Source organism: Lampetra fluviatilis, chromosome 50 (genome assembly GCF_964198595.1).
Source record: "Lampetra fluviatilis chromosome 50, kcLamFluv1.1, whole genome shotgun sequence".
NCBI lineage: Eukaryota > Metazoa > Chordata > Hyperoartia > Petromyzontiformes > Petromyzontidae > Lampetra > Lampetra fluviatilis.
In genome coordinates, this window is record NC_136324.1 from 3,380,504 (window position 1) to 3,524,682 (window position 144,179).

General features: G+C 50.9%; 5 protein-coding genes across 6 annotated transcripts; 3 read left to right on the top strand and 2 right to left on the bottom strand.

The window, feature by feature from the left end:
• Positions 1-3,665: 3,665 nt before the first annotated feature.
• Positions 3,666-32,503, bottom strand: LOC144948627 (F-box only protein 30-like). The gene is made up of 6 exons (XM_078878239.1): positions 32,445-32,503; positions 24,739-24,913; positions 19,274-19,407; positions 18,733-18,856; positions 15,419-18,028; positions 3,666-5,862 (listed from the first exon to the last, which is right to left on the bottom strand). The coding sequence occupies exons 1-6, from the start codon at positions 32,471-32,473 to the stop codon at positions 5,647-5,649; spliced, it is 3,288 nt and encodes a 1,095-aa protein (XP_078734365.1). The 5' UTR covers positions 32,474-32,503; the 3' UTR covers positions 3,666-5,646.
• Positions 32,504-35,126: 2,623 nt separating this feature from the next.
• On the top strand, positions 35,127-45,061 carry JAGN1 (jagunal vesicle mediated transporter 1). 2 transcript variants are annotated; one of them, XM_078878131.1, is made up of 4 exons: positions 35,127-35,366; positions 40,998-41,189; positions 42,617-42,731; positions 44,079-45,061. In XM_078878131.1, the coding sequence occupies exons 1-4, from the start codon at positions 35,281-35,283 to the stop codon at positions 44,250-44,252; spliced, it is 567 nt and encodes a 188-aa protein (XP_078734257.1). In that variant the 5' UTR covers positions 35,127-35,280; the 3' UTR covers positions 44,253-45,061. The 2 variants fall into 2 exon arrangements, with proteins under 2 accessions (XP_078734257.1, XP_078734258.1); XM_078878132.1 differs by lacking the exon at positions 44,079-45,061 and adding an exon at positions 42,953-43,203.
• Positions 45,062-53,652: 8,591 nt separating this feature from the next.
• LOC144948544 (claudin-7-B-like) lies at positions 53,653-61,729 on the top strand. The gene is made up of 4 exons (XM_078878114.1): positions 53,653-53,739; positions 56,446-56,810; positions 58,264-58,833; positions 61,706-61,729. The coding sequence occupies exons 2-4, from the start codon at positions 56,577-56,579 to the stop codon at positions 61,727-61,729; spliced, it is 828 nt and encodes a 275-aa protein (XP_078734240.1). The 5' UTR covers positions 53,653-53,739; positions 56,446-56,576.
• Positions 61,730-63,986: 2,257 nt separating this feature from the next.
• SAP18 (Sin3A associated protein 18) lies at positions 63,987-69,767 on the bottom strand. The gene is made up of 4 exons (XM_078878133.1): positions 69,614-69,767; positions 67,550-67,659; positions 65,985-66,107; positions 63,987-64,491 (listed from the first exon to the last, which is right to left on the bottom strand). Exons 1-4 carry the CDS (start codon positions 69,683-69,685, stop codon positions 64,332-64,334), a joined length of 465 nt encoding a protein of 154 aa, XP_078734259.1. The 5' UTR covers positions 69,686-69,767; the 3' UTR covers positions 63,987-64,331.
• A 2,597-nt stretch (positions 69,768-72,364) lies between these two features.
• Positions 72,365-111,787, top strand: SF3A3 (splicing factor 3a subunit 3). The gene is made up of 17 exons (XM_078878240.1): positions 72,365-72,809; positions 73,989-74,036; positions 74,763-74,815; positions 75,974-76,079; positions 76,639-76,711; positions 77,147-77,238; positions 78,400-78,482; positions 79,185-79,323; positions 80,035-80,103; positions 80,753-80,820; positions 83,173-83,286; positions 86,158-86,227; positions 89,684-89,848; positions 91,096-91,206; positions 97,254-97,344; positions 103,130-103,185; positions 110,034-111,787. Exons 1-17 carry the CDS (start codon positions 72,714-72,716, stop codon positions 110,109-110,111), a joined length of 1,512 nt encoding a protein of 503 aa, XP_078734366.1. The 5' UTR covers positions 72,365-72,713; the 3' UTR covers positions 110,112-111,787.
• Positions 111,788-144,179: the final 32,392 nt, after the last annotated feature.

Here is a 144,179-nt window from a genome sequence, read left to right on the forward strand (position 1 = left end):
GGTTTGCATTATGACTGCAGGTATTGTGGTCTATGCAAACATGACTCCTTGTAAAAAAAGGTGTTAGTTTTTTTGCCAGATAGAAGGGTAAAAAACCAATTATCGAGCAGGAACCTATCGTGGTTTTTTGTGTCGTTTGTTGCTTGTGGCGGCGATCTGGCCTGCCAAGACCAGACATCTGTGCAAAAAAGAGCTTCATAAGCTCATTGGAATTCCTCTTGCAGTAGAAAATATTTTGATTCAGAATAAATATATATTCTGAGGGGCGGGGCTAATTACGTATGCGTTTTGACGTCGGCCGCATGGCTCGGCACGGCTCGCGCAGTGGAAAAGCGCAACCCGTGCTTCCTGACACGCTTCCGGCGTCGACACGGCAACCAGCCCCGGCTCTTGCTGTGCAAGTGGGAAAGAACGGGCAATGGAAATTTGCCCGCTTGTATCACACGTTCAAACTGTTGCTGTTGCAACACTCAGGCACAAGAGTTTGAGGGATTTAAAAACACATTAATGATGTTGAAAGGAAAAAAACAGTTACCAGCCCTTCCTTGATAACCCTTTGCAACGAAGGTCGAAACCTTAAATGTAATAAGCTGCAGCCGTCTCTAACGAGCCCTCAGAGATGATCCGATACGAGTGACACTTTCGCGTAAAGTTGCGTTGTCGTTCAGGGACTTATCCAACTGAACAATGGACAAAGTGATCAAAAGGTTTCCCAAAACTTCGCCAGAGACCGAAAGGGACATTTTGTAAAGTAACATTTTTTTGCCCTGTCTGCTACCCGTTGGCTTCCATACTTACGCGTTACATCATCCAAAAGTGTGTACAATTTCTTTACACATTTTTTGTTTATAAGTTATATCCGCCATTCCGAAACATTTACTAACTCCTCAATTTACCCAGCACCGCGTCCTTTTTCGATGACCGCAATTGATCGGGTGCCGATTGGCCAATTCTATTTTAGCTGTTGACATTTCTAACGTGCAACTTGTTATATTTTCCTTTCAACCAGAGTAAAACAAAGCCCCGTTTTCATTTCCACACATACAGCCTACCGCAGGTTTTTTGGGGCAAGCGCTGTTAGCAAGCACCTATAAAGGCCACCGCCACGCATGAGAGGTTGGTTTTGTCAACGTCATGCCCGTTCACTTTCATCTCCCCCAGTGCTGACGTTTTATGCACTGAGACAGCTATCCATTTAAGGCCGAGTCGACCTAGGAGAGGCCCCAGGGCCGAGTTAATATATATTCACTGCTAATATTAACAAGACTCGGGCCGCCAGGTTTGTAGTGCAGTGCGCATACCACTACCCTACCGCTCCCATAAACAATAACAATTCGGCCACTAAGTGGCGGTGACGTCCCCACGCCGCTTGTGCCAGGCTAGGTGCACATTGAGGCCAACAACAACAACCGCCATTCGCCACAAAGTGGCTGTGACGTCACCACGACGCTTGTGCCAGGCTATGTGCACGTTGAGGCCACACACACGCACACACGCACGGTGTCGCGGCACGCAATGCAAGTGTGTACACACAACTCCTTCAATCCAACGTTACAAGAATAAATGTCGGGTACTTATAAAAGCCTAACGTTTCACACGGAGCTAATCTACGATACAAATTTATACTCTGCCGGTACACTCGTAAAAAATATACATTATCTCAACGGGCATCCCCCCTTGGCTTGCATAATCGCCACTGAATAGGCCAACGTCTTAAAAAAATCCCTCCGACGGTGTGAGACGTGGGAATTGATAGAAAAAAACCACACACACATAGGAGTAGAAGCGGGGAGGAAAGGCAGCAAAAACAGCTCAGCGGCATTCTCTGCGCACTGCTTGGGAGTCCGTGCGCAATAGGCGCTCGATAACCGAATTCACCCAAAACGATCATCAATCGCGCCGTCACAGTGCTGGTTTAACGGGTCAACAGCGATCGCTCGCAGGACTTGCGTTGCAGACGTCACGCCGGGTTCCATTCCATCTCCCCGGCGCGGCGCTAGAAACAACGGTGCAAACGTTTCTTCAAATCCCCGACCACCCCCCCCCCCCGCCACCACCGCCTTTGTCCACCCACGGCGGTATGAACGGAAGCACCGCGGCGAGTCGGTCGGTAGGTCACGGGCTGCGGAGGGGGGGGGGGGTAAAGTGTGGGCGACCCCAAACTCTCTTCCACGACACCTGGTACAGGGGGGAAGAGTCGGACGAAAAACCCTCTTGGATCAGCTCTCAAGATCTCAATGAAGAGGAGGGACTGTGACCACCACCGTCAATACGGCCGGCGCCATCCGGTAGGTCCTCTTGATAATCGCCAGCGCTTGCGTACTTGCCGCCGTAGATAATGAGATGACCTTTGCGACGAGGCAAGGGCCCAATTGAGGCCAGAAACCACTTTTTTTGTTCTGTTGAAAGGGACCTCTCGGCACTCGGTGTTATTGTTGTGTTTTTTTTAAGGTCGTGGGTAAGTGTGGCATTGGGGGCACAGACACACAAGGGGGGGGGGGGGGAGGTGTGCTCGATGCAAACTCTTTCACCTTACGGAGAAGGTGCGGTGCTCTAAAAGCATTGGTTGAATGCTTGGTGAAAAGTACGTAGGTATTTTTGTTTTATATACTAAAAAACGCTTCGTGCCGATTTCTCAGAAATATTAACCCATCGTGTTTTCTTTCTTCGGATGTTCAAAGTTGGTTGCATTTTGACCGAAAAAATGTAAAAAAAAACCTGACAAATACATGATGGGATGGGGGGTAACTCACGGAAATCCACTTAGCACAGATCTGGCGCCCCCAGTGGCTTGCCCCGCGTATTGCACCGCTGGTGAATCCCCCTCTGGCATGGCGTCGCGATGGTGCACCAACGTCACAACGACGTCACAACGTGGGCATCGTCGAACGGGCAGAGGTTTTGGAGGAAACCCGACATTCACAATGTTCTTCCTAGCGATGCATTTCCACGTGATCATGACATCTGCCACTTCGTCGAGATGCTATCATTTGTGATAGGCAGGTTGCTTCTGGAAAAGAGCTACGTAGCCCAGTGGGCCTTGCCTGCTAAAATAATAAAAATATATCATATAGCAAAACATTTATTTAGGAAATGTAACACTGCCGACTCTGATGACCGTTCCTATACGGTGCCCTAATGTTCATTTGAACAGAAAATCACTTTGACTTCGCAAGAGAACCATGGGTCCTTTTAAAGTAGGACACGCATGTGTGGATAAACATTTCCACGTGATAATAAGCTACTTTGCTGAGCTGTGATGTGTGGCCAGGTTGCTTCTGGAACAGCAGTTAATAGCCCAGCAGGCTTCACCTGGTAGAATAAAAATAGTTAAATGTAGTTTTTGTGATTTGATAACCGTTCCTATACTTTGCACTCAGTGTTTTTGTATTGTTGTAACTTTCTGACCGGCCCCTAACTTAACATCTTTGAAAAAAGAGCTTCATTGCTCATCGGATTCCTCCAGTATAAATACAGATTCTGATTGTAGCTTTTGGAAGATCGAGGGCACATCGCACTTGAACGTGCTCGGGCCTTGAAAGCAAGGTCCGTAAATTGCTTTCGAGGTCAGCCGGAAAAAGTTTTCGATCGCCCTCGTAATTTAACGACACGTGGTTGCACATCCACTGCACACCCCCCCCCCCCTCACCCTCACCCCACCTCCTTGTCCATCTGTCTCCCCTTCACGTCCAACCCGGTTGAGTCCACACACCACGCTCGCGCGTAACCCCCGCGGCACGCATGATCGTGCGACTCCCGATTACACAGGGGACCTTCGGGCACGTGACCATTCATCGCCCGCACAGCGTCTCGATGATACGTCACGAATCCGGGGTTCCGTAGTTGCGGTTTCGTTCCTTATTAACTCGTCCAGTTCTGCTCGCCCCACAAAGTTAGTTGCCCCATCTTGCCGACATTACCCGACAGCGTCTGCGCCATCTACTTCACTGGTCACACGGAGACTGCCGAGGCACTTCTCGTGGCTCCATCGTCGGCGCACGAACTCGTCTTGTTTGATTTGAATGCTTCTGTTTATCGACGTCGTGAAGATTCCGGAATATATATATATTTCTGAGCCGTTCTGTACGGCGACTGGAGATGCCGGTCGCATTTTCAACGACGCGCACACAGACACACACCCAAAACCGTCACCGTACTTCGCTGGCACTTACGGCAATTCGCATCCACCGAAATAACGGCGGCCCCGAACGCAATCGGTTGTAGAACCGAATCGATCTCGAAATCATCGCGCGACCCGTCGTTACGCGCACGTGTACATGCCGCCGACAAGGTCGGGGTTTCAAGGGAACCAGTTGAAGCTCCCGATGTCTGCGACGGAGGTGACGGTGAATCGTCACGGCGTGCCAACGGCCGCCCCCCTCCCCCCCCGAAGCCGAACAGCGGGGGGGCAGCGGAGGAGAGCCGGTGATGCAAGACGTGAAATTCCGGGCGACCGCATGCCGGCGCCTTTGTTTAATTTAACGCCACGTCTGTCACCGCTGGCATTGGGAGAGCATTTCTTTTGCTTTGCTCGATTGGTGTCTGTGGGGTTTGGAATTTCAAGTTGTTTATACGACTGTCGGGTCACGCTCGAGCGATCGGTTGAAGAACCGAATCGATCTCGAAATCACCGCGCAACTTAAACCGTCTGGTTACGCGTGGACACGTCAATGCATCGGCGATCCGGTTCCTTGCAACAAAGTTGCTTCCATCAAAGGGGACCATGTGACATGGAACCCCCCCCCATTAAGTCAAACAGACAAAATGCTCTCAGGCGGATGGGACTTTCAGACATGCTCTTGAGACAAGATGGCGAGATGGAACCATTAGACAGGACGAGCCTTCAAGACAGACGGGACCATGTGATCCATGAGCCCTTAAGATGACAACCACTTAAACAGACCACGAGTCAAGACTTGGGACAAACAAGACATTCCCAAGACACACACAGACGAGCTGCTTGGACAAGTCCTTCAGATAGACATTGACGGACCCTCACCCAATCAAACAGACGCCCAATCAGGTACACCTAATCAGGTAGACGCCGCCCTCTTCTCAGACAGACCCTCCTGTCCCTCGTCAGGTGGAGTGGTAGGTGATCAGACGGAGGGGTAGCTGATAAGGAGGTGTAGTTGATCAGGTGAAACGGGTAGCTGAACAGGGAGAGGGGTGGATACTCAGGCAGTGGGGGGTAACTCATTGGGCAAAGGAGTATCTGATCAGATAAATGATCAGGCAGGGAGTAGCTGGTCAGGTAGTTGGTCGGGTAGAGGGGTAGCTGGTAAGGTAGCTGATCAGGTGGAGGGGTAGCTGGTCAGGTAGCTGATCAGGCTGAGCGGTAGTTGGCGGGTAGCTGATCGGGTGGAGGGGTAGCTGGTAAGGTAGCTAGCTGGTCAGGTAGGGGGTAGCTGATCAGGCCGAGGGGTAGTTGGCAGGTAGCTGATCGGGTGGAGGGGTAGCTGGTAAGGTAGCTAGCTGGTCAGGTGGAGGGGTAGCTGGTCAGGTAGCTGATCAGGTGGAGGGGAAGCTGGTAAGGTAGCTGATCGGGTGGAGGGGTAGCTGGTCAGGTAGCTAGCTGGTCAGGTAGGGGGTAGCTGGTCAGGTAGCTAGCTAATCAGGTGGAGGGGTAGCTGGTCAGGTAGCTGGTCAGGCGGCGGGGTAGTTGGCGGGTCGCAGCACGGAGCGCAGGCTGCGGCCTTCGCGCGTGCGCTGCCGCGGGCCACACATGCAGGGCAGCGGCACGGCGTCGTGGCGCCGCTCCACCGCGTTGTAGCGGCAGCGGCGCAGGTGCTCGGCCATGCTGGGGGCCTCGGCAAACGCCCAGCGCGACACCGGGGAGAAGGCGGTGCTGAAGCACCATGCCTGGTCCACGCAGAGCGAGGAGGCGGGGCGGAGGGGGGCGATGCCGAGAGGGGACGGGGTAGTGGTGGTGTGCGTCGTTGTTGTTGTTGTTGGGAGGGTTACGATTGTTGGGTGCAAGTGCGTGAGTGTGTGAGAGTACGATTGCGTGGTTGTGCGAGTGTATAATGAGTGTGGTGTTGCGATGCAGACGAGTGTGTGAGAATGTAGGTGAGTGTAAAAGATCGTGTACGTGAGTGTGCAAGATGATAGTATGAATGAGTGGATAATATGTATACGCACGTGTGTGTGTGAGTACGTATATGTTGGTAGGTGTTTTGGGGAAGGGCAACAGTAGGGAGAAGACAAAAAAACGAAGCATGAGATTAAACGCATTCACGCATTACTGGGCAATGTATAAACACAAATCTTAACACATCCACATGATACCTAATTAAAAACATGGAAAAATTTGCTCTAAGGCATACAAACCGAAATGTGTTTCTCATTCACCTAATTGCATTTGGGAAAATAAAGACAACGCGTTTGTCAACAACACTGTAGCCTTAAAAGAAAACATGAAAATGTTTCAAATCGGCGACGTTTCAGGTAATGGCCCTTCTTCATAGCACATGATAAAGACGAACGTGTCAATATTCCTGCTGCTGCTCACCTTGATTGGAATTTTTTTCATGTTTTTAAAATCCTGCATACATTTCCCCCAACATTTTATTCATCCCAATGGTACGCAGTTGAGCCAAGTTATCAAAATTGGATGGTATAAGCAAGCGATTATCATTGCACATTGCGACGGTGACGGGGGCGACGGTCCATGAATACACTCGCTTTGAGCAGCGTACCCACACGTTGTTTGTGTTCGTTAAACCAGGCGAGAGGCCGAGAGTGACTTGGGACATCGCGGCGCTACGACGCGGAGATTCATCGCCGCCGATCACAATCGTTTCCTTTAATAATAATAATAGTTCAATTTGTAACGCGCGCAAATTTGCAGACGTAGTGGCCGCAACTCAGAGGCGCGGAGCCAAGCTCAGAGTCGCTCGAAAGCATGATTGTAGAGGTGAGTTTTTAAGTGTCTCTTGAAGGAGGCGATTGAGGTGATGCTACGAATGTGCAGAGGGACAGCGTTCCAGACTGTTGGGGCTGCCACAGAGAAGCGGTGCATAGACACGATGACCATCCTGGATCTTGGTATCAAGAGGAGGTCGTGAGTCGCGCTGCGCAGGCATCTGCCGTGTGCCGAGCTGCAAGTTGTCAATAATGAAGAAAGGTACGGCGGGCAGGCGGATATGAAGGCATTGTGGCAGAGGCAGGCGGTCTTGTATGTGACCCTACTGGCGATGGGTAGCCAGTTGAGAGCACGGAGACAAGCTAGTGAGTCGAGACGGGGATTAAAGCTCACGGCACGCAGAGAACCGCACGCGCGGCAATCGGCAACGTGTTCACATGACCCTCTCTGACCACAAGAGGCCGCTATATTCGCAACTGAATTAATGAAAACTGAACTGATGTGGTGCCTCCGTTCAGTGGTTCTCGACAGATCGATTTACTGTACTACGATTTGTATTATACTGGTAGGAACCTCCTGGTTACACCAGCCCACAGGGGATTATTGTGTCCGTCGTGCAAGGAGGGGCAGGGTGGGGAGGGCGGGGCTGGGTGGGGAGGGGCTAGGTGGGGAGGGTGGGCCTGGGTGGGAAGGGTGGGGAGGGGCTGGGTGGGCAGGGTGGGGAGGGGCTGGGTTCGGGAGGGGTGGGGCTGGGTGGGGAGAGGCTGGTCACCCCGTGGTGCCCTTATAAAACTCAACGTTTAACTTACTCACGCCGGCTTGTGCCCGCCCTCACAGTCGGGCATATTTGCGGAATACATCACGCCGCCGTTGACCCTGGCCGTTGACCCTGGCCATTGACCGAGCAACCCAACGTTCCTACCAGCTCCCTCCGCAGGAATGTGTTTTTACCAGCTAAGGCCCACTGAGCTGTCGAGCTCTTTTTCAGATGCGACCTGGCCACAAATGATAGCTCAACGAAGTGGCTTATCAAGTGGAAATTGGTAGCAGCCAAATACTCTAAAACGCACGTTTCTAAATGTGGAGAGAACCTGGAGACTACGGAGATAGAGAGACATGCAAACTCCGAATACACAGCAAGCATCAGGGTCGGGATCGAACGCACGACCTCCTGTATACCAGGCGAGGTAGTTAACATCTCCTAGCCACCGTGATGTCCCATTAACGGCGGCTCGGTGGTAGAGCGAGCGGCTCGCGGTTGGAAGCTTGCGAGTTCATATCCCTGTTAGGGAGGGGGGGGGTTGACTCAAACCATCATCCCTCTGGGGTCGATTAAAATGAGGACCACTGAGTGGGGAAGTGAATGGTGCTTTTCCTATGGATAAACGCACCCCTGACATAGCAATAAAGAAACATTACCAACCTCTGGCTCTGCAGCACTGCAAACGGGAGATGAGAACTGCCCTAATAATGTTGATTTGAAGACGAAATCACTTTGACTTTGCAAGAGCACCACAGATGGTTATAAAATAAGATATATATATGCGTGTTGAACTTCTTTTGCCCCGCACGTAGCCAACCATGCTAATTGGAGGTGCGGCGGAAGGACATCAAACTAAACACAAAAAAAATCATCTAGATCTAAAAGTGCATCGCTCCAGTGGCTTTCCCAATAACGGAAGGAAGAGCGTTCCAGACGGCCGCAGAAGAGCACCTGAAAGCACGCGATGCGGTGACCGCCTTTGTTCGACGGTTAGCCCAAAAGCCGCTGCTGCAAGGATGACCGGAGTTCGCGTGACAGAAGTGCATTCAACATGGGCACTCCCAAAGCACAAAACGCAACGCAGCAGTGACGCGGACAACTTCACATCACCGCCGCTTGGCTGGGCGAGGGACACGGGCGGGTGGGATTAGTCCGCTGCTCGCATCAACGAATGAAGCATGTCGTGTGGGACAGCTCGGGACGTGCCCTCGGGTGGCACAAAGCTGCACTGCCCCCCTAATCTTGCCTCTCCCCAACCCCCCTACTTCCACGAAGTGCAGCAGAATCTATGGCACCCTGTTTGCGCAAGGTGCAAGTACGACATTTACGCAAGTGACAAGCGAATTCTATTCTAGATTTGAAGCTTTCGTGACTGCAAGGATTCATACTCTTAGGTCTTTTCGGTAAAGTCACGTAGGTAAAAAATAAATAATAGAAATAATAATAGAAATAAAATAATAAATCACGACGTTTCGGAGGCAACACAAGTCTCCGTCATCAGGTGGGACCGTCACAGCTGAATTTAATTATTTCTATTATTTATTTTTTATTTTTTACCTACGTGACTTTACCGAAAAAACTTAAGAGTAAGCGAATTCTAATTTTGAATTGAAATTTATTTAATTCTCCACCTTTGTTTAAAAAAGAATACCCGACTCAGAACTGTAAATTGAATTTCCAAACAAAACAACCGATGGCCGCTTATTTACTCAGAAGGGTCCCCTGCTACACGTTGGGAAGTTTGGCTAATTCCGTTAATGAGTGTTTTGGCTTCGTGCGGGAAGAAACCGGAGAACCCGTAGAGAACGCAGAAGGCAAGCGAGCGCTCATTCAGGGTGACATGGCCGTGGGTCACATTTTACGCGTTCATCCATTTTTGGCGCTCGTCAATCCAATGCTGGATGAAGGCCTCCCTACACTGTGTCGGTCATGGGGGTTTGTTTGATCGTACTTCACCACGCTGGCCAGGGGAGGACGATCAAAAGGGGGAAGGCCCCCGCAACCGGCTCAGACATCACCCGACGCTTGCCGCGGACGGGAATCAAACTCGGTTCAACAGGCTTGCGGCGTAGCGCGGCGTGCATTTTCGACGCCCCCTCGTTAACGTCGCGCGCCGGCTACCGCGCCGTATACCTCCCGGCCAGCAAGGGCGGCATCTGTTTTTGGGAGCCGTGGAATTCTTGTGCCAGCGAGATGCGCGCCACTCATTCCCGCTGCTATTCTCGTCACTTCTAGGAACGGCACACAAGCTCCCCCCACCATCCCACGCACCCCATTCCCCCCACTCTCTCCCACCCGCAGGCACGGCGAGCCATGGCCTGGCACAGTGACGGTGCGTGGCTGAGTTGGACCGTACAGCAACAGTCCCCCGCAACCAATCGAAGCGCGGCACGGCCGACCGCCAATGGGCGACGGCAGGTCAGGAATTGATGACGGGGCTAAAGATCTCCGAACCCGCGCAGGAGCGTTGGATCACACGTGTGGACGATGAACCCAACCGGCCGTCGGGATTGGGCGGCAACACATTGTGGCTCGATGGGAAAGGGATGAATAGTCGGCGGTCGAGACCGACGACGGAGTGGCAGGCGATGGGAGCCAGACGAATCGTTGTTGCAGCGCGCATGACCGCAAGAGACGGCGGAGTCCCGGGGAGGCCTTCGTTCAGCAGTCGATAGAGCATGGCCAATGATGCTGTATGTATATTGAACTTCTTCTGCACTGTACGGAGCCAACCGTGCTAATCGGAGGCGATGATGAAACCACATAGAGACGCTGTCCTGACGCAGGAACACTCCACCCAAACACCGACCCTCCAGTAAGAAATTCCAAACCAAAAGGGAAATGCTGAATCCACATCGGAACAAGTGATCCCACATGGACGCAATGACGATAGAAGTGGGAATGTTGATCTAAGTGGACATACCCGACCCGCACAGCAATGCACAACCCACTTGGGAATGCTGAATGCATACGAGAAAAGTTCTTCTGAAGGAGGAATGCCCACCTCCTCCACTTGGGAATATCCAATCCATGTGGGAACGCTCATGCGGGCCGGGGGGGGGGTTGAACTCGTGACTGTGCCTTCAACATGATCCCATACCGCTCGTAGCCAAGCACGATGGATCACAATGGAAACAAATACAAATAAAAACGCCAATAGCAACGGCATGCGGGCGTTTCTCCGCGTTCGGGCGATGCTACGCGCGCGCTAAGAATGTGTTGCCCTCAAATTCTCGCGGCTAGGCACGCGCGCGCGCACCGCAACGTTTCAAAGCAGTTCTCGGTTTGGAAGAGTGCCAACTGCCTAATATGAAAGCAACATCTGATATTGTGATAATTCGTTATCATATAAACACACAGGAGTTTTTTGTAGGTGTGTGGTGTAGCGGTTAGCGCGCTGCGGCACGAACACGGCCATGCGAGTTCGATTCCTGCTCACGGTCAACACCAGTGACTTATCTGAACTGGTCCTGGGCCTTCCCTAGGTCGACTCAGCATGAAATGAGTACCTGGTGCGGTGTGGACATATCGCCACTGCGGAGACAAGGCGGCCGGGCGTGGTGTTGGCCACCCACCCCCTCTTGTGCCTTGCCGACCTTCATCGGTGCTGCTACTCGCTAACAGCACTTACCCCAACAGTCTGTTAAGGGAATCTTTGTTTTAGTTTTTTTTTGTGTTTGCTTAGCCAGGCAGTGGCTAAGCAAGTGTAAATGCAGCACTTCTGGAACGGAGGATTGGTGGATCACACCAATGTTGTGATACTCGCGACCTTCCTTTAGACATTGAGGTCACCAGACCCTGCCTTGCGAGATGGCAGTACACCGAGCGCGGACTAATCTCCATCTGTTCCATCTACATGGGATAAAGTGCTGCCGCCTCGCATGCCTGGGGTTTCTCCAGCTGCTCCGGTTTCTTCCCGCTCATTGATTGGCCGATAACAACTTAATATATAGAAGATTGCAGAGCTTGGGGCGTAAGGGGGGGGGGGGTTGAATTGGTGCCGGCACACCGCCTGGCTGCTGCCGTTCCCGCTCTGCCTGCGGCTCCTCGCTCCTCCGAGCGCAAGCCTCTCTCTTTCTAGAGCGAGCGAATCCTGTGTGGTGGGCGGTGGTGCAGAGACACCGCGCTGCGTGACCAACTTCGCTGCCAAACGAGGCGGGTAATCCATCTGACCAGACCCTCGGGGGCAGTCGGACCACACCGCGGCATACACGGGCGTAAAAACCAGCCGCAGCCAGGGCTTAATCCCAGACGAGCTTCTGCCGGGGTTTTATTTGAGACAGGAGTAATCTGACGTGACGCGGGAGGCACTGCAGGCGCTTGCAGGAGCGTCTGGCTGCCCCCCGGTGTTGGCGTCTGTGCCGTTCCACCAAAAAAAACCCACGGTAGCGTGTTTGTGGAAGCCAGCAAAGGTAAAGGTGCAGACCTGCGATTGCTCTGCTCATGCCCACTGCTGTCGGGAAGAGCCTCCATCGGAGGGAGCCCTAGAGAGCCCCTCTCGGGGGTGGGGTGTCACGGTGGCGAGATGTTAACGACCTCGTCTGGTTTACAGTAGGTAGTGGGTTCGATCCCGACCCTAACGCCTGCTGTATATTTGGCGTTTGCATGGTGGCGAGATGTTAACTACCTCGCCTGGTATACAGTAGGTAGTGGGTTCGATCCCAACCCTAACGCCTGCTGTATATTTGGAGTTTGCATGGTGGCGAGATGTTAACTACCTCGCCTGGTATACAGGAGGTCGTGGGTTCGATCCCGACCCTGACGCCTGTTGTACATTTCGATTTGGCGGTGTCTTTCTCTCCGTGGTCGCGTGGATTTTTCTTTGGACATCTCCGATTTTCCCCTCCACATTTAGAAACGTGCGTTGAGAGTATTTGGCTGCGATCAATTTCCACATGATGATGAGCCACTTCGTTGGGCTATCATTTGTGACCAGGTCCCTTCTGAAAAAGAGCTACACAGCAGCTCAGCGGGCCTTACCTGGTAAAATAAAAAGTTTTGTTTTATGTTGGTTTTGGTCGACTCTTCCACGCTGGTCAGATTTACAGGAAGACGTGGGGAGTAACCCACACTCCATCCCACTGCGCGTGACCTGCAATGATCGGCTGGCGGTGGGAGGAGGGCTTAAGAAACTTGTAGCGTTGCTTAAACAACCGCGTGGAGGAGATCAAATCGAACCCTGCGAACTCCAGAAGTCCAGTGCGCTAACCGCCGCGCTACGGAAGCAAATACTTTATAAGGGCAACACGTGACACGACGGGTGAGTAACTGCGGGAGTGGCAGCCGAGAAAATGCGATACGTTCCGGGCGGACGTATATTCGAGAGGAGATGGAGCGATGAATCCGGCTCGTTTGCGGGTGCCGGGTGGACACTGCATCGCGGGAGATGGCGGTGGCTTACGGCGGCCTTCATCCAGCAGTGGATTGGCGGTGGATTGGACATAGCCGATACCGACGATGGTATGATGGATGCATTTTGAGTGCAGCGATGAACTAAACTGTTGCACGCAGAATATAATAAGAACTGGAACAGTCATGATTGTGGAACTAAAATAACACAGGCTGCTGCTGCTGCTGTTGTTGTTCGCACGCCATGAACAGCCGTGTGGTGGTGGCTGCGCGCGTGGCCTGTGATCCAGCATTGTGGAGGCACCCTTCCCCATGGGCCTTGTGGAGTAGCCATGCCCTGGCTTGCCAGGAGATTGCGGGACGGCAAAATGTGGACTAATCCTTCTCTGTCCCATCTGCACGGAATAGAGTGTTGCTCTCTCGCACGTGCGGGTTTTCCCCGGGTTCTTCCCTCATTAATTGGCTGAAAGATCTTAATGCAGACACACGCGCCTCCGTGTTTGCGGGCAGCGCTGCCTGATGCGGTTGCATAAATGGGACTACGATATGAAAACTCGATATTATTTTATGACAGTGGTGGTGATGACGACTATGATGACGATTATGATGACGGGCAGTCGCGGTGAGATGTGAGCGCCGTAGCCGGAGCGTGAAAACCACCGCTAGGACCCGCATCCGTCGCAGCTTTCAGCACGGGGAACGAGCCAGCCCACAAGCAGAGGCTGATGAGGGTTGCCACGTGATCAAAGGGAGGGCAATTTTTCCACACTGCCCACAGCGGTGGACTCTCAGAAGCATTGTTTTCGAGAGGGAGCCGGGTACTAGATAAGTTACGAGAGCCGGGGCGGCATGGAACCACTGAGGTCACGAGTTAAAATCAACGCGCCCGCCCCGATAAACTTACGACGTACCACAGACTCACAATAGGGAGGCCCACAGACTCGGTGCTAGCTCTGTGATATCCCAGTATACATTTTGTTACGTGGCTGTGGCTACGACTAGTCACGTGCTACCAACAACCTGAACGAAAATTTCCAGTGAGAAATGTCAGCCCGGTACACGACTAATCGCGACGATTATCGCCCACTAGAGTTCTCACCACCACAGACTAACTGAGGAGGGCAATGAATTAATGACGAGGAGGGAGGCGATGGTGGTGAAACGTAACGAGGGGACAATCTGCCGCTCGTTAATTGGTAATGAGCGTCACCTGAGAAATGTGCCGGGCACCACGCCGGAGCAGAATATTCCTGCGAGTGTGGCTCTGTTTAATAAATAAGTTATAAATAAACACGGACGGGAGGGCCAACGCCACCAAGACAATGAAACATTTGACGCTTGGCAGATTTACAGGGCCGTTAATAAATAAGCAATTCATTAAACGGAGACAAAAGCCTGTTTCTCAATGCAGCAGTAACGTTTCTGTCCCATTACCCTATCGATCCCTTCCACCAAAATGTGTTTAAGCAGGCAAATTCTGGACCAGATATGACTCATCAGCAGTCCGGTCTGATACAGAAATTCCGCCGGGGTGCCTGATATCACAGTTCCAACACTGCACAGGGAAAACTGTGTGCTCTGTGCAGGAACAAAACAGTTGGCTCTTTGAGCTTCATCTGTTGTGACCCGTCTCCTCACACCTCGACTCGCCCCAGTGCGACCCCCCTCTACAATCTTACTCAAGCGCTGTACCCCGACTGACCCACAAACTGCGTCACACACCTGCGGTCCTTTCACCACGCTCTCTTAGAGCGCGTGAAAAAAAAAACGGAGATGTAAACAGCTCGGCAGGGACGCCGACGTAAACGATGTGTTATCGCGTCGCCCGCCCGCCCGCCCGCCCCCCAGCATTGCCGAGCCTATCGTTCCCTCCTCCAATTACAGGAGCGCCAGCCCACACGATGTCTCGTCACGGGACACGGAGGGGACTGTTGTTTATCAAGCGGTGCGCGCAGTGACTCCCCGCTGAACCCCGTCACGGCGAGGCGTCTCGGGTTGTAACACAAATTGTATTCCTCCCGTGCGTTTCAAAAGCAAACACGGTGGTGTTATTTCGTGCTTTCTTTTCCGTGTCCAGTTTAGTCTTTGTTTTTTTGTTATCCCAAAAAATCCGTCACGTTGGAGCCGCACAAACGGATTCATTTCAAAGCCAAGTTGTAATAGAACGCGCCCCGCCGCCAATGACGTTCAAATTCCTTGCAGCCGGAAAGGAAAAACAAAACTGAGAGCGAGAATGCTCGCGCATTTTGGATAAACTCCCATCGGCGGAATTGCGCACACCGTTGTTTTATTTTATTTTAAAAAACGCCACTTTCCGCCCCCGTCTATCTCCGACCACCGTCAGGCACCGTTTGGCGAGCACCGTGGGACAGCGCGCGAGGGTGGCGGTCACGCCCCGGGGCCACAAAAGAACAAGCGAAGCGAGCGAACGACCAACGAACCTTGTGCTTGACCCGCCACGTAAAACTACCGCCACCGCTGGCGGTGATCCGGCGCCGGCGCTCCCACACCAGCGTCACCATCCCCTTCTCGGGCAGCACGCCGCCGCAGACGTCCCGCAGAAGGCGCGACACCAGCGACAGCTGGCACAGGCTGTACCCGTCCAGCCGCCGCGCCACCTGCTGCAGCACCTCCAGGGGCAGCCGGCTCAGCCGGTCGCGCTCCCCCCCCGAGTCGCCCAGCGCCGGCGCGGGGCGAACCCCGTCGTCGTCATCGGACAATGACGCGATCGGCGACGGCGCCGCCGACCGTCCGTGGTCGCGGTGCTCGGGCGGCACGAAGGGAAGGACGCCGAACGAGCCGAGCCGCGTGCTGTGCACCACCTTGGCGCCGGGCGCCGACGGGCAGAGCCGTTGCTGCGTGTAGGGGCAGCCGTAGTGCGCGAGCGGGCAGCGCTGCTCCAGCCAGCCGTTGAGGCCCGCGTGTATGTCGCCGTGGACATTCTTGAAGTGGTGCGGGAACTCGTCGCGCCGGAACAGCTGGCCGCACACGAAGGTGAACATGGAGCGCGGCTTGGCCTGGTAGCGCGTCACGCACTCCAGCACCAGGTCCAGGCCCAGCCGCGGGAAGGGGCTCGGGTTGGAGAGCTGCGGGCTGGCGTGGTCGCAGGCCGGCGCCGAGGCCATCTCGCCCACCATGGTACGCGTGGCCAGCACGGCCGACGGGAGGCTGAAGGTCTGCGTGCCGGTGTCGGTGCGGGCCCCGTCGGGCGAGACGCGCCGGTCCGACACGCCGCGCCCGCACGGCGACTCCCCGTCCAGGCAGAAGAGGAGGGCGGCTGTCACTAGGTCGATGCCCGGCCCCACCTCCCCGACGCCGCCGTCATCGCCGCCCCGCCGCTCCCTCGCCAGGTCGCCCGTGTCCACCGCCTTGTCCTGCATGCGCCGCTTCCAGCGGTACAGGTCGCCCAGGTAGCACCGGCGGAAAGAGTCAGGCGCCCGGAACGGCCTCGGCTCTCCGGTGTGAGCCGCGTGAACTCCGGACCCGTCCGTCTCGCTGAAGACGCGTGGCCGCCACTGGGCGAATACGGCACGCTCCCACGTGGGCGGGAACTGCTCCACCACCACCTCCGCCGCCACCGCCGCCACCGCCGCGTCTCCTCCTCCTCCAACCGGCGCATTCGGCGGTGCCCCCAGCTGGTGGAGGCCGTCGACAGGCTCGCCGTTAGACGGGGCGGTCCGATCGCCGGGGCCGCCCGCCCCGTGGCCGTTGGCGTAGGCGGCGCCGGGCTCTCCGTCGCTGCGCCACGCCGGTCTCCTCCCGTGCACCTGGAGACGCAGCCGCGCCGCCTCGCGCTGCCGCCGGCTCACGCAGGCCCCGAGGGCGCCCAGCTCGCCCGAGTCCTCGCCCTCCCAGCGGCGCGACGACACCGGCGCTTCGGCTCGTGGCTCGAGACTCTCCGCTCTCTCGAGCAGCTCGCTGCAGGCGGCGCCCAGCAAGGAAGCCGCCGCCGATGCCGCCGCCGAAGCGGAGCTGGCCGCGTCGGCGCTTCCGTCCCAGGCGGCGCTTTGCGTCGGCCCGTTCACGTGCGCGAATCCGACGAGGCCGTTGTGAACCGAACGGCGCGACCCGGATTTCCCGTTCGTGCGGGCGGTGTCGACGTCGGCCCAGGCCCCGTTTGCCGGGTCGCACGCCTCTGTCGCGTCCTCCGTGTCCATGAAGTCTATTATGTCTGCCACGTCGGCCACGTCCACCACGTTCACCAAGTCCACCGAATTCGCCACGCCTAAAAACGCGTCGACCGCCGCGTTTGCTGCGCCCGCCCCGTCCACCGTGTCCACCGCGTCCACGTAAGAGTCGCAGCTGCTGAGCGACTCCTCGGAGCGCGCCACGCTGAGGGACGCTCGCGAACGTGGCACGGCGCAATCCCGCCCATCGGGCGCCGCCTGCGCAGACGCTGCTGCCGGCGCCTCCTCCGTTCCTTCTCGTCGCGCTGGAACAACGCCCGGCGCCCTCCCAACCTCACCACCGTCACCCGCCGCGGGAACGCCTCTTCGAGACCGCCGCGATGACGACCCCTCGCCGTTTATCCCGTCCGAACTGCCGTTGACCACCGCGCCCGCCGCACCGTTCGATCCGAGCCCTCCCGAGTCCCGAGCCGCCGGAATCCCGGACGCCGTCGCCGCTGCCGGCGGATCTTTGCCGGCGAGCGAAAGCGGCTCCAGGCCGCTGGGCCCGGCGATGGCCTGCGCCTCGTCGGCCGCCGGCTGTCCCGCCGCGTGGCCCATGCGCTCCATCTCGCGCGTGGCCCTCTCCAGGATGCTGTAGGCCTTGGCCAGGCTGCGCGTCGTCTCGACGCTGGCGCGGTACAGCTTCTCCAGTGTTCCGCCGCCGGCACCGGCGGCGTGGCGGCCGACGGCTCCCGGCGACACCGAGGCGCCGGCGGGGCCCGCCTCGCCATCCGACAGAGAGACGGACACGGAGGCCGAGGGGGGCAGGAAGAGCGATGGCGTCGCGGAGGAGGAGCCCGAAGCCACGGACGAGACGTCGTCGTCGCTGCTGTCTCCGACGAGCGCCACCTTCGACGCCAGCTCCGGGAAGAGCGTCATCACCTACGCGGGCAACAGGGATGCTCGTCGTCAGCTCATCCTGTGGAACGCTGAACCGCCGTCATGATCAGCATCACCATTAGCTTATAACTATCATAATTTTTTTCATCCCGATCAATCAATCCACTGCTGCGTGAAAGCCTCTCGTAGCCATCACCATCCCTCATGGTCCTGCTATGTCACAATTCGTCAAGTTCCTGCACATGAGCCGATTTCAAGTCTCCATCGCTGCGGTGGATGTCTGTCCCAGTCCCTGAACAATGTACGTTGAACTTCTTTCGCACTGTACGTAGCTAACCGTGCTAATCGGAGGTGTGAAATGGCGTGATTAGCGCAGGGCACCGACGGGCAGAGCCGCTGGTGTGTGACCTGCTATGGAAACGTGGGTACAAATCATCTCATCGGTATGCGAAGAATACCACGGGCAGGCTTCCCAAGGTCGCAAGCTCGCCGCGACACACAGAGCCGCTGCACCTCCACCACCCCACCACCCCAGACAGGCCAAATCAATTAATTTGGGTTACAAGGCAAAATATTGGCCAGATCATTATGTGGCCCGACGCATGAATCAATCACAAAGCGCAACACCGGCTGAAAAAATAAAAGGTCAGGCGTTAAGAATTTGACAGTTGATTACAGCACAGGCGACGACATCACGGCCGGTGAAGTGTCCGAGCAAGCGCGGTCACACTCTCAAACACGCTCACCTTGAGCGACTCAAGCAGCATGCGCTGGTCCCTCTGCGCCAGCGCCATGTCCAGCTGCTCCGTAGAGTCGCCGGACGTCGCCGCGCCCTGCGTCTCGTGTGGGCGCCGCTGGTTCTCTCCCACCCTGCACCGCGACAAAGACAACCGCGCGTAAATATGCGCGCGCAAATGCCTGCGTTGCTTTTGCAGCGGCGCACGTTGGCGGCAGGGTCGAAGGAGCGGTGGAGCAGTGGAGCACAAAGGAGTAAAAGTTAAAAAGTTAAAACTAAAAATATAATCCATTCTCGAGTTGAATCGCGAACAAGAACCGTGACAATTCATGGCATCGCCAAGGAAGCGGGTGCTAATCACCACATGCCTAATCTCCGCTGACAATCAATCAAAACTGCCCCCTGTTCAGTTCTTGCGAATGATGGCAATACGTTCAGTAGCTAAATGGCAATGTCAGGGTCTGCTAACTGCGACGAGATGGCTCCAGGAGAGTGTTCGTGTTCCCAAAACCCTGCCCTTGTAAGGAAGACACACAAAAATGGAGCGCTACCTGACGGGCCAGCGGTTCCACTCCATGGTGCAGCACACCACGCTGGCAGGGCACGAGCGCAGGTGCGAGCCCACGGAGCGACGCGCCAGGGTCAAGGGACAGCCGTAGGCCTTGTTGAGGCACGGCACGCGCTCCTGGCCAGGTTCACACACACATTTAATACACGCTTCAACACACACACACGCACATATTTTCGCGAATTTATACACGAAGACAAAGATCCCCCCCCCCCGTATAGCCTTAACAGACTGTTGGGGCAAGTGCTGTTAGCGAGCGGCGCGGCTGCTATAAATTTGCACATAAGCCACTTCGTTGAGCTATCATTTGTGGCCATGTCGCTTCTGAATAAGTAGCTAATAGCTCAGTGGGCGTTACCTGGTAAAATATTTATTTCTTTTTTTTGTATATTTGTTCAAGTGATTTGTTTAGCTTTCCTATACTTTGCACTCCTATCGTGTTTACGTATTGTTGGTCGTTGTGACTTTCTGACCCGCACCCCTTACTGGTCGGGACATCTGTGAAAAAGAGCTTTCTAGCTCATCCGATTCCTCACAAGATAAATAAACATTATGATTGTGATCTCACGATCTGGAGAGATGCGGCATGTGTCTCTCACAAGCACTCGGCCTTCACCGTCGCTTAACGTTGCTCGGGCTGCCCTCCCTCGCGAGGAAACGCGATAACACCCGGCAGTCGTGCGCCGCATCACGTTTGCGAAATCATGCGAACCAGGCTCCATGTCACGTAAAGTCATCGCCCGTGATTTGTAGCAGCCGATGGTTGTTTACAAACAGCACGGCGCGTGGTTTATGTAAGAGGCCGTGCGTGTTTTGTTCGGCTCCCTGTCGCTAATTTAAGGGCTTCACTTTAGTGACACTTCCAAGGAAGGTGCCCGAATTATCCACAAGTTTGGATATTTGTATCTGGTTGTTTTTTGCACGTGATCCGGAGGCATGGTGGATCACATTGTGCGTGTGCAAACGTGTAGGCAGCGGGAGATGTAGTGGTTGGCGCACTGCACTACGAACCCGGCGACCCAAGTACGATATCCACTCACAACCATCATTGGTGATGAATATCTTAACCGGTCCAGGGCCTCCCTTAAGTCGACTCAGCCTTCAATGAGTACCAGATGCGGTGTGTGAACATCAGAACTGGGGAGAGAAAGGCGGTCGTGCGTGGTGCTGGCCACCCACCTCCTCGTGTCGTGCCATTTTTAATAGGTGCTCGCTAAGAGCTATAAAGGGGATCTTTGTACGCGTATAACTCTTTTGTCAATCCACTGCTGGATGAGAGCCTCCACACGATGTGCGAGTCATGTTGATTATTTGACCATGCTTCACCATGCTAAAACTTACTGTTTGGTGAAAGTGGTGAGCATAGTCGTGGGAGCATCATACAGTGCAACATTGGCAGTTTAAAACGCAGGAGGCTTTCGCAAGCAATACCATCCATAATAGAGGCTGTTGGGTTAGATTGCGGAAATATGAATGTGTAGGTAAACCAGCCATCACCCGACACAGCCAGTTAGTAAGTTTTGTCACGTTAAAAAAAAAAAATGGCAATTCTTTGCGCATTTATATTTACGCGATCTAACCCAAAAACCTCTTACGGATAACATTGGGAGTGTTCTGCACTGCCCTCTGCTGCCCACAATGTAGCCCCGCCGAAAGCGTATAGCACCTGTGTTATGCATGTTCATCACCCATCCATGCTCCGTCCTGGCTAAATGCTTCTTCGATTGCAAGATCTGATATGATCTGGTGCATTCCGGGTGATTTGGAACATCTGTTGATCTGTGAATTCTTCAAACTTGCTCGGCTGATCGCGTGGCCAGTAGGTGGCAGCAGTGCGAGTTGGTTCGTGAATGCACCGACAACACTAAACTATTTTTTCTTTTATTTTACCAGGTAAGGCCCACTGAGCTATTATAGCTATTTTTCAGAAACGACCTGGCCACAAATAATAGCTCAGCAAAGTGGCTTATCATCACGTAGAAGTTTATAGCAGCTAAATACTCTAAACAAATGATAATTCTAAATGTAAAGGGAAAAACCGGAGGACCCGGAGAAAAATCCACGGGACCACAGGGAAAACATGCCAACTCCAAATATACAGCGGGCGTCACAGGGTCGGGATCGAACCCACGACCTCGTGTCTACCGGGCGAGGGAGTTAACATCTCACGACCGTGGCACCCATATCAGGTTTACCCGCGCTTTATGCGGTAGATGCGTTCCTGTCGTCAAACTTGCTTCATTGCTTTACTTTTACTTTACATTTGTTGTTTGTGTAATTTTGGTGAAACCGGTCACTCTTGCAGCTGGGGGGTGGGTGAGGTATAAATAAGGACAGCAAAACAGCAAATGACTCTTGTAGAATTACATCGAGACCCACAGGCTAACACAGAGGCCTTACCCACACTTACAGTCACACAGACGTACATAGATTCCCAATGACCTGACAGACTCACAGGAGCTATCGTTAGAATTACACTTGAGAAGAAACTTTTAAGACCTGTAAAGATGCGAATTGTGTTAGAAAGACTTCCATACAAACCCACAAATTAACATACTCACAGGGTGACCTGTAGACATACAGAGACCCACAGACTAACACACACTCACTGAGTGACCTGTAGACATACAGAGACCCACAGACTCTCGTTGATAGCCAATCACCCAGAGGCAGATATAGAATCTCCCAAAGGTGGGGAAGGCAATCCTGAAATTTAAAGCTCATAAACTACATTTATAAAAAAAACTATATCAGTCGAATCCATCACTGCACAATGACCTTACTCAGACTTACATCGACAGACTTACAGACTTACATGGAGACCCATGGCCTTCACCTACACACAATTACATGGCTAACCGAATACTCACTGAAAGAGACACAGATGATGCACTACATATGAGCCTAATAGACTTGCACACAGACGGACACACATCCATACGACCTAAATTTAAGCGCAGGCGCAAGTCCACCGAGACCAGATTTTTTTTTTTTCAAGGGACACTTGCGTGCGTGCGTTACGGAACATGCGCGCTGCTTATTTGCGTACATGACTTTACAGTACCCGCGAAGGTTGTTCCACTGCGTGGAGGCACATGCCACGCGGAGGCGTTTCTACCGTGTTTGTAAATACTCTGCCGCCAACGCAGTCTCCTTGAGTCGTACCTCCGATTCACTTCGCAGCCCCCCTGTCAGCCTGGGGTGATGTACGCGTGTATGTATGTTGTTCTTGATAATTGTTTTTTTACCCTTCTATCTGGCAACAAAACGGACACCTTTTTACAAGGAGTCATGTTTGCATAGACCACAATACCTGCAGTCATAATGCAAACAAAAAACACAACTCTGATAATGTGCATTGTCCTTGAAGTTGATTGGTCCACACCCGAGACAGCTTTCCTTAGAGCCTAGTCTCACATGGGTTGGACCAGATGACGCCAACCCATGTGAGACTAGGCTCTAAGGAAAGCTGTCTCGGGTGTGGACCAATCAACTTCAAGGACTTCTTTGCATTATGACTACAGGTATTGTGGTCTATGCAAACATGACTCCTTGTAAAAAGGTGTCAGTTTTGTTGCCAGATAGAAGGGAAAAAAAACAATTATCATATTTTTAATGGCAAATGAGGTTCCAATGGTATGTTGTTCTTCTTTCGCACCGTACGTATCCAACCGTGCTAATTGGAGGTGCGGGGGAAGCATAGCAAACTACGTTGATTTTAAATGTGGAGGGAAAGACCGGAGGACCCGGAGATAAACCCACGGGACCACTGCGAGAGAGAGAGTGACACGCAAACTCCAAATATACGGCTGTCAGGGTCTGGATCGAACCCACGAACTCCTGCATACCAGGCAAAGGAGTTAATATCTCGCCACCGTGGCGCCCCAATGTTAAAACCTTCCATGGCGTTCAATGTTAAAGGCCCTCATAGCATTCAATGTTAAAGGCTCCCATAGCATTCAATGTTAAAGGCTCCCATAGCATTCAATGTTAAAGACTCCCATAGCGTTCAATGTTAAAGGCTCCCATAGCATTCAATGTTAAAGGCTCCCATAGCATTCAATGTTAAAGGCTCCCATGGCATTCAATGTTAAAGGCTCCCATAGCATTCAATGTTAAAGGCTCCCATAGCATTCAATGTTAAAGGCTCCCATAGCATTCAATGTTAAAGGCTCCCATGGCATTCAATGTTAAAGGCTCCCATAGGATTCAATGTTAAGGCTCCCATAGCATTCAATGTTAAAGGCTCCCATGGCATTCAATGTTAAAGGCTCCCATGGCATTCAATGTTAAAGGCTCCCATGGCATTCAATGTTAAAGGCTCCCATGGCGCTCAATGTTAAAGGCTCCCACAGCATTCAATGTTAAAGGCTCCCATGACATTCAATGTTAAAGGCTCCCATGGCGCTCAATGTTAAAGGATCCCACAGCATTCAATGTTAAAGGCTCCCATGGCATTCAATGTTAAAGCCTCCCATGGCGCTCAATGTTAAAGGCAAAAAACTTGGCAGGATCCTCCCGATGACAAGTCATGCGACTGAGTGAGGTTTTCTTGGGTAAACAAGTGTAGTGATAATAGTAATTAGTCTAAAGAAGTGCATCTCAATCATGTTGGCATCACGCTCCCCTCCCCAATTAAAATCAGTGGTCGCCGTGCCCCCCCTCCTACCCCCCCCCCCACCAATGGGTCCCCAACGACACTTCAATCACTATTGCTGTGCAAAACACAGCGACACACACCATGGCATTGCTGTGCAAGAGAGATTGTGTGCAAGAGAGATTGGAGGGCATGAAAGCCTTCTGGTGAGGAGGGTCGCGAGCTGCGGCATGGATACCGAGCAGGAAAATTTTTATAATGCGCGCGGGGAACGTTGGCGCCACCTTACGGCGACAAATAGGAATACACAACAAGAAACGAATGCCTTACGAACACACCTGTCAACCCCGTATCAGTGCCTACCTTATTACAGTCCAATTCAGAGCTTATTGGTCACCCCGTGCCCTTATAAAGCTCAGCGTTCATCTTACAAAGTCCCAACACAAGGGAGAAACACAAACAGACAACATGTTTTTCCCGTATAGAAACGGTTGTACACTGTATGGACCTGACAACTCAATTTCGCTGTACAAGAATACGGGTAAACTGTGTAGGTTGACAGGTATGCGAACACAAAACACACCCATACACCACAACATGCCATGAATGTCTTGCTCCCACTGCAATGATTAAGGATATGAACATGTGATTTGTAGCGCATTGTGGTGGTCTTGATAGGGAGCTGCCACACCAGAAAGGTTAAGAATGATATCACGATAACAGGAACAGGCCCGGTTATCGAGACTAACTATGGAGTGACAGCCAAAGGACGGAACACACCGGAAAGCGTGTCCAATCGACGAATCGTGTGCATGTTTGTGCGTGCGTGTGTGTGGGGGTCGGCCGGGTACCTGAGGGCACAGCAGCCGGTGCTCCTGGCTCTTGCAGGCATGGAAGACGGCGCCGCAGGAGGCTGGGCACGCCAGCAGCTCGCACGCGATGCCCGGCGCGGCTCGTGTCTTGCACCGGCGGCTGACGCACGCGGAGCAGTGCGCGTGCACGCCGCTCCCTTCCATCTCCGGCGTCCTGCCGACGGCACACAGGGTCTTTGAGCCGCTGAGCCGAAAATAAATGGTTTATCGGTACCACCCTGGGAATCAAATACTCGTGATCTTCTTCTTCGACTTGAGTTTTGCTATCAGAGGTCAATATCGTCAACGTCATTCAGCTGGTGAGGCCCATTGAGCTGGGCAGATCTTTTGCAAGAACGAACGCAGCCCAAGAACGCCGGCAGCGGCAGCAGTTTCAGGACATTTCAGGGAGGGATTGTGCAAATTAACGAGTGGCAAACGTTAACTTAAGTTAATTAAAGCGCAGAGGGATGATGAATGAGAACCACCACCACCGGCACTCAACCACTTGACTATCGGCCACTTCATCCAGTTAAATCGGATATCTCTGTCGACCGTGTTTCCGTCAGGAAGGGCAGTCCTTGACTATGCGGATGGGACGGTTGTTTGTTAGGCAGCTCCGCAGTCACGCGGAGTAGGGGTGGCCAAATGAACCAAGACGGTGTCAAATCATGGTGCCAAAATTTCCCTTTGCCACCACACCAGACATTAGACCTGGCCCAAAGCTATCTGGATGGCTGATGCCCAATACACACGTCTGGATGACATTGTAAAGACATTCTACCTCCAGGCCACAAAATATGTATGACAGAAATGGCACCGTAGTAGTTGTTTATCGGAAGAATGTATTTACAGAAGGGTATCGTCGCATGAATAGTATTGTTTTAAGAGAAACATGAAACATCTACAGATTCTGAAAATATATAGGAAGTGTGTGTATGTAAATTGGACAGTATCCAGCGATAGATTGACAAAGGGCTGTCCAGTATGATTACAATTTAGTATCATCATCAACATCATTATTTCAAGTTCCTTGATTGAATGAAAAAAAGAGAGTAATGAACCCAGGAAGCTGACGATGCTGACCGTAATGGATCGGGTGCGGCGAACATTCCGTACACAGCTGGCAAAGCCTCATGCCTCGCTCATGCATAAGACGATGTTAATGAGGACATGTCTGCGGGGGTAACTTGACAAGACCACTGGAAGCCCCCAGGATGCCTTGGCAGTCGCTCTCATCTCTCTTGCTCAAGCGGTTTCCGCCCCTCGACCCAACTGTAAGTGACCCCATCAACCCCCGCTTCTGAAGCATACTTGTTTTTACTGCCAGCTAGGTTTTCATGCCCGCGCTGTATAGCTATCCTCTGTTTTCTGGTTGTGCCGCGTGTCGTTCGGCACGCCCTCCGATGTATGTTGAACTTTTTCGCACCGTACGTCAGAGGTCGCAATCGGGTACCCGATACCCGTACCCTACCCAATACCCGTTTGCAACCCTGGTGCGGCCGGGTATGGGTACCGGCACATGACTCACCCCAACCAATGAGTGAGAAGGCCGTGAGTCACTGGTGAGTAACCGTCTGTCACTCATGTCCCAACGTCTTGTCTCTTCTCACAATTCAAGTTCCTAGAATCAACCCACCCACGCCTGCAACATGGCTTCATCCCAGAAGTCGCAATCGGGTACCCGATACCCGTACCCTACCCGATACCCGGCAACCCGTACTCGGCCGGATACGGGTACCCGTTTGCGACCCTGGTGCGGCCGGGTACGGGTAAGGAATCAAAACCCGTTTGCGACCTCTGCGTATGTGGCCAACGGCACTCATCGAAGGTGCGGGAGAGAGTGATCTTTTAACCTTCAGTTCTGAAGAAGCTTCCCAGCAAGCGGACTGAAACGACGAACATCATGCTGAACTTCATACGGCACAACAAGATAACAGTTCCGTATTCCTCCATGTCCCGCACGCCAGTCACCGTGACCCGCCATGCCGACCCTTTCCATGTGTACAGATCTTGTTCGTTACTATTAAATCGTTACTCGCTCCGCACACCTCGTATTTGGTAAGCCCCACCAACGCGGATAGCAGAGTACCGATTTCAAATTAAGACAGAGATCTTGTGTGTATTCCCGCGTGACGCAGATTGTGCCACTTAATTAATTTGATTCAAATTAAGATCGAGGATCTAAAAGTGTATCAGACACCCATGTTGGACATGTTTACCGATCATTAACACTGATCCCGAGTTTGCTGACTTAAACTATTTCTGCTGGATAACATTGGTCTGGAAGTCCCACAAGGTCATGCACTATACGTGTTTTATTTTCACGGCGAAATACTGACATATGGAGGAAGAACACGAATTTTAGTTTTTATACACCCTATTTTCTACGGCACACAGACTCTCAACAAACACGTTTAACATCTATTGTCACGGAATTCGAACGGAACTTTAAACAACGCAGTCAAGAACAGTGCCACGGTGGAGGAGATTGGCGTTAAACAGCCGATCGCAACGAACAGGACAAACCGAGTGGCATTCGTATCACCCACCTGGCATTGAAGTCGCAACGCAGTTCGATCAACATTTTCTCAACAGCTCTGTCGCGATGCGTACGTGGACTTCAAAACGATTGCGAGATCAAGTACACAAACGCGTCTGTCCTGGGGTTATCGCTTACAGTGGCGCAATAAAACCCATCTCGTTAAAACAACAAAAGTGGAAATGAATACAATATCTGTCAAACTAACAAACTCAAAACTTCACGAGGGCACCGTTCTCCTCTTGCCCAGACATGCCCATTCTGCTGACCGCTCGCTCTCCTTGCGCTTGTACCCTTTAACGGAAGGCAGTCCCATCTGCGTGGCACGCCAGCCACACGCCCTATCGTGTTACAGACCCCTTCTCCTTCCACCCCCTCCTCCCTCAACATCGGCCTCTGCTTCCAAACAACCTCGTGTCGGTGACCCCCCCCCTCCGCCGGCCGACGACGGTGGTGGCGGTGGTTGGTGGCAGACGGCTGCACGGGGTGGTCAGCTGAGAGGAGGCCACGTGTGCTGTGTCCGATAACACGGCAAAGCGGTTGCAGCAGCGCAGTCACGCGTCGCACTAAGTGTGTCGCGTGGGTCAACGTGGGGAAAACAGGGCCACACGGCAACATCTGCTGTTTACCGGCGCCAGTGACAACACCACCACCACCACCGCTGGGTTCTTGCACAATCATAAAACACGGGACGTCGTCGGAAATGTCACGTGCAAGGTTGTGTTGAAAAACAAAACGAATGAACGGGGTGATCGGATGACTCCCGAGGTCAAAACCGCAGAGCCGGCGCCGCTGAGAGCCTGAGTTTGAATCCAAGTTTTGGCAACCTGTGATTAAACTGGGTTCGCAAGTGTAGCAAGTTGATGCTTTTAGCCGAGTCACCAATGACTTCACAATAATCTCTGTCATATTTCCCCTAATTTGGCACTAACTCCAGCTTTGAAAATAAACAATCCTAGTTTGACCGCCATGCGCCAAACATCTGTATAACAGTATGCATGGGAAAGTAGGGCGTCTCCTCTTGTGGAAAATAGGAAACTCGAAAGTAGTTCTATGAAGTATTTAAGCGAGGGCCATTCTCGAACAAGGAGCGATGCTTTGTTATCTGCGTGACACAAACAGCACAATTAGGATAAAAGTGGGGGGGGGGGGAAGACAAAAGTATATTAAAAGGTTGGGGGGGGGGCAGACCGGTTCACTTATCGAACTCAGGTCTCTGATTAATAGGACGACCACGTCCTAACCACTGCTCCCCCGTGAGTTAAGACTTGTGTCCCACAATAAATCAGACCCTGGGATTTGAAATAAATCAACGCCTGTGCCTCAGAACGGAATGTCTCGCGGTCAAATATCCATGGCAACCGAGGAAAACACAGCAGCTCGTACAACCGTGCATGGCCGTTACTGTACCCAAAAAAGGTGTATTAATAAACGCACGTCTTGTTATTTTTCCAGTTTGCTACTACGAAGCGTAGGAGGAGGTGATTTTTTGAATGCAGCCCAGAACACGACTTGGGGATCAATTTCTTAACAGCCCCCCGCATCGACGAAGCGGCAATCAGACGAAAACCAACACCGTGTGCCGTCTCGCAGCCCACTCGCCCCCCTCGTGTTTTGTCCTGGCAGCCACGAGATCTTGACCAAAGCCTTGCTGGAGCAAACCATTGGTCTCGATGTGACTGCACGTATGTCAAAGCGCTGTAGAAATATATTTCAAAAGCCTATATTGCTCTAAGATATATTTTTGGATCTAATCGTGCCAGACTGTTGTGTTCAATTGTGTATAGTATGCTCATTTTTTTGTTTTGTATATTTACGCTTGACTTGTTACGTTGTTATTGTTGTTTTTAAACTTTGTTGTTTGTGCTTAGTCCGGATTTAACCTAAAGAGAGTTTAGTCTCAATGGGCTCTTGTGACTATCATAGTTATTTTCATCAGCCATTGTCTTTCCATCGCTAGATGAAGGCCTTTCCATGCCATCACCATCCTCAAGGTGGTTACCCTTTCAGGCACATTCATAATGATGGCGATGATGATGATGGAGAAGGGGGGCCATTGGCATGAAGATCAATTTTCTCCACATTTCTACAGGATAATTTTAACAGGAATGAGTGAGTGGATAAATTCACAGGGCAGAAGTGACAGGAAATTGCTGCCCATCAGGAATAATCTTTTACTGAAAAGCATAGCTGGCACAGGCGTCTGTGGTTGTGCTGTTGAAACTCTCCCACGTGTTTTAGGGTAGCAATGCGTGTTGTTGGAAAGTGACGTCTTCAGAAATTGACTTTAAATGACATGCGGCACAACCGTCAAGATCACATCAGGGAGCTCTGGCATAGCTGAACGTTTTGGAAAGCTGATCATGGAATGAAATGTTTTTTTTTTAAGTTTGCTTGAGATAAACACAGCGCCTCTCTTCACTAACAGTACAGTAGATAAACAGAGGAAACTTGAGATGTGTAAATTTTAAAAAAAATAAGTAAAACTAAGGCACCTCAGCATAACAAAGGCGTTGTCTTGGATTTGACACAACCATATAAAAACAATATGCAAGCCCAAGGATTTATGAGTCCAGGATAATCAAACCTGGCTTTCTGTCAGGTGTTGTTTGCAAGTGCCTTATTACAAAGTGCTGTATAAACACATTCCTGCGGAGGGAGCTGGTAGGAACGTTGGGTTGCTCGATCAATGGCCAGGGTCAACGGCGGCGTGGTGTATTCCGCAAATATGCCCGACTGAGGGCGGGCACAAGCCGGCGTGAGTAGGTTAAACGTTGAGTTTTATAACGACACCACAGGGTGACCAGCCCCTCCCCACCCAGCCCCACCCCTCCCACCCCCCACCCAGCCCCTCCCTCCAGAACTCAGCCCCTCCCCACCCCACCCAGCCCCTCCCCTCTCCACCCAGCCCCACCCCTCCCATTTTTTGATGCACGACGGACAGACACAATAATCCCCTGTGAGCTGATGTAACCAGGAGGTTCCTACCAGTATGATTCAACCAACTGCGGAAATAGGAAAGCAGAAATAATAATTTCAACTTCATATTACTGTAGTGTATTTCAATGTGTGCAGACACTCGCCTGTATTGTTTTTTTAAGATGCACTCATGCTTTGTAAATGTACGTTTTACAGAGAGACAATTAATGTTTTTATTTGATTTACCATTGAACGGAGCTAATACTGGTCACAGAACACACCGAAGCCAAGTATGCCACTCTGTGATGCAAATTTTACGATTCACGAGCAAATGACACGCCGTCAAGTTAGCTTAGGTGCGTTATTGCAGAATCCTATTCATGTCACTCTGTTAAAGCATTTTAATACGTCAAAGCCGAGGTGTTTCTAGAGCGCTGTGACAGTGCCTGGCCGTGTTTTACGCAACACAGCCAAGGTAACCCGGGGGGGGGGGGTCAGTAGCATTAAATCAGTGCCGATTAAAGCAGAGTCCTCCACTTAGCGTGTTTTTACGCAACTGGCCACACAGGTCTGTAACAGAGTTGCCAACATCAAACTTCAATGAATTGTCACGAACCAGGATTGCGATCCGATTCAATTGCATTGCTGTTGTTGTTGTTACATTGCAGTGAATGTAGAGCTGGTTTCAACGGGTCATTGATTGTGCCCATTTACGTGCGACAGCGCGGAGACGCAGCATAGGGCACATTTTATTGACGAGAAGTGAGAAGAGCTGTGCGAATTTGGGATTGCGTCTTCCGCCAAAGGCGACGACTGCGTCAAACAGTCGGACAGGCGATGTTGTTGTCTCGTGAGCAACGCCACTCCGGTCTTTAAACGTTCACCTCGCTGCGAATGGAAGAGCGCTGTTAAAGGCTTCCTATGGGAAGTTCTTGAGCGGCTGCAGCTGAACTCGAATCCTGAATTAACTGACGTCTATGGCAGGTTCTAGATTTGAAGCTTTCGTGACTGCAAGGATTCATATTATTAGGTTTTGTCACGTAGGTAAAAAAATAAAATGAATAAAAGTAAACAATCAACAATGGAACAATCAACATTCGAAGCCTGTGTATTCTAAGTATCAAATGTTTTAAGGTCAATCAGCCGATAAGCCTTCAGTACCAATGTCACACGCACTGCGCTATAAACCCTGTACACCGAGTTTGCTAGTGGGTCACGGCTAATGTTTGTATGTTAAACTTCTTTCGCACCGTATGTAGTAGCCAACCGTGCTAATCGGGGTGGGAAGTGATATTTGACCCGATCCTGAGCCACTCCTTCAAGCCACAATAACAAGCGTCGTGAAGCCGATGTCTTATAATCCCCATGACCGATAGGACGCGAGGAGAGCTTCATACGCCATTGGAATTCTTCATCTTCGTATGGCTGGGGGAAGAAGTTAAAGTTTGACGTCGATGTCAGCGATCCATTCAAGGACTTATCATGTGAGGCGGAGTGCGAGTGGCCGCGATGCCCACCGGGGAATTGATCTCTCAAGTTTCATTTATTAGGTACAGCCCTGTGAACCATGCGGCTCTTGAGTCGGTTGCAACCGCAACAAACAAAATATGAACGGAGAACATCTTAAAGCGACGACGCGCAACATAAACATCCTGAACAAACCAGCAAATCTTCCAAAATAAAACAACCGCTGAGTACAAAAATCTCAGGGGCAAGGAGTTCGGGTTCGTGGGACGATCGCCTTGGGTGGTGGCCACGGTCACAATTTCTGCCTCCTTGTTAAGGGGCCGCATCTTGCCTGGCCCCGTCCTCAAGCGGTTGAATGACAACCACTGTAATGACAAAGGGCTGGCGATAGATACATTGTTATTATTTAGGACAATGGGTGAACTGTGAATTCAACTACTTCTGTCCACATAAATGCCCGTGTATCACCAGACGTCGCCTACCCGCAATGTTGTACAATCACTGCTTGATTTGACAAGAGATTTAGGTTTAACACGGGACGGAGGATGCACATCGTTCAGCCCGGCCGTCGTTTGGAGCCCCAAAGGCGGCAAAGAAACTAGGCACAACCGTAGGCTTTGTGAAATAGGCTAGGCCTCGGAGCCCTTTATGCGTTACACGCCATCGAGATGGGGACGCGGGGACGTGACGACGAAGACAGGGGTCCCCAGGGGAGTCGCGCAGTGGAGTCGCGCAGTGAATGCGCGGAGAAAGCGAAGAGAGCGAAGGAGAAACCCACCCGGGTCGTAGCATTCCAACTTCAGGCATCGCTTCCCGGCACCGCCATTGAACGATGCGCCCTCCGCTGTTGTATGGGCTACGGTGGCCCCAGACTGACAAACGTGTGGTAAAGGAAGGTGACAAACGCGTTTCGTAAATACAAAGCCGGTCTTTATTTGTTATTAAAACTCGACACACTAAGGAGCCAATAAGCGTGTGGTCTTAAACACAACTGGCCACACAGGTCTGTAACAAAATTGGCACCATCAAACTTCAATGAATTGTACTTAGAATACACAGACTTCGAATGTTGATTGGGGTTAAAATTTTTAAATGTGCTATGAAAAAGGGCAATGCTATGAACTAAAGAGACTATCTCCTGAATTAGAATAAAGTCTAAATAAGCAGGCAATGCGTTTCCTTCACATTTAAGTAATTTTTTTTACACATTCCATCAGCCACACGAACCTTTTGGTAGTGCATTACGTCGGCAGGATTGATTTAGTACAAACACATCTCTGGACGGGTTTTCAGTTTCATTCATTTCAGTTTCATTTATTTGGTAGAGTCGTGTGAGCCATTCGGCTCTTGAATCGGGTGCAACCGCAACAAACAAAAACATGAACAAAAAAACATCTTAAAGTGAAATAAATTATAAAAATAATATAAATAATAAATGTACTGTATCAAGTGATACAGTAAATTTAGCTGTGACGGTCCCACCTGATGACGGAGACTTGTGTTGCCTCCGAAACGTCGTGATTTATTATTTTATTTCTATTATTATTTCTTTTATCTTTATTATTTATTTTTAAAAATTACCTACGTGACTTTACCAAAAAAAACAAAGAGTATGAATCCTTGCAGTCACGAAAGCTTCAAATCTAGAATCTTAAAGTGACTATGCACAAACAGAAAAATCCAGAAAAAAACTGCAAAGTCTTGCAGAAAAAATTCACCGTACACCAACGCTGTGTAAAAATCCCAGTGGGATGCAAGTCAAACAACAACAACCACAAGACAACTTAGATTAAATCCATCATTCTAACCCCGTACTACAACAAACAAACATTGCCAAACCATAAAACGTTTTCGAAATCACCAAAATAAAGCCATAAAAGCAATGTAACAGTGATCATAGGAACTGTGACCGAAATTTCACAATAGACGACATAAACAACATGTACTACCAAACCCTGTAGCCATAGCTGGCTGCATGACAATCAGTGTCTCATCAGCCGTCAGGATTGCTTGAATCAATGCCGGGGAAACTGCCAGATGATTTTCGGCAGGTGTCTCCTGTTCGCTATGGGTCTCGGATCCGTGACAAACTTTGCACTGTTAATAAATTTGCCAAGTTATGTCACCGTAATTCTAGATTTGAAGTTTTCGTGACTGCAAGGATTTTCGGTAAAGTCACGTAGGTAAAACAATAAATAAAATAAAATAAATGAAAACTAAATTAAATCATTTCTGATTTAATTTAAATAAATGAAAAAAACTAAATTAAATCATTTGTGATTTAATTTAGTTGTTTTCATTTATTTTATTTAAATAATTTGTGATTTAATTTAGTTGTTTTCATTTATTTTATTTAAATCATTCGTGATTTAATTTAGTTGTTTTCATGTATTTTATTTTATTAATTGTTTTACCTACGTGACTTTACCGAAACAAACAAAGAGTATGACTCCTTGCAGTCACGAAAGCTGCAAATCTAGAACAAGCACACCGCCGACACACTTAAGCGGCGTGCTTTCGCTAAGTTGTCCCGACCTTAAGAAGGACGCTTGTGTTGCGCCCGAAACGTCGTGATCATGTCACCATAGCTGTCAGCTCCTTATCAGTGCCCCCTACCTTATTACAGACCAATTCAGACCTTATTGGTAAACTCGCCGTGCCCCTTATACATCTCAACGTTCATCCTACAAAGTCACCATCACAAGGGATGAAACAAAAACAAATAAGACACTTTAAAAAAAAATTGCCCGTATTGAAATGGCTGTAGGCACCCTTCTGGACCTGAAAACTCAATTTCCCTGTACAAGAATAAGGTTAAACCGCATGGGGTTGACTTCTATGCGTCATCTGGATGTTGTTTGTAAAGATACACCTAAACACACACACACCTATATTGTACTTTCCATGCACGGTTATAATATTCTGTAAAGCTCATGAGACCTCCTTTGCCAGTATTTAATTATGACAATAGGGGTCTCCCCTTTCTGGCCATGAAGCAGATGTTAAGATGTTAGTGATTTATTATTTCTATTATTATTTCTGTTATTTTTATTATTCATTTATAATTTTTTACCTACGTGACTTTACCGAAAAAAAACCTAAGAGTATAGATGTTAAGTTGTTAAAACACCAAACTTAAACCTTGCAAAAGGAGAAAACCCTATTATCATTCTGTAATAATTCTAGATTTGAATTCATAAGCGGTTGTGCGATTGTGCTTTCGCTACGTTGTCCCCACCTGAAGAAGGACGCTTGTGTTGCGCCCGAAACGTCGTGATTTAATTTAGTTGTTTTCATTTATTTTATTTTATTCATTCTGTAATACCCTACGGATAACACGGATGAATCGTGATAAACGATTACTCGGTATCAACACCACCAATTCGATTCTCTACGCCTCTCGTGGTTAGCCTATGAATCGATTACACGAACAAATGAATCGAAGAATCGATCCCAGCAGTGTTCCGCCTTCCCACGTGGTTGGTGATGGGGGGGCGGTGATGGGATGCGAACCGGTTTGGTTCGGCTAGGATTTCGGTTCGTTTCGGTTCAATCTGAACCCCAAAACTCTTTCGTTGCCTTCTTGAGTCTCTCTCTGTCTTCCCGAAGTCGACATGGCGTCTGCAGCTACGCGGACTGTAGCGAGCAAGAACGAGAGAGCGCGCAGAGAGACAAAGGCGGACGGGGAAGATAAATTGCGGTGTGTATCAGTGTGTGTGTGTCTCTCTCGCGTGTGTTTATCTGCTTAATGGGTGCTCGCTAGCAGCACTCGTCCCGATAGTTGTCGAAGACATATTCGTCTACAGTACAGTGTGTTTCATTGTGTATAGGGAGCGGTGGCGCAGTGATTAGCGCACTGCGAATACTTCGTCCTGAGTTCGATTCCTGACCAAGGCTAACAATGACGAATATCTAAACTTAGCCCTCCCCCTAGGTCGACTCAACCTGAAATGAGTAGCTGGGGAGACAAAGGCGGTCTGGCGTGGTACTGACCACAGCACCCCCTCCGTGTGCCGTTCCGGCCTTCATAAGTGCTCGCTAACAGCACTTTCCCCAACAGTACGTTCAGGTTATACGGGTGATCTTTGGCTTTCTATACGTCCAGTATGTATGTGTTGTGTGTATATCGCTTAATGTAATGTGCCTGTCTGTGTGTGTTATCTCTGTGTGTACTAATGTCTATGTGTACTAATGTCTATGTGTACGGCTGTCTCTATGTGTGTCCTGTTCATATGCAGTACTAACTATATCTGTGGTTCAAGTGAGACAGTAAATCTAGCTGTGACGGTCCCACCTGATGACGGAGACTTGTGTTGCCTCCGAAACGTCGTGATTTATTATTTTATTTCTATAATAATTTTATTTCTATTATTATTTCTATTATTTATTATTATTTATTTTTTACCTACGTGACTTTACCGAAAAAAACCTAAGAGAATGAATCCTTGCAGTCACGAAAGCTTCAAATCTATAAATATATCTGTGGTTGGCTTTAGCTTATATCTGTGCAAGTGCATTTCTTGTGCCAAATTCCTGGCTATGCCATGCGCATACTGTGACATTGAAGGCAACGCACAGTACATTATTATTATGTAATAGTCATCATAGCCACACGCGGGCATTTTCCATTGGCTCGCACACACACACACAGAGCTCATTCAACTGAGACTGGTCCACACCCGACACACCACATCCCATGTACCCGTTGCTACGGTTACTAGTCACCTGTTGCTATGGTTACTAGTCACCTATCCCTGTTGCTATGGCTACTAGTCACCTGTTGCTTTGGTCACGAGTCACCTGTTTCTATGGTTACCAGTCACCTGCTGCTATGGTTACTAGTCACATGTCCCTGTTGCTATGGTTACTAGTCACCTGTTGCTACGGTTACTATTCACCTGTTGCTATGGTTACTAGTCACCTGTTGCTACGGTTACTCGTCACCTGTTGCTATGGTTACTAGTCACCTGTTGCTATGGTTACTAGTCACCTGTTGCTATGGTTACTAGTCACCTGTCCCTGTTGCTATGGTTACTCGTCACCTGTTGCTACGGTTACGAGTCACCTGTCCCTGTTGCTATGGTTACTAGTCGCCTGTTGCTACGGCTACGAGTTTACCAGCAGCCCGGTAACTATTCAGTGAGACATCAAGCCCTGGTCACAAAGACAAAGGTCCCCCGTGTAGCCTTAACAGACTGTTGAGGCAAGTGCTGTTTGCGAGCAGCAGCAGTGAAGACCGGCACGGCACACGAGGGGGTGGGTGGCCAGCACCACGGCCCACTGGGGAGACAAAGGCGGTAGGCCGTGGTGCTGGTCACCCACCACCTCATGTGCCCGTGGTGCCGACCTTGAGAGGTGCTGCTTCTCGCTAACAGAACTTGTCCCCAACAATCCCAACAATCTGTTAAGGGGGGTGTTTGTCTTGATGCCCTGGCTTTATTCACAGCTGCAGTGATGCATGCTGTAGGCCAGGGGCGGGGAACCTTTGTTCTGCCAAGGGCCATTTGGATATTTAGAACATCATTCGCGGGCCATACAAAATTATCAAATTAGAAATTAGCCCGTTATATTTGGTCAAACGTTTAATTAACTCGCCCCGAATGCGATGGCTGGAACTGCTTCTCTTTGGCGAGGCGTGTGATGGTAGCTGGCATTGATGATGTTGCTGCTACTCGCAACTGCTTTTCCAGGTTTGCTCCGAGATTTATTGAATTTCGAGTCCCGCCTGCGGTTGCCTTGGCAGGGCCAGACCCAAATGATTTCGCGGGGCCTTATACGGCCCGCGGGCCGGACGTTCTCCACATCTGCTGTAGGCAGAACCCGGCCTTTTTGGATAGCTCACAGTATGATAGTTATTATTCTCTATTATCCGCAACTGTGCTTATCGTGAATGTATAACCACAGTCATCTTGCTCTACTTAAGACCGGAAGCAGGTGGATCTCTTCACAATTCTGGCAAAATCGCCCGATGATGCTGGGATGTAATTGCCAGTGAAACTTCACGGTACTCAAATTGTAAATGTTGTGGTTTTACTCTCCAACGCACAGGGGGGGACAAAGTAGTCACTAATTGCCACGTTTTGTCTACGTGACAAACCTTACTGGTTGGCTGTGTCGGGTGGCAGCGGGTTAACTACACATACTTACGCGATCTAATCAAAAGAAACCTATTCCATAATATTGGTCACGGAAGCCCACGCGTCAAAATACGTTTAGTGTATTTGGCTGCTATGGATCTCACGGTATTTATTGGATTGGCTGTCGCCGCTCTAGCCCTTCTAGAGCATGCATTACCATTGACATAGTTCACAGCTTTCTAGCCCCTTCTAGAACATCATTCGAATGTATAGAACTGCACTACAGTATGCAGTGTACACTGCAGTCACACATGCCGCAATTGTTTAGTAACTATCGGCGCATGTCAGGAGTCGGGGCGGCACTTACAGGGCAAGTCGAATCCACTGCAATGCCAGTGTGAACCTGGCAAAACCAGGTGGGTGGCTGGGTGCGGATGGTGTGGCCCTTGGGCGGATTGAGCCAGGCAGGGAATGGGTTCCACAATCACACCAAGCACCACGCGTGGTTCATGCTCATCGCACTGATAGAGAGTAGAGGAGTATCGGTGTTGGTTGAAAGTTCCACTTTGATTAACCGGGCTGGAAATGTCAAGAGACCAGGATGAGCAGCATTACAAAATGACAAGAGCAAATGGAAAACAATTCAGCGCATCAAAGACGCAAGTAGAAATTGGAACACAAAAAAATATTTTAAAATACTTTTTAAAAAAAACACGCTTTAATGAAATGTACTGTCCGAGCTGCCCCTCCACCTGCCCTCTTCCCCCATCGCCCCTCCCCTCCTTCCACATCCCCCGCCCCTGGGCGTGGCTCCCCGAGACTTGCCGTGACGTCAGGGACCGCGGTGATTTACAGGCAACGTGAGTTGAGCGTGGACAATTAGACCCGTAAAAAAGATTGTTTAAAATATAGATTTTTATTGTTTAATGATAGAATATCGTGTTGTCATCAGTATTACATACCTATACCAAGTTTGCAGTCGATACGACATTGGGAAGACGGTTGAAATTCAGTTACAAGATTTTAGGATATGACAACACACAGAGTAAGTTAAATAAAAGCGTGTAAAATGTTTAAAAATATTTGTTTTGGATTGTTTATGATAGAATATAGTCTTGTCATCAGTATGACGTAGGTATTTCAAGTTTGCAGTCGATAGCACATTGGGAAGTGGGTACAAATTTAGTTGCAAGATTTCTCTTTTGGGGATACAACATTCGGAGTGAGTTAAATAAAAACGTGTAAACAAAAAAGCTCTGCACCGCGTGAGAAATCGCAAAAATGTTGCACAGAGCCGGCGTCAGATGGCTGGAGCAGACCAGATCTAGGCAGACTAATACGTAATCCGACAAGGGTATGCAAATTGCAAGTTAAGTTACCGTAGGGAACCGACAGCTTGTTATCAAATTGTCAAAGGGATGGGAGAGGACACTCGTGAAGTGATGGAGCTCCACGTGGTTTGGGGGGGAATTAACAGAGAATTATAACCATGCAAGTTTCGATTTAAAGCTTTTCGTGACTGCAGGGATTCATCTTCTTGGTTCTTTCGGTAAAGTCACGTAGAAGGGAAATAATGAAATAATAATAAAATAAAACAATAAAAATTCTCACGACGTTTCGACTGTAACACAAGCAATCGTCATCAGGTGTGAAATCCACAGCAAGAAAATTTGAAAAAAGTGGCGTTTTTTTTTCTAACGTCAGCACCACGAACGGCGATTTGACAGTGAGAATTTGTATTGTTTAATATTTTTATTATTTTATTATTTCCCTTCTACGTGACTTTACCGAAAGAACCAAGAATATGAATCCCTGCAGTCACGAAAGCTTTAAATCAAAATGTAAACATATTTTCTTTGTTTTACCAGGCAAAGTCTGCTGAGCTATGTAGCTATTTTTCAGAAGCTACCTGGCTATCACAAATGACAGCTCAGCGAAGTGGCTCATCATCATCATCACGTGGACATTTATAGCAGCCAAATACTCTAAACGCACGTTTCTAAATGTGGAGGGGAAAAAACCGTAGGGCCTGGAGAAAAATCCACGCGACCACTGGGAGAGAGACATGCAAACTCGAAATATACAGCAGGCGTCAGGGTCGGGATTCTAACCCACGATCTCCTATTACACCAGGTGAGGTAGTTAACATCTCCTAGCCACCGTGATGATGGTGAGAGAGAGAGACACCGCAAACTCCAAATATACAGCAGCAGGCGACAGGGTAGGGATCGAACCCACGACCTCCTGTACACCAGGCGAGGTAGTTAACATCTCCTAGCCACCGTGATGATGATGAGAGAGAGAGAGACGCAAACTCGAAATATACAGCAGGCGTCAGGGTCGGGATCGAACCCACGATCTCCTGTACACCAGGTGAGGTAGGTAGCATCTCCTAGCCTCCGTGACGCTCCTAGCTTACCTCCAGAGTGATACTCGAATGGTGAAGCTGTGTTCTTCCTACTCTCTATTAGTGCATTAGCAGTGAACACACCTGTAGCTGTGGAACATTGTATACCCCGTCTGTCTCAATCTGGCGTGGGTACACCCCCACCAAATCTGGCCACCCACCCTGGGTTTACCAGGTTCAAACCGGGGTAAGTGCACCTTTCCTGGCACGAGGGCTGTGGTAAAGTCGCCATCACTTAGTGGTGAGTGGCTGTCGTTGTGCGTGTGTGTGTTCATTTGCGTGACTGGCAAAATAACCCCCACCTCCGCGGAGGTTGCCAGCCCGTAGCACTGTTGTGTTGTGAAAAAGTGCAGCAAGTTGGCACAGTGGGGGGCACAGGTGGCGCGTCGACCAGTCATCTCAGTCAACCCATGGTAACTGGGTCTGTCACGTGACCTCCTGCCAGCGATCCTTCCACACTTCACGTGGCCTCAGAGTGTGCCTAGCCTGACGCAAGCGCTGTGCTGACGTCACCGCCACTTAGGGGCATGCATAAGAGTGCTTTCTCATGTGTGTTTACGCATACATAAATACTATGCACGTGTGCTTTCGGGTCGTACCGCGTGTCGTTCCGCACGTGACAACCCTTACAAATTGGCGGTGTCGGGTGGTGGCGGGTTTTAACGACACGTTTATAAATTTACGCGATCTAACCCAAAAAAAACTTCTATTATGGATGATATTGGTCGCGAAAGCCTACGTGTTGAATGTTACAATATGGTCACAGTGAGCAATGCTTAAGTTCTGCACGTGTGCGTCTGTTCTTACACGTGCGTGCGTGCGCTTTCCACCCCCCCCCTCCCCACAGCTCGTCGCTGGAGTCCGAGGTGCGCATGCTCGTGTACGTGCACGTGGTCCTGTGGGCGCTCGTTCTGCTGCAGGTCATCGTGAGCAGCCTGCGCCTCGTGCCCAGTAGCCTGGTGGCGCGGCCCTACCTCTGGGAGTACCCCTACCTGCTGAGCGTGGCTCCCGCGCTGCTCACGATTAGCGCCATGCGCAGGTGAGGAGCCGGGAGGAACGGGAGTAGGGTCGTTGGATCCAAAATTGAGGACTGCAATTTTATGACGGGTACATTTTTCTTCCCGCTAGCTTGCCAAAGTTTGCCAAACCGCGGCGTCGGCGCGCACGTGCGGCCTGTATGTTGAACCTCTTTCGCACCGTCCGTAGCCAACCGTGCTAATCAGAGGCGCGGGGAGGGGACGGACAACAAACTAAACACGAAAGGCAGTGCTAAAAGAAATGAGCTTTTCAGTCTTTTTCAATTCGCCGCAGCAGGGTCGTTAACGTCCCCTGCGATGCAAGCGACGTGCGGGAGTTACGGTGAATACTCGCCGCGGCATTCGCACCGCCGCAAGCGACAGCTCGGCCGTTGTCACCGCACCACCCATCATCGGATGTCGACTGCACGGCAGTGGTAAAATCTCGCAGAAAGGGGGAAGCGATGGCGGTGGCATCGATGGTATTGGTCGGTATGATTTGTTGACCATGGCCCTCCCCCTGGGTTCACCGTCCTGTGGCCACCGGCCCTTGCATTCTCCAAGTACGCACAAATCGTAAGAAGGATCTTCAACTTCAACTGCAGTTCGATCAACATCGGCCGTAGGCCATGCGTCTTTTAACCATCGCAACTTTACAACCTGTAATGCGTGCAGTGCAGATACTGCCATTTACCAACGGCAAAACAAAATGAACAATGTGTATATTTGTTTTCCAAACGGATGATTACGATTGTCGTGTGTGGACCTGTTGAAACATTCTCCCACCTCCGATGGTTGGCTACGTACAGTGCGAAAGAAGTTCAACATGCATACATACGGGCCACCGCGTCATCCTGCATACAGGAAAAAGGAGTCTTGGGACTCGGCGTTGCATTTCCTGGATAAATGCATGATGTTATAATTACAGTAGCAATATGTAAAGAATTCCACGGTAACAGCTATAATCATAGATTTCCCTGCCCTAAACACTGCACGTGCAAAACCTATCATTAACATCACAGTTTCTAGGAGCCCACAGAAACCCACGTTGGCCACGTGCGCTATAATGGTGCCGGATCTGTCGCACAACACGCACATTGACAGATTTATGCAATTAGTTTTCGTGACTGCAAGAATCCATTCTCTTGGGTTTTATTCGGTAAAGTCACGTGGGTAAAAAATAAAATAAAAATGAAAAACAACTAAATTAAATCATTTTTATTTTATTTTTTTACCCACGTGACTTTACCGAATAAAAACCAAAGAGTAGTGAATAATTTGCCACACATCCTGTAAAACCAATTTATTAAACTTTCGAGCAATGTGCATTTCCAACAACACATCCCTGTCGCCAAGCGCGTGCGTGGTGTACATGCTGTAACCGCATTGTTGTTGACACGACCCTCGTTACCCCTCCCCGTGACCTTGCAACCTCCCGTGACCCGACCAGGAGGAGCACGTACCGCATGGTCCTTGCCATGGCGATGACGTCGCTCGTGTCGCTGGGCCCTCTGGTCTACGGGAGCGTCGAGATGTTCCCCATGGCCAGGCAGCTCTACACGCAGGTAACGACGATCATTGAAAATTGTTTAAATTATTATTCGTTCGTTTCTCAGTCCGCTTGTCCTGATGAGGGTTGCTGCGGCAGCGTGTTGAGTAGGCCGGTCCAGACCTCCCTCTCCCTGGCGACAGACTCTCGCGCTACACTACTATACACTCTATACACTACCACTATACACTACACACTACTATACACAGACTCTAGCTCTTCCTGGGGAATTCCTAGGCGTTCCCAGGCCAGCCGAGCGACATCGTCCCGCCAGCATGTCCTGGGCCGGTCCCGGAGTGTTCACCCAGGGGGAAGTGCCCGGCACGGAACGCGGACGACGGGGAGGGAGAGTACAAGCAACCTCGCGAGCGACAAACCCGGGGCCAGCTGACCTCGGTGTAGGTCGTGGGTTTGATCCCGACCCTGACGCCTCCTCTATCCCCACCCCGAATCCCTCCTGCGTCCACCACCGAAGCCGTTAGTCGACGGCAGGTCGAGTGTGGGGTGCCTCGTTGGCAAGATGTTAACTCCCTCGCCTGGTGTGCACGAGGTCGTGGGTTCGATCTCGACCCTGACGCCTGCTGTATATGTGGGGTTTGCGTGTCTCTCTGCCCGTGATCACTTGGATTTTTCCCCGGGTCGTCCGATTTTTCTCTCCACATTTAGAATCAACGTGTGTTTATAGAATTTGGTTGCTGTAAATTTCCACGTGATAAGCCACTTTGTTGAGCTATCATTTGTGATATCCAGGTCGCTTCTGAAATAGCTGTATAGTTCAGTGGGGCCTTACCTGGTAAAATAAAAAACGGTTTAAATTGTTTAGTTTAGGGACTGGGAAAAGATGACTACACTGCCCTATTCATGTATTTTTATGGGGGGGAAGGGGAGGTGGCAGGGGTGTAATTTTCATTTTTAAAGTAGCACATTACTTGGATTCCAATGCGCCACCTTGTATGGAAACAAGAAATAAACGGAACCTGCAGAGTACACAGCCAGAACTAGCGTGGGACAGCTGGGTACGTACGGTAGCCTTACCGTGCTAATATACATGCATATGATAGTAACGTTTCGAACTCGTGCCAGACAGTGCAGTAGGACACACTGCCTGGGTATAAAATGTGAATCTGACATTGAGTGGCGTGCAACTGCCACCTGGTGGAAACTCCTGGCAGTGCCGCCAGGAATTCCTGTTGCGGATGGAATTGTGACTGCAAATTCGCAGCCCCCCCCCCCCCCCGCTGCTTTGGGGGCCCCCTGAAGACTTGTGTGTTGTGTGTCCACATCTCTGTGTCGGCCACCCCCTGTGAATTTCGTTCACGAAACGAGCACCGCTTGCGCGTGCGTTTTGTGCGTGCGTGCGCAGGGAAAGGTGTACCGCCACATCCTCGGCTTCTCGGCCGTGTCGGTGCTGTACTTCGCGATGGTGATCGCCGTGCAGGTGCACGGCTGGCAGCTCTACTACTGCAAGCAGCTGCTGGAGGTGTGGTCATCCGCTCCCACCCAGGAGGCGCCCGGGGGCCAGCGCAAGAGCCAGTGACGTCCCCGAAGGACCCTCCGTCGCCGCCGCCACCGTCCACCCCACCCTCCGCTTTTGCCTCTTAATTCACGGGGTGTCAGGCACCCCCCCCCCCTGCCCCTTTCTCTCCTCTGTGACTTCGCCCGTCGGGTGGTGATCTGCGTACAAACCCGAGACGCGCCGGTATCCGCGCGGCGATGTTCGTTGTTGAGTCGCGCTACGCTCCCTGGCCTTCCAACGACTCGCGCCGACCGGCATGGTGAAGTACGGTCAGATGTCTCCCACGGCCTGGCACAGTGGGGGGAGGCCGGCCTTCATCCAGCAGTGGGTTGACATGGGGTCGTACGTGTGCGGTCTTGTTAAATTATTGTTTTTCTTCAAACGGTTTTAAATTGCTATTGTTAACGTCGGCATTATGTTTCCGACGTGCATATATATTTCCATTAAGATACGCTCGCAGCTAGCAGTAGGCTTTGTACGGTTTATAAACTTTTCCACAATGAACGTCATTTAAAAGGGCGGTGGTGGTGGGTCATGCACATGGCTGCCTGTGATCCAGCACTGGAGGAGGTGGCAGCGAGGGTTGGTGGATCACACGCAGATGTCGTGGACGTCGCTTCCCGTGGACGACGCAGGCGCCCGTACCCTGGCTCGCCGGGAGAAAGGCGGCACAGCAAAAGTGTGGGCCCCACCCGTCTCCTCTGTGTGGCATGGAGTGTTGCCCCCCGTCTCCGGGCGCTCCGGTTTCTTCCCACACGTAAACACTCGTACTGGTAGGAACCTTCTGGTTACACCAGCCCACAGGGGATTATTGTGTCCGTCGTGCAGGGAGGGGCTGGGTGGGGAGGGGCTGGGTGGGGAGGGTGAGGTAGGGTGGGGAGGGTGGGGCTGGTTGGGGGGTGGGAGGGGTGAGGCTGGGTGGGGAGGGGCTGGTCACCCCGTGGTGCCCTTATTAAACTCAACGTTTAACCTACTCACCCCGGCTTGTGCCCGCCCTCACAGTCGGGCATATTTGCGGAATACACGCTGCCGTTGACCCTGGCCATTGACCGAGCAACCCAACGTTCCTACCAGCTCCCTCCGCAGGAATGTGTTTAATTGGCCAATAACACCTTTGGATATACAGAGGGACAGCAGAGAGCTCGGGCGATTGTTGGCGCCGGCTCATCGCGTGGTCACTGCCTTTCCGCGTTGTCTGCGGTGCCTCGCGCCTCCCCGAGTCGTTCCCCGTCGTCGAGGGAGTGAGCGAACTTTGTGCCGCACGTTCCAAGTTTAATTTGTATTGTTATTGGGACAAAAGGGCTCTCCGATGTATTTTTCGGGCTGTATCGCTTGCGGCTCCGTGTGATGCCCGACGTTCTGCCTCCGTCTCAGTAGCGAGCTCTACGGCACGACCTCGAAAAGCAGCGCAGAGTGATATTTAAAACGATCGTTGGAAAAAAGTCAAATGTGTCTCAGTACAAGCTGGCGGGCGTTTGCATTCTTATAACTGTTGAGTTTTATATCGTAGTATGCGGTCAATACTTAAAGCGGTTCTGGCTCGTGATTTTTTTTGTTTATTTGTGATACCGCAGCAACATTCCAGAGAACGTTTTCGAGTCGTCGTACTGATTGGAAAAGGTAATTTCGTTGTTGCTGGCTTGTTTCATATTTTGTATTTGTGTTGAATTTAACATCATGTTGAGTGCAGAATTGTACTTTTTTAACCCATGAAGAGAAATAAAAAATAAATGCCACCAACATATTTTAAAAGCTCCACATTTGTTTATTTCCATATAATTGACCATATGTAGAGATAGATTATGACCATTTATTTTTCGTTTTAATTTTGACTGACATTGGTGAAACATCCCAATAAACATAGGACCACAAATCTTGGGTAAATTGCTGGCACCAGTTAATGGCTGCCTTCCCTGCTTGTCGGCGATTTAAATAAGACCGGTGGTGTGAGATGCAGTTTACATGAATGAAGTGATATAAAATAACATCATTTGGAACTTTCACTGCTCAACAGTCACATGGAGTGTCGACTGCCCCAGCAAATGCACTCAGTGTAACGTGCAGATCCTAATAATGTGTAACAAAATATATAAGCATTGTCTCCTTCACGTGTCCACGGTCATCTGGAACGCTCTTCCTTCCGATATTAGGAAGCTATTGGAGCTATGCACTTTTATATCTAGATGAAAAACTTTTTTTATCGAACTGCTTTTCGTGTTTAGTGTTTTGTTCTTCCCCTGCAACTCCGATAATTATCACGGTTGGCTACTTATAGTACGATAAAAGTTCAACATACATAGTTTCATAATGAGTGTGAACCTTTCACCCGTATTGATCTTTTTTACGAGGCTTTGCAGCCTTCATTGTTAAGCGTTTCAATAATTCCCTGCTATTCATTTTTATTCGTTTCTACAATGACGATGTTATTGGCAAATGAAAGATGGTTAATATCTCAAGTCGTGGTTTTGCATTTAATTCTCCAATATCAGTTTTTATTTATTTTCATATGTATGTTGAACTTATTGTGCACCGCACGGAGCCAACCGTGCTGTCTCCTCTTCTGATTCGTATTTTGTTCATGCGATATCGGTGTAGCTGTTCAATCTACAAGTTTAATTTCTCTATTTGATTGAAAAAATAAGGCCTTCGTGAGAGCTTTGAATGACTGCATCAATGTTTCTACCGCAGGTGTTCTTTTGAAATAGTCAATACAAGCCAGGCATCATGGTATCTGATGTTGATTTGTCTTTTGTGGAATCTGATTAATTTAGGGATGATCTTTGGCCTGTAAATGACGTGACCAAATCTGTGTCATTAAAAACCCTCCACCACCCGACTTAGACAAACAAATGGCTTGCCACGTGGTGTACAGGCCGTCTTGCAACGTGTCAATAATTGTCCTCGCAACCAAATTCCTTCAACTGGTGCGGTGTTCTGAATAACGCCGATTTGGTCAGGTCAGTGCATACCAGAGGTCGCAAACGGGTTTTGATTCCTTACCCGTACCCGGCTGCACCAGGGTCGCAAACGGGTACCCGTACCCTACCCGATACCCGGCTACCCGTACCCGGCCGGGTATCGGGTAGGGTACGGGTACCCGATTGCGACCTCTGGGATGAAGCCATGTTGCAGGCGCGGGTGGGTTGATTCTAGGAACTTGAATTGTGAAAAGAGTCAAGACGTTGGGAAATGAGTGACAAACGGTTACTCACCAGTGACTTACGGCCTACCCGTACCCGGCCGCACCAGGGTCGCAAACGGGTACCCGTACCCGGGTACGGGTATCGGGTAGGGTACGGGTATCGGGTACAAGGTTGCGACCTCTGGTGCATACCGTGGCCGAATCCAAACATGGATGAAGAAACATAATAGTGGCTCCGAAGACGCGTTTGTTAGAACCTCTTTGGCGCAGCGTGTGTGGACGACGGAAAAAAGAGCAACTAAATACAAGATACAGGGAGTAGGGGAAACAACCCGGTCAAAAATGAGACGTACAAGCAGGATCAATAACCCACTTGTTGTACTGCAATGTTGAGCCCACGTCGCAGCTTTTAGTGGACGGGAGTGTTTTGCCGGCGTGTGTGGGGAGTGGTGGTGTAGCGGTGAGCGCGCTGCGCTTAGAACCCGGCGCCCCGAGTTCGATTCCCGCTCATGGCCAACACAAGTGACGATTATTTTAAGCGGTCCTGGGCCTCCCCTAGGTAGACTCAGCCTCAAATTAGTACCTCGTGTGGTGTCAACATCGCCGGGCGTGGTGCTGGCCACCCATTTTTTCGTGTGTTGTACCAACACAACAGTCTGTTAAGGTTATAGGGGGGGGGGGTCTTTGTGGGGAGTAAACCAGAGAAAATCCACCAAAGCCACGCATGCGATGAGATCACGCACCCCCCTACTCGCTGCACTGCAGTTTTCCTCGCCATCCTACAGCACACAAGGGGGTTTTGGAGTTGCAGATCACTATCACTTGTTCTCTTACTGAATCTAACCTCATCCCCCCTCACCATTCAACTCGTGATAAGCCACTTGGCTGTGTCCACGTTGAAGCTGTGTATTGTCCATCACGCCAGCTTTTTGCTTTCCTCCTGTCTGCTCCCCTCGGTCCTGGCTTTCTTCTCTGACGAGGCCGCGGGGTTCTTACTCTTGTGGCCCTGCCCACGCGGCTTCTTCTCATCACGTGCTTTAGGCCCCTCGACGCGTGGTAGAATCTGTGGGTAAAACCGGGCGGTGAGTGGTGCGGTTAGTAACAACTGTTTTTGAAAGAGCCGTCCCTCCTAACACGAAACGATTTGTTTTTATTTGACCAGGTAAGGTCCACCGAGCCATATCGCTCTTTTGCAGAAGCGACCTGGCCACAAATGATAGCCCCACGAAGTGGCCTATCGTGTAGGAATGTCTACTCTGAACCCAGGGGCACCAGCCAGGGTTATTCGGAGCCAGGGTTTGGCCAGACGGTCACTACTGAATTGCAGAGCGCATGGCGTGCACATCGGAGATGAACTTTGACACTTTTTTTGCACATTGGCAGGGCGTGGGGAGTCTTGCTAACTGCACAGGAATGGGACTCGCACGGTCAGATAAGAGACTTTTACGGGAGCATCGTGAAACGCCGAGGAACGTAGACGCGATTTGTCACAAGTTCAGAGCTGAGGTTTTAAAAATGTGATCCGGCAGATGCTTGTCAAATATCAGGCAGGTTTTTTTTAATCTATCTGGCTTCTCTCGGCGCTGCGAAAGAGGGCCATTGCCCGAAACGTCACCCATTATACACTTTTAAGGCCACATTGACGAATGCGTTGAGCTTTGGTGGCAAATGTGGATTCGTTGGCGTATTATTACGTTTTTTTGTCACTTTTTTTTTTACCGAGAAAAGCCTTCCCGAGTCTCATGACTCTTTTTCAGGAGGGTCCTGCCAGGTTTTGGGAGTACAGTTGTGGGCGATGTTTGCTTCCTAAGTATATCTACAGTATATATATATAAAATGTTCGTATATAAACAACAGTTATACACTAAACGTGTAGCATTCCACATCGCGTATACATCTGATACAGAAAAGAGGTCTTGCATTAGTCTAAAGATTAAACGTGCGAATCCACTGCCGAATGAGCGGTCCTCCCCATGCACGCGCAGGTGGTGATGGCTACTTGACCTTGCCACCGTCACCCTCGGCAGAGTACAAAACAAAGCGCAAATCTCCCCGGATAGCCAACACCAGCGGCTCTAAACCTTTACCGCAGCCTCAATCGTGAGAAAATAAAAAAAAAAGCATCATGTTAATAAATACGTAGGGTTTGATGAAACGAAGTAAACTGTAACTTGCGTGTCCGCGGTTCTATTTGCGTTGTCGATGATTTACCTGCGAGCACAAATCTGCCCACGTCTCGCCACCCCCAAGAGAAGGGGCATCTCGCACTCCCTGGGGGTGGGTGCACCCCCTGCGGTTTAAGAGCCACCGGCCGACACAGACTCGCGCTGTCCAGCGAGCGCCTATGAAGGCGCAACAGCGCACGACGGCGGTGGGGTGGCTAGCACCACGCCCCCCACCCAGTGGCAATGTTTTACACGTTGCACCAGGTACTCATTTTAATACTTTTTGTTTTTTTCGGTAAAGTCACGTAGTCAAAAAACCAAAAAAAGTATGCCTACTTAAGCGGTTGTTCTTTCGCTGTCTGTCCCCACCTGAAGACGGACGCTTGTGTTGCGCCCGAAACGTCGTGATTTAATTTAGTTGTTTTCATTTTAATTTATGTAGTTTTTTTACTTACGTGACTACCGAAAAAAAACAAAAAGTATGGATCCTTGCAGTCACGAAAACTTCAAATCTACTCATTTTAATTGAGGCGAAGTCAACATAGAGGGCCGGGGGTCTGGGCTCTTCATCGCCGTTGTTACCTCCTCGCCCCTCCCCACGGTGAGTGGAGGGCCAGGTTCGCCGCGAGCGCAGTGCGCTAACCGCCGCGCCACCGCTCCCCTACACGGGGATACAAAAGACAAGGATCCCCCGTGTAGCCTTCATAGACTGTTGGGGCAAGTGCTGTTAGCGAGTAGCGCTAACACTACGCCCGGCCGCCTTTGTCTCCCTCGTGGAAACGTTTTTACAAATCGCACTCGGTACTCATTTGAGGCTGAGTCGACCTAGGGAAGGCCCAGGTACCGATTCAGATAATCGTCGCCGGTGTTGGCCGTAAAGTTTGGACCCCAAGCAGGGCTTAATTTCTCACGCGACATATTCCCGAATGTGTTGCTAAGCTAGCTTGGAGCAAAGGATTCTCGGCGTAAGGCACTACCACTAGACATACAAGGAGCGCGCCTAATCCCATGCTAATCATATATTATTGTCCCCGCACAGCGGCACGCACGCACCTGGTACGACAGGTAGGCGGTTATCGCGAAGGCCATGAATCCGGTCACCCCTCCGAGTGCCCGGCAGACGACCTGCCCCACCAGGAACACTGTGGCCACGATGGCAGAGGCCCTGCCGTCGAGCCTCAGCTTGTTTTGCCGGGTCCCCCAGGCCACCAGGGCGAAGTAGAGCACGGCCACGGCTGGGTAGAACGCTTCCAGGGTGCCCTCGCCGATGGTCCCCATGGTTTCTCGTGGCTGGAGGCAGGCAAGGGCGCGTTTCGCGTGCGGGCGTGTGCGTGTGCGTGTGTGGCCCCAGGTGGATTTCGGGTCCAAAGGGTGAATTAATGGTGAGTGTGGTATTTCTACGATGTGTGTGTGTGTGTGTATCTCTCTGTGTGTATGCATGTCCGCGTGTATGTATCGATTCACGTTCAAGGCCAACACCAGTGACGAATATCGGAACGGGTCCTGGGCCGCCTACCCTAAGTCGACTCAGTCTCAAATGAGTACCTGGTGCGGTGTGTACACATCGTGCACTGGGGAGACAAAGGCGGCCGGGCGTGGTGTTGGCCACCCACCCCCTCGTGTGCCGTGCCGGCCTTCATAGGCGCTCGTGAACAACACTTGCCCCAACAGTCTGTGAAGGCTATGCGGGGGATCTTTGCTTTGCAGAGCTTTGAGTGGTGTGTGTGTGGTCCCCTCGTGTGCCTGGGAGGGATTTCTCCGGGCACGTGGCACTTGTAACCATTCGATCGGATGCTGCTGTGGTTGTCATGGTTAACACGCTGGACCATTCACAAGACGGGCAATTGCCCGAAACGTCGCATGTTGTGTATTATTTGTTTTTGTGTTTTTTTCATGCCACATTGTTATTGAAGACCGTGTTGAGTTAAAACTTTTTTTTTCACAATTCAAAGGAGGTCCTCGGTTCGTCGATTCTATGTCCCGGCGCGTTAGTTGAAACAACAGTAAAAGTTTTCTTTCTGGCTCCACCCCTGCCGTAAATCCGTCCACCACCGAAGCCGTTAACTACCTCGCCTGGTGTACACGAGGTCGCGGGTTCGATCCCGACCCTGACATCTGCTGCTGTATATTTGTAGCTTGCGTGTCATCCTCCAGGTGGGTCGGGTGGATTTTACTCGGGGTCCTCCGGTTCTCCCCCCTCCACATTTAGAATCAACATCACGCGTTTAGAGTATTTGGCTGGTATACATGTCCACGTGATAAGCACTTCGTTGAGCTATCATTTGTGACCAGGACGCTTCTGAAAAACAGCTGTATAGCTGAGTGGGCCTTCACTTTGTAAATTTTTTAAAAGTTTGTAGTTCGGTAGGGTAAAGTGTGGGTACTCCAAAAATCTTACCCAAAATGCCTGGCCAGTGGAGGCTGACTTCCAGCAGCCGTGGCACGAGCGAGAAATTGCAGGGGCTGCCCCTTTTTCACCTGGCACGTACAGCCTCCCCTACGCCTTGCGTGGCCGGGCCGTGAGAGAGTTGTGGACCATACTTCACCATGCTGGTCAAGGCGGGTTGGTAAAAGTGTGAGCTGTCTTGCGAATGACGTATGAATACCGCTTGATTAAGCCATAGTAGAGGTTTTCTGGGTTAGATTGCGTAAATATATAAATGTGTCGTTAAACCCGCCACCACCCGACACAGCCAACCAGCAAGGGTTGTCACGTAAACAGAACGTGGCCAATTTGTCACTAGTACAGCACGCCGGTGTGTTGGAGAGCCAAGCCACAACATTTACAATCTGAGTAAGACGTTTCGCCAGTAATTACAATTAGCTTCATCAGGCGATAGCCACAAAACCTCTACTATGGATGATATCGGTCGCGAAAGCCTACGTGTTAAACACTTGCTTAAGATCGACTAATTTAACAGGGACAATAATATATGATTAGCATGGGATAGGCGTACCTTGTATTCTAGTGGTAGTGCCTTACGCCGATACTCCCTTTACTCCAAGCTAGCTTAACAACAAATTCTGGAATATATCGCGTGAGAAATTAATCCCTACTTGGGGTCCAAACCCACCCACCCTCTTGCCCTTCCGCTTTAAAAAACTGGGAATGCAGCACCGAGTTCCCCTCCATCATCCTGGGGGGGCACTTGGACCGTTCCATCTCCACTTGCGCCGCCCCCACCACCTCCGCCGCCACGGGAGCGTGCGGCGACGGCGACTGCATTCACCGTCGAGGCATCCGCCGAGGCCATCAGCGCGGCGGGGTTGCTCCGGATCAAGCAGCAGGGGTTCGCGGGGTCATCCGGGGCGCGCGGCGGAACCTGGCGATCTGGGGGAGCCCGAGACGTGGCCGCCCGTCTGTAGGCGTCCTTGGCCCAGCGCTCGGCCTGCCTGCTCTGAACGTGGTCGAAGGTTGCCGCGAAGAGGAGGAACCCGAAGAAGCCGCAGAGGACGAGGAGATAGAGGGCCGAGCCAGCTGCCTCGGCCGACGCCAGCTGCTGTTGCTGCTGTTGCAACTGGAGGTGGTGGTCGTGGTCGTGGTTTGACTCCGGGTCCTGAGTGCCCGCGGTAGGTTCGTGGTGAGTGGCGTTTGGGGTGCGAGGCGAGGGCAGAAGAGTCCCCGTGGCGTTCGACAAAGACGCCTCCTCCGTGAGGTCGACGAGGAGGAGGAGGAGGGTGATGAGGAGGAGGAGGAACGTGGATCCCGTAGCCCGCGCCGGTGCCAACGTCTCCATCACCAGTGCAGCCTCTCGACTCGAGTGGATCCGGGAGTCGCCGATGTTGATGGGGGCTTGAAGCGTGACGTGGAGGTGTCCGCGTCAATTTTGGAGTTTAAAAATAAAAGCGAGGTGATTTTGACTGCGAGTGGACGGAAATCGTCGAGCGCAGTGACTATGACGACGACGATGATTGACAATCCGAGTCCAATGTGCGAGTGACTACGACGAGGTGAACTTCACGAGTCCGATTGAATGAGGGACGTCGTCGGCCACTGCGGTTTTGCGCAAGAGGAAGAGCAAACGACCGTTAGAACAAACACATGCCGCCATCACCACCGTCACCATCAGCAGCAGCCACGATCGATCCACTGCTGGATGAAGGCCAAGCTGTAGCCATCCCCATCGCGGTCCCACAATGCAACAACCCAGCCGAGTTGGTGCACGCCCAGGGTGGTCTCATCGCTCCATCTCCTCCGGTGGTACGTCCTCTCTGGCCGGCTGCCTCCTCCTTCTGGTCGTCATTCAGTCGGTGCGTCTTCGCCCACCGCACATTATCATCATCATCCCCATCATTATCATCATCACTAATATATTTGTTTTTGGGGTTTAGATTGCGTAAATATATAAATGCGTCGTAAAACCCGCCACCACCCGACACAGCCAATCAGTAAGGGTTGTCACGTCAACAGAACGTGGCCAATTCGTAACTAGTACAGCACATTGATGTGTTGGAGACTAACCCCACAACATTTACAATTGGAGTACGACGTTTCGCCAAATGTATATTTACACGATTTAACCCCAAACAAACCCAAAAAAAGCCCTCTCTATTTTGGATAACATTCGTCGGCAAAGCATCCTCCGACGCGTTTAACTGACTAACCCATCATCCCTACCTAAGCCGCGTGTCCTGCACAAGCCCTGGACATCTGCGAGTGTGCGAGGTGACCTCATAAGAGACGCCCACTCGTAGCCGTACGCAAGGAAGGGGGCGAAACTCGCTCTTTATTCCCAGGGCTTGTGCACTGATGGAATGTTGTTCATTAACTTGATGAGTGGGGGTAGTAATTTAATGTTTCATATTTTCCATGCCCTCTCGCTGCCCTTCGAGTGGGCTCGGTGGAGACATTTCTTGTTATCGTCCCCGTTATTAAATGTTGTAATGGGCCCACAGCGACTCGGAGTGAGAGAGAGAGATATGTAATGTCGCGTCCCATGAATTTAACACACAAAGACAACTTTATATAGTGATGCTGCTGCTGTCGCTGCATTGGCAGTGTTTGCGCAAAGTACATTTAACAAAGTAACCTCATCACATACTCTTTGGTTTTTTATCGGTAAAGTCACGTAGGTTAAAAATAAAAAAATAGATTAAATAAAAAATAAAAAATATTTTCTTATTTTTTACCTACGTGACTTTACCGAAAAAAACAAAGAGTATGGATCCTTGCAGTGACGAAAGCTTCAAATCTAGAATGAACCTCGTAACATTCGTCAGTAATAACGCTGTGCCCTTAAAATATACAAGAGGAGACGTTTCGGGCAATCGCCCTTCTTCACAGCACATGCATAGAGAGGCCAGGCAGAGTTATGGAGGGTTGGAGACTGAGCGTGATGCCATGTGGATTATGATAGACCCGGGTCGGGAACCTGCGACTCCGAAGCCGCAGGTGGCTCTTTGGCTGCCCACTTGTGGCTCTTTGATGAGTTAATGATGACGTCACCCTGCTGTTGCTGCTCTATATAAGAACGGGAGACACAGCAGAGCCTCACCATTCTGGCGAATTGCCCGATGATGCTGGATGCAATTACCAGCGAAACGTCGTGCTACTCAAATTGTAAATGTTGTGGTTTCACGCTTCAACACACCGGTGGGCTAAAGCAGTGAACTATTTGTCTTTTGTCAACGTGACACTTTTTTACTGATTGTCCGTGTCGGGTGGTGGAGGGTTACGACACATTTATAAATAACGCGATCTAAACCCAAAAACGTTTATTATGAATAATATTGGTCGCGAAAGCCTACGTGTTAAACTGACTCACCCACCACTCACCACTCACTCACCACTCACCACTCACTCACCACTCACCTCACCACTCACCTCACCACTCACCACTCACCTCACCACTCACCTCACCACTCACCACACCACTCACCTCACCCCACCACTCACCTCTGGTTTCACGCTTCAACACACCAGTGGGCTAAAGCAGTGAACTATTTGTCTTTTGTCAACTTGACACTTTTTTACTGATTGGCCGTGTCGGGTGGTGGAGGATTACGACACATTTATAAATAACGCGATCTAAACCCCAAAACGTTGATTATGCCCCCTTGATGTCAGCGCACACTTTGCTGTGCCGCCTTCTCCAGGCGAGCCGACCTCACTGGGCAGGGAGTCTCGCATCAACTTGCTGCCACTTGTCCTCCGACCCGCCCACAGCTGCTTGGTCGTGAGCGGGAATCGAACTCGGTAGAGCGCTAACCACGTGGTGCCACCAAAGACAAAGATCCCCCGTGTAGCCTGTGACAGGCTGTTGGGGCAAGTGCTGTTAGCGAGCACCTATGTAGACCACACACGGCACACGACGGAGGGTGGGGTGGCCAGCACCACGCCCGGCCGCCTTTGTCTCCCCAGTGGCGATGTTTACACACCGCGCGAGGTACTCATTTGAGGCTGAGTCGACCGAGGGGATGCCCAATACCCGGTTCTGCTAATCGTCACCGCCACCACCCACACACACACGGGGGGGGGGGGGGGGGGTCGTGGCACGCATCTGCGACAGGTCCCCTGGGTTAATGTTTAAGCCAGCTGCCGTGTGCGGTCCAATCCAAATTTGAGTCGCGGTGTCAAAGTCTCAGCATAACTGGGCAACAATCGTCGTGATTTTTGGTTGTTGTTGTCGTTGATGCGAAACGTGGGGGCAAACTTAACATCGCCACCGGCTTCCTATGGGCAGAGGCTCAGGGCGAGTGTTTTTTGGGATGGAGAGTGGAGGAGCCTGTTGTTGGCATGCCGGGCCAGTTGGCTGTGGCCGCTCTCTCTGTGACTACTCGTGAAGAGTGATCGGACGGATTAAAAACGGTCTATCGGACGAGATGTGTGTTTGCCTTTTACCAAGTTGTTCTTACGTCGACTAAAATAATCTTACGAATAACATTGCCGTATTCTCTGGATTATCAGCGGTGGAAACTCCTCCTCCAACACTGCCACCATCGTCACCACCATCGTGAGAAGCAGCGACTCGACTAACACCACCACAATAAAGAAGACGAATCTCCACCACCACCACTGCCACCGCCGTCGTAGTCATCATGGTGTCCACGGGACTCCAGATCGTGGCTCTGTGCCTGGCCATCGTGGGTCTGCTGGGCACGCTGGCGGCCACCATCCTCCCACACTGGCAGGTAACGGCTCACGTGGGCACCAGCATCATCACGGCCACGGGGCAGATGCGGGGCCTGTGGATGGAGTGCACCTGGATGAGCACGGGATTCTTCCAGTGCCGCCCCTTCTACTCCATCCTCGCAATGAGCCCGTCTCTCAAGGTGAGTTGTGGCAGCAGCCGCAGCACCACGATCAACATCTCAGTCGCCTTCATCATCATTGGCACACTCGTCTCGAGCAGCGGCAGATGATAATCATGAGTCTCTTGTGCGTTGCTTCTGACTGCGTCCCGAAGGCAAAGATAGCAGGGAAACTTGTTAAAACCGCCTTGGAGACCCATCAGGAATGCCACCATTTTGAAGTATCCGATGACCTTCCAGCCGTACTCGTCATACTTGAAGGCGTCCAGCAAGGTCTTGATGCTGTTGTAATCCTCTTTGAGGTGCACCGAGTGAGCCAGGGAAATAGATGAGTACTTGTTACCATTATGGAGCAGCACGGCTTTGAGATTCCTGGATGAGCTGCTTTCTTTCTGGAGGATTGGGTACGGGGAGCTCATGGCAGTGTGGCACCGGAGCGATGGATGAAGGAAGGTCCGGATACGTGATAGCAGGTGCATTCTTGCCAGTCCGACGTTTGGAAGGGTCCACCATGCAGAAGTGGCAGTTGCTTGAGTGGTCAGTGGGTTCCCGCCAAATTGTTGGGATAGCGAACCTCATGGCTGTCTTTTCCCCTCTGTACCATCCTACAAAAATACAGTGATTTCACCCATGACTAATGGGTAAGAGATTCTCGTAACATTTTTCATATATGATATATTTTTTCAATAACATTGAAAACTGTTAAACATTTTTAAATGTAAAACTTTTACAATTTACATTTTTTGAACAAACTTTAGAACAGAAAATTCCGAGCAACAATTGTCCATCTTACCTTCCAGAGTTTTTTTGCATTGCTCGCAGGTGAAATGAGGTGCCCAGGGTTTGTCTTGATCCCCGACAGGCATGCCGATATACGCCTTGTAGGCCTCACACATCTTAGCTGATGCTTCCACAGAGTACTTTTTCGCTCTTGTCTTGATAAATTGGCCGCAGACATCGCAAAATGCGTCTGCCGGATGCTTGCAGCCTCTTGATGCCCTCTCAGAAAAATGCAGATATGTATCCACTTAGGCAGCTGGAACTAAACTGAACTGGTGGGCTTGAGGCCTCCGTATTTATACTACTATTTATATTACTGGAAAGTTCTAGAATGTTCTAGAAGTTATTCCAAGTTTACTCAGCTCTGAATCTATCTGGAATGTGCTGGAAAATAGGTACATTTCTAAATATCACTGTCCTGGTCACAAAAGCAAAGTTTGTGGGGGATAAAAGCCATTTTCTGCTCTTTTGAGGCATAAGCAATTATGAAATAACACTTACTACCCAGGAACAAAAAAAATGTGTTACACAGTGTAATGTAATTGCTATTGTTACTACACCAATGCTAATGTAGTTACTACGCCACAGCTCAATGGGCTTTACGGGAAATAAACTTCCGATTCTGATTCTCCCCCCCCAACCCCATCTCTCCACCATCTCCGTCCGACGCGTGCGTCGTTCCGCCACGTGCCAGGCCGCGCAGGCCATGATGGTCATCTCGTGCTTGCTCACGGCGGCAGGCATCGGCGCGTCCACGGCGGGCATGAAGTGCACCCTGGTGCTGGGCCCTCCCTCCCGCCGCAGCAAGTCGCTGGTGGCCGTGTCGGGCGGCCTCTGCCTCGTCACCTCCTCTCTCTGCACGTTCGTGCCTGTCGCGTGGAACACCCACACCACCGTGCGCCAGTTCTACGACCCGTGGTACCCGAGTCCCGTCAAGTACGAACTCGGCGCCGCCATCTACCTGGGCTACGCCGCCGCCACCCTCACCATGGCCGCCGGTGTAATGATGGCCCTGTCGTGCCCCGAGAAGCGGCGACGCGCCGGGCCACCGCGCCACCTTCGCCCGCGCGGCCGGGACGGGCCTCCGCGTGGAGTGGAGGCCGGGGGGACCGGGACTCCCGAGGTCCACACGGGCACGAGTTGGGTGGCACCCCCTCCGCTGGAGTTCGTTGACAAACGGGCCGAGGCCATGGGGCCTATCGTGGAAAAGCCGGTCAGGGCTCCGCGACGGGAAGACCAGAGCTCGCCCAAAGTTCACGGCGGGGTGAGTTGGGAAGACTGTCCGCCACTGGAGTTTGTTGATAAATGGGCCGAGGCCATGTGGCCAATCGTGGAAAGGGATATCAGGGCTCCGCGAATGGAAGGTCAGAGCTCCCCCAACGTTCACGGCGGGGTGAGATGGCAAGACTCTCCTCCACTGGAGTTTGTTGACAAAAGAAGAGCTGAGGTCACGGGGGGAGGTGTTGCGGAGGTGGGGAGATGGTCACCCCCTGGAACGGGAGAGCATGGAGCCGGTCCCTTGGTGATCCAGAATCACTACGCTCTCACCAACCTGTGAGTGGACACTATGTCTCCTTCACAACCCTGTCTCTCCACGTAAAAAGAACACATCCCATCAGCCTCACGCCCTTTCAACCAGCATTGATTCTGGACAAGCAACACTCTGCACCGGTTTCGATATCCAGTGGCTCACCAGCAGTGTCAGGCTCGCTTGAATCAATTGGTGGACGTGTGGATCAGAGGCACGGACACTGGCAACAGGAAAGATGGAACAGAAGATGAAAAGTGCGCAAAGAGGGCACGGCGAGACGCGTGCTCGGAATAGACGCGGGAGAGAAACGCGCGGACGTCAGGGACTTGACGTTATAATTTGATGTTGTTTAACCCGGGGAGAACTTCAGAAACCAGGATGAGCCTTGGTTAGCATATTAACCCTTTATACCAGTGGTCCTTATCCTGGCGGGTGCACGCATCCACTGGCGGTGCGAGATGACCTTCCTGGGGGTGCGAGACATGGCCAGATTTGTTTAGGAGATAAATCATGGAAACGGAAAGTTAGCACGGGGCACGTAAGAACAACAAATACTTTGTGTCGTCAACCCCTATGTATTTATTAACATTAAACTGCAATGAACATAATTATAAAAACAAAACCAGGACGAGTCTTATACATGTCCACATAAGCCACTTCATTTGGCTATCATTCGTGGCCAGACCGCTTCTAAAAAAGAATAACTCTACCTTTGAAGCTTTCGTGACTGCAACGATTCATATTCTTAGGTTTTTTCGGTAAAGTCACGTAGGTAAAATTTTTTTTTATAAAAGTAAAATAAAAATAAAATTAAAAATCACGACGTTTCGGAGGCAACACAAGCTTCCGTGCTGTGACGGTCCCACCTGAAGACGGAAGCTTGTGTTGCCTCAGAAACGTCGTGATTTTTATTTTTTATTTTATTTTTATTTTACTTTTATTAATTTTAATTTTTTACCTACGTGACTTTACCGAAAAAAACCTAAGAATATAAATAACTCTACCGTATAACTCAAAGTGGGCCTCACCTGGTAAAATAACAAAAATAGTTTCATAGTCTAGTTTCGAGTCTCATGTGCAAGCGTGACCTGCGGTGCACGAATCTGGCAGCAGCAGGGGCGACGATCGCTGCTGTGCGCGGAATCCTATTACAGCGCTGTTCCCTGGTAATTTTCCAAAACTTGCCAAAAATGTGGGGCCCCCGACGCCGCCGGCACACGATGGCCTGGTCTTGCCAACGACGTCGCGGCCATCTCCAACGGGCCCAACGCGAGCAGCGAAGCGGACGGCGCGTGTCCAGCAGCGGTCGTTACGGCCCGGCGGCTATAACCGCTGGGTTCGAACGGCGAGCCTCAGTGACGGCGAGGTGCAGCTCGCTACCGATGGGTCTTGCTCGCAGCAGCAGCGGCGGCTTTTTGGCTGGCCATCCAAAACAAAGACGGGCCACTGCATCGCGCGCTTTCCGATGCGCTTTTGCGGCCGTCTGGAACGCCCTACCTTCCGATATTAGGAAGGCACTGGGAGTTACACCACTTTAAAATCATCTAGTTTGGAAACTCAGTACTTTTGTGATTAGTTTGTTGTGCTTCCCCCGATTCTACAAAAGACGAATGAACATCAGATACCATGATGCCTGGCTTGTATTGACTATATACAAAAAAAAGATTCAGTAGAAATATTGATGCAGTCATTCTAAGCTCTCAAGAAGGCCTTATCTTCAATCATATATAGAAATGAGTAAACTCGTGAGGATGGAACAGCGACACCGACATCGTATAAAGAAAACGCAAATCAGAAGAGACAGCACGGTTGGCTATGCACGGTGCGAAAGAAGTTTCAACATACATACACGCGGGTCACCTTGCCATCCTTCATGCAGGAAAAAATTGTCTTGAGACTCAACGAGGCGTTTCTTGGATAAATGCGTGACGTTATAATTACCGTCGCAATATGTAAGAATTCCACGGTAACAGCTGTAATCATAGATTTCCCCCCCGTCCTTAATATTCCGCGTGCAAAACCCTAACATTAACATCAGTTTCTCAGAGCCTACGGAAATCAACGCTGGCCACGTGCGCTATAACGGTGGCTGACCTGTCACACAACGTACACATTGACATTTACTTCTGCAATTAGTGAATCATCTGCCACATACACATCCTGTAAAACCAATTTATTAAACCTTGGAGCAACGTGCATTTACAACAGCATAAATGAAGCCACCTGTGCCAAACTGTCAAAATGTAACATCATATACAAATAAAGTATGGGAATTAGAGGCTTGTTTCAGTAGTGCTATACATAGCTGCACCTTAAAATATATATTTTTTATATCCTTATATTTCTCGGCAGTTTATCCATCGCGCAGCATCAGCGCTACACTGTGGCGTTTTTATTCGGCTGCTTTCACTTTTTGCCGAAGACACTCAATGAAGTCAAAAACCGTTCCAAAAAGCGGACGAGCTCACTTGTCGCGGCCCAGTGGCTACACAGCTCTGCGCGGTGTGCTTCCAGGCTGTACCACGCTCACCTAGCACGTGGCGTGAAACGTCGGACATCGTGCCAAACGACACGCTGATTTCAAACCCCGAAATACGCCCATCAGACCTTCGAGTTCGTCGCTGTTTAGGATTTGTTTTTGCTTACATTGTACCAAGAACTCGCTTCACGTAATGCTACTTCAGCGTGCAACCGTTTCCACGTCGGCAATAAAAGTTTCACAGCTGTCGCCTTGCGCTCCGTGCATAACGCCTCTTGTGCATTGCTTTATGAGTCGAAGACTGAAGTCAAGAGAGCAAGGGACACGTGGTTTATGGTTCACGAAGCCCGCTGACCCAGGTGCATCCTGGGTCAGCGTGTAGCCGGAACGCTGAACCAGCGAACGCGACTGTTCCGTCATTAAAAAAAAATTTGACACAATGACAATCAAGAATCGACCAACACTTACAAAAAAAAACACATTTGCGCGTTTCCGCTAACAGTAAAATGTTTACATGATCCACCGGTGCTGAATTCGTACAAACGATAATAATGAAACGGGTAATTAAAGCCTTAGTAATAACAATTATTTACGGTCCTGTAAATCTACTGTTGGATGAAAGCCACTGACCGCCCCTCCCCCCCTCCCCCCAAAGCGTGGTAGGTCATGAAGATCGTTTGACCATACTTCACCACTTGGGCCGGCGATGAAATTCAGGTCGTCGGTCGGGTTCAAAGTGCAGTGCGCTAACGAGCTGACCAACCACTCCAAAACCTGGTATAGTACTGACTTAAAAAAAGCTACCCGCACCTTAACATAACCAATGTATGAACTCTAATAGGCATGTTAAAGACCAAACACATTCCTGCGGAGGGAGCTGGTAGGAACGTTGGGTTGCTCGGTCAATGGCCAGGGTCAACGGCGGCGTGGTGTATTCCGTAAATATGCCAGACTGTGAGGGCGGGCACAAGCCGGCGTGAGTAGGTTAAACGTTGAGTTTTATAAGGGCACCACGGGGTGACCAGCCCCTACCCATCCAGCCCCACCCCTCCCACCCCCCACCCAACCCCTCCCCACCCAGCCCCTCCCTGCACGACGGACGGACACAATAATCCCCTGTGGGCTGGTGTAACCAGGAGGTTGCTACCAGTATTATTTGAAATGCGTTGGTTAGTATGTTGCTCGATGAACGCAGGGACTCGCGTGCGATTCCCAGCCACGTCTAACGTCCGTGGCGAAATGATAACTGAACCGGTCCTCGGTTCGCCCCACCTTCGCAAACTCGCACCAACCCGCGTGGTGAAGTATGGTCAAACGACCCTCAAATCCGACACAGTGTGGGGAGGGCCTTCCTCCGGCGGTGGATTGACAAAGTTGAATATAATCGTTTTTGAATGTGTTTTAGACAAATCACACCATTCTCTTTGGTTCTTTCGGTAACGTCACGTAGTTGTTTTCATTTTCTATTTTATTTTATTTTCACCCACGTGACTTTACCGAAAGAACAAAAGAGTATGGATCCTTGCAGTCACTAAAACTTCAAATCTAGAATTAAATCACACCATTGTACAATTTCTAGATTCGCACACCCCTTAAGATTCTACGAGCGTGCATTGCATCGCACGGCGGGGCGTACCATGTGACGCTGCAGACGCACGTATCCGAAGGGTGTGTGTGTACCCAGCGTGTACTGCCTGCGTCACAGAGGGCGTTAAAGGTCCCGTGACGTTATTCTCAAAAGGGCAAGCGCGCCCCCCGTGCCAGGTGTGCCAAATTCGAAAGAATTCACACGCGAATTAATTACGCGCTTGCCAAAGAGCAAACCAACGGCAAACATCACCCTCCGCGCTCGCGGAGAATACCACACTCGCGCCTTGAGCGTGCGCTCTGGTTTGCAAAACCCTGGCCAGATGTCCACTTGCGGCTCCCGCAACCGTTGACTTTGTGTGCAGCCGGAATCAGCAGACACAAGTCATCGTCACCACCGATCCACGTTCTGCTGTGGCGCTCTGCCTTAACGGGCTCCTCGGCTGCCATCTCCTCCATCGTCCTCCGTCTGCTGCCCTTCTCGTCGTTTACACAAACGTGCCCCCCCCCCTCCTCCTCTTCAGCACCTCCGATATTCCAATCCTGGGCCTTCCTCTCGCTCTGTCCTCTTAAGTATAATACTTTCATTGCATTTCGCGTCATTCACGCGAACAGCATCCCACAACTCTTCCGTTGGGCCTTCTGTAACGTCCTTCGCCATCAAACCGTGCCCTCCTCGCAGAACGCGTCCAATCCAGTTCTTCTTGTTCCGTATTGGTTCGCAATGTTCGCGTATTTGTTCTTTCAGGGACACTCCCCCACTTGCGCTACCACGGATAAATCACGGGAATATTCCGCGTTCACTCCGTTCCTACAGCACAAGGCCTTAGTCAAGACCAGGGCAATGGTGGCTGCCCGGTTTTACTCAAGCGAACTGTCGGCAACTTGTCACATTTTTGGACCGTGACACCGACACACACGAATACCGTCACCATATTTTTACCGTCAACTGCCAAGCGGACGGCGTGCACCGTCAACACACCCGCGCGATATTAACCAGGGCGGCCACCGGCCTCGAACCGCAAACCTCTGCGACGAGCGGCAACACGCGCCGCCACTCGGCCCGCGTCACCAGCAACGGAGAGTTGACAGTAATTGAAAAAAAAATTCACATTTCGATTCACGCCGAGCTCCCAGCGGTGAAGTTCCACCGCGAGAAGAAGCTCTAATACGGACGCAGCATGCGGCTGGGCAGGGGGGCCCCGCGTCCCGCGAGCGTGATGGCAATGTCCAGAACGTCGCCGATCTGAAACTTCTGCGACTGCAGCGTCATGATGTCGTCCGCACCCTTGCGGCCGGCGATCGTGCTGCCGATCTCCCGTACCCTGTGAGCGACAGGGGGAGGTGGTGGTGGCGAGGGGAAAGGGGCGGTAGTAAGTGGAAGGTACAAGATCGGACAGCGATGTGCTGCTCGCTACCATTCGAACGGATCTCAGAGGTAGCTCTGTGACATGTGCTTCTGCGGGGCGTTCTCTCGCACTGTTTTATGGAAAACCCAAATGTGGATTGTTGATATAGCAGTCGGGATAGAGAGAGATGCTCCCACCTATTTGTGCTGACATTGCGAGCGGCTGTTTGACGGATAATAGTTTGCACCCATTCACAAAAATTACTCATTCACCAATTCACGAGAGTTTTGATAAATCACTTGGGATTACTTAATTATGATACATAACCAATACGCTAACGTTAGACTTAAGACAAACAGAAGGAACGCAATTGTACAAATTTGACGCAAGATACAAGAAACAATACAAAAGAGACGATAAGGATGAGACCACCATATGTATATATATATTTTAAATTCTTGAATCGAGCTGTGACCCAAAAATCGTGACCATCGATCAGCCTGCTGACGGGGTCACTCACTACTTGCAATGCGATAGCCACTTGGACTACCCGGTCACCTCTCTGTGTTCGAGACATAGGCTGATGAAGAGAGGCACAGTGCTAGATTCATGGGCCCATGCTTTTTTGTCTCTTTCACCAGTTTTTATCCCGACCGTGCCACCTCCATCGTGCCATGAAACGGAAGGATCCATTTGGATCTGTCGCAAACCCTATTCGCGGTTACGGAACGGCCAGTAGAAGTTGATATTGCAGAACTACCTCTCGAGTTTCCTTCAAGTGGCCTTCGGTCGAGACAGTAGGGGTGCAGCACTTTCCCACTCACAGCTGGGATTTATCCAATTTCAGTGCAAAACCAAATTGAACGTGATGTTTTTTTTTAAATCCTTTATATTAAGTTCACTTGCTTGCTTGCTTGCGCGCTTACGACCGTGCAAATCTTTCGGTCGTTTTGTAACCCACTTCCCGTGATCCAATCGAGCTGATATTTTGCACACAGACTCGTTGTGCGTGACAATTTATTTTCGTGAAAATTTATTTCTAAAATTTTACACTTTTTAGGAAAAAATAAATTATATTTAATTACCAATTGCTTAATGGTGGCAGGCAATCATCTGACCCATAGGTGGCAGCCATCTCAAGCCAGAGGACGAGAGGACTCTAGCCGCCCGTTTCAAAGACCAATGTGGGCTGGGTTGTGGCCCATTGAACACGCATATGAAGGATTTATAGTGAAAAACTTTGTTTTTACGGGTTAATTTTTGTGTGTGTAGTCATTGATGGCTGCGCTGAGACTATCAACTTTATAGCGCTGAGAACTCAGTTTAGTCACAGGTGGGCTACCTGGATTCTAACCCAGGCTCTGAGCTACCTGGCCACCTCACAGTCCCTTTGGGCGACCGAACGCTTTGCGATAGAGGACATCACCCCGCGCTCGCCACAATCGACGGCAAAGAGCTGGGTTCGTCACCTGTACACGGGCCGCTTAGGGTCTGGGTAGACAATGGCAAAGCTAAAGTGAGTTCCCTTCCTGCGCGCCTCTGGGTTCACCTCCTTCACCAGGCTGGTCAGCTCCTTCAGCGTGGCATCCAACCTGCGCGCACGCACGCGCACACACACACACAAAGATAAAGATCCCCCATATAGCCTTAACAGACTGTAGGGGCAAGTGCCGTTAGCGAGCACCTATGAAGGCCGGAACGGTACACGAGTGGGTGGGTGGCCAGCACCACGCCCGACCGCCTTTGTCTCCCCAGTGGCGATGTTTACACACCGCACCAGGTACTCATTTAAGGCTGAGTCGACTTAGGGGAGGCCCAGGACCGGTTCAGATAATCGTCGCTGGTGTTAGTCGTGAGCAGGAAACGAACCCGGGTCGCCAGGTTCATAGCGCAGCGCGCTAACCGCTACACTACCGCTCCACACACACACACGCACACACACACACACACACGCACGCACACACACACGCACACACACACACACGCACACACACACACACACGCACGCACACACACACGCACACACACACGCACACACACACGCACGCGCACACACACACACGCGTGGCATGTGGCGGGCATGGGTGAGTGGCTCGGTGGATGGATGTGTGTGAAAGTGAAATAGAAACACAAATCTAGTATACTTAGAAATGTAATGTAATACAACAGAGAGTCGGATAACATAACAGTCAACACCCTACCTGGTTGATTACGTTCTTCCTGAGAATGCTAAATTTAGAATATCTGAACCAGTTCTGGGCCTCTAAATTTAGCATTCTCAGGAAGAACGTAATCAACCAGGTAGGGTGTTGACTGTTATGTTATCCGACTCTCTGTTGTATTACATTACATTTCTCAGTATACTAGATTTGTGTTTCTATTTCATTTATACCTGATGATGATTGCTTGTGTTGCAATCGAAACGTCGTATGCTAGTATTTAATTAATTATTTTCTCTTTATACGTGACTTTACCGAAAGAACCAAAGAGTAATTCCTGCAGTCACGAAAGCTCCAAATTAAGTTTGTGTGAAAGTGGTTGCATTGGTAGAGGAGCAGTGGTTATCGAGCTGTGCTATGAACCCGGCGACCAGAGTTCGATTCCCGCTCTCAGCCAACAGCGGTTATGGATATCTGAACCAGTCCTGGGCCTCTCCTAGGTCGACTCAGTTTCAAACGAGTAACTGGTGCAGTGTGTAAACATCAGCAGCCAGGCGTGGTGTTGGCCACTCACCCCCTCGTGTGCCGTTCCAGGCTTCAGAGCTGCTCGCTAACAGCCCTTGACCCAACAGTCTGTTTAAGGCTTTCCGAGGCATATTTGTCTTAGCATGCGTACATGATGTGTGTGCACGACTACTTGTGTAAATTCCTTTTACGATGGGAGTTGGGCCTTCCCGGTGCTGATGTTGTTTGTGAGCACACCATTGTGTATTCTTGAAACTACCTACCGGCGAGACACAGGCGAGCGAGCGAGTGTTTCCCGGCGAGCGGTTGTGAGTGTTTGCTGGCGGACTGGCGGTCGGGCGTTCGCTCACCACGTGTAAATCTGAAGCTCGGAGGTGGGCGCGCTGCCACGGGCGAATTCGTCCGTGCGGTGGTGACGCCCGGCTTTACTCGTGAACACGCCCAGCAGAAGCGGGCACGTCTGACCGGGGGGGGGGGGGGGGGTGCAACGTCAAAAGCGACAAATCTGGACTTCATTCATGAAATACAAACACGTTGAGATGTTTGTGAAAGCGACCGGCATTATTGAGTGTCAGCAAACGAAAGCGATGCCCTGCTCAAGTGAGCATTGCGGCATTTGCTTGCTCATCTCCCGTTTACAGCCTGCAGCCAGCCGTGGAAAGTCCACATTCCGGTGACAGGGGTAAGTCTATCCATGTGAAAACAAATGTTGACCTCGCCCGCCTATTATACAACGCTGTATTTGTCCACTGCTGGATGAGGGCTTGCCCCACGCCATGGGGTTACCTGACCCATACTTCACCACGGCTGGTCACTGCGGGTGAGAGAAGGCGGCTATCATAGATGGGCACGGTTGGCTACGTACGGTGCAAAAGAAGTTCAGCATGCACGCGCGCGTAGATGTGTCGGAGCGTAAGCGTTGGGGAGAATGGTTATTGTTGCACAGCCCACAACGTGACCTCCGGGGTAGCCTATAGAACCTGGTATGCACACTGGTCAGCCATCCAATCAAGCACGACTCAGTCCTTGACAGTTTTCCTTTTGCATTCTCCTCTATGCCTGGTGCCACGATCCACGTGGCGGAGTAAGTCGAAAACTTCATCGTTCATTTCAAACCGAGGCGCTGTTTTGCATTCACGAACGCCAATTGTGTTATAATAAATCTGGTCTCACACACACGAGCAAAAGATTCTCACGTGAAGTCTTAAAACAGGCTGCTGGAGAAAGTTGCTACTGGTAGGAACATGATGAAGGCCCGCACGGTAGGGGCTGTCCATAAATGACGTCACGCGATTTTGGACGATTTTTTACCCCTCCCCCTCGTAACACGGCGTCACAAAAAGTCTGACCCCCCCTAAAATATGACGTCACAAAGCTCTGCCCCCCCCCCCCCCCCAAAAAATGCTTCAAATCGCTTTAAACTATTGTCATTGTAGTGCGTATTTAATGTGGCGCTGCACTCTGATGTTGTAGGAGAAAACATTTATTAAAAAGTCTATTTAATTAAGTAGAACGTGTTGTCTATATTTATTTAAAGTTGCGCATTTTTATGTGACGTCACAATACTCAAACCCCCCCCCCCTCGTCACACATCGTCACAAATGTCTGACCCCCCCCCCCCATAGGTGCGTGACGTCATTTATGGACTGCCTCGTACACGAGAGTGGGTTGCAAGCACCACGCCCGGCCGCCTTTGTCTCCCCGATGCTGATGTTCATACACCGCACCAGGTGCTAATGTTAAGGTCGAGTCGACCTAGGGGAGACTCGGGACCGGTTCAGATATTCGCTGCCACTGTTACATTGGTCGTGAGCGGGAATCGAACTCGGGTGCGCCCCGGGTTCGGAGCGCAATGTGCTTACCGGTGCACCACCGCTCTACACACAGAAGGCAACGACAAAGGTCCCCCGTATAGCCTTAACAGACTGTTGGGGCAAGTGCTGTTAGCGAGCACCTATGAAGGCCGGCACGGCACACGAGGGGGTGGGTGGTCAACACCACGCCAGGCCGCCTTTGTCTCCCCAGTGGCGGTGTTTACACACCGCACCAGGTGCTAATTTGAGGCTGAGTCGACCTAGGGGCGGCCCAGGACCGGTTTAGATAATCGTCACCGGTGTTGCCGAACTCGGGTCGCCAGGTTCAACAAGAACCGCCATTCGCCACTTAAGTGGCGGTGACGTCACCACGGCGCTTGTGCCAGGCTAGGTGCACCTTGAGGCCACGTGAAGTGTCGAACGCCCGCTGGCAAGAGGTCACGGGGCAGACCCAGGTACCAGGGGTCAACTCACACGCACTACACGTGTAGTGCGTGTGAGTTGACCCGTGGTACACACACACTACACGTGTGTGTGTGTGAGTCGACCCGTGGTACACACACACTACACACAACACGTGTGTGTGTGTAGGGCTCTCACCTTTTCTCTGTCAATGTGTTTATCCGGCTCCTGCTGAGCCGTGTCCAGCGCTAGCCGAGACTCGAGCGCCATTATCCGCACGCGAACGCTTGGGGGGTGGAGGACGAGAATCACTTTAATTGTGGCAACATTTATTTGAAATATTTTCACCGAAACAGGCTTCTTGCTTACCACCTCCACCACCAACCAACCACAACCAGCAGCCACGACACGCACGCAAGACTCCCCCACTCGGAAGCTAGCGTAGCCATGTTGGGTAAGGGGAGTTGATTTCACATTCAGTTTTATTTATTTGGTATAGCCCTGTGAGCCATTCGGCTCTTGAATCGGGTGCAACCGCAACAAACAAAAAACATGAACAAGAAAACATCTTAAAGTTACAAACAGAAAAATCCAGGAAAAAACTGCAAAGTCTTCCAGAAAAAAAGCACCGTACACCAACGCTCTGTGCAAAAATCCCAGTGGGACGCAAGTCAAACAACAACAACCACAAGACAACTTAGATTAAAGCCATCATTCTAACTCCGTACTACAACAAACAAACATGGCCAAAGCAAAAGAGTTTTCAAAATCTCCAAAATAAAGCCATAAAATCAATGTAACACATAGTTTTGGGTTTTACAGTGAATAATGAAAAAAGTTTTTCTTTAATAAAAGTAATCGTCTCATGAAGTCCCCATGCATTTCCTAAGACAGTCTCTAATCGGGACTGGTTCGTGCTAACTAATTTACCGAGTGGTCGATGCTAATTATATTTCCACTGACTTAACTTGTACGAGGTTTAGCCTTAATGTAACGTGCCAGCAACTTTTTATAATTTTATTTTTCATACCAATGAGATTATTTCGTCTTTTTGTTTCCGTAAAGGTTTTATCTGTTACTCATTAGCTACCAATAGGTAACTATTCATATGCTATATTCTTGGTTCCTTCGGTAAAGTCACGTAGAAGGGAAATAATAAAATAAAACGTAATAAAATGGTGAGAATTTCATTTCATTTTATTATGTTTTAATTACTTTATTATTTCCCTTCTACGTGACTTTACAGAAAGAACCAAGAATATGAATCCCTGCAGTCACGAAAGCTTTAAATCGATATTCATATGCTAATACACCACGGTTCTCCCGTGTAAAATAGCTGGCCAAATCGATAAAGGCGATCATCTAACGACAATAAACTGCTATAATTACAGGTGTGTTTGGGTTAGATCGCGTAAATATAAATGTGTCGTTAAACCCACCACCACCCGACACAGCCAATCAGCAAGGGTTGTCACGTCAACAGAACGTGGCCAATTCATTACTATCTTGATTTGAAGCTTTCGTGACTGCAGGAATCCATACTCTTTGTTTCAGTTTGATTTATTTGGTATAGCCCTGTGAGCCATTCGGCCCTTGAATCGGGTGCAACCGCAACAAACAAAAAACAAAAACATGAACAAGAAAACATCTTAAAGTGACTACGCGCAAACAGAAAAATCCAGGAAAAAACTGCAAAGTCTTCCATAAAAAAAGCACCGTACACCAACGCTGTGCAAAAATCCCAGTGGGATGCAAGTCAAACAACAACAACAACCACAAGACAACTTAGATGAAAGCCATCATTTTAACTCCGTACTACAACAAACAAACATGGCCAAACCAAAAAAGTTTGGGTTCTTTTTTTATTTTGGTAAAGACCAAAAGATCCAATTCGTTACTAGTACAGCACTAGCCGGTGTGTTCGAGAGTAAATCCACAACATTTACAATTTGAGTCGTACGTTTCGCTGGTAATTACGCCAGAATTGTCCGATGATGCTAGATGTAATTGCCAGCGAAACGTGGTACTACTCAAATTGTAAATGTCGTGACAAATCCTTTATTAATGTTTGGCCGTGTCGGGTGGTGGAGGGTTACGACACATTCCTATTACGCGATCTAACCCAAAAACGTTGATTATGAACAATTTTTCTTATATTCTACGGTGGTCACTGTTTGGGTCAAGTTCATGTGCAGCAGTAATCCTTCTGCGGCAATGACATATCGAATGCCAGCATCTTATCTTGCGTTTCAATTTGTGGCCAGGTCAATTTTGAAAAAAACCAGCTAATGAAGCTAAGTGGACCTTAACTGGTAAGAGAAAAAAATAGTTTACTTTTATTTGGCGATTTGTAAAACTAAACTATTTGTTAATTTAGGAAATTATTCATATTCTTGGTTCTTTCGGTAAAGTCACGTAGATAGAAAATAAAAATAAAATAAAAATAATAAAATAAAATGATTTTTTTTTTATAAATGCAAAAAAACATTATTGTTATGCCGAGTGTGTCTGCTGTGTCCTGTACAGCGCTTTGAGATCCTTGACAAAACGCCGCTATATAAAATTAACTATTACTAATCATTAGTTATAATAAAACATTATTATAAATTAATTATTAGTAAAAATAATGATAAATAAATTATTATTTATAATAATTAGTAATACTCATTATAAGTAATAATGACTTTTAATAACAACTAATGATTAGTAATCGTCAATTGTATATAGCGGCTTTTCGTAATAAATATTAGTAATAATCATTATCCCTACGCAATGTGGCGGCGGTCCCTCAAGTTCGGTGACGTCATCCGGGGGCACGCGGCGGGCGGGCGGGGAGGGGCGGGCTAAGCGGTTTTGTGAACGACACGAACGCATTCACTAAACGCTCCGAGGGCAACGTTCCCACTCGCCGTCGTCGATGCCGTGAAGGCGCCGTTGCTCTCGGGGCGTTTGGCGATTTGAAGAGTTCGAGGCGATCACCACCACCCCCCACCACTACCGCCACGTGAGGGCCTACAGCCGTGTGGCTTCGCCTAGCCGATCCCACGGCGTTTCTTCCTCTCATCTCTCTCTGCCTTCTCCCTAGCAGCATCCACGTCTCCCTGCGTCTCTCCCCTCGCGACCCCCTCTCTCCTCTTCGTTGTCTGGCGCCCGCCCGACCGACCCCACATCTCCCCCTCGGCTTGTCGCGACACCGTTCGTTGTTGCCCGCCAACATTTCCCCCCCTTCACCAAGTCGGCCACATCCTCGGCGTTTTCCTACCACGCTCGCCCTTCTCCACCACCACCACGAGCCACCATGGACACGATCCTAGACCAGCAGCGGCGCTACCACGAGGAGCGAGAGCGCCTCATGGAGACGATGGCGAAGGAGCAGCTGCTCAAGAAGGCGTCGGTGAGACGTTTTGTCACGATCGACCGCCTGCCCTCGATTGCAAGGCCCTTTCCCCTGCGCCGTGGCTGTCGTGAGGGATTGATCGATCATACTTCACCCCTCCTCGCCTCTCTCCTTTGGTGAACGGTTCAAACGGAACCGGTTCGGACAGTACTCGCGACTGATGTAAAGCCGTGGCTCGGAATTTTGGAACTCCGGTTCCAAGGTTTATCGCGCCGTGCGCTAACCACTGCGCCACCGCTCCACCCCGCTTAAGTTGAAAAAGCAACATTTCGTGCGCTGTTTTTGCTTGACACAATGCCATTATTTTCCCTAACGATTCCCGGTTTACTGGTCATCGTTTAACAACCCTAAACCCACCCACCTATTTGCTCAATTGTGGCATATTTTCCCCCTATGTTTACGGTCTTTGAATAGTTTTATAATACTAAACGACTTATAACGCGACATCAAAATTCGCCCAAAGCTCCAGGGTCCTTGAGATGTTCAGATATTTTCAGCCAATTCATGAGCTTATCGGTGTGGGAGGAAAGCAGATGACACCGAGAAAGCCCACGAATGGCCACAGGAGGGCAACCACACTGTTCAGTACAGATGGGCCAGATGGAGATTAGTCCACACCTGCCTTCTCCTGGCAAGCCCCAGGGTATAATGACACCACGACGCCCGTGGGAAGGAGTTTGTTGAGTGATCCACACGTGAAGTGTAGACGTGCCCCACCATCCCACGGCGTATTATTGAGATGTTCCAATCAGACGCTTGATTCGCTCGCATTAGTTTAACACGTAGGCTTTCGCGACCAATATTATTCATAATAAACGTTTTTGGGTTAGATCGCGTTATTTATAAATGTGTCGTAACCCTCCACCACCCGACACGGCCAATCAGTAAAAAAAGTGTCAGGTTGACAAAAGGCAAATAGTTCACTACTTTAGCCCACCGGTGTGTTGAAGCGTGAAACCACAACATTTACAATTTTTGAGTACAACGTTTCGCTGGTAATTCCATCCAGCTCACATTGTTTTTGCATTGCTTGCATGGCCGCGAGTCTGTGTCCCTCCCAGCCTGCAAGACTCCTCGGCCGTGCCTATGGCTTGGCAATATCGGAATAAGTAAGGGTTGCTGCTGATGATTCTGCGTCGTGGATTTTTGAGTGTGTGTCTGTCTCTGTATCCTCAGACGCGGGAGCAAATCAATTCCGACCACCGACTGAGAGTGCTGCTGGATGTAAGTGTTGTTACCGTGCCTTAAACATTCACGTAAGTTGATTCGATATTTGTCATATCGGTGGCGAGATGTTTACTACAAGTAGGTCTTGGGTTCGATCCCGACCATGATGCCTGTTGTACATTTAGAGTTGACGGTGTCTTTCTCCCCGTGGTCGCGTGGATTTTTCTCCGGGTCCTCCGGTTTTCCCTCCACGTTTAGAAACATCCGCTTAGAGTATTTGGCTGCATTAAAGTTTCCGCATGATGAGCCACTTAATTCCGCTATCATTTGTGGCCAGGTAGCTTCTGAAAAAGAGATGTATAGCTCAGTTGGTCTTGATAAAATAAAAGTCATCGTCATCAGCCTTGAACTTTCCACTGCTGGATGAAAACCTTCCCTTGCAGTCATCTTTCACAGTCCATTTAGCACAGTCCTAACTCATTAATCCAGCAGTGTATTGACAAAAGGGTTGTTCACACAACATTGCATAATGAGGTTTCACATACAGGGCCAGATTGGGATGAAGGGAGTGCTCTTTCCAGTAACTTCGGGCAACCCAGCAGTTGACGAGATCCAGAAAGTAAAACTTCTTCAGCGTTTGCTGCTTAAACAAATTATGGCGGAAGACAATGATGCTGATGGACTAGAACACATTTTACTTTTCTCTGAAGAATCTGAAGGTTATGTATTTTATCATGATTGTTGAAATGATCCTATGGATGGCATGAACGTTTTGTGTTACAGAGGTACATGGAGGTCAGTCGCACCTTGCGAGATCTCTACGAAGATAAAGATGGGTGAGTTAATACAAGTTTTGCATTTAATTTACACAGGAAAGCCTGAGTCTCAATACCCTTTTCAGGAGGGTCCTACACTGTAATGTTTGACCAATTTCATTAAGGAGTGTTAGACATTTGGGAAAAACCAATGTATCTGGGGATAACCTCAGAGGCCTGTAAGGGAATCCCACTCAAATCGCCACGCAAATAGGTTCAGTTCTTAGCGGCACTTATCAGGGACTTGAGTGTTGAATATTTTTGACCTGGCAGGACTGTATTTCTAAAAGACCTCTAAAGGTTTTTGGAGGTCTTATTTTGGCTCCTAAGTAAGAAAAGGTTCCACAACATTGGACAGAAAGTTGGGAGGGGAAATCAAATAAATATTGACTTTATCATTCTGATGACTACAATAAACTCATTTGCTGGTCCATGGTCTTTACACCAAATTGAAACATACCCTTGGATGAGATTTTTTGCACTTTCCAACTAAGATGGAAACTATTTATGCATAATTTCTGACTGTAACGAGGGGGGTAGGAGCAATATAACTATCGTAAAGGTGATCCAATATGAATGATCAAAGGTTGCCAATACTTGGAGACAAAGCAAAACAAAATCTACTTTTTCCCAATATGATCCACACCAATAATTAAAAACAGTAAGTCCTCGTATAACGTGGTAGATGCGCTCCTTAAAAGTGCTACGTTGAGCGAAAAATGCGTGAAGCGAAAGCAATTTCTCCACAAATAATGTAACGAAAACATTTGGTGAGATACGATGTACACGGATTCAGTTAGATGGTGGGACAAATGAAATTTTTCTAACCGTATCCTACTGCTCAGCCGCGCAACTCAAAAAAGTAGTTCGTCGTCGACCGTTCAGAAATTGTGTTATAACACTGCGCGTTCCCGCGTTGAACGAAAAGCGTTCCCGAATAGAAGAACCGCATTACCGCGAAAATGCGTTATAGTGTGAACACGCGTAAAGTGAGGACTTGCCATAATTCCAAAAGGCGAGCGCGTGTTGGGCAGCATTATGTAAAAACCACACATGCGCATGATTTAAAAATAAACTTAACTTGTTACTTGGACCTTAGGCGCCGGCAGCCGACGAGCGGTGGTTTACCGCAGCACGCCAAACGCTCTCGCTTGTGTGCCGTGCGTTTGACATCGGCAGGCTCCGCAAGGAGGAGGTGAACGCCCTCTCGGGACCAAACGAGTTTGGAGAATTTTACAACCGTCTGCGGCAAATCAAGGAATTCCACAAGAAGCACCCCAACGAGGTACGGTTCCTTCACTCTCGTCGCGGCCATTCCCGACCGTGATGCCGCATCCACGATAGCCACGTTATGTCCACGCACAAACGAGGACGCGGTATCTTGTTCGCGCACACAGCCAGCCGCTGCTTTGTTCAGCGCGGATTCGCGTTCCCCGATTGTTGTTTGACTGTGTACCCCGTCCGCCGTCGCTTGCGCTTCCCTGCTCTTAATGAGACTAAAGTATGACATTCGTGTTTTGTGTGTGGGCGGCGGTAGTGTGGTGGTTAGCGCATTGCGACATGAACCCGGCAACCTGAGTTCAATTCCCGCTCACAATCAATGATATTGACGAATATTAAAACTGGTCCTGGGCCTCCTGTAGTTCGAATCAGCCTTAAATGAGTATCTGAGGTGGTGTGCAAACATTAGCAAAGGTGGCCAGGTTTGGTGTTGGCCACCTACCCCCTCATGTGCCCTACCCGGCCTTCATAGGTGCTCGTTAACATCACTTGCCCCACTGGTCTGTTAATGTTATAAGGAGGATCTTTGTCTTGTGTGTGTGTTTTGTTGTGTTCCTCTGCAGATCTACATTCCGATGTCGGTGGAGTTCGATGAGCTGGCCAGGGCTCGCGAGAATCCCGCAGACGAAGCTCAAAGTACGCAGCACTAAAACACGAAACCGTTAACGCAGCGCTTAGTCGTGCCGAGCCCGTTGCATTGCGGCAATCGAAACGTGTGGCGTTCGTGTAACGATTCACCGGTTAAATTAGATTATTTCTCTGATTCGCGCGGTTGGCTACGTACTGTGCTCAAGAAGTTGAATATACATACAACAAATTATTGAATAATTCCAGCACCTTTGTAAGCCCTCTGCAGGATGAAGGCCTCCTCCGATCTGCGTTGGTCTTGGGGGTTGTTTAGCCACGCATCGCCATGCTGGTCAGTGCGGTTTGGTGAATGTGGTCAAGAATGTCACTGATGTCGGCTATAGCCGGGAATTTAAACTTGGCTTACAGTCTTCTGAGCGCAGTGTGCTAGCAACTGACACCAGTGTAAATTAAGCCCTGACGATTTTGATTTCTCTTTTTCAGACATGGCGGAGTTCACTGATGAGGAAGGCTATGGCAAGAATCTGGACCTGCACAACTGCTATCTCAAATTCATCAACCTCAAGGGAGCCGAGGTGAGAGATATAGCCTTGTTGTCGGTCACTCGTTGTGCTCCAGGTTAGCAGCGGAGAGGTCGCTTGAGTTGAGCCTGGCACGTGGCGGTGGTGCATGCCTGCGATCCAGCGCTTTGGAGGCGAGGGTTGGTGGATCGCACGACGATTTGCAAAACTTTCAAAAGCCGCTGGGCTGTGAGGTGGCTAGCAGCACATGGCAGCACAGCAATTGATTGTATTGACTCTTAACTGTGTGATGCTTTGTGTGTTACTCACTTCTCAAGTGTGTACACTTTCTCCGGGTTTACCGTTTTTCTCCCAAATGAAATGAAATTGGCCAATCATACAAATACTCTTTTGGTCTTTCGGTAAAGTTATCTACGTGACTTTACCGAAAGACCCAAAGAGGATGAATTCCTGCAGTCACGAAAGCTTTAAGTCAAGATTTAATCGTACAAATGTATTGCGACTTTTCTGAAAGCAGGTCTTGATACTCTGTGAGGCTTCTACGGGTAAATTGTGATCGTGTATTGTGTATGGCGCGACCGCCTTTGTCAATACCCGTTAATTGTTATTTACTATAAAAATAACAGCTCTTAGATGTGTTTTCAGGGGTGCCACATTGACGAGATGTTAACTCCCTCGCCTAGTATACAGGAGGTCGTAGGTTCGATCCCAACCCTGACGCCTGCTGTATATTTGGAGTCTGCATGTTCTGTCCGTGGTCGCGTGAATTTTTCTCCGAGTCCTCCAGTTTTACAATCATGCGTTTAACAGCTTAATATATTAAGGAGTGCAGATCTTTGACAATTGGTGGCGCTTGCTCACCACCTGGCTGCCTTCTAACTTGTGTGTGGATCCGAAGTGATTGTGAGATGCGTTTACATTATTTTGTTTATTTGGCTGCTATAAATTTCCATACGCCACTTCGTTTAGCTATCATTTGTGGCCAGGTCGCTTCTGAAAAAGAGTTGTATAACTCAGTGGGTCTCACCTGGTAAATAAAAATAGTTTTTATAGTTTAGGTTTATTCTGTCTGTTATTTGGCATGATGTCCGACGTTTCCACTTGCTGGTAGCTTGAGATCCTGAAGAAGCTCCCAGCATGAGCTGTGTAATTACGACATCCTGTGCGCTTGCAAAGTTTATTGTTTCCACCTCTCTCCTGTTGCGTTTTTGGCAGAAAATCGACTACATCACCTACCTGTCTACGTTTGACCAGCTCTTTGATGTCCCTCGTGAACGGAAAAACACAGAGTACAAGAGGTGAGTTGCCTGCACTCTGGGTTCTATGTGATTTGAAGCAAAACATTATTTAACGCGCTCACTGAACGTGATATTTCTTTTCAAAATATTGTAACAAAAAACAGACGAGGACCCTAATGATGTCATGATTGGCCATTTCCTGCTAAAAGTGTCTTTGCTTAAATTATAAAAAAATGTATACAAGCAACAATCTCATTCTTGATTCTTTCGGTAAAGGCACGTAGAAGGTAAATAATAAAAATATGAAACAATAAAATTGTCACGACGTTTCGACTGCAACACAAGCAATAATTCGACTGCAACACAAGCAATCATCAGATGATTGCTTGTGTTGCAGTCGAAACGTCGTGAGAATTTTATTGTTTTATATTTTTATTATATTATTATTTCCCTTTTACGTTGCTTTACCGAAAGAACCAAGAAAATGAATCCCTGCAGTCACAAAAGCTTTAAATTAAAAGCAACAATCTCGTTAAAATTATCTCTTTACTGTTTTAAACGTCATGCAAAAGTAACAAATTCAGTCGTGAATATTTATAATCATGAAAACAATGACCGTGACTAAAATGTCCCCGATGCAAATCGTAGAATACAAAATAACGTCAAATTCGGCCTAAAAATAAAAACTCCCAGTACCCTAAATAATGAAATCCAAACTTGATCCGTCGAGCGTCTGCCTGTGTCTCCCTTGCGTGGCTGCAGGTATCTGGACATGGTGCTCGAGTACCTGCAGGACTACACGGACCGCGTGAAGCCACTTCTGGACCAGAATGAACTTTTCGGAAAGATCCAAACGGATCTCGAAAGGAAGTGGGACATCGGAGCGTTCCCTGGCTGGCCTGTACGTCCATCGCGCCCCCCCCCCCTCACGGCCACGTTCCCCGTGTTGCCACCGTCACACACGCTCCGCCACTCTTCACTGCGGGCACCAACTTGGAGTCTTTCTGAATCAAGAATCTTTATTTATCCTGGAGTAATCCGATGAGCTTTGAAGCTATCTTTTCACAGGTGTCCTGTCCAGTAAGGGGTGCGGGTCAGACAGTCACAAAGACAAACAATAGAAAAAAACGATAGGAGTGCAAAGTCTAGCAAAGGTAAGCAAGTCACTAAAAATAAATTTAAACAAATAAAGTATACAGAATGGAATCCGGCGGGTAGCTGACAATGCAACATTGTTTACATATTGGCAAATATTCCTTTTTTATTTTGGTTTGTGTTTCGAAAGCTTGTGGGCAATCCTTGGATCAATGTGGCAACATTTCCAAGCGGTTAGTTCCTAAAGGCAAAACAACCTCAAGTTTTGTTACCTGTTGCAGCCTCTTTGCGCGAGTTATAGTCTTCCCCCGTTACGGACCAACGGACAGAACTAATGCTTTAAACGCTTGCGACGTGTAGACAAAGTTAGAGAGGCACGGTGCTTTTTAACCACACCACCCTCCCTCCCCCCCGTTGTGCTATTCTGGCCTTAAGAGATGCTCGCTAACTGGCACCTGCTAACCCCCCCGCATCCTGTGTGGCTAAACCGGCGACACGGTGACTCTGTTGGGTGCAGAAAGAGACGAGCAGCGCCCTCGCTCACTCGGGAGCTCACCTGGACCTCTCCGCCTTCTCCTCTTGGGAGGTGAGGTCGCCACTGCACACACGTGGGCATCGCAGAACAAAGCTATTGCGAGATGGACGAGGCGGCCGGATAGACTGGTGCAAGATTTTTTCTCCCGATGTGGTTTTTTTTGTTTCCCTACATTTTGGCTGCCTGTCTTGGATGTTGCCACTAAATCCTAAAGAATCTGAAGTTCAGTAAATTAACGTAACATGCCGTGTACGTAAAACATCACTGATAATTGATGCTCGACACGTTTGTCGATAAAAGTTCAAATGTATTTTAGAAAAGACGACAATTCGTAGCGCGTCTGATCTGCGACATTTTGGGTAATGGCCGTTTCTTGCGCATGTGATCTATTTGCTATGAAGAAGGGCAGTTGCTTGAACTTTCACTTATATTTTATACACTTTTCCTATTAGGGCAATTGTGTCGATGAATTTGAGTAAAAAAATAAAATAATTATTCGTGCTTGTCCACCGCCGCCATGAGCAGCAACTCAACAAAATGTGTTCATTTAATCGTCGCTAGACCTGGTGAACAGGGCATTACGAGTTGTTGGCTTGAGTATTATTGCCTGGACTGGTAAAGTCATTGCGCAAAGGATTCTTTCCTGTTATGCGTAAAGGAATCGATGCTCAAGTGGTTGCTGCGTGTTGTCGTGTCACAGGAGTTGGCCTCTCTGGGTCTGGATCGACTGAAGTCCGCCCTCATGGCACTGGGGTTAAAGTGCGGCGGGTAAGTCCACAAGTTCACTCAATGAATGCGATGATGCCAAGTGTGGCGATGTCGTGAATGTAAGTCACCTGGGGTCAGCACTGGGCTGTTTTCTGCATGGTGCCCAGGCTTGGGAATTAATTAAGGGTGCCTTATAAATCTCAATTATTATTATTACTGATCGATTTTAGAGTCGTTACGGAATCACCTATCGGTTTAATGTCAACTATGGAACCGTTTGACACGCGGCGCGAACGTTAGCAGGCGGGGGCAGACGCACCGTCTACTGACAGCAAATGCTTCACCGAGGAGCGAAAACATCATCATCGTTGTCGTCATCACCAGATGGACAATAACCACGGATGATGATGTCGACAAAATGAGAAATAAAGCCGCTTGACTTGTACTTACAAAGGAAAAGTGCTGCTGCAGCACTTTGTTTTAAATTTACGAGCGCCGTCAGGCTGGCCTTCCTGTGTGGGGAAAGCGTACGTAATTGTATTACCTATCAAGCTGGGACCAGTCCTCATAACAAAGATGAAGATTCCCTCTCTAGCCCTACAGAGCATTGGGGGCAAGTGCTTTTTAAGAGCACATAATAAGGCTCGCACGCCACACGAAGTGGGTGGTGTTTGCCAGAATGATGCCACCTTTGTCTCTCCAGGTCATGTTGGTCATGCGTGGGTTGCTTGACCGTACTTCACTGGTCATTTGTGGGTTGGTGTAGTGGAGAAGAGCAGGACTGGTTGACGTCGCTTTTAGCCATGGCCGGGAATCGAACTTGCGTTTTGCAGGTTCATTGCGTAGTGCGCCAAATCACGACACCCATGCAAAGACCGATCCCCTCTATAGCCTTTAACAGACTGTTGGGGCAAGTGCTGTTCGCGAGCACCGATGAAGGCCAGCACGGTTCACGAACTGGGTGCCAGCACCACATCTCGCCTTTGTCTCCCCAACGACGATGTTTACATATCGCACCAGGTGCTCATTTGAGGGTCAGTCGACCTAGGGGAGGCCCAGGATCGATTCATATAATTAATATTGCTGGTGTTGGCCGTGAGTGGGAATTGAACTCTGGTCGCCGGGTTCGAAGCGCAGCGCGCTAACTGTTACGCTACCACTCCCCAGTCAAGTTGACAAAAAACAGATCCCCCATATAGCCTTAACAGACTGTAGGGGCAAGTGCTGTTAGTGAGCACTTATGAAGGCCGGAACGGTACACGAGGGGGTGGGTGGCCAGGATCACGCCCGACCGCCTTTGTCTCCCTGGTGGCGATATTTACACACCACACCGGGTACTCATTTGAGGCTGAGTCGACCTAGAGGAGGCCCGGTTCCGGTTCAGATAATCATCACTGGTGTTGGCCGTTCGCGGGAATCGAACTCGGGTCGCCGGGTTCATAGCGCTGCGCGTTAACCGTTACACTACCGCTCCCCAAGTCAAGTTAACACACACGTACACACACTCGTGCACGCACGCACGTTACGCTGTACCGGGACACGTTTGGGGGGGGGGGTGGGGAAGGGCGAGGAGAGAGACTCGCGGTCTCACGATGGCTCTCGGGACCCCAATCCTAGCTCGGGGAAAAAAAACCGAGACGTTCATCTCCGCGGGATTTTTGTTGTTTTCGAGTGAAATGCCGCGCACATGCGTGTGATTTGGCCCGAGCCCCGGGACGTCGATCCGTCTGCCCCTTGCTTGCTCGCACCGAGCTGTGCGCGCGTCTGAGAATGTTGTTGGTTTTGCACGTCGCGCTCCTTGTACGCAAACGATTTCTCAAAGTTCGTGTAAGTGAACGGCGATGCGGTACGCTAATGAGACCGCCTGAGACCGCCGCCGTGGTGTCACGGTCCGCACGCTGGCCTTGCGATCCCGGCCCTTGGCTCGGCAGTTGAAACGATGCCCGGATTCCCCCCCACCCCCACCTCTGTCCACCCAGCCATAACAATGGGGAACACCAGTCAGTCGATCGGCGGGGTGGATGCGTGTGGGTAATCCCGACTCGACTAAAATGCCTGGTTGGTGTGGAAGAGTAGCCCAAAGTACCCCTGCTAGGGGGGTTCTATACAGCATCCAGTCGACGCCCTTCTGCCAGCAGTTGCATGAGTAAACAGTTGCAGGGCTGCACCTTTACCTTTTGATATTTTCTCCCAAGTAAACTCGGCCTTAAATGAGCACCCGGTGCGGTGTGTTGTAGTAACATCAGTACCGGGGAGAAGAAAGCGGCCGGGGTAGTACTGGCCGCACCACCCCTTCGTGCACCGTACCGGCCTTCACAATTTCCCCGCCGCCACAGCACTTGCCCCCAACAGTCTGCTAAAGGCCACACACGGGGGAGCGGGTCTTTATCCTTTCCTTGACGTGTGCGTCAGTACTCTAGAGGAGCGAGCTCAGCGCCTCTTCAGCACCAAGGGGAAGTCCCTGGAGTCGTTGGACCCCTCGCTCTTCACCAAATCCAAGGCCAAGAGCTCCAAGGGCAGCAAGAAGTGAGTGCACGGTCCCCCCCCACCCCCACTTCCCCAACAGGGTCCGATGGCTCTGGGCCAGATGGGACAAATTTAACTTGACGTTCAGCTGTTCCACTCTCTCTTCTCTCTCTCTCTCTGTCACCGACTGTGGCTTGACGCGGCTGCCCGCTGCGTCACCTCTGCACAGCGATCGGCACCGTGGGTGAACGGGTGGACGTCTGTTCTCCTTATTTTTGCTTTATCTGTTTCAACGGAAACCGGTGGGGGGCGGGGGTGGGGGGGAGTACACGGGGCGTGGACTGAACCGGAATAATCGCGTGGGGCGCTCCTGGAGGGGAGGGAGTCCCTTGTTGTTGGCGCTTAGGAAAATATTGGAAAAGCAGAGGGAAGCAAAGGGAAGAGGGGAGAGTGAGAGAGAAGAATGAGAAAAGAGAAGAAAAGGATGCGTTGAGGTTGTACGTATGTATGCTGAACTTCTTTCGCACCGTACGTAGCCAACCGTGCTCATGGGAGGTGCGGGGGAAGGACAACAAACTGAACACTAAAGTCAGTCCTAGAGAAATTAGTTTTCAATCTAGATTTAAGGTGCCTTATTTTAAGGAAAAGAAGGAATGGAAGTTGATGGACGGAAGCCTATTCCTAGCAGTGCAACGTTACATGCTGACAGAAACATCCGCGATAAGATGGCAGTCCAGCAGTGGATTACTTGAATGCATCTGTGCGGAGCTCTTACGCATCGTGGCTTTTTTCCAGTGTTCTGCCATGAGGAGCTAAATGCTCATTTACGTAATTTGCCTAAAGTTTCCCGAGACTCCTTGATACTTTCCTGAGTTAAAAGGGCATTGTTCTTATTTTAAAATCATTCTCGTTATTTTTAAACCTGTGATCTAATAGCCCACAATTCGCCCGATCTCATCAGAGCTCGGAAGCTAATCAGGTTTTTAGCCTGGCCATTGCTTGGAATGGTGACCACCATGCAGACCACAGGTGTCATCGGCTGCTGCCTGAGGACTACGCTGTCAGTAGAGGGCAGTGCAGTAAAATCCGTGGTTGTAATACACTGCTAAATATTGTCGCGTAACCCCCACGAACAGACAGCGTGGGGGGGGGGGGGGGTGAGGCCCTCATCCAGCAGTGGATTGAGAAGAAGGGGCTGTTGGTGCGAGTCAGGCATGAGTTTGGATTGTCGGGCCTCCGTTCACGGGGCGATGCCTTCGCGGCTGCCGCGTGACTTGTGCTAAACCCTCGCGTGAGAGGACGTTTCGAGTTTCACCATGTACGGTGTCCCGTATCGCAAGGCGTCCAGTATGCTTCACACTTTAACACCCCCTGTGGGTGGTGGCAGCTGACACGTGGGCGCTTGCCACCCACGCCGCCCTCCCCCAAGGTCAAGCCAAGGTCAAATTGTTTCCCTCGCACGAGCAGTGTGGCTGCGCTCGTTTTCCATTGGCTGCCACCTGAGCCGCTGGTGGAAATTCCACATTCCGATGGCGAGGTCGAGTTGATCTGTGAAATGGCAACCGCGGTTGACGTGGTAAAAAAAAAAAAGTGGAACTTTTGTTTTCATCGAACCCATTCCGGGATGGATCGAGCGTTGAGTTGGTTGCCAACCGCGAATTGATGTCGCACCTCCGATTAGCACGGTTTGGCTACGTATGGTGCGAAAGAAGTTCAACATACATTCGTATGTATGTGGGGATGCGTTGCCAGTTCTACTCATGTGAGTTTGGTTTCATGCAGGAGGAAACCGAAGAACGTGGAAAGAAAGCCTATCGTGCGTACGAGCCGAGAACAGTCGGAGGTCCATACAGGCAATGTGCAGCTGCATAAATTCGAATCTAATTCCTCTTTTTCCACTCGACAACTGAGCTGTGACGTGACTGCAGAGCCTGTCCGGAGCAGATCAGGAGGTGCCAGGTTGTTTTTCCACTGCAGAAGCCGAGCCGTGCCACTGCCCCTGGCCCTGCTTGGCCCCTAGGCAGAATCAGTTGTCTTGAGTGGTCAGTGTATTGTGATTTGGTTCGGCACGGCAAATAGCCAGTGGGAAAGCTCCCCCATACCGTGTTGGACCCCCGCACTGGCTCGGCTCTTACTAAACTAAACTATTTTTTGTTTTACCAGGGAAGGCCCGCTAAGCTATATCGGTCTTTTTCAGAAACGACCTAGCCACAAATGATAGCTCAATGAAGCGGTTTATCACGTGGAAATTTATAGCAGCCAAATACGCGTGATGTTGATTTTTAAAGGACCGGGAGAAAAATACACGCGAGCACAGGGAGAGAGACACGCAAACTCCAAATATACAACCGTGTCAGGGTCGGGATCGAACCCAAGACCTCCTGCGTACCAGGCGAGGTAGTTAACATCTCGCCACCGTGGCGCCCACAAGGTGGACTCCCAAGCAGAAAACGCACGCATCGCCCATCTCCTGCTCGCGCGACCGACGGGCGCCACGGGTGCGCGATCGTCAACTGGCATTGCTCCTCCTGCTGCTCCGAGTTCCTCGTGCCGTGAGAGCCGATAACTTCGCAGCTGTCGCTACGCCGGTGGGCAGAGGAGATTGGTGGTGGCGACGTTGGCGTGCGTGGGAGAGTGTTTGTTCGCCTCCCAGGGAGGGGTAGCCGGAGGGAGATTTTTGGAGTTGGCGGTGTGTTGGGGGTGGGGGGGGAGGGGTGGTGGTGGGAGTTTTGGGGGCACGGAGGGTTCGGTTGGTTGTTGATTTTTTCCGGCTCGCTGCATCGCGAGGATTGAAGCCGGTTTAATGCCGGCGGCGGCAGCGGCGGACGGAGGAGGGTGCCGTCTGTCCCACTCGACGGCGCTCGGCGCTCATCCTCGTGTGTGTGTGTACTTGCGTGTGTGTGCGTGTTTTTGCCGTGTGCCCGAGCGCAGGGACATGGAGAGAAACAAGGAAATTGCTTTGCTGGAGGCACAGATTTATGAATACGCAGAGATCCTCGGGGTAAGATCCTCCTTCCCTTCACGTGTATCCTCCTGCCTCGGGTCTCCGTAAACCCCTCTGCTGCCAGCCAGCCAGCCGGCCGGCTTACCTGCGCACGCAGCACAACAGCCGTGAGCGAATCAAACGAAACGCGCAAACCGCGGGGAGCCGGTTTCGCTGCTGTAATTTAATTGCGCCGTGACGGAAGGTGGTAGACTGCAGGACGTTTCAACGCAACCGTTGACGGTGAGTCGGTGTGCGGGACTGGGCCGGGATGAAGGGGAGTTGGTGCGGCGGGGGGGCGAGGGGGGCGAGGCAGCAGGCGGGCGAGTGAGTGTGTACGGCCATAAAATTTGATCTCATTTTTGCTTTGTCTTTCATGGTTCAGCTGACGTTGGCAAGCTGTCTGTGCCTCTTATTTTCCGCTTGTTAGTGCGGTCATTCCAGCCAAAACCCGCCGTTTTAGCGGGGAGCACGAGAGAGCACTGTTTCGGGGGTATCGGACAAACATTTCCGTCGCCCCCTCTGTTATAAATTAGCCCTTAAAAAAAAATCTGGTTCCATTTTCTCGGTTTAGAATTTATGACGTTATTTTTATTCCCCCCAGGCGGTGGATTATTATGTCGGAACGTTTCTTCTTTTTTTGCTTTTTTCTTTTTTTTATGATTCTCTCCCTCCTCTCTCGCCCTCTACCCCCGCCGCCTCCGTCCAAACGGGGCAGCTTTTGTGTGGGATATTGTGCCAGTTTAGCCGGCGGCGTTTTTCTTCCCTTGCTCGCTGGGAATTTTTTTGAACGTTCTAATGTTAAAAACATCCGTGCTCGTTATGCCGTGAATGTTTTGCGGAGCATCAAAACCGTCCCTGGGGAGAAAAATAAAATAAAAGTCGCCGCACCGCTCCTCTCGTTCGGAGAGGGGCCCGGTGTTTTAACGCCAGGCTTTCTCTCCGCCGCTTTCGTTTGCCCCCCTTGTTTATTTTTAAAATCACTCTTTTATTTGAAAAAAAAAAATGCACGGGTGAAATAAATAAAAGGCGTGTGTGTGTGTGTGTACCCGCCTGCTTGGCGCGTTTCTCAACAAATCCCACAGTTGATGGCGCTTGTGGACTGCGTGGAAATAATCCTTTTGCCCCGGCAAATCCCTAATCTTGATTTCCCACTGCCTGAGCGCGGGAGGGTGCGTGTAGGGGGGGCGGGTGGGCAGGGGGGGGGGGCGGTGGGCGGTGGCCAGTGGAGGGGGTTGGTGGGTTGGCTTAAGGTTGGCTGTTGTTTGGGCAGGGGAGGGGGTAAGAGAGTCGGTCCCTGGCACTCTAAGACCAGGCAGGAGACAACGAAACGCAGGTTTGAAAAACGAATCCAGTTGTTAGCTAAGTCCCTCGCGCTTGTGGAAACAATCACCGCGAGGCCGTCGCCCGGGCGAGGCATCTGATAACGACACGGTAGCGTGGTCACACGCGCGTGTAGATTCGCGTTCGCACAAGAAACCTTTGCGCACCGTAATATTCCGCGGCGTGCCCCCCCCCCCCCCCTCTCTCTCCCCCGCGCTGCGGTGGAAGTCTGAATTTGCCAAATTTGCCGAGCTCCCCGCCCCCTCCCGCGCTGTTGTAACACCGCCGACGCTCCCTTCATTGCAACTTTTCCTTTGTTGCGTCTTTTTATCCCCCTCGTCGGCCACCACCCAGATGGGCGGAAAGTCGAAGAAGGTCTGGAGGGGCACGAAGGAGGGTCGTCGGCTAGAGATTGATTTTTTTTTTAAATGTATAACACGGAATGCCGTAAAAAATATATCACGCGCATGTGTTCCTATTAAGGGGATATTTACGCAGCATAAAAAATAACTTGTAAAGTAACAATGTAACAGTTTTGGCCCGCAGCCTTTTCACCGACGTTTATGGCTGTTCTGAGCGTCTTGCAGGACCCGGGTGTTGTTTATCGCCCTGTTTGATGGACAGGACCCCGAGCGGCTGCGGCCGTTACATCTCCCACTCGGTTGGCTCTTATTCGTAGCGCAGGGCTGATTAACTGGCGGGTCCCCGGTGGTTAGCCACGTGTGGGATAGCGACATGGGTCACCGAGTGAGTGGCCTGCCGACACGTACGGCTTGCAGAGACGCCAAAGAGATGCGCGGTAGAGATGAGAAGCTAGATAATTAAGAGGCGTCAACGACTCAACGGTAGTGATTTTAAAGTCTTTATTGTCTCATTCAAAGTAACTTACATTTTAATTAAATTCATGCTTGGGGCTTGATTTTGGTTATATTTAAAGTAAACATTTTTTGACAAGCTTCGTGTTATAACATGACACTTGTCTTGGGCACTGTCTTTTTTCATCTGTTTTGTTAATCTTATTTTTTTTTTAAATCTCTTTCTTTCAAAATGTAACATTTTTGTTTTTTGTTGACTTGCCTTTATTGTTTATTTTCAAAGACCGCATTTAAATTGTTTTTATTTCTTGGGCCCCTTTAAACACGATGGCCACCCCACCCTCCCCCACCACTTCCTGCAGATGGAAGGCTGGTAACCCCCTCCACTCCGTGCCGCGGCTGACGACGATGCCGATGACGTCACCGATAACGCCGTCAAGCCCCCTAAACTATTATGACCTCCCGACCAGCGGCACACTGAGATCGTCGTGTATTTCCGTGATCTTACCGTGACCCCAATCCCACCACGATGGCTGTTGCTGCGAACAGTTTCAATAATCTTAATTTCTGTTGGACGGAACTTTTGACCCCCACCAGACCACTAGCAGAGACTCGATGGAAACTCTGCGGTTTAAGTGTAAACGTTTTTTTTCATTCAATTTATGCTGTTGGCTTTCTGTATAAAATGTCGTCGAGCTGCATGAGTTTTATCAAGAAAACCAAAAAAAAACCCGGACGAGTCTCAAACCTATGGGTCTCATCAGTGAGTCAGGCTTGTTAAACAAACTCCGATACATTTCCAGATGTTATTGGCAAGAACAAGTTGTCTTTGCGGTGTGGCCCCATCAGCACACCGAGCAACGTTGTATAAATAGAGACCTCATGCCCCACTGTGGAATACGACCCCCTTTACGTGAATCCGATTGCTCGGTAATGGTTTACTTGACCATACTTCACCACACTGGGCAGTGCTGGTTGGAGAAGGGTTGGAAAGGGTGGTTGGGCCGGATTCTGCTGCACTGCCTTTGGCTGCCGACCACTTCGCCCCACACCCCCTACGACGAACTTGTTTGTGCGTGGCGGCGGTGGTCGCCTATCCCTTAGGGCCATACATAGCTCAAACCTACTTGGCATCCGTAATCTGGAACCAATGTGTCCATCCGTGAGTTCGTACGTCCAACTTGGATCTCCCATCATCGCACCGGCTTTCTGGGCTACTCGTTTGCGCGCACCCATGCAACAAAAACAACCCCGCGCTCGTTTGTGCGATCGTCACCTCTGCGCGCCCCCCGTCCCCCCCCCACATCCTCCGCTGCCGCCACCTTGCCGCGAGCAGGAGCAGCGGCAGCTGACGCGCGAGAACGTCCAGCGCAAGCAGGCGCGCACGGGCGAGGAGCGCGAGGAGGAGGACGAGGAGAACGTGAGCGACAGCGACAGCGACGACGAGGAGAACGAGATCATCTACAACCCCAAGAACCTGCCGCTCGGCTGGGATGGCAAGGTGCGCGCTCTCATGGCGGGCAGACATCAGGCGGGAGAGTGCACGAGTGGGCTTGGTAACGGGGTCGGGGGGGTCAGGAGTATTACTATCTGCTCATTTAATTTAATTAAAGAATGGTGCCAATTTGCCATTTTCCAGGGTCAATAGAAATTCACAGATGTGGTACACTTTATAAAAAAATTGCCAACCTAAAAGCCTGTTCACGACCAACCTTTGTAATTTCAAAACAAAGGTTGAGGATCTTGGCAGTTTGAAAGCTTTCGTGACTGCAGGGATTCATATTCTTGGTTCTTTCGGTAAAGTCACGTAGAAGGGAAATAATAGAATAAAAATAATAAAGCATAATATTTTTATTTTATTATGTACCTTCTACGTGACTTTACCGAAAGAACCAAGAATATGGATCTTGGCAGTGTTTTTTATTTTATTCATTGCCACAGGTGACACGTACACAACTTGTACATATGTATGTTGAACTTCTACGTCGCCAACCGTGCCCCCCCCCCCCCCCACGCGTGGTGAGGGTGACCGCCCCTACGACAGGGGTGGGGAGAACCTTGTTGCCCACGGGCCGAACGCTGCCCATTTCTTCGTTCCACGTGGGCCCATGCCACACGATGCCGCCTCCTTGCACGCGTTTGTTCCACTCATGTGGGGTCCGCTGTTCTTGCCAACTTTCTCCACGTTGCCCCGTCCTGCGCCATCTCTCTTTCCGCTCTTCGGGCCACCGTGTCCGATCGCACCGCCCCACCTCTTTCTTCATCTCTTTCCTTCCACTTGCATCACTTGCACCTTCTGACCCACATTATTCTCCTGCTGTCTCTCCACACGGTGCCTCCCACACTCGGACGTATACTTTGGGACTCTGTATGAGTCTGCGCGTCCGCCTGTGAGTGTGTTTTTCCCGATGAGTATGTGAGTCTGTGTCTTCCTGTGTGTCAGTGGGTCTCGTGGGTCTGTTTTGAGTCCGTGGTTGGTGTGGGAAACCTTACTAAGGCGCGGGTCGAATTCAGCCCAAGAATTTGTTTCGTACGGCCCACAGGCCATAGGTTCCCACTTAAATTCATCATCACGTTTGGAGGGTACATGGCCTGACCCTTGACCTAACCCAACTCATCCATCATTGAGCTTTCCATACCCCCACCCACATTTTCAGAGACACCTCACTTCTTCACCAAACTTCGCCTAACTTCTCTCTGGCGCGTGCTCCTCCTCTGCGCACCCCCCGTTGTGTCCTCTGTGTTTAGCCCATCCCTTACTGGCTCTACAAACTGCACGGACTCAACATCAACTACAACTGCGAGATCTGTGGAAACTACACGTACCGCGGGCCCAAGGCCTTCCAGAGACACTTTGCGGTGAGTCTCACGCACAGCCTCCTCTCTGCGACCGTGTGCCCCTGCCTCGGTGCAGCCCCCCATATTTGCGTGTCCCGCAATGTGACTTGGCTGTATGCTTGGGAGTTTAGTTGGTTCGGTGGGCTGTTGTTTGCTTTATTGGGCGGTTGATAGGGCAGTTGGTTGGGCGGTTCAGAATCAAGAATCTTTATTTTAATCTGGAGGAATCCGATGAGCTATAAAGCTGTAAAGGCTATAATTTATTGGTTGGTTGGTGGGTGGGTTTGTGGGTGGGTGGGTTAGTTGGGGGGTGGATTGGTTGGTTCAATTGGTTTGTCGGGTTGGGTGGTTGGTTGGTGTGTGGGGTGGGTTTGTTGGATAAGCTGTGCAACAATGTGCCGATTTGTTGATTAAAAGCAATCGACAGATTCGTTCGCGAAACATGCGTCGGTGCGTGCGTGTGAGAACCGGACGATGTAAACCCCGACCCCTTCCACGCTTTAAATTTGACCCCACTCCTGAGCTTGCAGCTTTGCGTCTCGCTTACCCAGGGTCACATTCAGCGTTTCGTTTGGTCGAAGGGGTGTCGCTACTTTGACTGACTGTCCTCATCCCACGCTCCTTCCTCCTCCTCTCGGATGCGCTGCGTTTTTTTTTTCTCGCCGCCACGGTCGTAAAAATGGCCCAGAAATGTCCGGCGATTATCCTCCGCTTCACAACACCATAGTCCATGAGCCAGGAAGGGGCGGGGAGTGGTAGGGGGAGCCACGGGTTGGTCCGTACCACCTGGGGTGGCAAATGCTACTCATATCCACCATGGGTATACAGCTTACCGTATATACTGCCTGTTTAACAGACGTGTGTCATATTTCATTTCGTATTCTGTAGATGTTTCGTATCGCATCACAGTTGACTTATTTTTCTCGTAAGAAAAAAAAGCTGGAGCAGTGAACTTGCTATCGTACATATTTGTGATCTCGCGATGAAATCCTCCAAGAAAATCATTGTTAGCATTTGCCACCCCGCTTGGTACCGAGGTGCAAGTGTCGGGCCAATGGGGTCAATGCTGACCAAGTTCACGTCGTTATGAGAACTGGTAATAGTGGCCGATGATGTCGATTACTCGGGGCCACCCCCACATCCTCCCGACCGAAGACCGGAAACCCCCTACAAGACAGGCCCAGAGGCATTGCCGATAATATCGCAATGCCTCTATTAATCTCCCGTCCAGCGGCACATGTCGGGGTACGTAGCGTAGTTTTTGCTCTGTACAGTTACAGAAAACTTTATCTATCGGTCGAACTATTGGCTACGCCCCCCACTACTACCATGGACTCAATGAATTACCGCAATTCATGGTCATGGTTCGATTCAAGAAGCAGCTAGGCAGTGAGCCGGCGCTCCCGACATAAATTAAGGTACTGTGCGAGGTGAGCGGCAGCACTATCCCATACAGAAGGGACAGACGTTCATCCGCCTTCTCAGGGTGTGGCACCTCCTCATTACCTAACTGGGGAGGGAGTCTCGCAGCAACTTGCTGCCATTTGTCCTCCGATCCGCCCACAGTTATTTTGTCGTGAGCGGGAATCGAACTCAGTCGAGTTCGTGAGCGGCCTCGTGGCGCAGGGGCAACGCTAACCACGTGGCGCCACCAAAGACAAAGATCCACTGTGTAGCCTGTGACAGGCTGTTGCGGCAAGTGCTGTTAGCAAGCACCTATGAAGACCGACACGGCACACTAGGGGGTGGGTGGGTGGCCAGCACCACACCCGGTCTCCCTTGTCTCCCAAGTGGTGATGTTTACACACCACGCCAGGTACTCATTTGAGACTCAGTCGACCTAGGGGATGCCCAGGACCGGTTCAGATAATCGCACCTACACATACGGGGGACGTGGCACGCACCTGTGTAGATCCGCTGGGTGAATTTTTAAGCCACCTGCTGTGTCAAAGTCTCGACAGAATTCGTCACCAATCGTTGTGATTTGCTTTGATTACGTGAAATGTCGAGCGACGCGGTCCAACAACTCTCGCTGTCTCCGCAGTCGGCCGGATTACAGGCCACGGACGTAGCCACCGCCGCTTGGCTGCAGTGAATGGTAGCGGCCTCTAGCGTCTACGGAAATTACAAAACCCGTTGCACACAACTTGTACGAATGGACAAACGTCGGTCCTCGCCCAAGCAAATGCGTCGGTTAGTTAAGGTTTCGATATCGGCCCGATTTAATCAACGAATCCTTAAAGGCGTAAGTTTGCAGATAACGTTATCACGTGTAGCTGCTTACGCACGGTGGGCATCACAAATCTCATCGGGGTTGCGGGGCGGCTAGGGGGGCAGGATAACGGCATTCGTTAACGCGCCGCCAATATTTTTTTTGCTTTGGTAATAAGTAAGTCATCACCACACGGCCAAGAGCTGTCTTCAGTGGAAACAACGGTAATTAAATAATTTGTTATTATTTTTATTTCCCCCGGTTTTTTTTTTTTCCCCCTCCCTCATCATCCCCTCGTAGTTTGAGAAAGGGGACCCACAGCTGTGTCGACGCAAGGTATCCCGTAACATTTTAATTTCCTGCGCCGTGTGTTCACATCTGCTGCGTGTGTATTTACTTTTCTCTGTATAGCACCCCCCCCCCCGCAAGGGCGGAAGTGACCCAAGCCCCTTCTCAGTCCCTCTGAGTCCGCCCACCCCTGGCTAGCCGTGTCCCCCCCTCTCCCCAAACACCCCCATGGCCCCCCAACCCATCCCTTGCCCTCTTCTAAACCACTACCCCCCCCCCCCATCGCCACTTCCCCCCCAGCTAAACGTACACTCCCAGAACCCCCGGCCTCCGTTCCCACACTGCGCAGATTTGATTTTGATGGAGTTCCTTCGGCCGACTTTACTGGGTATTTACTGAGCCTGCAGCACGCTCGCGTGATCTCCCAGGATGTATCGTAAAGCTCCCGCTTCCCTCTCTCTCTCTCGCTCGCTCTCTCCATCCCTCCCTGTCTGCGTCTCTCCACCACCACCACCACCAGCACCGCCCACCACCTCTGTTCTCTCAGAGGCGCCGCCGTCTCTTCTTTCGCGCTTCCCACCCACACCCCCACCCCCGCCGCCCCCCCCCCACCATCCCCCACCATTGATATCACAGGGATAGGAAACAAATATCGCGCGGCGACGCAAAGTCGGGCCGAGCACGTGAGCCGATTTTCGTTTGTGGCGGCGGCGGTGTCATGCGGTTTCGCTTTGACCGTGGCGGTTATTTTGAAGATCACCTAATACGCCGGTTTGATTCTTGCGCGCGCTCTGTTTGTTTTTGTGTGTGTGTTTTTTTTTGCCCCGGCGCCCTGCCTGCATTGCGATCCGCAATCGCGGGAAAATAAACGGAGCGTCCAAATATGGATCCATCACCCGCGTAACCTCGTCGTGTTCTCTCCTAACTCCCCCCCCCACCCCCCTTACGCCCCCCCCCCACCGCCTCTTTCTTCATCCCCTCCTCCCTGCCGCCCCCATCCCTTCCCCATCTCTCCCCAAGCTCCCACCGGAGCGGCGTGTTTAGATGTTTTTGTCATCAGTAAGAAGCTGCTAAGCCATCGTCGCTCCTTCAAGGAAGATTGATCTCCAAAAAGAGAAACGGCTCTTCCCCCAACGGGCTTCATCGTCCTTCTGGCGATGTGTGTCCCGTCCAGTAGACGTTCGGGGAATTTCGTGACGGAGCGGCAGCCAAGGAATGGAACTCTTGTCTGATAGGACCCACACCGGTTTAGGAGATGGAGTGGCGATACCAACTCGTGTGTCGGTGCTAGGTGGATCGTTGCATCGTTGGTTCGTGAGAGACAGCAGTAGCATGGGGAGACCTCCATCTAGCAGTGGATAACCATGACGGTGATGATGCCCGTAATCTTTCTTTTGGCAAATTCCTGACTGCACTCGGCTGCTGCGTGTGGGCTCTCGCCCCGACGCAACACGTTTATCCGTACCTCGGGATGTATTTAGAATTGGATCGGACGGGCGGTCAGGGATTTTTTTTTATTTTGGCGGCAAGCCCGAATTAACGCCGGCGCTGCCTCCGATGCAGATGACGATGTCTTCCCCCCCCCCTGTCCCCCACCCCCCCTGCCCCCCCCCCCCTCCCCCAGATCCCCGCGTGGTTTTGTGTGGCCGCGACTCGCGACGAGCACTCGCAGACTGCGTTCCGACAGTCCGATGGCTGCTGTTGTTTTGCCAGGAAATGTTTTAAGAAAGCCTGTGCGTGTGCGTTCCTAATTTGATTATGTAGGTTTGACAGCTTGACATGCTCGGTGGCATGTGTTGCCAGCATCACACGAGGAATGCGTGTTGTGTGTGGTGTTTGTTATATGTGGTGTTATATAATGGGGAGCAGCGGTGCACTGTTTAGCGTACTGCGCTACGAACCTGGCAATCCGAGTTCGACTCCTGCTCACGACCAATAACAACGGCTGATATCTGAACGGTCCTGGACCTTCCCTTACTCGGCTCGGCCTTAAAACACATTCATTGGGAGGGAGCTGGTAGGAACGTTGGGTTGCTCGGTCAATGGCCAGGGTCAACGGCGGCGTGGTGTATTCCGCAAATATGCCCGACTGTGAGGGCGGGCACAAGCCGGCGTGAGTAGGTTAAACGTTGAGTTTTATAAGGGCACCACGGGGTGACCAGCCCCTCCCCACCCAGCCCCACCCTCCCCACCCAGCCCCTCCCTGCACGACGGACGGACACAGTAATCCCCTGTGGGCTGGTGGAACCAGTGGGTTCCTACCAGTATGAGTACCTGCTGTGGTGTGTAAACATCGGCACTGCGGAGACAAAGATACGGTGCTGGCCAACCCACCCCCTCTTGCACTGTGCCGGCCTTCATAGATGCTCGCTAACAACAGCACTTGCCCCAACAGTCTGTTAAAGGCTATACTAGGGGGATAGATGTATCTTTGTCTTAGTGCATGGTGAGTGGTGGCGGAATGGTTTTCGCGCCGCGATTATCGACATTCATTCATGTGCTTGTGTGTCGGTGTGAAAGAGAGATGTGTGCGTGTGATTTAATGTGGGGAAGCGGTGGTGCAATGGTTAGCACACTGCACTGTGAACCCGGTGACCCGAGTTCATTTCCCGCTCCTGGAAAACATCGTCGTCGAATATATATATACACGTCGGTACTGGGGAGATGAAGGCGGCCGTGCTTAGTGCCGACCTTAATAGGTTCTTTGCTCTGTTTACACTCGTCAATGCAACTACATTCGGACACAGTTTACGATATCTACATAAATCCTTTCCGCGTGTATTTTGAATGCATTGAGAATGCACGGGGCAGATGAGGTATAGGCTAAATTTAAATCTCTCCACACTCTTACGTGTTTGTTCTTTACTAAGCTGGCAAATGAAGACGAATAAACACAGTGCCTAAGATGGATAATAGTGCTTCGAATTGCGCTGCAAGCGCATGAAAGAGTCGTTTATTTTTAGTTTAGAATATTGTCAAGTCATTTTTTCAAGTGCAGATCCACGTCTCGTCTGCATTTCACGAGTATTCATTTCACACACATTTTCCTAAATATATATAAATTGTATGTATTTATGTATTTCGATTGCCCTCTAAATGTGATGTTATGAGACCAAAGGAAATCCCCATTCAGAGCTTGAAGCTAGCATTGCACTAACGCTGTGTTGAAGGGAATTGCTCCTCTATAATGTGTCGCTGATTGTTTGCTTTGTGATCTAAGAGAGCTGCACTGAGTCGCAGGATTCGCTTTGCTGCTGCACTGGATTTTTGTTTTAATTTAAGATCTTTTTCAGGACCACTTGATGACGATGAGTTTATTTTTCACTTGGGGTGCAAATCGGAGCACCTGGAGAAAACCCACGCCTTGTGCGAGGGGGCAACGCTCTATTCCCACTGTACAGATCGAATAAACAGGTGGCGATTTCGTCGACGCTTGCTGTACTGCCTTCTCCTGGCGAGCCAGGACACGCCACCTCTATGCCTGTGGGTCTGAGGAAGTGACGCTGACGACGCTGATGACGACGCTGCTGATGATGACGATGATGCGTTTTTATTGTGACCCCAACAGGAGTGGCGACACGCGCACGGCATGCGCTGCCTGGGCATCCCCAACACGGCGCACTTCGCCAACGTCACCGCCATCGAGGACGCCGTCGCACGTGAGCCCCCCCCCCCGCCACCCCCGCACGTTCACGCGCACCGCCGCATGGCAACAGGCGGCCGCCATGTGTGTGTGCCCGTCACGCACCCAACGCTCTTCCCTGCCAAATACAAAGATTCCCCGTGTAGCCCTTTTTTACAGACTGTTGGGGCAGGTGTTGTCAGCGACCGAGTGCCTATGAAGGCCGGCGTGGCGCACGAGAGGATTGGGTAGCCAGCACCACGCCCGGCCGCCTTTGTCTCCCCAAGTGCTGATGCTTTACACACCGTACCGGGTACTCATTTAAGGCTGAGTCGACTTGGGGAAGATCCAGGATCGGGTTAGATATTAGCCGCTGTTATTGGTCATGAGTGGGTGCAGCGCAGCCCGCTAACCACTACACTGCCGCAAAAACAAAGATCCCCTGTATAGACTTAACAGACTTGGCAAGTGCTGTTAGCTAGCACCTATGAAGGCCGAAACGGCATACGAAATTGTGGTGGGTGGTCAGCACCATGCCCGGCCGCCTTTGTATCTTCAGTGGCGATGTTTACACATCGCACCAGGTACTCATTTGAGGCTTAGTCGACCTAGAGGATGCCCAAGACTTACTGGTGTTGGCCGTGAGCAGGAATCGAACTCGGGTCGCCAGGTTCGTAGCGCAGTGCTCCAACCGCTACACCACCGCTCCCACCCTATCACACACGTTCACTGACTCGGCACTATCAACAACAGCAGCTGCCATGCACCACTAAGTGAGAGTGACGTCACCGCAGTATTTGTGCCAGGCTAGGTGCACTTTAAGTCTGTTGCTTGAGGTGTGGAAGGCTTGATGCTGAGAGGAGGTCACAGGATAGACCCAGAGATTATGGGTTGACTGACTGGGATGATTGACAGATGCACCACCTGTGGTGCCCACTGTGCCAAGTATCAACACCCTATCACACACGCACACAACACCTATTCATGCACTCAACACCTCTCCGCACACCCTGTCATCGATTCACACATCCATTACTGCACCTTAATACACAACTGGCATGCGTAGACTACAGGTCACACTCAGCACCTGCTCGCACACCAATCCTTACATACACACATCCCGCATTTTACATTCACACATAGAAAAAGACAAAGATCCCCCGTATAGCCTTTACAATACTGTTCAGGCGAGTTCTGTTAGTGATGAGCACTCATACGGCTGACACGGCACACGAAGGAAAGGGTGGCCAGCACCACGCCCGGCCACTTTTACCTCCGCGGTGATGATGTTTACGCAACCCGCCAGGTATTAATTTACGGCCGAGTCAACCTCGGGGAGGCTCAGGACTGGTGCGGACATTCTTCGCTGATGTTAGCCGCGAGCGGGAATGGAACTCGGCTCGCTGCGCCACTGCTCCCCACGCACGCACGGACAGATGCACGCACGCACGCGTACGCCCAACCTCTCTCTCGCGCACTCCGACCCCGGACCGCGCGTTCTCTCCGCTCGCTTGCCCGTTCGCCGCGCAGCGCCGCGACCCCCGCCACATGAAACGGCGCGCGCCGTTCCCACGCTCCCGGCGCATTTTCACTCCTCGAGCGGTGGCATTAAGGGGGTCTTAGCGCGCGTCTTGGCGTTTTGCGCTCGTGCTTGCGTGTGTCCGTCCGTGCGTGCGCACTGTGTCATCTTCATATTGTGGCGGGCGTGCGTGTCCAGGGGGGGGGGGAATGGGGGGATTGGGGGGTTGGCAGCCGCCGCATTTCCAGTGTGGAGGGGGCCGGACTGCAGAGGTGCCATCGCTTTCACACGTGCTGCCTCCGCCCGCGCGTTAGCTCGCTCGCGCGCGCCAACGCGTGTGTGTGTGTGTGTCTTTCCGTCTCATTAACTCCGCGACGTTTAGCTCCGCTCGCGAGTAAGTAATGGAGAAACGAGACCGTCTCGCGGGAGAGAGGTCTTGTCAGCGCCGAGCCGACACAAAGAATTTAGATACAAATTTAAAACTCCACTGTTTGTTTTTTCGTCGGGTAGAATGGGGGAAGGGGAGGGAAGGGAAGAAGAAGAAAAAATGGGCCCAGCCAAGAGCTGCCCGTTACTCTGTGCCCCCACGGCTGGTTTGATCTCGCCAGCAGCAGTGCTAGGAAACTCGGAGGGGGGGGAGGCTTGGAGGGTCGGAGTGATTAAGAAACGAGCGGGCAAGTGAGCAAACCGACAAACGGGCGTAGCGCGCCAGCTAGCCATGTGATCCGCCCTTGCCACCGGCGGCGGTGACAACGGCGGCGGCGGTGGTAGTGGCGGCGGCGGGGGTGGTGGTGGCAACGTTGCGTTCCCACAGCTCTCTCTCCCCGTGCCGACGCGGAGTTTTGCGGGCGGGCGGGCGGGGCGGTCTGTCACGGAGCCCCGCGGGGCGAGGGGAGAGCGAGCGCGATGGCGGCGGCTCCGGCCTTGTGTTGACTCAAGTCCGTTCCTGTCGGCGCCCGACTTTCATCGGGGGCAGCAGCTGGCCGCCCGCGTCGAGCGCTGGCGAAATGTTTTTCGGTCCTAACGCGGCGAGGACGGCCAGAAACATCAAAAACCCGCGGCGCGAGGAACCCCCTTCGCTTCGACCGGTGCTCCCCTCGCTTTGCCGACAATAATTCCGCCCGTGTGCATGCGTTCGACATCCGCACATGTCCTCCGCGTATTTATATATAAAACATTGGCAACCGAAAATAAAACGGGGGATGAAAAAAAAATTGCGCGCAATATTTTCCGCGATATCAGCACATGCCTTGACTCCCAGTGCGCGTGCGTGTGTGCATGTGACAGTGTGCATGTGACAGTGTGTGCGCGCACATGCGAGAGCGGGTGTTCACGCACACGGCGGGGCGTTGGGTGTGTTTGGGTGTCATCGAGTTTCGACGTTGGCGAGAGACGAGGCGTCGTTGCCAGGCTGGTGTGCGCCGATTGCCGGATCTCGCCTGCCCTTGCCAGAAATCTCTCACATCCCCCTCTGCCCGCCCAAAACAACCAACGTGCCGCTCGCACCCCGGCCCACTCACCAGCGCGATCGCTCGCTCGCTCTCGCGCTAATTGTCAGGACGCTTACTTTTGTTGGACGCCTTTCGCTCGTCGGATTAAATTTCTCCCGGCAAAAAAAGTCCGGCGCGCAATTTCGATACCCGTATTTTATTTTTCTCTCTCTCGCCTCGACTCCTCTCTGAGTTTGAGCGATTGAAGAGGTGCCAGCGTTGTAAAAAAAAAAAGCCTGGTTTCTTTCTTTTTTCGCGTAAATAAATAAATACCGCCCGCTATAATATAATATATCATCTAAAAAAAAGTAAAATTTTTCGGCGAGCCGCAGAAAGACCGTTAGAAATGAAAACAGCGCGGCCATTTCGCGCGAAGAAGAAAACAGAGGAGAGAAGAACAAGACGAGAAAAAATGCGAGTGGCGTGGTTGGCAGAGGGCGAGAGGCTCCGAGTCTCCGAGTTTCCCCCCCCCCCCCCACCAGCTCTTGACCAGCGGGGCTAGCGCGCACGGCTAACCATTTCATCTCGGCTTGTTTGAATGTTGCCGGTGCCCGGCGGGTGACCGGGAACGAGTGTGGGACTGCCCTGCGCGCCTCTCACCCGCCGATGAAATTCGGGAGAATGAAAGCAAACGTTCCTCGCCCCGAGGCGATGGGCTCCAGCGGCGCACGGGCGTTATCTTTAGAAATTGGAATTACAGCAGGGAGATTCTTGGGTTTCGCAGAAATTTTCTCAGGTGAAAGCGGTCAAGAAGCGGGGGCGGGGGTGGGGGGGAGGTGGGGAACGCCATGGATATCGCTTGGAACATTAGGAGCGGCTTGCACGTTGCATAGGGATGCCTTATTATTAGCACATGTGGTAAGATGAACTAGTTAAATTTAAGTAGGTAGTTTTTCACCGGCGCGTGTTTCGTCCTGCACCCTGCTAGCTTGCGAAACCTCGTTTCGCGATCGTCTCGTTAATTTTTTTTATTTTTTTTGCCACAATTTCATAACGGCTTTGCCATCTGCGTCGTTGCCCGAGACCAAGTGTCCGCTCAGAACTCTCGCGGGGGGACGGTGCATCACTTTAGAGAACGGCCCGCGGAAGCGGAGATTGCAGAGCTACCTCTGAAATGCCTTCCGGCGATTGTTTTCTTTTCAATCCAGACGCGCCCTGCGGCATATAATAGATTGGTCGCGTGGCAGTCAAAGTGATATATTTTTTTTAAATCTTAAAGATAAAATATAACCATATTCAGTCAAACGCTATTTATTCATATACACCTTCCCATACAGCGAACACAAACACACACGAGCTCACGGGAGGTGGCTGGGTGGACCCAGCCACCTCAGTGATTAAGCCGACTTATCACGTTTCGTGAAGTTGATGGTCTCAGCCCCCCGATCATCCAACGACTACACACTCGCACAAGGAAAAACCCGTGAAGCAAAATTAGCTTTTTTTTTGCCATCTTACTTCAACTGACGCACGCGACATGTTCGGCTCGGCGAGTGGTGCCTTCATCCAGCAGTAGATCGCTGAACGGGCGCCGTGCACGTGACACGCACGCACGCGCGCCCGCGCGCACAATGGGGGCGATTGTCGGCGTCGATGTTTGCGAGCGCGTGCGTCGTGGCGCCATGCCACCCCTTTGCGCCGCAATTGTCGAGTTTCTTGGCGTCGATGGCTGGGTGCCACGGGGTCACCCAACGTTCAGTAGGCATGTAAGGATTAGTCGTGCGACAATTGACAGTCACCGCCCACCCCCCCCCCAGCACGGCCCCCCCCCCTCCTTTCCCCACCGAGCGGTTAGCTGAACCGTCACGTTATTCGGGGGCAGCGATTCCATCTCGAATTTTGCGCTTGTAGATCCTCCGTGCGGAACCCCGTTCATTCCGCCCTGCAGCCAATGCTCGCTGCCGCCGTGTCCCCTCTGCGGAGACATCGCGGCGTAGGAACACGTAGGGACAGGAACCGTTCTGCCGGTATGGCGAACCCTCGGCATACCGCCACATTGACAACCTCATTTGCCAGTAAAAAATATGATAATTGTTTTTTTACCCTTTTTTCTGGCAACAAAACTGACACCTTTTTTACAAGGAGTCATGTTTGCATAGACCACAATACCTGCAGTCATAATGCAAACAAAAACATAACTCTGATAATGTGCGCTGTCCTTGAAGTTGATTGGTCCACACCCGAGACAGCTTTCCTTAGAGCCTAGTCTCACATGGTGTTGGACCACATGACGCCAAATCAATCAACTTTAAGGACAGTGCATACATTATCAGAGTTATGTTTTTTGGTTGCATTATGACTGCAGGTATTGTGGTCAATGCAAACATGACTCTTTGTAAAAAAGGTGTCAGTTTTGTTGCCAGATAAAAGGGTAAAAAACTAATCATTGACAATACTGTACGGTATTACGAAAAAATATATGGTAAAGGTCAAAGCGCAGTCCTGCAATTGCTTGCTGGTGCCACTGCTGATGGAAGGGGCCTCCAGTTAGTGGGAGCTTAAGAGACGGGCCTCAAGAGGGTATTTGGTATGTCCTTCCACACTGGCCAATCGTCTTGTAAGAGGAAGGAGTTGCCTACACTTTAACGCATGCTACCTGCCGATCAGCTTGACTCTCCTGAGCCTGTTTATACCACTGCTGCGCCGGGAGATTGAACACAACCAGTGTGTCGCTCACCATTACACCACCGCTACGGCATCCCCTGCGTTGCGCATAACGCTCTCGCACCCGCATTAAAATCAACCTCAAGTGTCGATAGCAATCGGGTGCGGTGATGTGACCGTCACGAACGCTCTGCATCTTGTCGTTCCAGTGTGGTCCAAGATCAAGCAGAGCAAGCTGTCGGAGCGGTGGCAACCGGACACGGAGGTGAGTGGCTCGCCGAGTCCGCCGATCGCTCGCGCAACGCGCGCGTGGTCCGTGCGGACTTGTGTCCGCGCGTTTATCCCGCGCGGACTTGTGTCTGCACGCACGTCCGTCCGTCTACATTGCCGTCTGCGCACGCGCGTTAGCTCGCCACCCCGCTCGCTCGCAGCGCAGCAACTTGACTTTGACGTATCCTGACATCGGGTTCAACCTCCGGAGCCCCGACATTTCACGCCGCCGCTTGAAAGGCGAGCGTTGGAAACTTCCCATACCGCGATCTCAGATACCCGGCCGTCATCGCCGTGATACTCGGAGCGCGGGGAGACAGGGAGCCGTGGGGGGGGGGGGGGGGGAGATGGGATTTTTATTTTTTTTACAAACTGGGTTTGAGGTTTAAAAAAAGAATGGCAAGAAAGCTTTGGGGGAGGGGTGGGAGGAGTGGGGGGGGGGTAGAGCAGGATAAAAAAAAAACTCAAAACCTTCTTTGAAATGTACCATCCCTGGGGGCATGGGATTTTTTTTTTTAGAGGGTGGGTTACGAAAATATGTTGCCCCAAACTGTTAGAGTTTAGGAGCGCTTAACGCGCCTTGATCGGAACACTGGAGGGGTCAGGTTTTGGGAAATGCCTTTTTCTGCGGCGGCGCTCCTTCTTTCAGCTTTGAAAGCGGTGCGCAGATGTGACGTGACGGATAAATTGCACCGCTCCGCGCCACGGCCGCTACGTTCGTCCTGAGTCGGGGAGGCGGGCGGGCGTGCAGGCGGGAGGCCGAGACATTGGGGTATCGATGTGGGATCGAGGGGGTGGTGGTTGGGGAGGAGGGGGGGGAGTGGGTAGGGGAACGTACAGCAGGAGGAGGAGAGACCGGGGGGCTGCGTTTCGTTAGGCTGCACGTCGGCAGATCGGTGGCGGATCGGCGAGCGAGAGAGAGAGGTGCCACTCCCCCCCCCTCCCCGAGATCGGATCGGCAGAATCTCCCGCGCAGCCATCAGTGCGGTGTTGGGTTACGGCGCTGGGCGAGAGTGAAGGTTGCAGGTTTCTCCTCTTGAAGGAGCGGGCGGGGGGGGAGTGGAGTTGGGGGGGTGGGAAAGCCACGCATGCGATAGCAATCAGGGCACACTTCGGTAAAGCTGGAGCGGGGGTGTGGGTGGGGGTGGGTGGTGGCGGCGACCCCACACCCCCCCAGCCCCCCCCCCCCCCCTTGGGTTCCCCCTCGTCCCTCCCTCGCCGTCCCCCCGGGCGTTGACCCCTGGGTCCCAGGAGCCGACTAAAACCATTACCCGCGGCCACGAGCATCCTCCGTGCTGCGTCGTGCCCCCACCGCGTGCGATCTGGGCCGCCGGGGCGTACCGTGGCTTCGAGCGCATTGGTGCTCGTCGGTAAGCTTTTGTAGCCCAGATGAGCCGTAGGGCGGCAGCGATTGTTATCGGGCCGGTAGCAACGTGCCGATTCGTGACGATGCACTTGTTGAATCGTGTGCGTGTGAGAATCGATCGTGCACTTCATATGTAATCGGCGTCGTTTTGGGAAATGGCACTCCTTCGTAGCGCACAAATTAAATTTTCGCACGATTTACATGAATTCGATGTGATTTTATGCCAGTGTTACATTGAACGGCAAAGAATACAAATGAGTCGGTAGGAGCGAGATCTGTGTGCGAGACGGTGCGCCATACACGCGCGCGCGCACACGCGTGATACATCGACACGACCGCCGCACGCTCGTTAACTTGCACCACTCGTTAACGCACAACACGGCTTGTGGTAGGCTCATTAACCCTTAACCCTCACCTCCCGTCCACCACCACCACCCCCTGCCCCCACCCCCGCTGTCTAGTTGTGATGTTTGTTAACCTCGTGAGCGTGCATCACCACCATTCGTCACACGCGTGTTACGTTGAAACTGCAAAAGAAGAGGAAGTGGGCTCGGACATGCCAGTAAAGTGATGGGCGCCGCATTGGCTATTAGATGTTAACTCCCTCGCCTGGTTTACAGGAGGTCGTGGGTTCCATCCCAACCCTGACGCCTGCTGTATATTTGGAGTTTGCATGTTCTCTCCCCTTGTTGGTCGTGTGTATTTCTCACCGAGTCCTCCTGTTTTTCTCACTGCATTTAAAATTAACATGCGTTTTAGAGTATTTGGCTGCTATAAGCCACTTCGTTGAGCTATCATTTGGGGTCGGATCGTTTCTGTCTGCAGCAGGTGCTGGGCGGATCGTTCCGTTACAGGATCTTGAGATGTGGCGGCAGCTTGCGGAAGACATCATCCAGCATTGGAGTGATCGTGAATGATGATGATAATGAGATGTCACACTTGACTATTCGTTGCTCACACTGCGTGTCCATGTGTTTGTGTGTCTGTGTAGAAACGGTGGTGTTCGGGATGCGATCCCCGTTTTCAAGTTAATTATAAAAATGTTAACAATTGGACCGAGATGAGAAATGTTAGGAAGTCAGAAAATCATCCTCTGTCATTTGGGACCGACCCCAGAGTGTGTGACATTTCAGGACATCACTCTGATGGTGTCACTTCCGCAATTTCCCCCCCAAAAGGTGGCGTCACATGGCACTGGGTGACGTAGATTTTTTTTTACGCGGCCGAGACATTTCACATCATTGCAGCGTGTAAATTATTCCTAAATCCCCCCCCCCCCCAAAAATGTAAGAAACTCGTCCACAGTGTGTGTGTGTAACTACTCATGAATGGGGCAGAGCGGTGGCGCAGTGGTTTATGCACTGCGTTATCAAAGCAAAAGTTTTATTTCCAGGCCGTGACCATCCTCAGTGTCCAGCGATATCCTGACCGACGTGGTGAAGTGTACGGTCAAACAACCCCCAAGACCGACACGGCGATAGGCGGGAGCAGAGGTGTGCCCGTCATCCAACAGTCGATTGACAAGTGGCTGTAAATGAATACGATTGTGAATTTTACATTTAGCAACTTTGCATGTCCAAAAGCCCCTATGGAAAAGCCAGCGTTCCAGCAGTCGGTCTCCTCTCCGCCGGCCTTTCGCTGCGTCCCCGGCCCTTTGAATTCTCCCAGCGCTGGAAACCTTCACCCCCTGGGTCGCATGGTGTTTTTTTGGGGAGGGGATTTACTCCCCTCAAATGCCCTCCCCCCCCCTCCCCCGCGGGCCACTCCCTCCCACAACCCCTTGCGCCGCCTTTTCAACAGTGGCATTTTTACATGCTCGTAAACCACAACAAGAAGCATGAGTGGCCAGGAACAGATTAAAAGTTAGCCACGGAAAGAAGAAAAAAAAGCAGCACCGACAGCGAGCGAGCGAGAGAGGGGAGCTGGAGATTAATTAAAACAAACCGCGGGGACGAAATGCGGAAAAGATGGGGCCTTGGGGGGGGGGGGGGGCTCGGGGGGGCCGAGCCGACAAGGCACGGCTCTCTCTCCGCGGTGCCCGCGAGCGGCTCGTGAGAACGTGTTTATTAAAATCCGCTCGGGTACCGACGGCCGCAACAGTAAACAGCCGGGCGCGCCTGTTTTATTTAATACATTTTTTGGGTTCCGCGCGAAAGTTTTAACGGTGCGGAACGCGGTCCTTATGCTAAAATAAAAATAAAACTTTTCAAAAATTTGTGCGGTAGAAAACGGGGTGGGGGGGGGGGGCGGAGGTGGGGATGTTAACGGTTTAAAACCTGAAATCAAATTGAATTTTCTAATAATAATAAAAAAAAGTAGTCACGTTTCTGAAAAAGTTTAATAGAAACGCCGCTCAGACGAGGTAGGGCTGTTTTAACAGCGAAATTTGTGCCAAATTTGGACGCATTTTAACCTCATTAATAGAGAGCGGGTGGAGGGGTAAGAAGCCAGTTTAAAATAAGAAAAAACTTTATAAAATTTGGGCGAGCGCGCGCGTCTATGCTATGCACGTGTGCGCAAAGCCTCGGCTCGGCAGCCAAGTTTTTAGCGCTCGTTAACTCGCTCTCCGGCCTGCTTCCCCCACCCCACCACCACCACCTCCTTAACGCGCAACACGTCTTGCGGAGGCTCATTAACGGCACAGGTCTCATTAAACGAGCCATGCGCCCTATTTTACACTTCCCTGCTCCGCTGGAGTATCGGGGGGCCCAGCGCCACGGCGCCGCTCGAGCATTTCCTCCGGAGAGCGAGAGGGGCGGGCGGCTCGGTCGTTTGCTCGGGCGACGTAACGTGAGCGGGAGGAGGGGCAGCGTGGGCAGGCGGGAGTCCCCGCCACCACCAAAACAAAGGTCCTCCCTGTCGCCAGCGTGTACAGGCTGTTGGGTATCGTGCTGTTAGCGAGCTCCTCCGAAGGGCTGCACGGCACGGGAGCGGCCAGATGTGTACACGCCGGACCAGGTGCTGGCGATCACCTAGGGGAGGCCCGGGACAGGTTCATTTATTTGCCACTGATGTTGGCCGTGAGCGGGATTTTAACTTGAGTCGCCATGTTTGTAGCACAGTGCGCTAACCACTACTCCCACATCACCCGGCAATCTTCGTCTTCCCAGTGGCGATGTGTGCACATCGCACCGGTTACTCAATTGAGGTTCTGTCGAGCTAAGGGAGGCCCAGCACTTGTGCAGACAGTCGTCACCGGTGTTGGCCGTGAATGGGAATCGAACTCGGGTCGCCGGGTTGGTCACGCTTGCGCGCTAACCCTCTGCACTCCCGCTCCCCACGACCACCACCACCACTGTTACTCGCACCAATACCACCACCCCCACAAGCACCACCACAACCACCATGGTCATAGCCTGCCAACGCAACAGGGCGCCACATTCTTTCTTCCATCTCCCGCCCGCCCTCGCCACCGCCTCTCTTTGTGCACCGAACTCGGACATTAAACCATAAAATACACGTATTAAAAAAAAAAATTATATATTTGTAGAAAACCCAACTTAATAATGCCCGCCGGGAGTCAAATACCTGCGCGCGCGCGCGAGAGTGCGCACAACCCCTTGAGGGGGCACCGCCCACAGACGTGGGTAATGGGAAACAGCATGCCGCGGGGCGTCTGTGCCCGCGGGCCGCCGTCTGTGCCGGAGCGGGGAACCGGCAAGCGGTAGTCGAAAGAAAAAGTTTCCCGAGCGATTTCCCGCTCGAGCGAGCGTCGAGGGCGCGCCGCTCGACCCTCCCGTTTACGCGGCCGCGAGCCGTCGGTTAGAAATTCCACGGTGCTGTGGCGGGTGCGGCGGGCAGGGGGGGGGGGCAAAAGTGGCGTTCGATGTTGGAACGATCCCCGGAGGTACGATGGGTCGCGGTTGGCCGGCATCGGCCCAACTTGGATTTGAACTTTGTCGGCTTCTGATTGCGAGGCGGCTCGCTCTGCCGCTGAGCCCACCGGGTGAGCGAGCAGCGAGCAGCGGGGACTTCTGCCATGGGGAGATACTGTGTGATTTTTTTTTGTTGTTAATTTTTTGTAGTTTATTTTCATTTTTTACGTGAAGGATCGAGAGCGCAAAACTTGCATGGTTGTTTCAACTGCCATACCGGGAGATAGAATCGTACCCGCGACCTTGGGGATTGCAGGTCCAGTGAGCGCGTGCTGACTGTTATACCACGGCATTATCCACTACGCTCCCTCGTACAATATAAGGGCCACGATAATTTACCAAAATATCGTTACATCCTGGTTACCCGTCGCTTGGCTTGTTTTTTTTGCGTGTCTTTCATGCCCCAAAATATAGAAACGTAGTAACAAAGACAACAGTGAATAAAGTTGTAGATAAATACTCGATCCCTGCTGGAAATGTTTCACCGGAGCAATTGGCAGCATTAGCGATGATTTGACATAATAGCTTTCCGGGAGGTCATTTAATTACGAAATTACTTTGTGTAACTGTCAGCGTTGTGCGTTATACGAGCGTTAAATAGCCTGCGAACTCGGAACGAGTCGGCAAAACAGCTTTATAACAGGCTTGACTTGAAGTGAAACCGCACTTGAAGAACTTTCAAGGAAAATGTATTCTCGCCGGAAGAAACAACAGCGTATGAACACAACTCGATGCAATAAATACACAATTACACGCGAGAATGATATTGCTACAAAGCCTTGTGCGTCAAAATAGTATTAACCGCTGGGGCGGGTGCCCCGCTCTCCACTTTTTTCCTTTCTCCGTAATTCCGTAATAAATCGTGCATTCACCGATGACACTCCAGCCACTCGTTCGCCGGAAGTCGGTCGCCTCCGTGTCACTCTTGTCGAGCTGCTGACACGACCCGAGTTGGTCTTGCCGTGGACTCGGCTCCTCCTCCCGCGTTGGGGACTCGGACTGTTTCGTCTCATCCACCACAGCGCACCGCCACTCTGTTCCACCATCACCATCACTGTTCCACCACCACTGTGTTCCACTATCACCACCACTGTTTCACTCTCACCACCACTGTGTTCCACCACCACCACCACTGTGTTCCACCACCACCACTGTGTTCCACTATCACCACCACCACTGTGTTCCACTATCACCACCACCACTGTGTTCCACTATCACCACCACTCTGTTCCACCACCACCACTGTGTTCCACCACCACCACTGTTTCACTATCGCCACCACTGTGTTCCACTACCAACCACACCTCCACCACCACCACTGTTCCACTATCACCACCACTCTGTTCCACCACCACCACCACTGTGTTCCACTATCACCACCACTGTTCCACTATCACCACCAACCACACCACCACCACCACTGTTCCACTATCACCACCACTCTGTTCCACCAACACCAACCACATCTCCACCACCACCACTGTTCCACTATCACCACCACAGTGTTCCACCACCACCAACCACACTGTTCCACCATCACCACCAACCACACTGTTCCACCGCACTGCAATCACACGCTGTGTACCGCTTGTGTTCCCGCAGGAGGAATTCGAAGACTCGACAGGGAACGTGGTGACTCGCAAGACCTACGAAGACCTGCAGCGGCAGGGCCTGCTGTGAGCCGTGGCTGCTGGAAATCCGCAACAGAGACGGGGAATAGTTTGTTGTGCATCCACAGATTTCTACGTCCACCTTGAAATGTCGTTTATCGATAGGGCCAGGATAGTTTAGTGAACGAACGTACAGATACGCACACATACAAACGCACGGACGACATCCACACAGACGCACTCGCTCGGATAACAAAAGCCAATAAGATCCACCCCCTTGTACAGCGTTATCGACTGCTGTTGGTGAAGGGCCTGTTTAGACCAACGTGGTGCACAAGTGGATGGTGTTACCAGCACCAAGCCCACTCAACTTTTGTCTCCCCTCAATGCTGATGTTTACACACTGATCCAAATGCTTTAGGTTAAGGCTGAGTCAAGCTATGAGGAAGTCCAGTTACGATTCTACTTGCCACTGTCCTGTAGCCGTAGGCTGGAATTGAGCTTGGATCCCCAGGTTTATTTGAGCACGGTGCGCTAACTCTCATTGCACCATCGCTCACCACGCAACCTTGACCGAGTACCTGGCGCAGTTTGTAAACATCAGCACAGGGAAGACAAAGGTGGTCGGGCATGTTGCTGGTCATACCCCTCCCACCTCATGGGGACTGCTTGGCTTAATGGGTGCATCACTAACGGCACTCGCTCTGGCAGTCTCCGTGGCTTTGCGAGGGGGGGGGGGGAGATCTTTATTCAGAAGTTTAGAATTTTTATTTCCCCAGTAAAGCCCGCTGTTGGTCTATGCAGCTCTTTTTCAAGGGTAGCTCAGCCGGCATGTGTTACACATGCATACAGACAAAGCTCCCCCGTGTAGCCTTAACAGACTTTGGGGCAAGTGCTGTTAGCGAGCAGCACCTATGAAGGCCGGCACGGCACACGGCGGGGTGGGTGTCCAGCACCACGCCCGGCCGCCTTTGTCTCTCACTGCGTTGACGTGTACCCACCGAATCGGTTACTCATGCACACACACACACGTACACGTGGACGGGACTTGTTTAGACTGTTGGGGCCAGTGTTTGTAAGCCTCTTATTACCCTCATAAAAGCCCATTGCTATAGAGTAAAATTTCTTTTTTTTTTACCAGAACCATCTAGGCAAGAGTAAATAAATGATTTCGTTTTTTTTGTATCATTAAATCTTTTGTGAGCGGGTTAGAATTGTCAAGGTTAGGGCCAGCGGACCGACATGTCTTGTGCGTTGACCACGCCAATTTCGCAAAGCGTAACGTCGACGCGGGGCGCTTGCCTCTCTCCGCTGCTGGATGGGGACCACCTGATCGCCACACTGCGTGCGCAGAGATACTATTTGACCATACTTCACCACGCTGGTCGGCTGGTAAAATCGGGGGGGGGGGGGGGAGGGGGAACTTTGATACGGGAGTGTAGAAGTACAGTACAACCGTGGTTCTTTTTGGTACACTGCCATATTGCTCGCAGAATAGGTCCGCATCAGCCTACGACAACGTCCGCTGTGCATCGCGCACAACATCGCTCGTACGAAGATGGAGAGACGGAGTTCCCCGTGTTGCTTTGCAAAGCGCTTTGTTCCTTTTCACCCGATTTCCATCGGCAGCGTCGGTCGCCGGGCCGTTGTTTATCCACTGCTGGATGAAGGCCTGCAAAACATCACCGCGGTCGTCGGTTCTGCTCGGATGTGCGTTTATTTTAATAAAAAGAAACATTCAGAAAATATTTTTTTTCTTATTGGTTTAGAAATATATCCAATTCAAGAGCACCCACCACCAGCACATTATTTTTTTTCAGCTCCAGTTCCGGTTCTGGTTTTTTTGAGTTCCTAAAGAAGCTCGCAGCACGCGGAGCGAAACGCCGGACTTCGTGCCGACCAGCGTGTGCAGTACGACCTGAAAACGAGTCCCGAATTTCGGGTTCCAATAATCTAGAAATAGATGCAAACTTTTGAATTAACTGAGAATAATATTAAAAAATAACAATCCAGAAACCGCAAGCAATGTCAGTGATATGACGGAGCTTCTGCGAATTTCCACCATGAACACAGACAAAGATCCCCCTTATAGCCTTAACAGACTGTTGGGGCAAGTGCTGTTAGCGCCTCTGATGGCGGGCACGGCACACGAGGGGATGGGGTGGGCAGCAGCACGCTCGTTTACAATGTTTACACACCGCACTAGGTACTCATTTGAGGCTGAGTCGACCTAGAGCGACGGAGGTCATGACTGGTTAAGAGAAATATAATCGACGCCGGTGTTGGCAGTGAGCGGGAATCGAACTCGTGAGGTCGGGTTCGTGGTGCCCCCCCCCCCCGCCGCTAACGCCACCGCCACCACAAACCGCCCCCCGACCCATTCCCTCGTTCTCACACGTGAATGATTCAGGCAACTGCATCAAGATCTCGATTTAATGACCGGTTTTACTTTTCCACCTTTGAGAAGACGAAAGGGTTGGGGAGTTGGGGGGGGGTGGTCGAGTGGGGTGGGTGGGGGAAGGGTAACTTCATATACGTTGAGAGAAAAAAAAACAATCGTTTTCTTACAAAGACGGGATTTTTTTTCGTTCGGCTGCGGTTGGGGTGGGGGGGTTTATTAAGACGTGCGCGACCCGTTTAACGGCGGGAGAGCGCAGTTTCACTGGACATCATAATGACATCATAATGACATCATAATGAGTTGTTCGCGGCCGTGTCGTGGGTAATTTGGCCTCGGGTTTTTTTTTCTTTCCCTGTGCCGACACAGTTTGGATTAAAGCCCCAGAGAGGGGGCGGAGAGAGCGAGAGAGCAAGCGAGAGAGGGGGGAGCTGGGGAGAGAAGGGGAGCAGTTTGTGTACGCAGGGTACCCCCTTTGAGCTGAATTGGTAATACCGCATGGCAGGACCGAGTATACATTTCATGCGGTTTGTGTCACATACACGTGTGTGCGCGCGTGTGTGTGTTGAGTTTGTTGGGTGTTTGTTGCATGTGCGATGGGGTGTGTGTGTGTAGTGGGGAGCGGTAGTGTAGCGGTTAGCGCGCTGCACTATGAACCTAGCGACCCGGGTTCGATTCCCGTTCACGGCCAACACCAGTGACGATTATCTGAACTGGGCCTCCCCTAGGTCGACTCAGCCTCAAATGAGTACCCGGTGCGGTGTGTAAACATCGCCACTGGGGAGATAAAGGCGGTCGGGCGTAGTGCTGGCCACCCATCCCCTCGTGTACCGTTCTGGCCTTCATAGGTGCTCGCTAACAGCACTTGCCCCTACAGTCTGTTAAGGCTATACAGGGGATCTTTGTCTTTGTGTGTGTGTAGCGGTGAGCGCGCTGCGATACGAACCCGGCGACCCGAGTTTGATTCCCGCTCACGGCCACCACCAGTGACGATTATTTGAACCGGTACCGAGGCTCCCCTAGGTAGGCTCAGCCTCAAACGAGAACCTGGTGGCCGGGCGTGGTGCTGGCAACCCACCCACTCGTGTGCCGTGCCGGCTTTCTTATGTGCTCGCTAACAGCACTTGCCCCAACAGTCTGTTAAGGCTACACGGAGGGATCTTTGTATTGTGTATATGTGTGCGCGCGTGTTGGGAATGTTGTTGGGTGTAGGTGCTCGCTAACAGCACTTGTCCCCAAAAGTCTGTTGAGGCTATGCGGGGGGGGGGGGGGTTTGGTCTTTGTGTTGTGTTGTGTGTGGGTGTTTGTGTTGTGTGGGTGTTTGTGTTGTGTTGTGGGTGGGTGTTTGTGTTGTGTGTGGGTGGTTGTGTGTGTGTGTGTGTGTTTGTTTTGTGTGTTTGGTGTATGTGTATTCGCGTGCGTGTGTGTGCCGTGTCAGCCTGCATAGGTGCCCGCTAACAGAACTTGCCCCAACACTCTGTACACTGGATCTGTGCCTTTGTTTTCATGTACGGTGCGTGACAACGTGTGTATGAACGAGTGTGAGATTTGTTGTTTAAGTGTTGTTGAGTACGTAGCTGTATCGGGGTTTCGTGTGTTTTCGTAGAATTTTGACGGTGTTTGTATCACGCGAGCGATACTGCGTACGCGTGTGTATTCATACGTGTGTTCGATCGTGTGTGCATTGCGTGTACGTGTTGTGTATTGCATGGCATGGTGAGTGTGTGTGTGCGCCGAGATAGTTTTGCTGTGTGTTACCTCGTGTGTACGCGTGTGTGTGAGGAGCGGTGGCGCAGTGGTTAGCGCAGTGCGCTATACGAACACGAGTTCGATTCCCGCTCACGGCCACGGCACCGGATACTCATTTACGGCCGAGTCTACCTAGGGGTGGTTCACGACCGGTTCAGATTTTCGTCGCCGATGTTTGGCTGTGAGCGGGAATCGAACTCGGCTTGCCTGGCCGGGTTCGTAGCGCAGTAAGCTAACCACTGCGCCACCGCTCCCCACCTACAAAAGACAAAGATCCCCCGTATAGCCTGAACAGACTGTTGGGGCAAGTACTGTGAGCGAGCACCTATGAAGGCCGGCACGGCACACGAGGGGGTGGGTGGCCAGCACCACACCCGACCGCCTTTGTCTCCCCAGTGGCGATGTTTTACGCACCGCACCAGGTGCTCATTTGAGGCTGAGTCGACCTCGGGGAGGCCCAGGACCGGTTCAGTAAATCGTCACCGATGTTGGCCGTGAGCGGGAATCGAACTGGACTCGCCGGGTCCATAGGGCATCGTAGCGCGCTAACCGCTGCCTTTGTGCACACCTACAAAGACGCGTGCACGTTCGGAAATAATACGCGCGATTGATTTAATTAATCCAAAGCAATATATTTATTTATTATTTGTACCAGTCAATGCCCACTGAGCTACGCGGCTCTTTCTCAGAAGCGACCTGGCCACAAATGATAGCCCAACGAAGCGACTCGTCGTCGTGCGACCAAAGTATAGCAGCCAAATAATCTCAGCGCACGTTTCTCGACGTGGTGGTGGTGGGGGAACAAATGAACCTGGAGGACCGCCGGAGAAAAATCCACGCGACCACGGGTAGCGAGAAATAAACACACTTCAAATACACAGCAGCAGGCGTGTCAGGGTCGGGGATCGAACCATGACGTCCCGATTTCGATGTAAAGCTTTCGTGACTGCAGGGATTCATATGTTTGGTTCTTTCGGTAAAGTCACGTAGAATGGAAATAATAAAATAATAAAAATATAACATAATCAAATAATTCTCACGACGTTTCGGCCACAACGCAAGCAGCCGTCCTCAGGTGAAGAACAGGTCTGTCGAGAAGACAGTTTGAATGACACAATCCCAGCTTAAATAGACGCTCCAAGCCTGGGGTGTGTCATTCAGACTCTGTCTTCTCGACAGACATGTTCTTCACCTGAGGACGGCTGCTTACGTTGTGGCCGAAACGTCGTGAGAATGATTTTATAATGTTTTATTTTTATTATTTTATTATTTCCATTCTACGTGACTTTACCGAAAGAACCAAGAACATGACATCCCGTACACCAGGCGAGGCAGTTAACATCTCGTCACGCACACACAGGCGCGGAGTTGTGCTCTCCGCCGTTGAAATTCGAGTCGCAAATAATGATCGCGAAATTGTTTGGAGAGGGTCAGGGGGTTGGGGGAGCGACGGCGCCTGATGAATGCAGAGGTAGCTGCTGCAGATGTAACAATCCGAACGAGAGCGAACGAGAGAGAGTGCGAGAGAGTCAGCGAGAGAGTGAGCGAGAGGTGGGGGTTTACATAAAGCAAAGTTTAAATTTTTTTTTTAAACATTACGAAATGATGAACGAAGCAAAGTGCCGTCTACACCGATCATCTTTTTGTTTCCACTGATCGTAAAAAAAGAAAAAGAGAGCGAAGGAGGGAGAGCGGTCGACAGAATGAGAGGGAGGGGAGGTTAGGGAGGGGAGGGAGGGAAGGAGGGGGAGGGAAGGAGAGAGGGAGAGAACAAAAACTAAAATTATATTTTTAGATTTAAAGCTTTCGTGACTGCAGGGATTCATCTTCTTGGTTCTTTCGGTAAAGTCACGTAGAAGGGAAATAATAAAATAATTAAAATAAAACATAATAAAATACAATTCTCACGACGTTTCGGCCACAACGCAAGCATCAGGACGGCTGCTTGCGTTGTGGCCGAAACGTAAGCATTTTATTGTATTATGTTTTATTTTTATTATTTTATTATTTCCCTTCTACGTGACTTTACCGAAAGAATCAAGAAGATAAAAAAAAATTTTGCCCGAGCATTGACGTCTAGGTCCGCTTCGTGGAAAATATTTACCTTAAATGCTCTCCCGGGGACGTAAGGAGCAATCATAATAGCAGTAACGTTTAAAGGAACTATATACTGGCATTATATTTACTCTACCTCTGGCATCTTGTTAAGGTCCATTGCCTGAAACGTTGCCTCTTGATATATTTTTCGCTCGGTGCCGAGCCCTTGCCACTAGGGGCCGCTGCGAGCGCGCGGCTGGAGCTCCAACCGATGTCTTCCGACTGCAGAAGTCTCACAGTCATTCACTGAATCATTCATTCATTCATATGTTCATTCGCTCGTTTAATTACATTATACCCAGACTGCCAGTCGTGCTTACATTAATGTATTCAATTATGCTGTCGTATTTTTCATTCATCCGTTCATTAATACTCTGACTTTATCGTTCATTCGCGCATCCAATCACTCGCATCTACTCCATGATTCGTTCTTTAACTCATCCACGGGGGGTGCCCAGGATCGGTTGAAATATTCGCCGCTGTTATTGACCGTCAAGCGGGAATCGAACTCGGGGCGCCGGCTTCGTAGCGCACTTGCAGAGCTCCCCATGGAAGCCGCGGAAAGACAGAAGCGTGGTGGTTTTGAGAAAACATTTCGTAAGCTATGGTAGGAGCATCCGGGGGGGTAGCTGAGTGGAGCAGTCCGCTTGCTACACCAGGGTACGCGTGGTTGTATCGGGGTAGCTGAGTGGAGCAGTCCGCTTGCTACACCAGAGTACGCGTGGTTGTATCGGGGTAGCTGAGTGGAGCAGTTCACTCGTTCCACCAGGGTACACGTGGTTGTATCGGGGTAGCTGAGTGGAGCAGTTCACTCGTTCCACCAGGGTACACGTGGTTGTATCGGGGTAGCTGAGTGGAGCAGGCCACTCGCTACACCAGAGTACGCGTGGTTGTATCGGGGTAGCTGAGTGGAGCAGTCCGCTTGCTACACCAGAGTACGCGTGGTTATATCGGGGTAGCTGAGTGGAGCAGACCACTCGCTACACCAGGGTACACGTGGTTATATCGGGGTAGCTGAGTGGAGCAGACCACTCGCTACACCAGAGTACACGTGGTTATATCGGGGTAGCTGAGTGGAGCAGGCCACTCGCTACACCAGAGTACGCGTGGTTGTATCGGGGTAGCTGAGTGGAGCAGTCCGCTTGCTACACCAGAGTACGCGTGGTTATATCGGGGTAGCTGAGTGGAGCAGACCACTCGCTACACCAGGGTACACGTGGTTATATCGGGGTAGCTGAGTGGAGCAGACCACTCGCTACACCAGAGTACACGTGGTTATATCGGGGTAGCTGAGTGGAGCAGACCACTCGCTACACCAGGGTACACGTGGTTATATCGGGGTAGCTGAGTGGAGCAGTCCACTCGCTCCACCAGTAATTATACTGGGAGACACGAGGGAGGAACACGTGGGAGGAACACGTGGGATTGGAGAACGCGTGCCGAATAGAGACATCGAAGACTTCACGAAGGTGATCAATTAAATAAGCCGACAAATCGGCAATCTTCTGCGGCCGTCTGGAACGCTCCTCCCTCCGATGTTAGCAAGCCGCTGGAGCTGTGCACTTTTAAATCACCTCGATTGAAATCTAATTTCTTTAGAACTGTTTGGTTTGTGTACTTATCTACTTGTTGTTCTCCCCACCCGCATCTCCGATTAGCGCGGATGGCTACGCACGGCGCCAACGCGGTTCAACGTACCACGCGTACACACGCGTTGGAACAAATACACGTTTTGTTGACACATCCCATCAGCTCCACGGGCCCTTCAGAGAGTGCACGATTTGAGCGACCGTCGGTTCCGCGCGCGCGAGCAGCACAGACTGCTTGAACGGGGTTTCGACATTGGCTGCCTCATCAGCAGAGGCTCGCTTTGAAGAGCTGGAGCCGCTGAACCGCCACGCGTTTTGTCTGCAGGCGAGAAGGACCACCACCACCACCACCGCCGCCCGCGCCTCTCGACTCGGAGGCGGATTCACGTCTGGTTTGTGACGGTCGGACTTCTTTCGCACCGTACGTAGCCAACCGCGCTATTCGCTGCGTGATACTCCAACGGGTGCACAACCCACGACGCGGAACTCTGTACACCGATTGTGTGCCAAGTCGGTGTATATGTGCGTAAACAATTGGTACACATTGTAAATATACGTGACTTCAAGCTTTCGTGACTGCAGCGATTCATATTCTTTGGGTTTTTCGGTAAAGTCACGGGGATAGGTTCACAGATAAAACAAAAAAATGGCAAAAAACTACGACGTTTCGATCGCATCAGGAAAAGGATGACCGCTTGTGTTGCGATCGAAACGTCGTAATTTTTAGCAATTTTTTTGGGTTATTTTCTTTGAACCTATCTACGTGACTTTACCGATAGACCCAAAGATTACGTATATATATGTGTGCTAAATATTGTACGCACATTTTTACACTGTGTGTATGTGTGAATATATAACGTACACAATTGTATACCTTGTGTAGATATCCTTGCTCGCAAATTGTACGCATCTTGTATATATATTAAACATTGCACGCACATGTTTACACTGTGTGTGTGCGAATATAAAAATGCACAAATGCACACCTCGTGTGTATATATATACTTCGAGTAAGTTCTGCATATGTGACTGCATCGCACGATCGCTGAGAGATGGCGACAGCTTGCGGAGGGAGGAAGATTTCATCCAGCAGTGGAATGACCACGGTTCACGACGACGACGACGATGATGACGACGACGACGATGAGCAACACTTGTGACGAACGTCGCGGTCCCATCGGCTGTAGCGTTACCGTCAGACGGGAGGGCGAATCACTCGGTTCACTGATTGTGTGTTGATGGCACTGCTGTGAAATGTCACGCGTAAGTGCCGAGCGCGGGACGAACTCGTCGTTTCGACGACTCGTTTAATCGCAGGCTTTTTTTAAATGCTTAATATTAAGTTCGCTTGCTTGCTTAGGACCGTGCAAATCTTTCGGTCGTTTTTTAACCCACTTCCCGTGATCCAATCGAGCTGACATTTTCCACACAGACTTGTGCGTGACAATTCATGTTCGCGAAAATTTTTTTCCAAAATGTTACACTTTTTAGGACAAAAATATTATATTTAATTACCAATTGCTTAATGGTGCAATGCAATCACCTGACGCATAGGTGGCAGCCATCTCAAGCCAGAGGACGAGAGGACTCTAGCCGCCACGCATATAAAGGATTTATAGTGAAAAACTTTGTTTTTACGGACTATACTTATTCAACGTTTGCACAGTGGATTATAATTTATGTACGTGGGGGGTGGGTGACTCTGGTGTCTGTCAAGAAAATTAAGTTTCGTTGATGGATGTTGCTGCTTTAAAATGTCCAAATGAAAAGCCACTTTGCTGAGTTGTGACGGGTGTGCGCCAGGTCGCTTTTGACAACTACCCTAAGTTAATATCTCAGTGGGCTTTGTCTGCTGGGATGGCGGTGGATTAGTGTTGCATTTCTATGTGCGCTGGGTGATTTGTTTAGCTTTCTTATACTTGTGTACTGTTTGTCGGTGTGACGTTCTTACCCCGTGTCCCTTACTGGACATCTGTGAACAAAAGAGCTTTATAGCGCATCGGATTCCTCCAGCATGAAGACTCATCCTAATTCTGAAACTCCAGGCTGAACCCCCCCGTACTCTGGGTGAAACAACCCTCCACGCTCTCAATGTTCGGAGGCTTGTGTTGCGCCCGAAACGTCGTGATTTATTCTATTTTATACCTACGTGACTTTACCGAAAGAACCAAAGAGTATGGATTCCTGCAGTCACGAAAACTTTAAATCAAGATTGAACAAAGTAATTTCAGATTACCCTCCAGCCTTCCTCCCCTCCCAGTTATGAGCAAGGACTCGCCTTTTTATTTGTGAACAAAATATCAGCTACCCAAACGTCGACTTGTGACCCTTCGACCAACGCGACTGCGACCGTGACGACGACGCTCACGACGCTCGCGAAAGCCGAATGGAGTTCGCAAGAAGTCGCAGACAAAGACGTCGTCGCGCAGAAGGAGATCTTCTCACGCCTGGAAGCTTCTGGGCCACGGCCCCTGAACTTCATCCACCCGAGAAACCACGGCAGCAGCAGCAGCCCGATGCGGACACTTTGATGATGATGGTGGTGTTGATGATGATAGTGTTGATGATGGTGATGGTGTTGATGATGGTGTTGATGGTGATGGTGTTGATGATGATGGTGTTGATGATGATGATGATGGTGTTGATGATGATGGTGTTGATGATGATGATGGTGTTGATGATCGTGTTGATGATGATGATGATGATGGTGTTGATGATGATGATGTTGTTGATGATGGTGATGGTGTTGATGATGGTGTTGATGATGGTGATGGTGTTGATGATGGTGATGGTGTTGATGATGGTGTTGATGATGATGATGGTGTTGATGATGATGATGTTGTTGATGATGGTGATGGTGTTGATGATGGTGTTGATGATGATGATGATGGTGTTGATGATGGTGATGGTGTTGATGATGGTGTTGATGATGATGATGGTGTTGATGATGGTGTTGATGATGATGGTGTTTATGATGATGGTGTTGATGATGATGATGGTGTTGATGATGATGATGGTGTTGATGATGATGATGGTTTTGATGATGACGCACACATGGGAAATAAAATAAAATAAACTCTCCGGTCAATCGGAATCGGAATATTGATTTGTGCTGTTCTTTTCTCACAGATGTCCAGTCTCGGCGGGTAAGAACGTTGCAACAACAAACAGAACAACAACAACACGATAGGAGTGCAACGTACAAGAAAATGTTAACAAATCACACTAACAGATAAAAATAAACCATCCCCATCCTACCAGACAGAGCCCACTGAGGAGGAGACATCACCATCGTCACCATCATCACCATCATCACCATCATCACCATCACCATCGTCACCATCACCATCATCACCATCGTCACCATCATCATCATCATCACCATCATCATCACCATCATCACCATCGTCACCACCATCACCACCATCACCATCATCACCATCATCACCATCACCATCGTCACCATCATCATCATCACCATCATCACCATCATCATCATCACCATCATCACCATCATCATCACCATCGTCACCATCGTCACCATCATCACCATCATCATCATCACCATCATCACCATCACCACCATCATCACCATCATCATCGTCATCACCATCGTCACCATCGGCACCATCATCATCACCATCATTATCACCATCATCATCACCATCGTGGGAGTGGGGGGGGGGTTATTTGACCATACTTCACCTCGCTGATCAGTGCTGGCTAAGGATGTTGCCTGGACCCAGTTCAAGTATTTAGTCCCGAGTCGTGGCAATTAAACTGCGCGCCGTCACACGCGTGGTTTGACTTGTGCACGGGCTACCTGGTTCCACGTGTTCCTCGTGGTTTTTTTTTTTAAAACAAATGCATTGATTCATGTCGCTCACATTCGCATTCATTCATTGAGTCACTCCTGGACGCGTTCGTTCGCTTGTCCACTCATCCGCGTAGCCGCTCATTCATTCGCCCACGAAATCCGTTCGCTCATTTGCTCTTTCGCCGACTCACTCTGCCACCAAGTGTGTATGTTGAACTTCTTTCGCACCGTACGTCGCCACTCATCGACATACACTCATGTATTCACTCACCCGTCTTCATTCCCATTCAGTAAATGACTCACAAATATTCCCACTCGTTCATTCACTCTGTCGCTCTTAAGTGAATTAACCCATGAATTAATTAATTCACTCACTCATTCACCGACTGACTCACTCACTCATACCCACGCTCGCTCGCACACTCATCGACATATATATCAATTCATTCACCCTGTCACCTACTCTTGCATCAACTCTCGATGACATTCACCATTCACTCACTCAGTCGCTCTCAGTCGTTCGCTCACCAATGCGCATGCCGCAAGTCCATTCTCTCACTCGCCCACATGCCCCACATGTCTCTGAAGTGAGTGTTGTACATTCTAACCCCCCGATCTAGAAGGATTACAATCTTGAAAAAAATGGCACAGATAATAACCAACTCTATTCTTGTGACCCAAAGAAGACAACATCACAAAACACAACGCTGAGAATTGGCGCCCCAGAAATGGTGGCGAGGAGTCTGCGTCATTTCGCTCAGGGGGCAGCCTCAGCCCGGAGTTCCACACTGGCGCTCTAAGCCTCACGCTCAACAACAATAATTGATAATATAATAATAATAATAACACGATATAAATAATTACGTAACTATCTAGGAGAGCCACTCTTTTTTAAGTAGTGTCCTCGTTATTTTAAAGATGTTTTCAGGCAATTGATGATGAGTTTAGTTCATTATTATGATTATTCGCGCCTTGCGCGAGGGAGCAACGCTTTATCCCCACCGTACAGGTGACATAAACACATGGCGTTGAGTCCACACTTGCCGCACCGCTTTCTCCTGGCGAGTCGGAGGGTCGGGCATCTACATCGACGTCCACGCGAAGGAAGTTTTACAACAACAACAACATCTAGTAGTAGGTTTTTACCCTTTAAACTGGTACAACAACTGACACCTTTATACAAGGCATCATGTTTGCAATAACCACAACACAAGCAGTCAAAATGCAAACAAAAAGAAACAACTCTGATAATGATAATGATATGCACTGTCCTTGAAATTGATTGGTCCACACCCGAGACAGCTTTCCTTAGAGCCTAGTCTCCATTGGTGTTGGACCAGATGACGCCAAAAGGCGTACAACTCAAAAACAGCGCACTATCAGAGTATTGAGAGCTCGGGTTAAGCATTTACACTATGAGACCTCCTTTACCAGTGACAAAATATAGTAGTAGGTTTTTACCCTTTCAACTGGTACAAACATGATGCCTTGTATAGAGGTGTCAGTTTTTGTACCAGTTTAAAGGGTAAAAACCTACTACTATATTTTGCCACTGGTAAAGGAGGTCTCATAACAACAACAACATCGTCATCTCTTCCTCCTCCCACCCGGCCCCTCCAAAAGCGTTCACAACAACAATGACAACAACAGTAACAACAGCAATAACAATCTCGCGTAATTCAAGAAAAGTTGTTACACTCTCACACAAAAAAATACGTCGACAGTGCCGTGTGTTGCTGGCCGCTTAACGTTTTTGGCTAAATGGGGGGAGGGGGGGGCAATTGAAAGCTTTTTTGTAACTTCTGCTGACACACGCGGCCTTAGAAACGCATCGCTCTTCACTGCAAGGCCCGCGGGCCCCTGTGGCCTTTAGTGCGGTCCCCTGGCCGACGTGCAAGACGCCCCGGCAATTAACAAAGAGTGAGAACACCCCCACCACCACCATCATCATCATCATGGTCCTGCTGTCACAATCCCCCAATGCCTTCCAATAATGTGCGGCGGCCCTCACTCACAATGAATTGCCCCCCCCCCTCGTCCCCCCCCCCCTTGCACCCCCCCCTCGCCCCCCCCTCGCCCCCCACCTCTGAAAATGAGTGAGTAACCAGCACTGCCTGAAACGACCCGGCAACCCATGGCACGATCACCAGCCGATAAACGCGTCTCCTCTCGCGGCACCGACTCGAACTCTGTCTAGATTTGAAGCTTTCGTGACTGCAAGGATTCATATTCTTGGATTTTTTCGGTAAAGTTACGTAGGTAAAAAATTAAAAATTTTAAATAAAATAAAAATCACGACGTTTCGGAGGCAACACAAGCCTCCGTCTTCACGTGACTTTACCGAAAAAACCCAACAATATCGAACTTTGTCCCCATCCGCCCCATTCACGTTCCCGCTCAACGGTGCCGAGAAACCTCCTCTTGACGTCAAACCGAGAGAGAGAGAGAAAGCAAAGAGCTTGACAGCTCATCAGATTTGCTCCTCCGGCAGGATGGAGAGCGATTTCTGGTGCACGTGGATACGGCGTTGAGCTTGCCACTCGCGACGACGAGAGAGGCGAGGTGACGCCTCCGATTAGCACGGGACGGCGACGTACGGTGCGAAAGAAGTTCAACGTGAGTCCGTGTCAACGTCTTGTCCAGAGACTCAGCCGTTTCGCCTCGCCGAGACTGCCCATCCACGTGAATGGCTCACAGGGCTTTACGAAATAAATGAAATCAATGAAACTGAAATGACCAGCGGACTCTGATTTCCCAACGAACTGTGATCCCTGGACGAGTTTCCACCTCATTGCATATTCAATTGTCGTGAGTATTAACGGTGTAAGAAAAAAAAAGAGACCGTGAATGTGCACTGCGAACACAATGATACGCAAAACATACACAGACACAAGCTCACCACTGATACACACAAAGAGAAAGATCTCCCGAATAGCCTTAACATCAGTAAGTGCTGTTAGCGAACACCTATGAAGGCTGGCACGGCACACGAGGGGGCCGCCTCTGTCTTCCCAGTGAGACCAGGTACTCGTTTGAGGCTGAGTCGACCCAGGGGAGGCCCAGGACCGGTTCACATAATCGTCACTGGTGTGGTGATCGTGAGCGGGAATCGAACCGTTCCCACTACACACAGACCCAAATACTAAACATCAGCACGCACACGCGTACAAACATTCACGTGTACACACAAAGACAAAGACCCCCCCTATAGCCTTAACAGACTGTAGGGGCAAGTGCTGTTAGCGAGTAGCATCTATAAAGGCCGGCACGGCACACGAGGGGGTGGGTGGCCAACACCACGCCCGGCCGCCTTTGTTTCCCTAGTGGCGATGTTTACACATTGCTCCAGGTTCTCATTTGAGGCTGAGTCAACCTATGGGAGGCCCAGGACCGGTTCACATAATCGTCACGTGAGCGGGAATCGAACCCGGGTCGCCAGGTTCGTAGCGCAGCGCGCTAACCGCTACACCACCGCTCCCCAGCCGTACACACAAAGATGTACACACACACACTGACACACACACACTGACACACACACTCGCACACACTTGCACACGCGTGTGTGTGTGTACGTGAGCGGTAGTGTAACGGTTAGCGAGTTGCGCTACGAACCCGTGCCCGCTTCAGAGTCAACAGCAGTGACGATTATCTGAACCGGTCCTGGGACTCCCCTAGGTCGACTCAGCCTCGAATGAGTACCTGGTTCGGTGTGAAGTAAACATCGCCACTGGCGAGACACAGGTCGGCCGGACGTGGTGCTGGCCACCTACCCTTGCCGGCACTTGCCCCAACAGCGTGCGAAGGCTATACGGGGGACCTTTGTCTGTGTACGCGTGCGCGTGTGTGCGTGTCGCTATAACACTCACTGTGTGCCGACTCGCGGTCTCTACCACCACCCGCGCGCCGTGATTGACGTTGACAAAACGACTCCCAAATAGCGTGGCCGGCTCCCTCCCTCTCTCTCCGCTCTCCCTCGCTCTCTCCTCTCCCTCCCTTATCACCACCACGATCATCTTCCTCCTCCTCCTTCCTCTCCCCCATCTTCCCCTCCCTCGCTAGCTCATTCCCCCACCACCACGATCATCCTCTCTCTCTCCCTCCCTTCTTTATTCCTTCTCTCCCCCACACTCACCCAACAACCATCACCACGATCATCTCCTCCCTCACCCCCATCCCCCCCCCTCAACCACCCATCCCTCCCACTCTCCCACACCTCCTTCCCATCATCATCACCACCACCACCACCACGATCATTCTCCTCCCTGCCTCCCATCCTCTCCCTCCATCACCGCACTCTCCCTCCCCCCAAAACTCGCACTCTCCTCCGCTCCCCCCACCCACCCACCCCTAACCCGTCTCGCCCACTGCCTTGCCCCCCCCCTCTACCACCACCACCACCACCATCATCTCCTCCCCCAATCATCCACCCACTCACCCTCCCCACCACCGCCACCACCACCACCACCGCTCCGCCCCACGTGTCTCTCTCTCTCTCACTCTCTCACACGTGCGCCTGCTCGTCACCACTCCCAGCGCATTCGACGTCTTCCTGCGCCGCGTCTCCGCGTTGACAGTTTTAACACCAAAATTCAATTACTCGGCAAACCCGTCGGCGGAGGCCAGGGGCGCCGTGGCTTATTGCGAGTGGGGGGTGTGGGAGGTGTTAAAGTAAAAACACGAAAGTGTCCTTCGCTCCGCTACAGACGCCGTACGGGAGGAGTGGAGCGGGGGGGGGGGGGGGCTTCGTCCAGTAAGCAGTCGTCCGCGACACTTCGACAGGGAGTCGAACTTAGGTTGCCTGGCCCCGGGGGGGGTGGGGGGGGCTGCTTTGTGTCGTGTCTCACTCCTCACTCCTGAATCGCTCGCCTCGTCGCCACTCGGACTACGCCGGGTTCCTGCGAAAGGGCCCCGTTGCCGACGCGTCTGGCGTGGGATCTGTAATTGAAGCGTTCTGCTCGTTTGAGTTGAGACTTTCTCAGACTGCGTCCGAAGGATTTCTAATTTCGCGTGACGGCAACAGCAGCAGCAGCAGTAGCAACATCATCGTCAGCAGCAAGTTGCAGTCAAAGTTCCAGCAGCAGCAGCAGTATCAGCGTCATCATCATCAGCAGCAAGCGAAATACAAAAACAAAGTACAGCTGCAGCAGCAGCAGCGGCGGCAGTACAAGCGGCAGCAACTGCTACCAAAACTCAAGCGACGATCATCAGCAGCAGGAACAGCGGCGGCATTCTCGTCACTAACGGAAGCAAACACGTACCAGCAGCAGCAGCAGGAGCATTAATAGAGACAGTTACTACTGCACCACCATCATCATCAGTCAAAAAACATCAGCAGTAAACACGCAACAGGCGCGATAGCAGAAACATCCACGGGAACGATACCAGAAGCAAAACTTCCGCAACAGACGCAGCAACACAGCCGGCAGCGGAAGCAGCATCGTCATCATCATCATCAGCAACAACAACACTTGACGCAGCATCAGCAGCATCAGCAGCAGGAGGAACAAGACCAGCAACAACAGCATCATCAGCAGCAGCAGGAGGAACAGCAACAGCAGAATCATCATCATCAGCAGGTGGAGGAGCAGCAGCAGAAGCATCATCATCAGCAGCAGCACCATCGTCATCAGCAACAACAATACTTTACACATCATCATCAGCAGCAGCAGGAGGAACAAGACCAACAACAGCATCATCATCATCAGGTAGAGGAACAGCAACAGCAGAATCATCATCATCATCATCATCAGCAGGTGGAGGAACAGCAACAGCAGCAGCATCATCATCATCAGCAGGTGGAAGAACAGCAACAGCAGCATCATCATCATCAGCAGCAGCAGCGTCATCCGCGATGGCCGAGAAACGGCGTCTGGGTCCTGCGCTCAGCTCCCGCGCGCACGCCTTCTCAGTCGAGGCGCTCATCGGAGTGAGCGCTCGCAAGCGCAGGAGGGATGGCGGCGGCGGCAGCAACGAGAACGGAGAAGAGGACGACGATGAGGAAGAGGAGGAGGAGGAGGGCGAGGAGGAAGAGGAGGAAGGGGGGTACGAGGCGGAGGGGGACGAGGAGCAGGAGGATGAGCGAGGGAAGAGCGCCGCGCTCGAGAAGACGCGCGGCGTCGCGGAGCGGGCGAGCGGCGGGGAGGAGCGGCAGAGAGCGGGTGGGTGGAGGGAGCGCTCAGCTCGTTACACACTCACCTACTCACCTACTCATTTACCTACACACTCACTCACTCACCTACTCACCTACTCACTCACCTACTCACTCACCTACTCATTTACCTACTCACCTACTCACTCACCTACACACTCACCTACTCACTCACCTACTCACTCACTCACTCACCTACTCACTCACCTACTCACCTCCCCTACTCACTCACTCACCTACTCACTCATCTACTCACTCACCTACTCACTCCCCTACTCACTCACCTACTCATTTACCTACTCACTCACTCACCTACTCACCTACTCATTTACCTACTCACTCACCTACTGACTCACCGACTCACTCACTCCCCTACTCACTCACTCCCCTACTCATTTGCCTACTCACTCACTCCCCTACTCACTCCCCTACTCATTTGCCTACTCACTCACTCCCTTACTCACTCACCGACTCACTCACTCCCATACTCACTCACTCCCCTACTCACTTCCCTACTCACTCACCTACTCACTCACTCACCTACTCACCTACTCACTTACCTACTCACCTCCCCTGCTCACTCACTTATTAATTTACCTACTCACTCACTCCCCTACTCACTCACCTACTCACCTACCTACTAATTTACCTACTAACTCACTCGCCTATCACTCACTCACCTACTCACTCACCTACCTGCACATGCACTCGCCCACCCACTCATATATTCGCCTACTCACTCTAACTCATCCACTCACCCTGCCATTGACGCATGCACTCACTCATCCACTCACCCATGTACTTACCTAGCCACTCACCTACCTACCCTCCCACCATCGCATCAGTACACTAACCAACTCAAAAACACATTCACTCACCGATTCACCTACTTACCTACTGACGAATGTACGTACCTACTCACTCACCAGCTCAAGCACTTATATATACTCACACGCTAATTCACCAACTTAGTACTACATTCTCTCACCAACAACAATAACAACAACTTCCATGTCAACAAGCGCCTTTCATATTGAATTTCTCGAAGCGCCGTACTGAACATAAAATAAAACTGCACTCACAAGTATAGATACAGATCTGAGCGAAAGAGAAATGTGGTAACAATATCGATGGCTACACTCGGAAGTCCAATAAAATATAGAAGTACGATTAACGTGAATAATAATGATAATTACAGAGTAATCCAATACGACTTATTCACTCATTTTTTCACCTACCGGATAGCGAACTCACCCCACCAACCTCCTGATTACAACACTTTCTTACTCACCAACTCGTTCTCTTGAAACTCGCTCACCAGCCAACTCACCAGTGCGCGTATGAGCTTGCTTCTAAAGCACACTGACCCAATACAAAGACAAAGACCCCCTCCCCCGTATAGCCTTGGCATGCTGTTGGGGCAAGTGCTGTTGGTGAGCTCACCAGGCAACTCACCAGTGCGCTTAGGAGCGTGATTCTAAAGCACACTGACCCAATACAAAGACAAAGACCCCCCCGTATAGCCTTGACATGCTGTTGGGGCAAGTGCTGTTAGCGAGCACCTATAAAAGGCCGGAGCTGCACACGAAGGGGGTGGTAGTGGCCAGGCACCACGCCCGGCCGCCTTTGTCTCCCCAGTGGCGATGTTTTACACACCGCACCATGTACTCATTTGAGGCTGAGTCGACCTAGGACGGGTTTAGATGTCTGTCAGTGGTGTTGGCCGTGAGCGGGAATCGAACTCAGTTCACAGCGCAGCGGTGCTCACCCGCGATAATAGCGCTCACCCGACACCCCAGTCGCTCACCATCACCCCCACTCACTCACCATCACCCCCACTCGCTCACCATCACCCCCACTCGCTCACCATCACCACCCACTCACTCACCAACACCACCCCACTCGCTCACCATCACCCCCACTCGCTCACCATCACCACCCACTCACTCACCAACACCACCCCACTCGCTCACCATCACCCCCACTCACTCACCATCACCCCCCACTCGCTCACCATCACCCCCACTCGCTCACCATCACCCCCCACTCACTCACCATCACCCCCCACTCGCTCACCAACACCACCCCACTCGCTCACCATCACCCCCCACTCACTCACCAACACCCCCACTCACTCACCATCACCACCCCACTCGCTCACCATCACCCCCACTCACTCACCATCACCCCCCACTCGCTCACCATCACCCCCACTCGCTCACCATCACCCCCACTCACTCACCATCACCCCCCACTCGCTCACCATCACCACCCACTCACTCACCATCACCCCCCACTCGCTCACCAACACCACCCCACTCGCTCACCATCACCCCCCACTCACTCACCAACACCCCCACTCACTCACCATCACCACCCCACTCGCTCACCATCACCCCCACTCACTCACCATCACCCCCCACTCGCTCACCATCACCACCCACTCACTCACCATCACCCCCCACTCGCTCACCAACACCACCCCACTCGCTCACCATCACCCCCACTCACTCACCATCACCCCCACTCACTCACCATCACCCCCCACTCGCTCACCATCACCACCCACTCACTCACCATCACCCCCCACTCGCTCACCAACACCACCCCACTCGCTCACCATCACCCCCACTCACTCACCATCACCCCCACTCGCTCACCATCACCCCCCACTCACTCACCATCACCCCCACTCACTCACCATCACCCCCCACTCACTCACCATCACCCCCCACTCGCTCACCATCACCCCCCACTCACTCACCATCACCCCCACTCACTCACCATCACCCCCCACTCGCTCACCATCACCCCCACTCACTCACCATCACCCCCCACTCACTCACCAACACCCCCCACTCACTCACCATCACCCCCCACTCACTCACCATCACCCCCCACTCGCTCACCATCACCCCCACTCGCTCACCATCACCCCCCACTCGCTCACCATCACCCCCACTCGCTCACCATCACCCCCCACTCACTCACCATCACCCCCCACTCACTCACCAACACCCCCCACTCACTCACCATCACCCCCCACTCACTCACCATCACCCCCCACTCGCTCACCATTACCCCCACTCACTCACCATCACCCCCCACTCGCTCACCATCACCCCCACTCGCTCACCATCACCCCCCACTCACTCACCATCACCCCCCACTCACTCACCAGCACCCCCCACTCACTCACCATCACCCCCCACTCACTCACCATCACCCCCCACTCGCTCACCATCACCCCCACTCGCTCACCATCACCCCCCACTCACTCACCATCACCCCCCACTCACTCACCAACACCCCCCACTCACTCACCATCACCACCCACTCACTCACCATCACCCCCCACTCACTCACCAACACCCCCCACTCACTCACCATCACCCCCCACTCACTCACCATCACCACCCACTCACTCACTCACCATCACCCCCCACTCACTCACCATCACCCCCCACTCACTCACCATCACCCCCCACTCGCTCACCATCACCCCCACTCACTCACCATCACCCCCCACTCACTCACCATCACCCCCCACTCACTCACCATCACCCCCCACTCGCTCACCATCACCCCCCACTCACTCACCATCACCCCCCACTCACTCACCATCACCACCCACTCACTCACCATCACCCCCCACTCACTCACCATCACCACCCACTCACTCACCATCACTCCCCACTCACTCACCAACACCCCCACTCACTCACCATCACCCCCCACTCACTCACCATCACCCCCCACTCACTCACCATCACCCCCCACTCACTCACCATCACCCCCCACTCACTCACCATCACCCCCAGTCGCTCACCATCACCCCCACTCACTCACCATCACCCCCACTCGCTCACCATCACCCCCACTCGCTCACCATCACGCCCCACTCACTCACCATCACCCCCCACTCACTCACCATCACCCCCCACTCACTCACCATCACCCCCCACTCACTCACCATCACCCCCCACTCACTCACCATCACCCCCCACTCACTCACCAACACCCCCCACTCGCTCACCATCACCCCCCACTCACTCACCATCACCCCCCACTCACTCACCATCACCCCCACTCACTCACCAACACCCCCCACTCGCTCACCATCACCCCCCACTCACTCACCATCACCCCCCACTCGCTCACCATCACCACCCACTCACTCACCATCACCCCCCACTCACTCACCATCACCCCCCACTCACTCACCAACACCCCCACTCACTCACCATCACCCCCCACTCACTCACCAACACCCCCACTCACTCACCAACACCCCCACTCACTCACCATCACCCCCCACTCACTCACCATCACCCCCACTCACTCACCATCACCCCCCACTCACTCACCATCACCCCCCACTCACTCACCATCACCCCCCACTCACTCACCATCACCCCCCACTCGCTCACCATCACCCCCACTCACTCACCATCACCCCCCACTCGCTCACCAACACCCCCACTCACTCACCAACACCCCCACTCACTCACCAACACCCCCACTCACTCACCATCACCCCCCACTCACTCACCATCACCACCCCACTCACTCACCAACACCCCCACTCACTCACCAACACCCCCACTCACTCACCATCACCCCCCACTCACTCACCATCACCACCCCACTCGCTCACCAACACCCCACTCGCTCACCAACACAACTACACACCAACTCACTCACCAACAAACCAACACACCCCCACTCGCCCACCGCGCATTTTCACCCCTTGGACACGCGGCCGAGCGCCGTTCGTCCCCAATCCGTTGCCAGAGGGTCGCGGTTCGAATCCAACGTCCGTGCCGCGGTCATCACCATGGCGCAGACTTAGCCCGAGGAGATCGCGCTACCGCTACGCGCCGTCCCCTTCGCTCGCGTGCACGTTACACATAGATTCCCGCGAAATGGGAGTGCGCGCGTGAACTTTTACATTTTGTTTTTACAACAACAACAATAATAATAACAGCAACAATGAAAAATGTACGCCGCAAAATGTCTCGCTAGTGGGGAAGTAAGGAGGGCAACCATCGCCCCCCCTCCCCGTACTGGCGGATTTATGCCCCCAGGGTCACTGGTTGCATGCGGGGCTCCATCCCGGTCTCACGAAGGCTCGAACTTAGTCCAACTTGAATCGCAAACTCGCTGGAACCGACTCAGCGACTCCTTCGCGCGCTTATCCATCCACGCACTCTGTTTACGCAAACGCGCGCTGTCGCTCGCCACCACCACCACCACCAACAATAAACGCGCTCACCGATGCGCTCGCCAAACCGGTCACGTAACGCACTCAGTGACCGACTCACCCGCTCACTAAATAACTCACCTCCCGAGTGCGTTCATGCACTACCTCGCCTTTTCACTCACCCACGAATCGCTCGCTCACCGACTTGTAAAAACACTCACTCATCCACTCACTCGCTCACTCACTCACTCACTAATACACTCACTCATCCACTCACTCACTAATACACTCACTCATCCACTCACTAATACACTCACTCATCCACTCACTCATTAATACACTCACTCACTAATAGACTCACTCATCCACTCACTCACTAATACACTCACTCATCCACTCACTAATACACTCACTCATCCACTCACTCATTAATACACTCACTCACTAATAGACTCACTCATCCACTCACTCACTCATCCACTCACTCGCTCACTCACTCACTAATACACTCACTCACCCACTCACTCACTAATACACTCACTCATCAACTCACTAATACACTCACTCATCCACTCACTCATTAATACACTCACTCACTAATAGACTCACTCATCCACTCACTAACTAATACACTCACTCATCCACTCACTCACTCACTAATACACTCACTCATCCACTCACTCACTAATACACTCACTCATCAACTCACTCACTAATACACTCACTCATCCACTCACTCACTAATACACTCACTCACTAATACACGCACTCATCCACTCACTCATCCACTCACTCACTAATACACTTACTCATCCACTCACTCACTAATACACTCACTCATCAACTCACTCACGAATACACTCACTCATCCACTCACTCACTAATACACTCACTCACTAATACACTCACTCATCCACTCACTCACTCACTAATACACTCACTCATCCACTCACTCATCCACTCACTCACTAATACACTCACTCATCAACTCACTCACTAATACACTCACTCATCCACTCACTCACTAATACACTCACTCACTAATACACGCACTCATCCACTCACTCACTAATACACTCACTCATCCACTCACTCATCCACTCACTCACTAATACACTTACTCATCCACTCACTCACTAATACACTCACTCATCAACTCACTCACGAATACACTCACTCATCCACTCACTCACTAATACACTCACTCACTAATACACTCACTCATCCACTCACTCACTCACTAATACACTCACTCATCCACTCACTCATCCACTCACTCACTAATACACTCACTCATCAACTCACTCACTAATACACTCACTCATCAACTCACTCACTAATACACTCACTCATCAACTCACTCACTAATACACTCACTCATCCACTCACTCACCCACTAATACCCTCACTCATTCACCATAGGCGTACAACCGCAGTTACATGACACCCACAGTCAACGCTCGCCCCAACATTGCAAGTGAATGCGTTCGCAACACGGCAGTGATCATTAAGAGTCTACAGCCGCGTGTCAATCCACTGCTGGATGAGGGCCTCCCCGCGCCGCGTCAGTCTTTGACCATACTTCACCACTCTGGTCAATGCCGGTTGGTGAAGAGGATGTTGTGGGGTGGTGGTGGTGGTGGGGGGAGTTCCGATATCTCGCGCCACTCATGTTAGCCGTCGCCGGGGATCGAACATATCTCGCCAACTTCTTGGTTCTTTCGGTAAAGTCACGTAGAAGGGAAATAATAAAATAATAAAAATAAAACATAATAAAATAATTCTCACGACGTTTCGGCCACAACGCAAGCAGCCGTCCTCAGGTGAAGACCAGGTCTGTCGGGGAGACAGCGTCTTTTTATTTTATTATTTCCCTTCTACGTGACTTTACCGAAAGAACCAAGGAGATGAATCCCTGCAGTCACGAAAGCTTTAAAACGAACTTATCTCGCCAAGTTCACAATGCAGTGCGAAGCATGGATAGTACTTCAATACAAAACGTTTGTCCCGGTTAACATACCAACATTAAAACATCTCGCTCTGATGTTCATGTGATATTCAATAATATCGCTTCCATTGCTACCAGAATGAACTCGATACGATGTATAGCGGTGGTGTTTGCGCGTGTATGTATATACATAATTCAACATTTTAGTTGCACAAAAAATATACAAATTTAAGGCATGGTCCACAGGGGAAAGGTCCAGAATCGGTTCCGATAACACGAGCCACTGATGCAAGCCGTGGAATTCGAACTCGGGTCGTCATGATCCGTAGCGCAGTGCGCTAACCACTGCGCCACCGCTCCCCACACGCCTATACACGAGCGCACACACAGTGACAACACACAACTCGCCACGTTCGTCAATAACACTGTGGCCTTAAGAGGAAAAATGTACGTACAATTAGGCGACGTTTCGGGAAACGACCCTACTTCATAGCACATACACAGTGCGCACACCGTGTGTACATTACGTATGTGTATACAATCCTCAGTGCTGATGGTTACTCATTACCCCACGAATACAGCCACACAGTAGTCATGCATGTACACACATCTATACATGCACCTATATTCACACAACACACACATCTATGCATGAACGTATATTCACACACCACACACACATCTATACATGAATCTATATTCACACAACGCAACACACACACACATCTATGCATGAACCCATGTACACACCACACACATCTACGTATATACACACACACAACTCACACACATCTTTACACACCCACACATTTCTGCCCACATCTATACAACATACGCCACCGCATATAGAACAAAGCTACATTTCCTCGGTGAATAATATTCCGGATGGCTGTTAGACTGCATGAGTAGGTGGTAGGGGGGGACGAGGAGCCACAGCGAGATAAGTTTACTTGATGTTGTGTGCCGGGTATGTGGACATGCGGCTGATGTGTGTTAGGCCGTGATGTTAGGATCAGGGTTCGTTTATATACGTGTATATTTAAAAAAAAAAAGTCCGGGCATGATAACATGCACACGCGATAAGGTGCACACGTGTAACGCGCACACACATGATAAGTCGCACACACGATACGGCGCACACACATGTTCGACCATCAACATACGCGTGAGAGCAAACCGCGAGATGACTTTCTATCGGCTTTAGCGTCACCCCCCGGAGGCGAATTACTCGGTCCACTGATGGTGATGATGGGGACTTCTTAATGTGTGATGAGCAATGCGGAACGTACGGCTGAACCGAGCCTGTGAGTGAAACCGATTGAGTCTCGAAGCGCCGATTGATTGTTGCAGTCTGAACTATATATATGTGTTACATTCCAGTTCGCTAACCCTTCCAGAACATAAATAAAAACGTGTTTTTACGTTAGTCAGTCACTCAGGGTGGCCTGTATTCGTTAGACAACGTGCGATTAATATTTCCGTTTAGCACGGTTAGGCTACGTACGGTGCGAAAAAAGTTCAGACAGACGTACAAATATCTAGCTTTGCTGCTGGGTTGGCAGATGTTCACAAGTATAGTCAACAACAGCAGCGGGGTGCGTGTGGCCTTAACAAGAAAATGTGTAATCGTCGACGTTTCGCGTAATGGACCTTCTTTGTGTAGCCACACCAACGATGAATAATAACAGAAACTCAACGCATTCGTTGGCTTACGGTACGTTGCGTTGGTTTCTTCGGAATTGCGTGAGCTCGAATCTATGCAGAACTTTAATGAGTGCTGTATGTTGCTGACCGCTTGTTTTTTTTTTGGGGGGGGGGGGGGGGGTCTTGGGCACGGCAGTCGCGACATAAAAAAAAACAATGGGTAGAATTAAATGATTACTATCAATGAAATGCACACTTAACATGTCATTGTGGTTAATATAAACATTTAGTTTAAAATATTACTTTCACTTTTGTTTGATACGCTTCATTAAATTTATAATTCCGAATAAAATTAAAATGAAACCATTTATCTTTAGTTTAGTTCAGTGTACCCTAGCTTGTTGTCCTTCCCCCCCACGTACGATTTGCACGATCGGCTACGTACGGTGCGAAAAAGGTTCAACATACACGCATCTAAATCGTACGTGCTGTATATAAATTGACGATAAAAGCCATAACGAATAACACAGACACCCACACACGCGCGCGTTGTATCATACATGCCTCGGGACAGTTATCGGTTGGAGTTGTTTGACCATACTTCACCACGCTGGTCAGTGCCGTTTGCTGAAGCGGGAAGGTGGTTTGTGGTGGTGGGCTGGGGGGGGAGGGGCATAAACATTCGCTACTGATGTTAGCCGTGGCCGGGACTGCATCTCCCGTGTTCATAGCGCAGTGCGCTAACCACTGCGCCACTACTCCCTACACCTGAGCGAGAACGTGGTTATACGAATCGACAGTTTAAAAAAACACACACAGCGCAGTTTCATTATAGACGCAGTTTAAATGTATTACACGTGTGTAATGCACAGACAGATGACACTTTTTACGCATTGAACATGCACAGCGTTTCATGCATGTCGCTACGTCTAAGTTTAAAGTACAGGCAATTTAATCACGGTACACACACCGATTGCATGTGATTGCAGTTTCAATTCGTAGGCAGTTTACGCGTATACACATCGTAACGGCGTAGACTCTGATTGTGCCGACAGATTAAGCGTACGCACGCTATAAATATAAAGGCAGTTTAAACACGGACAATCTAAAACACGTCCACAGTTTAAATATGTACAGTTAAAAAATGTAAACATATAGACACGCGTAAATATAGATGTATATGTGAGCGTTTGCACCGTTTTTAAACATGTACCGCGTATGTATTTTGATACATCTTAAACACATCTTTGCAAAGTAAATTCGGCATTAAAAAAACTATTTTGGGAGACATTTATCAATCCACTGCTGGATGATGGCCCTTCTCTCCATGCCCGTGTCGGTCTTGGGGTGTTCGCTTGACCACCCTTCACCGCGCACGTCAGCGCCGCGTTGATGAAGGCGTCTGGAGGAGCGAAGCCCAGTCCCGGTTGAGCCATCACTCCGCCTCCGAATGTCAAAGCCGTAGCTGGGAATTAAACTCAGGTTGGCCGCGTTTTACTAAATCTCTCTCGCTCGCTCGCTCGCTAACCACCGCGCCACCGCTCCACCCGTTGAACCTTCGGATGGCTCAATTTTAAACAATTACCAAAGCAGTCGAGCTGACGCTTTTGCTAATTACGGCACGAGTTCGTCGCGAGGATTAGGCCAGCCGATTAATCATTGCGCGGTATCTGCGAGTTGCGCGCACTTCATCACGTGGCGTGTGACGCGTTCGGCACTCGTGCCAAGGTACACACAGACACACGCTGACATAACTACTATAGAACACACACACACGTGAAGTTACAACACACCACCACCACCACCGCCGCGTCTCAGGTTAACGCACGTGCATTTAAATTAGCGCAGACAAAGATCCCCCGTATAGCTCCGCATGGACTCGTTGGGGCAAGTGCTGCTCGCGAGCGCCTAGTCAGGCCGGCACGCCCGGTCGTCTGATGTTTCTTTTTACACACCCTCACCAGTAACCCATTTTAAGGCTGAGTCGACCTTGGGGGAGACCCACGATTGGTTTAAGATACTCGTCACGGATGTTGGATGTGAGCAGGGAATCGAACTCTAACGCTAACCACCGCGACACAGACACAAAATAAACATACACGTACGAACATGCATACGCACGCACGCAAATACGTACACAAATACATGCGCAGACATAAAAGAAAAATCCCCCGTACAGCCTCAGCAGACTGTTGGGGCAAGTGCTGTTAGCAAGGACCTATGAAGACCGGCACGGCACACGAGGGGGTGGGTGGCCAACACCACGTCCGGCCGCCTTTGTCACCCTAGTGACGATGTTTACACAACGCACCGGGTACTTATTTGAGGCCGAGTCGACCTAGGGGAGGCCCGGGAGCAGTTCAAATAATCGTCACCGGTGGTGGCCGTGAGCGGGAATCGAACCCGGGCGCCAGGTTCGTAGCGCAGCGCGCTGCTACAACACCGCTCCACACACACAAAGCTCTCCTGTACACAGACACACACACATGCACACACACACACACATTCTCCATACACACGTGCATACATACACACACACGTACACACAAAACACAAAGATCCCTCCCGTACAGCCTGAACAGACTGTTGGGGCCAGCGCTGTTAGCGAGCACCTATGAAGGCCGGAACGGCGCACGAGGGGGTGGGTGACCGGCACCACAACCCCGGCCGCCTTTGTCTCCCTAGCGGCGATGTTTACACATCGCACCGTGTACTCAATTTCAGACTGAGTCGACATAGGGGAGCCCCAGGTCCGGTTCAGATAATCGGCTGGCCTAATTCCACGACTATACGGGGGGGAGGAATGATCGTAATCTCGTTGTTGTCGTGTGTGTATATATATGTGTGTTACACGTATAGTGGGGAGCGGTAGTGTAGCGGTTAGCGCGCTGCGCTATGAACCTGGCGACACGGGTTCGATTCCCGCTCACGGCCAACACCAGTGACGATTATCTGAACCGGTCCTGGGCCTCCCCTAGGTCGACTCAGCCTCAAATGAGTATCCGGTGCAGTGTGTAAACATCGCCACTGGGGAGACAAAGGCGGTCGGGCGTGGTGCTGGCCACCCACCCCCTCGTGTACCGTTCCGGCCTTCATAGGTGCTACTCGCTAACAGCACTTGCCCCTACAGTCTGTTAAGGCTATACGGGGGATCTTTGTTACACGTATAGAACACGTGTGTGTGTGTGTGTACACGTGCACACGGACGATACAAGGGCGCGCGCGACGCGTTTGCCGCGCATCATCAGATTCGATCAATCAACTTTGTCTACGAGCAGCTGAGTGGCTCTCACTCGATATTGTTGAGTGTGACAACGGGGCGACATTCAAATCATCCACTCAACTCACGCACAAACAAACTGCCCCCTGCTCCTCCCCCCCTCCTACCCCCCGTGAAGCCCAATAGACCGCAGGTCCCAAGTGCTGTTTGCGAGCACCTATTAAACTCCCATTAACATGTAAACTAAACTATCTACACGAGCCGTGTAGCTGTTTTTTTCAGAAGCGACCTGGCTATCACGAATGATAGCTCAACGAAGTGGCTCATCACGTGGACATGTATCGCAGTAGCCAACTACTTTAGACGCGTGATGTTGATTATTAGTGTGGAGGAAAAATCGGAGAACTGGGATACAAGTCCACGCGACCACGGGGAGAACGCGAAAACTCCAAATATACAGCAGCAGGCGTCAGGGTCGGGATCGAACCCACGACCTTCTGCATACCAGGCGAGGTAGTTAACATCCCTTAGCCACAGTGATGATGATGATGATGAGAGAGAGACACGCACACTCCAAATATACAGCAGGCGTCGGGATCGAACCTACGATCTCCTGCATACCAGGCGAGCGAGTTAACATCTCCTAGCCACCGTGGCGCCAATGCACGTAAGAACACAATCTGAACGCAGAGAAAGATTCAATATCTCCCCGTACAGCCGTTGATAGACTGATTTGGGGACAAGTGTTGTTTGCGACCACCTATTAAGGTCGGCCGACACAGCACACGAGGAATCGACGCCTTCGTTTGCCCAGTGCTGATGTTGACTGCACACCGCACCAGGTACTAGTTTAAGACTGAGTCGATATTATTAAGGACTGTTGGTTGCCGGCGGGAATCGAACTCGTGTCGCCCGGGTGCGTAGCGCAGTGCGCTAACCACCGCACGTGTCTGTCGACATGCGCCTACCGTAGACCAAATCACATCGTGCGAAGCTCAGCTAGTGCTGCGCCTGGCGAGAGTACTCGGAGGGGCGAATGCCTGGGAATACCGGGGTGATGTAGGGTTGGGAGGTGACTGGAAGGTGATAATCGCACAGCGAATGGATTCTCAAATCTATCGATGGGAAGGGATTTCTATTTAATCGTTTTGCTCCGCTGTGCGCGGTGCTGGGTTTTCATCCGGGTGGCAGGACCCTCCTACAATACAGTCTCGGGACTCAGCGATGCTTTTCTGGGTAAATAAAGGACATTGGTTCGATAGTCGTAGTAGTAATAACAAAACACTTTCGTGAAATTCGGCGCAGTTTTTTTGGAAGGCCTTTATCCAGAAGTGGGTTGACCATTATTATTATGATGACGATAATACCCCTATTGTATTCCACACACGTGCGCTATTAAGATACACATTATATTAGTGATACGTAAATTACTGCCACATTTTGCTTGGGGTCATTTGAAACACGCGCGTTAGATTTCTGGTTGGGATAAACCGAAGTTTACATTTGCGGAACGCCACCACCACCAAGCTGCCTCGGGCTGGCTTGGAGTTAAGAGATTTGTCGGCGTAAGGCACTGCCACTAGGTTACAAAGTAAGCCTATCCATACGACTGCTGCTACTACTACGAATAATAAACACTCCTGTAACATTCCATAATACATAAATAAATAAAACGAATACAAGTGATCCGTGTATAGACACTCCATTAATGCAGTCTTTGATTTGAGTCGGGTGCTTATATAACGTCGCCTTCGGCTTCGGACCCGACGTGGTTAGAGGGAGGGAGATGGGAATGACCACGTGCTCGCAGCGATGACGTGCGTTGCTGTGCAAAAACTAAGCAGCTACTCGCACCGTTGATTACATTGATTTATAGTTATAGGTTTTTACCCTTTCAACTGGTACAAAAACTGACACCTTTATACAAGGCATCATGTTTGCAATAACCACAACACAAGCAGTCAAAATGCAAACAAAAAGAAACAACTCTGATGATGATAATGATATGCACTGTCCTTGAAGTTGATTGGTCCACACCCGAGACAGCTTTTCTTAGAGCCTAGTCTCCATTGGTGTTGGACCTTTATACAAGGCATCTTGCAAACATGATGCCTTGTATAAAGGTGTCAGTTTTTGTACCAGTTGAAAGGTAAAAACCTATTACTATATTTCGCCACTGGTAAAGGAGGTCTCATAGTGTAAATACATTGATTTATTCGTCGTCTCTTGCTGTAATCTCAAGCAGGCGATTTGAATGTCGTGAAAGCGACGTCCCCGTAGCATCACAGAGGAGAGCGCTTAATGTTGTTACCGAGTGCAGCGTTGGGAATGAGTGGGCGAATCGGCCAGCGTCTTTGCTGTGAGCGATGCCAGTTCCACTACCGTTCTAATGGGGGTATCCATACATGAATCGCCCTGTATCTTAATATGACGTTTCGGGTGATGACCCTTTTTAAGTTAGAGGTCGCGCTCTAACACTTGTATTGGAAGGTTGACAATGTTTTTATGTTTTACTTGATGAATTGAGTATTCAACAAAACCATCACTCATTAAAATATTTGTAAAAAGGTGATTACAATTATAAATTGAAAGGTGCACATTAAAATTTGGTCTATACATTGCATTGCTTCGTTACCGTATTCTCCGTATTATAAGACGCACCAGAAAGTAAGGACGCACGATAAACGTATGTCCGTTGTCAATACGGTAATAGAACTCTGTTCACACACGCGCACAATACAAAGATCCCCCGTGTAGCCTTAACAGACTGTAGGGGCAAGTGCTGTTAGCGAGCACTTATGAAGGCCAGGGGTGGGTGGCAAGCACCAAGCCCGGCCGCCTTTGTCTCCCCAGTGGGCGATGTTTACACACCGCACCAGGTACTCGTTCTAGGATGAGTCGACCCTAGGGGAGGCCCCAGGACCGGTTCAGAGAATCGTCACCGGTGTTCGCCGTGAGCGGGTATCGAACTTTAACATTTTTAACACAAAGACAAAGACCCCCCGTAATAGCCTTTATAGATTGTTGGGGCAAGTGCTGTTAGCCGGTACGGCACGTGCGTCCGGTGGGTGGCCAGCGTCACGTCCGGCCGCCCTTTGTCTCTCCAGTGCTGCGATTATTTATACACCGCACCAGGTCCTCATTTAAGTCTGAGTCGACCCAAAGGAGGGCCCAGGTCTGCTCCAAATATACGCAACTGTTATTGGCCGTGAGCGGGAATCAAACTCGGGTTGCCGGGTATGTAGCGCAGTGCACAAAACACGACACTGCCGCTCCGCACAGATAGAGACACACACCGATACCCAATGGTACACACGCACATGGACGACATGTCATACACCCAATGACAAAGGACGCCCCGCCCAGTATAGCCCGTAACATAATCTTAGGGCAAGTGCTTTTAGTGAGAACCTATGAAGGCCGACAATGCCTCACGAATGTGGGTGGAAATATATGATAATTCTAGATTTGAAGCTTTCGTGACTGCAAGGATTCATACTCTTAGGTTTTTTCGGTAAAGTCACGTAGATAAAAATTTGTAATTAATAAAAGTAAAATAAGCCTCACCTTACCATATTAATAAAAAGTGTGCCGTTCCTGGCCCTCCCCCCCCTCAACCATTATATATACGGGTAGTATTTCTTGTGATCTCTCATTTACTTGATACAGCTGTCGTGGCTGTGACGGTTCCACCTGAAGACGGAGGCTTGTGTTGCTTCCGAAACGTCGTGAATTTTTTAATTTGTTTTATTTTACTTTTATTAATTTAATTTTTTTACCTACGTGACTTTACCGAAAAAAATCTAAGAGTATAATATATGATTAGTAGCGAGTGTGTGTGTATGCATGTCGACCTTTTTTTTGCAGCGTACGTAGCCAACCGTGCTAATCGGAGGTGCAGGGGAAGGACAACGAGCTAAACACACAAATAAGTTATCGAGAAATTAGTTTTTAACTTCTCAACGTCATCGCGCAAACTTCTCAACGTGATCGCGCAAACATTTCAACGTGATTAATTGTTTTTTTACCCTTTTATCTGGCAACAAAACTGACACCTTTTTAACAATTGCATTCCGACCGCAGGTATTGTGGTCAATGCAAACATGACTCCTTGTAAAAAAAAAAGGTGGCAGTTTTGTTGCCAGATAAAATGGTAAAAAAACAATTATCATATTTTGCTACTGGCAAAGGAGGTTCCAATGGTGTAAATGCTTACCCCGAGCTCTCATACTCTGATGGTGCATTGTCTTTGAGTGTGCGCCTTTTGGCGTCATCTGGTCCAACACCATGTGAGACTAGGCTCGAAGAAAAGCTGTCTCGGGTGT

Coding starts and splice junctions, on each gene's coding strand:
- SAP18 (XM_078878133.1), bottom strand. CDS start 69,685: ATGGCGCTCGAGTCTCGGCTAGCGCTGGACACGGCTCAGCAGGAGCCG. Junction 67,660..69,613: donor AACACATTGACAGAGAAAAG/GTGAGAGCCCTA, acceptor CCCCCCGGTCAG/ACGTGCCCGCTTCTGCTGGG. Junction 64,492..65,984: donor CCTAAGCGGCCCGTGTACAG/GTGACGAACCCA, acceptor TGTCGCTCACAG/GGTACGGGAGATCGGCAGCA.
- SF3A3 (XM_078878240.1), top strand. CDS start 72,714: ATGGACACGATCCTAGACCAGCAGCGGCGCTACCACGAGGAGCGAGAG. Junction 86,228..89,683: donor AATACGCAGAGATCCTCGGG/GTAAGATCCTCC, acceptor TGCCGCGAGCAG/GAGCAGCGGCAGCTGACGCG. Junction 89,849..91,095: donor CGCTCGGCTGGGATGGCAAG/GTGCGCGCTCTC, acceptor CTCTGTGTTTAG/CCCATCCCTTACTGGCTCTA.
- LOC144948544 (XM_078878114.1), top strand. CDS start 56,577: ATGGTGTCCACGGGACTCCAGATCGTGGCTCTGTGCCTGGCCATCGTG. Junction 56,811..58,263: donor CAATGAGCCCGTCTCTCAAG/GTGAGTTGTGGC, acceptor GCCACGTGCCAG/GCCGCGCAGGCCATGATGGT. Junction 58,834..61,705: donor CGCCCAAAGTTCACGGCGGG/GTGAGTTGGGAA, acceptor TACGCCCATCAG/ACCTTCGAGTTCGTCGCTGT.
- LOC144948627 (XM_078878239.1), bottom strand. CDS start 32,473: ATGCCTGAAGTTGGAATGCTACGACCCGG. Junction 24,914..32,444: donor GTTGGAATGCTACGACCCGG/GTGGGTTTCTCC, acceptor TGCCGTCGGCAG/GACGCCGGAGATGGAAGGGA. Junction 19,408..24,738: donor ACCGGCTGCTGTGCCCTCAG/GTACCCGGCCGA, acceptor GAACCTGGCCAG/GAGCGCGTGCCGTGCCTCAA.
- JAGN1 (XM_078878131.1), top strand. CDS start 35,281: ATGGCGTCTGCAGCTACGCGGACTGTAGCGAGCAAGAACGAGAGAGCG. Junction 35,367..40,997: donor GACGGGGAAGATAAATTGCG/GTGTGTATCAGT, acceptor CCCTCCCCACAG/CTCGTCGCTGGAGTCCGAGG. Junction 42,732..44,078: donor CCAGGCAGCTCTACACGCAG/GTAACGACGATC, acceptor GTGCGTGCGCAG/GGAAAGGTGTACCGCCACAT.